This window comes from Rhinolophus sinicus, linkage group LG02, assembly GCF_036562045.2.
Source record: "Rhinolophus sinicus isolate RSC01 linkage group LG02, ASM3656204v1, whole genome shotgun sequence".
Lineage (NCBI taxonomy): Eukaryota > Metazoa > Chordata > Mammalia > Chiroptera > Rhinolophidae > Rhinolophus > Rhinolophus sinicus.
Genome location: NC_133752.1, coordinates 183,087,471 through 183,231,649, shown reverse-complemented (window position 1 = coordinate 183,231,649; position 144,179 = coordinate 183,087,471). Strand labels below are relative to the sequence as shown.

General features: G+C 37.5%; 3 protein-coding genes across 3 annotated transcripts in view; 1 reads left to right on the top strand and 2 right to left on the bottom strand.

The window, feature by feature from the left end:
- The window catches only part of SPIC (Spi-C transcription factor), a 10,208-nt gene extending 8,907 nt beyond the window's left edge, over positions 1–1,301 (bottom strand). The window contains 1 exon segment of the mRNA XM_074326213.1: positions 1,176–1,301. The gene's annotated coding sequence lies outside the window, so the exon portion shown is untranslated.
- Positions 1,302–40,456: 39,155 nt separating this feature from the next.
- ARL1 (ARF like GTPase 1) lies at positions 40,457–52,839 on the top strand. The gene is made up of 6 exons (XM_019732103.2): positions 40,457–40,663; positions 43,029–43,166; positions 45,425–45,506; positions 46,514–46,625; positions 49,658–49,836; positions 50,552–52,839. The coding sequence occupies exons 1-6, from the start codon at positions 40,660–40,662 to the stop codon at positions 50,580–50,582; spliced, it is 546 nt and encodes a 181-aa protein (XP_019587662.1). The 5' UTR covers positions 40,457–40,659; the 3' UTR covers positions 50,583–52,839.
- A 1,613-nt stretch (positions 52,840–54,452) lies between these two features.
- Positions 54,453–143,392, bottom strand: UTP20 (UTP20 small subunit processome component). The gene is made up of 62 exons (XM_019732102.2): positions 143,172–143,392; positions 142,132–142,212; positions 138,289–138,355; positions 138,044–138,176; positions 137,408–137,596; positions 134,432–134,513; positions 133,540–133,677; positions 132,936–133,091; positions 132,226–132,372; positions 132,005–132,139; positions 130,755–130,832; positions 128,406–128,584; positions 122,813–122,965; positions 122,584–122,672; positions 121,072–121,177; positions 119,665–119,815; positions 118,948–119,010; positions 117,161–117,319; positions 116,000–116,076; positions 114,467–114,546; positions 113,986–114,229; positions 109,886–110,071; positions 106,433–106,523; positions 105,057–105,142; positions 104,363–104,488; positions 101,334–101,500; positions 99,545–99,753; positions 93,700–93,843; positions 92,873–92,952; positions 89,222–89,439; positions 88,561–88,705; positions 87,364–87,451; positions 86,354–86,497; positions 86,179–86,229; positions 85,924–86,076; positions 84,541–84,696; positions 84,060–84,200; positions 82,971–83,108; positions 81,617–81,756; positions 81,287–81,369; positions 78,747–79,024; positions 77,550–77,689; positions 77,164–77,320; positions 73,587–73,685; positions 71,921–72,088; positions 70,638–70,804; positions 69,779–69,920; positions 68,754–68,870; positions 67,362–67,532; positions 67,001–67,132; positions 66,438–66,548; positions 64,464–64,543; positions 63,960–64,029; positions 63,647–63,829; positions 62,764–62,895; positions 62,137–62,269; positions 60,358–60,545; positions 59,546–59,617; positions 56,756–57,016; positions 56,428–56,554; positions 55,025–55,170; positions 54,453–54,785 (listed from the first exon to the last, which is right to left on the bottom strand). The coding sequence occupies exons 1-62, from the start codon at positions 143,214–143,216 to the stop codon at positions 54,630–54,632; spliced, it is 8,328 nt and encodes a 2,775-aa protein (XP_019587661.2). The 5' UTR covers positions 143,217–143,392; the 3' UTR covers positions 54,453–54,629.
- Between the last annotated feature and the right edge of the window lie 787 nt (positions 143,393–144,179).

Genomic DNA, 144,179 nt, shown 5'->3' with positions numbered 1-144,179 from the left:
CTGCTTAACTTGATAAGAGAATATGGAAATAATTCAAGAATACATTTAAGTATTTCAAAAAATTTTAAAATATTTCAATATTTTGAAAATCAAATTCTTTTTTACCTTAGCATAGCTCTCCATTTAAAAGCAATTTCTTTTTTTTATAACCTTTCTGATGTCACATACGTAGCCTATGGAGAATCTGGTGCAAGACATGCTTTTTCCTCTCAAGAAATGTGGATTTACATTACAAATAAAAAATACCCCATGATACCCATCTGTGGACTTTCTAAAACCCTAGGTTAAGAACGTTTGTCTATAATTTTACGTTATCTACTTCTTATCCCTGTAAGTAACTTAGATTTTGTTTTAAATAAACAATTATCACATGGACTCATATTAAACAGCTTTTTAACTCTATGTTCTATAGAACAACACAAAAAGCAAAGAAATCCACATAAGAAAGAGCATGTGGTGGACCCAACATGGCTTATCATTTCATTTAGCACGCCAAACAACTGTTTATACAAGTTCTTAACATTTGTCCTGCAAACACAATGAGCTTACTTTAATATTTAATACTGCATAATACAATGAGATGATATAATCTAATGCTATTATTATACATATCCACAATACATTAACATGTCAAACATCTAAATTCTATTCAGTTCTTTGAAATCACTATATCCTGTCAGTCAAAAAGGAATATGAAAAGAAAAGCCATATAAAACGTAACTATGTAAGGTGACGGCTGTGTTAACTAATCTTATTATGGTAATCATTTTGCAATATACTTATGTGAAATCGTCATGTTGCATACCTTAGACTTACACGTTATATGTCAATTATATCGCAATAAAGTTGGGAAAATGTATTTTTAATCAATGACTTTCAATTAAATATGCCCTCAACTCATAAGCGCCAAAGCAAATACATGAGTGCTGTCCTTTGAATTAAAAACTTAAATGAAGCTACTCTTTTGACTAAAATACCCCACACAAAACTATCACAACTCTTAAAATAACAAACTCAAAGGGAAGAAGAATGTTTGAAAGCATATCAATCACTTCAACTGCTTAATGTTTCTTGTATCGAAACAGGCAGTTAAGAGAAAACAGTCATTAGGCCAAAGGAGAAAATTATTAACAGTTTTTACAAGGTATTTTGAAAAATATAAGCTAAATACTTACCAGGAAGACACTTCAACCCTTTACAAAGATGTTTCATTAATACCAGAATCGGTAAGACAGAACTGTCAAGAACTCACTGGCAGAGTTGCATAAAATAGCTGTTTTTAAGGAAGTGCTACAAAAAGGGGATTTTTTTTAAAAGATACAGTGCCTTCGTAAATTCTATCTCATGATATGGCCAGTAAACACCAAGGGCTATTATTTTGAAGAGGCACAGAATACTTCGTATCCTATGGGCCAAAAACATTAGAACAAACCCCATGAAACCCCATCCAGCATAAGTTGCAGCTCTGCTGGTCCACACAGCTCCACTGGAAACCTCTGACCCGTACAACGCTTGCCCAGCCTCTTTTTACTCCAATTACTTTTCTCCTGATTTTGGACTCCATATTGCCTTTTTTGCCTGGACTATTAACAGCCTTCACTCTGGCCTCCCGAAATCAGTCTCTTAAAGTCATAGGCTCTTGCCCTGGCATTCGCGGCTCTCCATTACAGTCTTAGTCTTATTGACCATCATTCATTTAAGAGGAAGAAATGGAAGCATGCTAGGTTCTTTACTCCACACTTGGATCTACCAGAGACTCCAAAATGTTAGAAGAGGCTTATGGGTGGTGAACCAGTTGTACGTGTTTGAAGCTGCTGCATTTGCAGACCAAGTCCCGTTCTCTTCTTTAGTTTGAATGTTCATTTGAGATTATTTTTGGTGGCTCTGATGGAAACTATGGGGTCTCCCTTCACCTAGAATGCTTCCCACCCAGTCCAACCATCTGCCCATTTAACCAGCCCATCTTACCCGTTCATCAGAGTCCGATCTAGCATCCACAAGCACCAGGTGGAAATAACCTTCCCCTCTGAAACGTGTCTGCATCACCCTTAACTAACAGTAACCTTCTGCCATTTTAATAGATATCACATTTAGCCAGGGGGAAAACCACCTAAGAGTTTTTTTGTAAACCTTGTGGGTGTGGGAGAGATTTTCTGTTTTGCATTGTTGGAATCTGAGGTCACCATCGATATGGGGCTATTGTTCTAGACCAACTACTTTATTGACCCGATTTGTTATGCAAATGTTAACACACATTCCTCTCTTCTGAAATGTAGATGTTATAGTAACAAGTGTATAATCGCTAAAGTTGATGAGTTTTTAATCTGTGCTGTCTCCAAATCTATGCCCTTTTCATGTCACTTTATTTGGTTTTTATTCAACAAATATATATTACTGAACTCTTTCCTCTGCTGGACACTGTCCTGTGTCCAGGCACTACAGCCCTGAACAAATTCTAATCAGGAGAAATAATTACAAAACAAATAAACTAGATAAATGTGAGATAACGATGAGGTCTGAGAAAACGATACAGAAAGGTGATATGGTCCTGGTGAATGGTCACACAAATTCTCTGAGGTGGGAACATGTGTGAACTGAAATCCAAAAACAAAAAAGAGTGAGTGAAAGAAAAGCAGAGATGCAAAGATCCAGGGAAGCACCTCCTGGCAGAGGTAATAACAGGTACAAAGAGCCTTAGATGAAAATGGTTTATTCAAGGCACAGAAAGAAAGCTGGGGGGTGGGGGTGGGGGAGCTGGAGCAAAATGAGCCCAGGGGCCAAGAGGCAAAGTCAGAGAGGAAGGAGGGGATCCATAGCAACCTACATATCAAGCCAAAAAGAATCTAAAAATCACCTGTGATAGTAGTTACCAGCTTAGCCCCACTTCACAGAGGAGGAATCTAAACCAAGGCTCAAAGACATTTCGTGATTTTTCCTAAGGCCAATTGCTAGTGAGAGATAGGTTGGTCTGCATCCAGATTTGGACCCAACTGACTTCATGCTCTCAACTCCATGTTGGATGGAACCCGGTATCTGAAGACTAAGTTCCTTTAGGCCAGGATTCTCAGTCTTGATGACAGTCTCTATAGCGCCCAGCTACAAGCTTGATACATATTTGAAATTAATGGAAAAACAAGTACACTTTCTAAGCCAGCATTTTGCCAGCTGATGTCTCCACAGTTTTATTCTGCAAGCTGTTAATAAATGGATCCTGAAAAACAGTTGAGTGAACACGTTTTGCTGCTTGAACTTCTTTAGTGAAGGCAATGAGTATATTGATGAGTATGACACAGTCCTATATCACAGATGAGAAAATAGAAATGCAGTTTTGGGTTCTGTAGGGCTAAGGGTTGAAGTTGCTTTCAGCAACCCGGAAGTTGACGTATTGTCCTTTTAGCACTTTAGAAGTCAAGGCTTCTTATATTACTTGAGAATCTGATGACAGCTATGAGTTCTCTCCCCGGGGAAATGCCATCAGCACACATTTTCAGGCAAACCCTCACAGTCAAGCCAATGGACCACACTTTGGGAGCTCTTGTTATAGTGTATTTTCAAAGCCTTCTTAATTAAGATCTTAAGGACTGCCTCTTAAGACAGTTGTACCCAATACACACACCCACACAGAGCATCTTTTTGGGAATAGACACCAGTATTCCCTTCAGGAGTAAACTGAGTAACAAGGGCTCTAAAGAAAGGATCCCTGATTGACAGTTTTCTTTTAGAGTTCATTGTCTTCAGTGGCAACTGAGATGATTTTAGAACATCTTAAGCAGCAGATGTCCTGGTGTCTAAATCATAGAATGCCAAGCTTCAGGAGGAAGATGGCGTTTTCTGAGAATAAAGAACTTCAGAACCCAGGAAAAGGGAGACTAAATTCAAGCTCTTACCACTTTGCAATTTCTATTTAAATAATTTAATTGTTTAGGGGACTACAGAATCCCCTAATCTTAGTAAGATCTCTGAAAACCTAATAAGCAAATAATATTGCTAGACCATAAAGAAGGTGCTAAAAAACTTCTGTCTGAGTAGGAAAATTCCTAGAACCATAGATTATAAGACAAATAGCTAACCCTCACCCTCATTTTAATAATTACTTGCACTGGATTACTCTTTAAAATTTATTGAGACTTGTTTTGTGGCCCAACATAGGACCTCTCGTTATAAATGTTTCACTTGCTGTTGAAAGAAGGTATGTTTTGCAGTAATTGCACATAGTGCCGAATAAATAGATCTAGTTGGTTGATAATGTTGTTCAAATCTTTCATATCCTTATTGATTTTTTTTGTTTGCATGTTCTGTCAATTACGAAGATTACAGAAGATTACAAAGATTACAAAGAGTAATGTCCAACTGTAATTGTGGATTTGCCTATTTGTCCCTGTAGTTCTGTCAGTTTGTGCTTCAAGTATTTTGAAGCTTTATTATTAGACACATACACATTTAGAATTACACGCTCCTGATGAACTGAGTCTTTTATCCTTATAAAATTTCTGTCATTCTTTCTGGCAATCCTTTTCTGGTAGTCCCTGAAGTCCACTTTGATATTAACCTCACCAGGATTCTGATTCTTTTTTTACTTTCAACATGTCTATATTGTGGCTTTATATTTAAAGTATGACTCTTTAAGCAGCATTTAATTGGGTATTGCTTTTTAAAATCTAGTTTGACTATCTCTGCCTTTTTAGTGCTTAGTCTAATTTAGTAATTATTGACATGGTCAGGTTTAAGTCTACCATCTTGCTATTTGCTTTCTAGTCTATTTTTTGTTGCTTTGTTCTTCATTTCCTGCTTCCTTTTGGATTAAATAATTATCGTATTATTTCATTTTATTTCCTCCATTAGCTTTTTATAAAGTGATATGTTATGATATACCATTTCACGTATAATGTAAGAACCTTATCATTATATTCAGTATAATTCCATTTACATCCCTTCTTATCCTTTGTGCTACTAATCACATATTTACTTCTATGTATGAGTATGTTATTACCGTAGATTATTTAACCCTCACAATAATGCTGTGAGGTGGTATTATCCCTGAGTTCTGTTTGTGGCTCCATATCTTCTGTGTAAACTTGGATAAATTACTTAACCACTGTTTCCTATCAGTAAAATGTGGATAATGATTTTACTTACCACATCAAGCTATTGTGAATATCTGAGTGAATCCATGTATTGTATTTTGAATAGTCCTGGTATTTAATAAATGCTCAGCAAACGTTAGGTATTATTATCCATTTTATAGATGAAGAAACAGAAGTTCAGGAAGGTCAAGTGACTCAGTCAAGGTCACAGATAGTGAGTGGGAGAGGTGAAAGTTTTCAAACCAGTTCTACCTGACTCCAACCAAAGGCTTATGACCACTCAACTGACTTTGCTTCTTATCTATAGGGTGAGACTGGGAATGAGAATGAGAATAAGAATTCGATAATTGCTCTAGTCAAAGAACTCTTGAGAGGTTTTATTGAGATAGTGCAGGAGAAAGAGCTGAAAATATGCACTACGGTAAATGTTGATCACCAAAACAGCTCCTATTTTACCACATCTGGGACGAGCAGCCTAGCTGGCAAGTGGCAGAGCCAGGACTCAAACCCAGGTCTTCCCTTGCTGTGACTGGTGCCTCTTCCCAATAACCAGGTTAACAAGTGTTCTTCACAGGCTGTGTGTATTTACTGCAATTGCAATTACTTTAATAGTTCCTTGAACCCGTGTTCCTACCAATGGAGAAAACTCCTCTGACACAGGACTAGTAAAAAAACACCTGTGCAGACACACATAAAGATAGGAAAATATCTGCATATGTATATGTATATGCACCCTGACAAGAGAATGAATAAATAAATGGTGTTATGTCCACATAACGGAATAATATAGAAGAGTGAAATGAATAAACTATAGCTAAATGCAATGACATAGAAGAATAAAGTTCAGTGAAAAAAGTAAAACAAAGGAAACCATTTAAATATAACAGAAATTTTAAAGAATTTGAAAACAAATAACTAAATGTATTTTTAACCATCTTTTCTTTGTCTTCCTTCGTTCTTCCCTCCCTTCCTCCTTCTGCTCCCTCTCTTTCTTCTTCTCCTCCTCCTTCTCCTTCTCATTCTTCTTCTCTATCTCTGTATCTATCTAATCTCTCTTTCTATGGTTGATGGATGTGTGTATGTGTGTGTGTATAAACCACAGGAATAATAAGCAGAAAGTTTAGGGTAGTAGATGCTCCTGGGGGTGGAAAAGCAGGGAGATGGTCTAAGGCATAGCACATAATATATTAAAATTTTTTCAGTTTTTTAAGGGGGATCAAATATATATGGTGATGGAAGGAGAACTGACTCTGGGTGGTGAACACACAATGGGATTTATAGATGATGTAATACAGAATTGTACACCTGAAATCTATGTAATTTTACTAACAATTGTCACCCCAGTAAATTTAAAAAAATTAAAAAAAATTTTTTTTTTCAGTTTTTAGACCAGGAGATAGGTTCATGGGTATTCATTTCATTAAAATGAAAGCATACGTATCTTTTTATGTGTTTCAAATAGCATACTAAAATAATCAACAACAGATAAAGGGAACAGGAATATAAGGTCATCTAACAAAGCAGGGAAAGTTCCAAAAAAGAAAACTCTAAGGAAACAATTTTTGCTTGAACAGTGAAAAAAAGTCATCAGTGTTGTAAAACTATATATTTTTATTCTATTAAAATTCGAGCATGATTTAAATACAATCTGTGTAAATGTATGACATTAATAAAGAAGTATGACAATAATAAATGTGACAATAATAAAAAGTGCAGAAGTTTAGAAAACGTGTTTTGTCCCCCTCATCATAGTCTCCAATCCATTCCAAGTATTATTTCTTGTTTGAAACTATATTCTTAACAGGAATAATTTTGCCATCAGATAACATTGTACCGTACATATGGACTTTCTAGATTTGTGTTTCTTGGCATGTCACGGGAAAATATAAAAGCAGACCCAGCTGGTTTAAAATACATTTGGTTAGGCATCTATACTCTCTTCTTTTGTTTGAGAAACCAAAGAGCTCAGTTATTTTTCTTTTGCATTCATGGTATGAATTCCCATGGTTTCTGTGGAAAAGAGGAAGTTAAATGGTCAATTTTCAGATTTGAGGTATTAGATGCTAATGTGCTTGAATGTTCGAGTGTTTGAAAGGATCGCCATCAGCTAAAGTCCAGAGTGAGAGTCCTTTGGGAACCTGGAATGGGGAAAGATAATACCGTTTCCCTGAAAATAAGACCTAGTCAGACAATCAGCTCTTATGCGTCTTTTGGAGCAAAAAATAATATAAGACGCGGTATTATATTATATTGTTATGTTATGTAATTTTATGTTATGTTATGTTATGTTATGTTATGTTAAAGACCTGGCCTTATATTATAGTAAAATAAGACCTGGTCTTATATTAATTTTTGCTCCAAAAGATGCATTAGAGCTGATGGTCCAGCTAGGTCTTATTTTGGGGGAAACAGGGTATTATTCCCATTAGATTAAACAGCAAGGAGAACAAAACCAACCTCAGAGTCTCCTGAAAAAGATGGGCAAACAGGAATATTCAAAAAGACAATGAGTCTTTCAGAAGGGAGGGCTGCTACTCAAGGAATCCCAGAAGAAGCCTATTCTAGAACTATCCAAGAAGTATCCAGAAGTAGAGCTAATCTGCTTCTGGGCAAAATCATTGCTATTGTGGAGCTGGATGCAGGGTGTGGTAGCCAAGAATTTTAGAAAACTTCAGGCATCTCTGGAAAGACCATCCTCCTTATAATATGCTGAGTTCGAAGGTGGGTCAGGCAGGCAGATTCCAGAAACTACAATATTTAAATCTAAAATATCACCACAAATATACAGAGGCAGGGGAAATATAGTATTTACCCAAGTTGCTCTCAAGGACAGGGCTATAAGTAGTTGGAACAACAACAACAAAAAAGTTTTCTAAGGTGTGGGGCAGCAGTGGGAAGTGAGACCTCTGAGAGACTCCCTCTTGTACCTATGAGGTCTCTGAATGGCCTCCATTTATCCATTTACCAAACATCTACTGAAGACCAAATAGAATCTTAGATCTAGGTGCAAGAATATGTCAGTAGCTAAAGCAGACAAAAATCCCTGTCTTTGTAGCATTTCTGCAAGGGGAGACAGATGGTAAGCATGGGCTTGATGAATAAGTACATTACGTAGCATAATGGAAGATAAGTGGCTTATGAAACACATGGAAAGTTGAGCAGGTAAGGAGAAGCAGGAATGGGCAAGATTCCTTTTTTAAAGAGGGTCACCAGGCCATAGCATAGTAAGATGGTAGCACTTATGTGAAGACTTAAAGGAGGCAAGGAAATGAACCACGTGGACATCTGTGGGAAGACAATCCAGACAGAGGCAAGAAGGGGTGAAAGGCAGCATTTGAGCCAAGGCCTTCTTAAGAGGGAGAATCCCTGTTAATTACAGGTTTATATTGGTTGCTTGGGGGCGTTGAGGAAAGTGGTCTTTACCCCACCTTTCCTGAAGTCAGAACTCACTTCTAAATGCTTTAAATGTCAAATTGATATTTTAAGGATATCAATTTGAGTGTGCACCACTTTAGGAGTCTACTCAGGATGCCTATTTGTTTCCATCTCTTCTGATGCCATTAAACATTCCATGTGGCTTGCTTGGGGTAGGGGAGGTGTCTAAGTCCCTCCTTTAGCTGGGTCAACAGCCTCCAGTCCTTTACAGTAAGATTAAGGCAAAACTGTAAGTAGACATGCCCAGGTAGGAATTTTAGCCCAGGTTTTTTAATCTATCATTTCAATCCCTGAAATTGGATTAAGGTAATCCCTGTTTGCTAATGCCCTTAGGCACTTTTAGGTAGAGGATAGCATCCAGTTATTTCTATAATGTTTCAAATATAATACCAATGAGACAGTAAAGAATCATCAGACATGGAGATTAGGCAATTTGAAGGAGAACCAGTAGTAACAAAAGACAGTAGAAATCGCCCCAGAGCTTCTGAGATTGGGGTTGTCAGCCACAGACTTTGAAATAATTATATTTATAGTGTTTGAGAAGATGAAAAAAAGCAAGAGTGAAAATCTCAGCAGGGAACTGGAAATTATTATTTCACTTTAACGGACAACCAAATAAAAATGTTAGAACTGAAAAATGAGGTGCCAAGAATAAGAACCCAATATATCCATTCATGCCTTTTCTATTTTTATACAACAAAACAATTTGTTGATCTTCTCAAAAAAAATTGGCTTAGTTTGTTTCTTTTGTTTGCTTTTTTTTTTTCCTATTCATTTTCACCTTTGTTACCTCCTTTTTATTCTCTTTGTATTTTTTTTTAATCTTTTATTTGGGATGCATGGCATTAATTTCTGTTTGTGTTTGTTGTTTTTTTTTAAACTAATATGAGCAGATAAGGCTAAAAGCATCACTTCTGCTCTATCCCACAAGTTTTGATATAGAGCGCTTTCACTATTATTCCGTACTAATTATTTATTAACTTTTCGTTATGATTTTTTTCTTTCACCCAGCAGTTATTTATGAGTATGTTTATAATTTCTAAATACAGTATCTCAAGGGCTTTTAATGTTTTTTTGGTGACACTATTAAGTTAAAAATTAAAAACAAAAACAGAACTCAGCAAACTTTTTTTGTAAAGGACCAAGTAGCAAATATTTTAGGTTTTGGGAACAATATATGGTTTCTGTTGCATATTCTTCAATGAAATACTATGTAGCCATTACAATGAGGCATTATTTTTATATCAATATGGAACTCTAAGACATATTATAAAATAAAAATGCAAGATGCTAGCGTATATAGGATAATTCAACTGATATTTAAAGGGATATGTTAAATAGTATATGTGCTTATATATGCGTGGAATAGTCTGGAAGGATACATGAGAAACTGATAAAAATGAGTATCCCTGGGGAAAAACTAAGGATTGAGTACCAGAGATGGGAGACTCACTTTTCACTGTGTATGTTTTACTTCGTGTATTTTCTTTTTAATCATATGCATTACCTAGTTAAAAATACACACAAGTTGTTTAAAATTGTAGGCTGGCATTTTATTATATAACATAGGTTTAAATATACGTTCTTCCTTTGTCCTGAAGAAGTTTTCACAATTAGGAATAAAAGGTATTGTGAAACCAAGTAAGAATATTCCATTAACACATAGTCTTGACCGAGTAAAGAAAGCCTCATAGATGTTAACAAAATAAACAACAGACAAAAAACCAAAACCTTCAGTCTGCATTTAAAATCTGGCTGGGTGTAGCCTTTGAAAGTTACATTTTTAATAGAATTATCTCTTGTTCAGATTCCAGAAGAGTTTTACCTCTTTTTAAAAGGCAAGTTACCTTTTTAAAAGGCAAGTTAAGTTGACACAAGTTAAAATCTAGCAGAAAAAGTCTGAGGCTCATAGAACTGAAAATGAGTTAGAAAACTTAAACTTTAAAAGCATGAGGGAAGCAGCAGAGTGCAAGTCAAAGCATAAACTTTGGAAATCCCTAGTCTGCTTTGTAATATGGGAATTTGGGTAGTGGTTTACCCATTGGTTCATTTTCTCATCTGTGCTGCATTTAATATTATATTGGAGGTCATAAACAGTATAATAAGACCAAAAAAAAAAAAGAATAAAAAGCATATGGACTGGAAAGGAAGAAGTAAAATTGTGCTTATTTGAAGATGATGTGATTAGCTATGTATACAATTCCTAGAAATCCACAAAAATGTTGCTATTACTAATAAGTGAAGTTAGCAAGGTTGCAGAATATAAGGTTAATATACAAAAAAATTATATTTCTATATACTGGCAACAAAAAATTGGACATTGAAATTTAAAACATTATCATTTACATTAGCATTTAAAGACATAGTATACTTAGAGATAAAATATATGTGAAACCTGAACATTAAAAACATTGTTGAGGGGTGGCTGGTTAGCTCAGTTGGTTAAAGCATGGTGCTAATAACACCAAGGTTGCCGGTTTGATCCCCACATGGGCCAGAGTGAGCTGCGCCCTCCTTTAAAAGAAATAATAATAAGTAAAAAATAAAAATATTGTTGAGAGAAATTAAGAAGACCTAAATAAGTGGAGAGTTACACAATGTCCATGCATTAGAGACTAAATATTGTTAAGATGTCAAGTCCTCTCAAATTTAGTTATAGATTCTAGATGTCAATCAAAATGTCAGCACACGACTTGTAGAAATTGACAAGCTGATTATAAAATTCATATGAAAATCCAAAGAATCTAAAATAGCCAAACAATTTTTCAAAAGAAGAACAGTGTTGAAAACATCATAAAGCTACAATAATCAATATCATAGTATGATATTGGCATAAGGATAGACAAATAGATTAATGGAACTGAATAGAGTCCAAAAATAGACTTATACATGTATGGTTGATTGATTTTTTTAATAAAATGAAGCTGGAATAATTTGATATCCAGATGGAAAAAATGATCCACCTCATAACACATATAAAAATTAACTCTAAATGATTCAAAGATTTAAAGTAAAGAGTTAAAACTGTAACACTTTAATATGGAAGCATAAAAGAAAATGTTTATGCCTTTGTGTTAGGCAAAGATTTGAAAATAGAACACAAAACCTAAAAGAATAACAACTGATAAATTGAACTTCATGAAAATATAAACCTTGGCTCTTCAAAAGATCCTGTGAAGAAAATTAAAAGCCAAGCTATATTTATTTAGGCAAACCTTATTTCTGTTTAAAAGACTTATATCCACACACAAAAAAAACCTCTGAAACTCAATAAAAAGACTAAAGCTCAAGTTTATGTTTTTATTTTCTGTTTATCAATTATTTACTTATTTTAACTTTTAAATTTTTTAAATTATAGTTGACATTCAATATTATATTAGTTTCAGGTATAAGCATAGTGGTTAAACATTTATATAACTTATGAAGTGATCCCTCCAGTAAGTCTGTTGCCCACCTGGCACCATACATAGTTATTAAAATATTACTGACTATGTTCTCTTGTGCTATACTTTACACCCCCATGAGTATTTTGTAACTGCCAATTTGTATTTTTTAATTTCTTCGCCATTTTCATCCAGCTCCCCAACCCCCTCCCATATAGTAATCATCAGTTTATCCTCTGTATCCATGAGTTTGTTTCTATAAAACTCAACTTTAAAAAGGGGACAAATATTTGAACAGACCCTTCATTAAAGAAAATATATAAATAGTAAACACATGAAAAGATGCTCAACATCATTTGTCATTGGGGAAATGCAAGTTAAACACCACAATGAGCTACATCCACACACATACTAGAATGGCTATAATTTAAAAGATCAGGAGTTACCAAGTGTTAGCAAGGATATGAAGCAGTTAGAACTCTCATATATTACTCTTGGGAATGTAAAATGGTATATAGCCATTTGGAAAATAGTTTGAACATGTACCTACTATATGACTCAGCCGTTTTGCTCTTAGATGTTTGCCCAAGAGAAATGAAAACACGTCCACACAAAGACTTGTATGAAAATGATCATCGCAGCTTTATTCATAATAGCCCCAAATTGGAAATAACCCAAATTTCCATCAACTTATGAATGTATAAACAAATTTTGATGTAGCCATACAACGGAATTTTACTCAGGAGAAAAAGGAACAAACTATTGACACACCCCCATTCAACCTGGATGAATCTCAAAAACCTGATGCTAAGTGAAAAAATCCAAATACAAAAGACTACATACTGTATGATTCAATTTATATGAAATTCTAGTATATGTGCTGCCGAAGTGAGCACATATATGAAATTCTAGAACAGGCAAAACTGTAGTGTCAGAGGTCAGAACTATAGTTGTCTAGTGTTAGAAACCAGGAGAAGGGACTGGCTGCAAAAAGCAACAAGGAAACATTTTTGGGGTGATGGAATGTTCTATATCATGATTGTGGTGATGATTACATAGCTATACATTTGTTAAAATCATTGTGTTCTTAAAATTGGCAAATTTTACTCTATGTAAGTTATACATCAATAAAGAGGATTTTAAAAACCAATAATAGAGAATGTAATTAACAACTTTATGTCCATAATTAAAAATGTAGATAAAATGGACAAATTCCTTGAAAAACACAGTTACTGAGGTGACACTAATAGGAAGGCTTCATACACTTCCTAAACTACATACACTTGTGAAAAAGAAGCTGATACTTGCAAACAAACCTGTGTTCTACCTACCAGAAGAGTGTAGATAGTGTAATTAGGACGGGTTTTACATTGCTGTTTTGTTTTTGTTTTTAACTAATGTGTTGAAACCATTTTTCTTCAGAAACTGTGTTAGTAAATATTATACTTTGTTGCTCTCAGTAAAAGATTCAACTATATTTGTTTACCTGGAGACACATATTGTTTAAATAAGTTCTAAAAGCCACAAAAGGAAAACAAATGATTAATTTTATTAAAGACATATATAACTCAGTGTGAAAATAAGTATATACCCAGGATATTAATATTAGAATAGAAAAAAGTCTCAGGGACATTTTTATTCTTCTGTTTATTTTTTTCTTTTGTCCTGTCTGGCAATTCCTAATTTGGTTTTGGTAGAAAATCAAATCTTACTCGATATATCTTTATGAACATTTGGTAGTGGGTAGGAGAGGAAGGCAGGTCTCTGGATTGAATTTTTGCTTCCCTTAAACATAAAACTATTAAAAAAATTATACCTCCTCCTATTTTTCCTTACATTTAATAAAGGTGAAGATTTTTCAGAAAATGACAAAATAGGTTATAAATCAGACTATTGCAAGAGCGGAGATTAGCTATGAGAAAACAAAATCACTTATCACGCCAAGAAAATACTAATTGAAGCCTAAACATACAGAGGGTGCCAAAAAAATGTATATACATTTTAAGAAAGGAAAAGACTGCATTAAATTTATAATACTCAATATACCGATAACAAAAGATGAATACAAGTTACGTTTGACTTCTGCAATTATAAGAGGTGCTCAAAGTGGTTACCATCAGCGTAATTTCAATGTTTTCTTTTCCTTTCTTAAAATATGTATACATTTTTTTGGCACCCTCGGTATTTTCCACTCCCCATGGATTTGTTTTATCCAACCAGCCATCGCCGTTTTTGAAAGAATGTTAAATGCTAACTTTCAAATTTCTCTTCTTCTATAGGCATGCTTATGATTAATACAAGAAATATAGAATAAATGATTTAATATGAGCAAGGTGTTCAGAACAATACCAGGCATATAATATTGTATTAATAATAGGTTATTTTTTAAAGAGATTAAAAAAAATTAGATGAGCAGTGTTGGGATTGACTCCCACTTAAATCATAGTTGTCTGGGAACAAGTGAGGACCCATTGCAAAGTGTCCTAGGAACCTGGAACTTCTCAAAAGAGCTAAAATTGAATCTTTAAATTATTGACCTTGCATTTGTGCCTCTGTACTCATTTTGAAGCAAACTCATTTACATATTATATTTCCACCTGTATTTCCTCTCGATATCTTTGCTCTTTTTTTTCTCAATTTAAGAAATCAAGAAAAATGTTTAAGAACTCAGATTGTTAAGGCTGGAGACAGACTCTTTGGGTTGAAATCCGAGCTCTACCATTTTCCAAATTCAATTTTTCCTATGCCTAATATTAATAAAAACACAATGACATTGCTGACATTATTATATGGCACAGAAGGGTTAAGTAACTTGCCCAAGGTCACATTGCACTATCTACCTGAGGAAAAGCCTCACCTTTATGGAAATGCTATACAAAGGCAAATTAATCCTGACCCTCCCATTCAAGACCAAGAAAGCAAAATTCGGTTCAACCCACAAGCATTGATTGAGAACACGTGCAAAATCAGGACAAGACTTCTGCCCTTTCCGCCCTGATAACCTGTAGGTGAGGTGAATGAAGAAACAGCCCGAGTAGTTGTATGAGATGTCATACATGACAATAGACATGGGAAAAGAGTTTGGGGAGCTTAGTTATGCATAGATGCATGGTGAGGGCCAGAATGAATCAGGAAAAGCCACAAAGAGGAGGGACACTGGAAAGGCAGCTTTGAAACATGATGTTCAGAATTGTCTCAAACCAACGACTCTGCTAACATAGAACACAATGTTTGTCATAGTCTTTCCAAAGTGAACTGCCAAAGCTAGTCTGATGTACACAGAGTGACCAAAGGGGTTCACTGGATGTGGGACTTTCAGTTGTAAAACTAAAAATTTAAACCAGTCCTGGGCAAACCAGAGAAATTGGTCACCACAGAAGTACGTAATATAGCTATTAACAGTGGTAACTAGCATTTGTTGACTACAGTAGTCTACCCCTTATCCGTTGGAGATACGTTCCCAAACCCCCAGTGGATGCTTGAAACCACGGAAAATACTGAACCCTATACTGTCATGCTCTGCTTAATCACAGAGGATACATTCTGAGAAATGCATCATTAGGTAATTTTGTCTACTATGTCACTAGGCAATAGGAATTTTCTAGCTCCATTATAATCTTATGGGACCACCGTATATATGGGGTTTATCATTGACCGAAACGTCGTATTGTACTGCAGTCAACTTTTCACTTAAAGGAAGCACTTTATGGCTTTTCTTGGGCATATCCGAGTTGCCAGCATCACTACTCTTGTGCTTCGGGGCCATTAAGTAAAATAAGGGTTACCTGAACACAAATACTGTGATACCACTACGGTCAATCTGATTGATAACTGAGACAGCGACTAAGTGACTGACAGGTGGGGAGCATATCTGTGGATACATTGGACAAAATATTGACTCACATCTGGTGAGGGACTAAGTGGGACACCTCAAGAATTCACACAACTCAGAATATCACACAACTTAAAACTTGTAAATTGTTTACTTCAGGAATTTTCTATTTACTATGTTTGGACCACGGTTGCCCGAGGGTAACCGAAACTTCGGAAAGTGAAACCACAGATAAGGGGGGACTGCTGTAACTACAACATACTGGATGGATGCTGTTCTAAATGATTTCCATTTCTTAGCTCATTAATTCCACCCAACAACCCCACCCCAGTTTAATACTATCATTAGTTCTATTATGCAATGAAAGAAGTCAAGACACCGAGATTCTCAAGGTCATGCATCCAGGAAGTGGTGGGACCAAACCCAGATGTTGTCCTTCTGGAACTGGCATTTTTCACCATTGTTCTATCCTGGGCAAACATCAAAATAACCAGCTATTTTGTTTGGTATCTGAGGATCTTGGACTCCTATAAACATTGGCAGGGTCAGACTTGAGAAGCAAAGCATTCAATATGTCGTTAGTTAGGTTTATTTGAGTCCAGAACTGCCAGACGCCCAAGTCCATTCCTCTCCAAGACAAAATTTATCCTGCTTTTGAGAAGTTCCAGGTTCCTAGGACACTTTGTAATGGGTCCTCACTTGTTCCCAGACAACTATGATTTAAGTGGGAGTCAATTCCAACACTGCTCATCTAATTTTTTTTTAATCTCTTTAAAAAATAACCTATTGTTAATACAATATTATGTGCCTGGTATTGTTCTGAGCACCTTGCTCATATTAAATCATTTATTCTATATTTCTTATATTAATCATAAGCATGCCTATAAAAGAGAAATTTGAAAGTTAGCTTTTAACTTTCTTTCAAAAACAGCGATGGCTGGTTGGATAAAATAAATCCATGGGGAGTGGAAAATACCGAGGGTGCCAAAAAAATGTATACACATTTTAAGAAAGGAAAAAAACATTGAAATTACGCTGATGGTAACCACTTTGAGCACCTCTTATAATTGCAGAAGTCAAATGTAACTTGTATTCATCTTTTGTTATCGGTATATTGAGTATTATAAATTTAATGCAGTCTTTTCCTTTCTTAAAATGTATATACATTTTTTTGGCACCCTCTGTATGTTTATGCTTCAATTAGTATTTCTCTTGGCGTGATAAGTGATTTTGTTTTCTCATAGCTAATCTCCGCTCTTGCAATAGTCTGATTTATAAGCTATTGTGTCTTTTTTAAACACAATTTCTCTTTTTCAATCTAAGGTCTTCTACGGAACTGCTCTTGGTGATTCAGAAACTCTTGTGACCTTGTCGAAAGGAGCTTTGGAAACATCGATGTTTGTTTGCTTGTTTTTATAGATTTTTATCAGGCAGTTTACCTGCCCTCATGCCTTAGGGAAGGAGAATGGGAAGCCACCAGCATCTGTGGTCATTGTTGAGTGATCAACTTAGTGTGCTAATGATTTGAGGGAGAATGAATTTGAGGGGGGAGGAGCAGTTTTTCCAATTCCCAATCACTGTCAGAATGCGTTTGCTTTCCAAGGGGATTTCCATTTCATCTCAATTTTTATATTACCGTAGGACTAATTAATGGCCGTAAAACATTTGTAGGCCCCGGCTAATCAACCCAGTCAGAAATAATTTTTTCCCCTCCTTCAAAACCTCCAAAAAAGGAGAAACCATAATTTTCCTTTGAAAACTAAGCCTAGCAAATCAGAAGCCTTTATGGTAAAGAAAGGCAATCGTGGCTTGGATTCTGCCAGTCAGTCTCATTAACAGTGCATTATCTTTATATCATTCTGTACTCATTTTCCCCTGAACTTATTTTCTTCTGTCCAGAGCACTTCCTGGTACCAATTAAGTCACCAATAAATGCTACTTTTTAAAATTTTCTATTTTGAAATACTTTCAAAATTTAAAGTGTTGCCAGAAGAGTACAGATTCAGCAATTGTTATAGATTCACTACACTTGCTTATCTCTCTCTTGGTAAAATTTATGACCAAAACCTTAACTTAGACTGGAATTGGGAGGGCTTGTGGGAGGAGCTCTCTCATCCCATGTCATCGCAAGAGTCCTACAGGTTACAACAGAGCTCTATGGTAGTAACAGCCCCTGCCCTTAACTTTCTTTTCCCCTCTACAAATACTTCCTCAATCAATGTGCCAGCAGAACTTGCACATGGCTCGCCATGTGTGCATGTTCCAGGTTGCAATCTTCTCTTTTTCCCAAATAAATCCTTTTTGGTGACAGAATACCTAGTCAACATTTGTTTTGCAGTCGACATTCTCTATTTTTTATTGATACATACAATTTTTAATGAACCGCTCGAAAGCAAGTTTCAGACATCTTGCCTTTTTGTGTCTAAATAGCTCAGCATGTATATCCTAAAAATAAGGACATTCTCTTATGCAACTGAGAGATAACAGAAAATATATATTGGTTTCTGCCCCCAGTTCCTGACACAGAGCTCCTGAAATGCTTATAGATTCCTAAGTGATAAGAGAAGTAAGAGGGTCTTTTTTTCTATTGAGGTGACTCTGGGCGGGCTCCTCATGGCTCCTGAATGGGGGCTGGTCACCAGAAAAACCAAGCCATGAATTCAAGCTTTGAATTTTCAGCCCCTCCCCACTTTCTCCAGAGAAGGGAGAGAGATTAGAAATAGAATTAGTATTTGACCATTCTTACATGAGGAAGCCTCCATAAAATCCTAATACTATGGGGTTTTGAGAGCTTCCAGGTTGGTGGACACGTCCACTCTAGGCGGGTGATGTAGCCGAACTCCATGGGGTCTGAATAGCTTATGCTTGGGACCTTCCCAGACCTCATCCTATGTATCTCTTTATCTGGCTGTTTATCTATATCCTTTACCACATCTTTTAATAAACTAGTAAACATGTTGCCCTCAAAAGTGAATTGCACCCAAGGAAGGGGTGATTAGAACCTCTGATCTGCAGCTGATTTGTCAGAAGCACAGATGATAACTTGAGCTTACAACTGAAGTTTGAGGTGTGTACATGGTGGGGCAGGGGCAGTCCTGTGGAACTGAGCCCTTAACCTGTGGGATCTGATGCTATCTCCAGATAGAAAGTGTCAGAATTTAGTTAAATGGCTGGACACTCAGCTGGTGTGATGGAGAATTGCTTGGGGTGGGGAAAAAAAATCTCCACAATTTTGGTGACCAGAAGTAAAATGTTTTGTGTAAGTAGTTAAATTGAGGTTACTTATAATCCCACAGATAGACTTTATAACTCTTTCTTTTCCTCTATTTGTATTATTAAAAACCAATCTGGGGTCCTTCAAAATTTTATTCTGATGATGTTAAGTCAGAGTGGCAAAGAAAATAGGCTTTAATGCCTGACAGAGTGGTTCATATCTCTGATCTCACTTAGCAGTTGTGACTTTGAGCAATTAACTCATCCCTTAATTTTCTCATTTGGAAACTGATCATAATGAGAGTGTCTGCAGTTCATTTGTCTATAATGAAGATTAAAGGAAGCAGTGAATAAAATAAAGCACTTAGCTCTTGGCCTGGCACAAAGTAAGTGTTCAATAAAAAGGTGTGGTTGCTATTATTGTAATTAACCCATTCAATGGCAAGCAAAGGCAGCTAGTTCTCCCTAAAACTTTCTCAGCCTCTTTCGCTGTTGGGATGGGGCCATAGGATTAATTCTAAGTCAAAGGACTAGAGGTGGGCATATCATGTGCCAGTCCCATGGCACTTAAAAACTCCCTCTTACTGCTCCCCTGCCATAGTGACTTTGGAGGCTGCATGTTCCAGATGGAATAGTGACAAGGTGGAGATAAGTTGCCCATCACGTATATAATTTCAATGAACAAGAAATAAACCTTTTTATCTTAAGCCACTGAGATTTCCAAGTTTATATTTTACTACAGTAGAATCCAACATTTACTTGATTAATTCAAGTGGCATGTCCACATAATGTATACATGATGAATTGACAATTATTCAAAACACTAAATAGACTGTTGATTCTATGTTTACTTATAGTTGACTCTATGTTTACTGATACTCATTCAACAGCTATTTCTTGAATACTAATAACATGCCTGACTGTTCTGGCAAGTGGCAAGCAAAACCAGACAGAGTACCTTCAATCATAAAGGTGATGATCTAGTGGGGGAGACAGGTATTAATCAAATAATGACATAAGCAGATGCAGAAGTATAACTGGTGTTGTGTTAAGAAGAAGGGAGAAGACCATGGGGCTATGAGAGGCTATAACTGAGAAATGACGTTTACCAGTAGCTGGGTGATCCTGGGTAACTTGGCTTCTTAGCATTAGTTTCTTGTAAAATGAGTACATCATCCTAGCTGATCTTCCATCCCAGGCCTACTATTCTATATTTCTTTGTGAATTCTTCTGTTTCCCTTGTTTGTGTGAGCGCTTTTTAAATCAAAAAACTGTTTTAGCAGAAACATTGGCTACCAGATGAGGCAATGTGACTTTTTCTCATACAGCTAATTTAAATTCAATAGTGTTAGTCAGCCTCCCTCAATGTTTTTGCTGAAACACTGGAATAATGCTTACTAATCATCTCCAGGGGAACTTTGTGAGCTATGAATAAGCAAATTTTATTGAGTAAGAAAGGCAGGAGGTGTACAACCATTTAGCAGAGATGAACCTCTCGGGGGTGGAATTTGAAAAGCACCTGAAGAAGTCTGGGGACGGGGGAAATCTTTCCCCTTCTAGCTATCTGAAATCCCATATCGTTCATAACTCTTCAGAAAACCTTTAAATGACAATGAAAGTGTTTACTTGGGAACAACACCATTCTTTTTTTCTAATACTGGAGTGTGACTGTCGTATGGTAGCTGGAAGTCACTGAGGGATAAGCGAGGGAAAGAGCTCAGAAAGACCTGGAGCTTGAGGGACTTGGCCAGAGAATGTAGAGTTGGGTTGGGGTGTAGAAGTAAGCACTCTCTAGGGAGGCCCTGGCTGCCAAGTGGAAGAGACCACCCAAATGAAGGATCAAGGAACAATAACTTTACTTCACAATGTTGCCAAGGGCCAACAATGAGTACCTGGCATATTTACTACCAAATAAGTTCACTACCTCATACCAAGCACCATAACAACATGGGGTGGTCTTACATAATCAAAAAAAAGAAAGAAAGAAGGGAAGCAAAGAATGAAAGAAAGAAAGAAAGAAAGAAAGAAAGAAAGAAAGAAAGAAAGAAAGAAAGAAAGAAAGAAACAAAGAAAGAAAGAAAGAAACAAAGAAACAAAGAAACAAAGAAAGAAACAAAGAAAGAAACAAAGAAAGAAACAAAGAAAGAAACAAAGAAAGAAACAAAGAAAGAAAGAAAGAAAAAGAAAAAGTCAAAGTACTTTAAGCAAAAGTGGAAAGGGGTATGATTTCCCACCCTGCCAATGACTGGAGGTCTTTGCTATGAGTTTCATAACATCTGTATATCCTAAATAGGTGTCAAAGAGGAAAAGGACAGAAAAAAATTAGCACAAACTTCAATTCATGTGACTTTGATTCCCACGTTGATGCCAGCGGAAAAAACAATACATAACTGCAAAATAACTTTTTAAAAAATTACATGACTAAGCAAAACTGACATTAACAAGCAGTTCTTCTTTTTGTAAAGGACTCGAAACTTGCTAACATAATAGCAGCACTTTTCTCATGCCCATAGTACCATTTTCACATCCCACATTTTGCCAGTTTGGTATTTTCTTCCTTATTGCTTAAAAGATTATCAGATATTTTGAAAGGAGAAAAGTCCATTAAAATGCATGTAGACTATGCTTTTAAAATTCTGATAGGACAAGGAACATTTAAAATATCAGAAATAATTAAATATGAAGTTTCTTGAGAGGGCAAGGAACTTAGGTTAATGTTCTATATCTTTTGTGGGGGGGTAAATGCTATATTTGTGTTAAAGGTAAAAAATTTTTTCATTCATTCAAGCAAAGTAATTCATGTTATTTCATACTATTCTTGAGTTGTCTCAAACATTGTGCTCACATCTATCTTGTAAGAGATTCTAAGTAAATAGAAAAATTTTTTTCCATAATAATATACATGCCTAGTGTTACAGAAGGGACTTTGGGGACCCAGTGATTTTCAAATCTTTTTCTTTTTTAATCAGTGGATCTAGTTTCTATAATCAACTTTCACATGGCATGTCAACCTATGAAACACATGACAGCCACCCTGGTGGGAGAGGGGACTCAGGATCCCAATACAATCTCGATCTAGTATTCATTTCAAAGAAACTTTTTTTGCTTCACTACTTTATCATAAGAGTCTAGCAGAAGACCTGACACATAATAGGGACTTGATAAATATATGTTGAAAGACTATGTTAGACTGCCTCAGTCAGTATCAAATAGAGTTCATCCCTTATAATGCATATTAAAAAATTATAAAAATAAATAAATTATGTAATAATAGAAACTCTTATATAGTACATTATTTTTAATAATAGTAATTGACCAGGTAATAGTTGGTCTTAAAATATGTTTGAGTACTTGGCAAAGCAATGTGAATTTGTTTTCATTTGAGGAGTATATTTTGAGTTCAACCATGTGCCGTGCCAAAGTGAACTGAAAAGATCAAGTGGCTGCTGTCCACTTTGCCTGGACACTCTCCTCTGGTCTTCATGTAACTGGCTCCTTCTCATCTTTCAATTCCTCAGGCTTCAGCTAAAATGTCAGCTTCTTCAAGGCCTTTCCTGACCCTTCTGTCTAAAATAGCCCCTGCTCCCCTGTTGGTTACATTTCATCACATGACCCTTCCTCCTTTCTCCACATACTCTATTGAAATCTACAGGTGTCTTGTTTATTGATTTGTTTGCATGTTGAATGTGACATATTCTTCCTCCTTTGGGGCAAGACCCCAAGGCCCAGCACAGTACGGTGGCTGGCCTATAGCCAGGATTCAATGGATGTTTGTTCAATGAATGGATGAATAAATAAACGTGTGTAGTGCCCAAGACCACACAGCTGCCCATGATGAGCTTACAATTTAATAGGAATTTAAATATAGGTTGTGCTTGGAATGGCTGTGGATGGACTGGTTCTCCAGCCAGGGGAGGCAGTCAGTAGGAACACAAGACTTTAATATCAGTTACTCCGCTGCTTGAAATACCCCCACCCACTTCTTTCCCTCTATGGTACTTATCCTTACTTTCTCCTCAGCTGTAAATGACAACACTAACATTAATTTTATACCCCTTGATAAAAGTCAATTTTGATGTCCATCAGTAAAAATCCCTGATCTCCATGAGAAGGGCTCACATGAGGCAAAGGGACTCTATAGTATGAAGTGACTCATAGTGTGTGTTTGGGGAATGGGAGATAAAGGGTGGGATGACTCATCTTGAGCCAATGAATGTAGTTTTAGTAAATGGATTGAAACCTAGCTGGGAATATTTGGACTTTAGTTGGAGAGGGTCCAGCAGATGTCTGTTTGCATGAAAGACCCAGGAGCTGGCATATAATAGGGACTTATTTCAAAGGAATTACTTAGTTACTGGAGAAAGCCAGTTTTGAGTGTTGCATGCTATTTATCACTCAGATTTGAAGAGCTTGTGCAGCATGTCAAAATCAAGAACTGGACAAGTTAATTGTTCTGTTAGAAAAGTTTTAGTGGGACCTGGTGGGGAAAGGGATGCCCTGCTGTCCTATGTAATATGGTGACAGCACGATGGGAAGTTCCCTGTGAGATGGCACTGGAGGGTCCACTCACCTCTTTCCACATTACTTGGAGGCTGAGAGGATATAGCTGTGGGATTTGCAGGGGGGCTAAGATTCTTCCAGTCTCATGTAAAAGATAGAATCTAAGAAACACTGTTTGCTACTGTTAATGCCACTTTTTCATTTTACTTTCATTTTACCCCATGCCTCAGTCATAGAATATTTTGCCACGTTAAAAAGAATGAGGTAAGCCTGCATGCATTGATATAGACTATTTCCCAAGATATATTATTAAGTGTAAAAAGGTACAGAACACTGTAAATATTATGCTACCATCTATATTAAAGGAAATACTATACATGTATGTATGTACATATGCATAGAATATGTTTAGAAAGATACACAAGACCATTTATAGTGAATAATTCTGAGAAGGTCACTCAGTGTTGAAGTCAATGTGGGTGAGAGGCTTTTCATTCTTTGATCTTTTGTACTGTTTGAATTTCTTTTCTGGATGTATATACACATATATATACATGCATATATATATATACATGTATTTACATGCATGTATATATATACACTTATAGTTATAAACATATTTATAGTACATTATTATAAATATATTCTTCACAATATATTTATTATACATAACTTTTTAAAAACTATGCATTGCAAGAAATAAAATTTAAACTCAAAATGACTAGTGAGTTAGTCTGAACTTTCTCATGTTGACTATTACTATCTATCCCAAATAAAAGGAAAAGAAGAACATATCATTTAGAATATGATATGCAAATATTTCCGGTTTTCATATATAGTATATATTTTTTTTTCATAAGAAATTTTCTTGTTGGATAGACCAGTTTCTTTCTCAGAAACAGAACACGACATTAGTGCTTAAGAGGTCTGGTTCTGATGTCAACAGCTTAGATCCAATCTTAGCTCTGTCACTTAGTAGGTATGTATCTTGGTAAATTACTTAACCTATCTAAGCTTCAATTTCATTGTCTTTAAAATGTGGGAGAATAATAGCATCATGAAAATTGAATGAAGTAAAGCAGTTGAAGCCATTAGCACACGGACTCAAAGTAAGCGCTTGATAAATGTTATTAGAAAGTGCATATGGTGACAAGGAAGAACACACAATGCTGAAGACTCATGGAATAAAGTCAACATTTGTTTCCCTTTTTGAAAAATGTGAACACCCAGTGACAGATAATAAAAAACATTTAGAGGAGCTCCGTTGTGTAATTACCAGTCTTGTAACTTCCAGTTACTGGTTGAAGTTCAAATCTCCCAAGGATGGCAGATCATTGAGAGTTGAGTGGGGTGTGAATAAAATGGCAGGGCTTCCTGGCCAGTCTAGGAAAGACTGTGTTACCTCCTTCTGGATGCTCTTATGATTAGTATTAATTTTCCTGGGTGTCACTTAACAAGGATGAAAGAACCATGTAGTGAAGAGAAAGAGAACAAAGAGTTCAAGCTTGATTCTAATGAGCTGGGTGACCTTAGGGCCACAGTATCCTCACTATACTGTGTTCTCACAATAAGGACTCTGGCCTAGATGATCTCCGAGATTCTTCTAGATCTAACAATTCTGCAAAAATGCCAGGCCTGCTTAGCCCTTCTGGTCTCTACCAATTCTGTATCTTGCATTGTTTCATTCTGATGAACTCAGATTAGAAGGTGACAGAGAGCTTTACAAAGTCTGAACTAAAAATAACCTCTTCCCATAAATATTTTATCGGAAGCTAGAGAACTACTGTGTTTCCCTGAAATTAAGACTGGGTCTTATATTAATTAATGTTTGCTCCAAAAGACACATTAGGGATTATTTTCAGTGGATGTCTTATTTTTTCATGTACAACAATCTACATTTATTTAAATACAGTCATGTCATCTTCTTCTGGAACATCATCATAACGTACTAAATGCGTCCGTCTGGCTGACGATCTTAACTGGGGCTTATTTTCGGGGTAGGTCTTATTTTCGGGCAAACACGGTAAGTAAAATAAAATAAAGATACTTAAAAATCAGCACTGACATCTGTTTTCTGAGAATTTTCATTTTATTATTTATTTTCTGAAGAGAGGTTTCCATTTGGGTGAGTAAACTCAATTAAGAATGGAAATCTTTAGAGTTTATATAAAACAAACTGATTTTAATTACTAAAATATACTAAGAATAAGAATCATTGTGCTTTATATCTCATATTGAAGTGATACAGTACTTTTACTAGGTGTAGCTAAATGATAGCTCATGTTTTCCAGCATTTTGTAGAAATGTTATACCTTATGCATAATAATGATAAAAGTGCTTTACGTTTGTGGAGCTGGCACTTTACAGTTTATTTAGAGATTTTACAGTTTAATAACTTAAAACCAAAATTTATATCTGGTTAAGAATTCGATAATATACAATATAGCTCTTTTCTCATGTCAAAAGTGATAAATAGATATTTAGGTTAAAGTTTACTTTACAAAACAAATATTGTAAGTTGGTAAAAAAAAAAAAAAGTTAAATAGAAATGAAAGAGGGTGGCATGTTCTGAAATGCTTCTAACTTTTCTCATAATAGTGAGTTAGGCAATATTCAAAGAACTTCCTTATTTTAACTTTAAAATTTAAAACAACTTCTCTATATCAATAATAAAGATTCTTTGTTTTTCACCAAGCAAGGAGTTCACTTTATTATTTGACATGCAACATGGTATTTGGTATAAAGCAAGTTGTTTAACCAGGCTACTGAAATCATGATATAATACCAAGTCATATTCTATAGAACTAATCTTTTATTATGTATAATGTCAGGTTCTCATGCATAACATAATATGTCTATTTGGTTTAGGAAAGTGGAACAGAAAACAGCAGTAACAAATTTCATTGTTTCAAAAACTGAAGAGACAAATTTGAATTTTAACAAAAACTCATTTTAGATATTTTAATATCATTAATTTTTTAATAGATCAAATTGTTGTTTAAATTGAACTGTCTCATTTGAGTAGACTGGGAAAATTCCATTTTGGCTCTTTCCGCCATTCTGGAAAATGACAATATAGAACAGTAAAACATTTGATTTTTTTCTGGAGTAGGAAGCTGAAATGAATCATTCATTCATTCATTCATTCATTCAACAACAATTTGTTGAGTGTTTACTACATGTGAGACATTGTGCTAAGCTTCATAGGAAAGAAAAAGAAGTATATAATTGAATACTTGCATACACGCAATGATAACCAGTAATTGTTTGTAAACGATGGACCCGTCAAATTCTGAGCACAAACTCCGAGCACAAACAAATGGATCCTTTAATAGAATTTTTAAAAAGATTGAGGAGTAGGGGCATTAGAGTTCTCAGGAAAGACTTTGCCCAGGAGAAAGAGCCTGACAAGATGGGTTGGATACATATAGGGGCAAATACATGGAGAAAGCACCCCAGGGAGGAGAAGCAATATATAAACATGAAAATGTCAGTCATGCATATGCCCAGAAGACGATAAATACATCATAGAGCATAGAACTTTATAATTACTCAAAGGGTGGTCTGTGGACCAGTAACATGAGCATCCTATGGGAGCTTGTAGAAATGCAAAATCAGAATCTGATTCTACGTGTTCAAGGTCTTTGAGTGCTTTGTATATACAATGAAGTCTGAGAAGCTTTAACTAAGTCAATCCTTCATTTTTCAAGTGGAATCTGAACTAGACAGAGAGTGGTTGGATGGCTTCCCCAATGATAATGCAAACCTCACTATCTAGAACTGAAATCTAGGTAGTCCTGGAAATAGTGAGTTTCCCCCCCAATTCCACAATGTTTCCCTGAACCGGAGAGAGAGGTCGTAAGTTGGATCTAATTATGGAAGCATTTGAATGTCAAGTTGAGAAGCTCAGGCCTCATTCATTCATGAATTCAACAAACATTTGTTGAACCCCAATGTGGTAGCATTAGGGATACAGAGAAGAATAAAAAAGGTCCTACCCTTAAGGAGCTCACAGTCTTCTGGGAAAGTAAATAACCAACAGTTATAAATATCTTTGTGCAGTGAGTTTTAAAGGTTTATAATAGAGAAATTAACATGATGTATTCAGTTAAAATTTATTGAGCACCTACTACATGCAAAATGGTGGTGTTCATGGGTATTGGGGAGTGGGGAGAAACAGAGAGATGGATCAGGTAAGTCTGAGAGTAGGCAGTCAAGTAGGAATGAATAGGCTTTGGTCGCTATGAGGTTGATGGAGGATCAGAGAAAGAAACAACTCTGCATTAACACAAAGGTGGTAAAGAAAGGTAGAAATTGTATCACTGAGCAGAGAAATGGGGAAGTTGGGAGAGTGAGCCAGATTTTGGGGGTTTTATTTGTTTTACTTTTTAGGTAAGGGGAGAGACATGTTTGGTTTTAGACGTTTAGATCTTGAGTGAATATCTATAAAGAATTATCTAGTAAGGAGTTGGAGATTCAGAACTGGAGCTTAAGAGACAAGCAGGACTGAAGAAATCATTGATAAGATGTTTTGTCTTCCTAACAACCCATTTTAATCACTGGGAAGTGAATAAGGTTGATTGTGCAGCTCCAAGTCGCTTAGTTACATTTTGTTTGTCTTTAAATGAAGCTCCAAAGCCTTTGGTTTCTCAGCTGCAAGCAACACAAGCTGGTTTAGTGATCTCAATTGCAACCACATGTTCACTAATGTCACTTTATTTCCTTTTCCCGTTAGGGCAAAAAATGCCAATAACCAAATTGTGTTTTTTTAGACTGCAGTTTCAAAGTCTTACCCTAGTACATTTTGTCTGTGGTGTTCACTTTTTTAAAGTATTGGCTAACTTCAGAAACCACAGCGATCCTATATCCTAAAACAATTTGATCAACTGTAAAAGTGTTTATTATATTCAATGCATAGATGGGTGGTTTAAATTTCTCTAAAGTTAATTGTGTAATTTAATTTTAACATGCAGGTTTAGGAGCTGCTATATGTACGTATTATGCTCTTGCTCTTTTTCTTTTCCCCCTCAATATTGACTATTCAATCTGCCAGCTTCTGTAAGCTTCTCTCTCTGGTACTTATACCTGTGGTGTCAACCTATCATCTAGTAAGGACTGAATGAATCTTGCTGGGGCAGACCTGGTGGATGGACTCAGCAGTAGATCTCTCCTACCTATTTGCCATGTTGGCTCAGTTCATGTAACAGACTTTCCATGTTGGTCTCCAAAGGGACCCTTGTGATACAGGCAAATACATTCAGTTTATAGGGGAGACAACAGAGAGTGTACAGGAGAAAATTTAGAGTTATTAGAGTTATGGTTGATGGCATGGGCTTTGGAATTAGATAGAATAGGGCTCAAATCCAAGCTCTGTCACTTTTCAGCCAAATAATCTTGGGCAAGCAACTTCTAAAAAAAAAAAAAACCAACTAATTTACTTTTATTTAAAGTAATCTACGCACATGGTATAAAATTCAAACAGTTCAAAAGTTACAATAAAATATAAGTCTCCCTACACTTCAGATCTGCAGGCTATGGCAGAGCAACCTCTCTTTTAAGAGTTTCTTGTATAAACTTTCAGAATTTCCTTGTATATGCAAGCATGGTGTAATACAAATGTAGCTGTGTAAGTGTAAAAGTATCGCATCTATTTCAATTCCTAGAAGTGGAATTTTTGTCAGGGATATGTGGATTTAACATTTTGTATGTAAATACTGCTTCATGGCAAGTAAAAAGATAGCACAGTGGATGAGAGTGACAATTTCCCCACCTGCCACTTCTTAAAAATTTTACCAATTGGGTAGATAAAAATGACATCATAATATGACTTATTTAAATGTTTTTTAAATACAGCACAAAAAACATAAATGTGTAGTTCAATGAATTATCAAAGAAGCAAACAAGAAATAAAATATCAGAACATTGCAAGAGCTTTTCTCATGCTTCCTCTTAATCACTACCCCCTTCCTTCTTTCTAAAAATTAAAATCGTGTTCAGTTTTGCCTACTTTTGAACTTATATACATGGATTCATATATAGCATGCATTCTTTGGTGTCTGGCTTCTTTTGTTCAATAATATGTTTGTGAGATTTCTCCAGGTTGTTGTGTACAACTAGTTCTTTCATTTGCATTGTTATATAGATTTCCATTATGTAGATACATTGCAATTTATGTATGCATTCTACTGTTGACAGACATTTGGGTTTTTTATAGTTTGTTATTTTTATGAATAATGCTATATAAATATTCTTGTACACACCTCTTAGGGTACATAGGCATGCATTTCTTTTAGGTCGATACCCAGGAGTATGGCACTGCCATAGCCATGTCAAATCAGTGTAGCCTCTTTGAGGATGAAAGACCACGCACGTGGAAAGAGAGGCCAGCCAACTTAGTCAATGTGCTAGCTGAATACAGCTGCATGAGTAACCCCAAGCAAGACCAGAAAAAGAATTGCCCAGACAATCCAAATGATTGTGAGAAACAATAATTATTGTGGGTTTTAGTCCCTACATTTTGAAGCAGTTTCTTACACAGCAATCAATAACTGACATAGAAATTGGTATCAGATGTGGGGTACATAGAAACTTAAATTGATGTGCCATTGACTTTGAGACCAATTAGTGAGTAGAGGCTGAAAAAATGACGAGCCTGTAAGTGAGAGCTGGAGGAATGGAAGAAAAAAAAAAAGTTAGGGAAGGCTAGAAAGGCAGTGAGGAAATATTGGAAGCTAGAAGAAGAGTGAACTGTGGTAAATAGTGGAACAGTGGGCAAAAATGTTGCTTGTGGTAACTTGAAATATAGATAACCTATCTAATGAACTTGCAGAGCTGACTGAGATATTTCCAGACAGAATATTGAAAGGGGCATTTGGCTTCTTAAAGCTGAGTATGATAAAATATAGGAAGAGAGAAAGGCACTAAAGAGAGAACTATTCAGTTTTTAAGAAGAATTTGGAGGAAATATAGAGCACCCAGCCTTCCTGGGTTAGAAAATAAAACTGTTTCTTATGTTGAGCTTCTCTAGCTGGCAAGAATCTTAAACTAAGAAACAGCTTCAGTGTAAAGGTAAAATCAATGGTATGGCTGTAAGACCCTTTGTTAAAATCTCAGAAAAATTTAAAATAGCAATTGTTAGACTCTCTCAGGTAGCTAAAAACGGTTCTAAGAATCTTTTTCCCCCCTTTTTCTGGCTCCCCCCCCACTCTGGTTCAGGCCGTAGTTTCTCAGTATAGTTGTGTAGGACACAGTTCCCTGGCCCATGCTGGTATTATGAGCCTTGCGCTCCCCCCACCCCAGCCAGTGGTCAGTCCAGCTCACAGCACCTCATCATGGCAGCCCAGCTCCAGGGAGAGCTGTTGTTCACAATATTAGCTGTAGAGGGCACAGCTCACTGGCCCATGTGGGAATCGAACCAGTGACCTCACCGTTAGGAACACGGCGCACCAACCATCTGAGCCACTGGGTCCACCTGGTTCTAAAGAATCTTAAAGGAATTGTTCCACAATAGTCTGACACTTCCAGAGAGGTCTGTTCCCAAAAGAATTATGAATATGTCTTTTAAGGCATGGAATAAACCTCAGTAAGATTCTTTGGAAATTGACAAAGTTTTTAAGAGATTTATATTGGTGAAGGCACTGCCAGTTTAGACTAAAAGAGATGGAGACAATGAATTAAAATGAAAAGAGACTTGTGAGTTCCCAACATATTAGAGGCAGAAAGCAGGTGAAAATCCACTAATTTGCAAACAAAGCCATTTCTTTTGGAAAAGGAAGAATTTCTCATGATGAAGCCAAGAGTTTAAGGGATGGCTAAAAGCCACGTAAAACAATGGAGAGAGAACAACCACTCCCAGGGAGCAGAACTGGTCACAATCAAGGAGCATTTCCTGCTCCCAGAGTAGGGAACCTTGGTAACATGTGCCTAGCAGAATTTCACAACTTCTATAGATTAGTCCCTGCTAGATGCCTTCCATTCTTCCTTTAATTGAGTGGGAGTATCTACTGTAGTTTTTCTATTCCTGTCGCACCATTGTAGATTGAATATATGAAAACCATCATATTGTACCCAGACTTGATGCAAATTGCAAGAAATACTGATTTCAAAATTAATGCCATGGTTAGATGAAACTTTTGGTATGGGGAAGTCTATTTTATATGTTGGAGATATGTGAATTATTGAGACCAGAGGATAGACTGAGTGACACAGTTGTTACAAATAATAGCTCCCTGTCATTCTTCCAAGTATTCATCAATCATTCTTCCAAGTATTCATGGTCTGTGTACTCTCCTCCTACATTGACTCTGGGCTTGACTGTGTAATTTCTTTTGGCCATGGGGACACCAGCAAACATAAGGGAAACAAAGGCCTATTAACCTTGCACATTGGGGATTGCCCTCTTGGAACACTGCCATAACCAGGTGACAAAGGTCATCTTGATAATCAAAGCCCTCATGGAGAGGGCCAGCTACACCAGCCACCCACCAACTGAATATAGTTGCATAAGTAAGCTTAGGCAAGATGAGCAAAGGAAAAGCCCAACAACCCACATAATCATGAAAATAATAAATTGTCTCAAGTCACTGAGTTTGAAGTAGTTTGTTACACAGCAGTAAAAATAATTGAACCGGGCTGGCCCGGTGACTCAAGTGGTTGGAGCGCCTAACGCAGAGGTCACTGGTTCGATTCCCACATAGGCCAGTGAGCTGCGCCCTTTACAGCTAAGGTTGTGAACAACAGCTCTCCCTGCAGCTGGGCTGCCATGAGCAGCTGGAGGTTGGCGTAAGCTGCCGTGAATGGGCTGCTGTGAGCTGCTGCTAGCTACTGAGTGCTGCCGTGGGCTACTGTGTGCCAGCATCAGCGGCTGGCAGCTGGGGAGAGCTGCTGCGAGCTGCTGTGAGCGGCCAACCTACGACTAGTGACCGACTGCCTCAACCGGGGAAGCGCAAGGCTCATAACACCAGCATGGGCCAGGGAGCTGTGTCCTACGCAACTAGATTGAGAAACAATGGCTTGAACTGGAGTGGGGGGGTGGGGAGGCGGAAGAAGGGGTGAAAAAAAATAATTAAACCCTCCCATTACTGTAATGAGACTTAGAAGGAAATAAAGTAATGAGAGAGAAGCTCTCACTTTGGCTATAATAACTGTGATAGAGAGATAGCCAGTCTTGCCCTTGGCAAAAGGTGGAAGGTAGGGGGAAGGGGTTGGGTTGGTAAAGAGGACAGATTCTGCAAAAGATCTGAAACCACAGACCTTGGGCTACTGTGGCTTATGTCTTCCCTATTGAATGAGGACCTGAGATATAGTCCTGCTCTCAGGAACAATGGGGACCATGATAGCAACCATAGGTTAGGAGGAGCCATTAATACTGTAGTTAATGCCAGCCACATCCACTCCAAGGGGACAAATACTAGTATTAGAAAATATCTATAGTGAGTACCTATTGTGTCCTCAGCCTTGCTTTATAAACTTCCCCCTTCCTGCACTCTTATCCATGTATATGGTACCTGCAAAAGCAAGTATGATCCTCTAGTGGGTACTGTTCCCATAGCCACAGTAAACTGGTCCAAATATGAGCATATGATTCTAAAGAATTTAGTGTGTGGGTGTGGGGAGAGTGGGTGCAAATGGAAGGGACAATTCTGAAACAAGAGTGGCTATGAACTATGGTCATAAGCTGAGGACGATTATGGATGGGTGTTAGGTACATGGAGGTTCACTGAAACTAGTCTCTCAATAGAGTATTTTGAAATTGTGCATTAAAATAACTGTATTTTGAATTTTTTCACAATGAAAAGTTTTTTAAAAAATGTTAAATTGTTAATTTTTATTTCATGCATATGCACATTTATTTTTCAAGATTATTTTTTAAAAATAAATAAATATTATCATTCTCTAGGTGGCAGAACCATCCTCAGAGGTAATAAAACCCTTGTCATAAAAATTTAACACCCTAAAGATGGCCGATTAGCTCAGTTGGTTAGAGCGTGGTGCTAATAACACCAAGGTTGACAGTTCAATCCCCACATGGGCCACTGTGAGCTGTGCCCTCCTTAAAAAAAAAAAAAAAAAATTAGCACCCTAAAACATGCTCCATCTTTAACATAAAGGGAAAGAAAAAAAAAACCCTACATGTATAATCTGGAAGAAAAGGACTTAGCATAGTGTAAAAGAGCAATTCTTAAACTTTCTGGGTCATAGGCAGATCCTTTGAGAATTTGATGGAAGTTCTGGACTCTCTCTCTGGGGGGAAAAACGCAGGTGCACACAGATATAAGATTCTGGAAACAATTTCTATAAGTTTGTAGGCTCCCAGAAGTCTACCTATGGGTTTGTATGATGCCAGGTTAAGAACCCGTAGTCTCAAAACAACCCAAAATATTCAGGAATAACTTTAACCAAAGAAGTACAAGACCTTTACACTGAAAATTACAAAACTTTGTTGAAAAAAATTAAATACGACCTTAATAAATGGAAAGACATTCCCTGTTCACAGACTGGAAGACTTAATATTGTTAAGACAGCAATACTCCTCAAATTAATCTACAGATTCAATGCAATCCCAATCAAAATTCCAAGTGTGTGTTTGTTTTTTTCTTTTTTTTTTGCTTTTGCAGAAATGACTGAGGTGATCCGAAAATTCATATGGAAATGCAAGGGACCCCAGAATAGCCGAGACAATCTTGAAAAAGAAGAACTAAGCTGGAGAACTCACCCTTCCTGATTTCAAAACCTACTACAAAGCTACATGACAGTGTGGAACTGGCATAAGGATAGACATATACATCGTGGATTAGAAATGAGAGTCCAGAAATAAATCTGTACATCTGTGGTCAACTGATTTTTGACAAGGGTGACAAGACCCTTTAATGGAGAAAGAACAATTTCAACAAATGGTGCTGGAACAACTGGATATCCACATGCAAAAGAATGACTTTGGAGTCCTGTCTCATACCATATACAAAAGCCAACTACCATGTTTCCCCGAAAATAAGAGCTAACCGGAAAATAAGCCCTAGCATGATTTTTCAGGATGACGTCCCCTGAACATAAGCCCTAATGCGTCTTTTGGAGCAAAAGTTAATATAAGATCTGGTCTTATTTTTGGGGAAACATGGTAAAAATGCATCAAATACCTAAATGTAAAAGCTAAATCTACAAGACTTGTGGAAGAAAACATAGGTGTGCATCTTCATGAGCTTGGATTGGGCAATAGTTTCTTAGATATGACATCATAAGCCCAAGCTACAACAGAAAATATAAATTGGACGTCATCAAAATTAAAAACGTCTGTGTATCAAAAGACATAAAGTGAAAAGACAACTCACAGAATTGAAGAGAGTATTTGTAAATCATGTATCTGATAAGGGTCTAATAACCAGAATATATAAAAACTTAAATAACTCAATAAAAAGATAAATAACTCAATTAAAAATGGGCAAGGATTTGAATAGACATTTCATCAAAGAAGATATACATATAGCTAATAAGCACATGAAAAAAATGCTCAACATCATTAGGCACCAGGACCATCCCAGTCGAAACCACAATGAGATAGCACTCCATACCAAGATGGCTATAATTTAAACAGTGAAAAATAGTGTTGGCAAGGATGTGGAGACATAACAACCCTCAAACATTGCTTGTGCAAATATAAAGTGGTGGAAAACAGTTCCACCAAACAATGCAGCCACTGTGAAAAAGTTTGGTAGTCCTTCAAAAAGTTAAAGACAGTTACCATAAGACCCAGCAATTCCACTCCTAGGTATATGTACCCAAGATAATTGAAAACACGTATTCCCACAAAAACTTGTATACAAATGTCCATAATATCATCATTCAAATAGCCAAAAAGTGGAACAATCCAAATGTCCATCAACTGATGAATGGATAAACAAACATTGTACATACACACAATAGATTATTATTCAGCCATAAAAAAGAATGAAGCTCTGACACATGCTGTGTGGAGAAACCTTAAAAACATTAAGCTGGTAAAATAAGCCAGACACAGACTGATAAATATGGTACTATTACCCTTATATGAAATGTCTAGAATAGGCAAATTTATAGTGACAGAAAGATTAGAGGTTACCAGAGGCTAGGGAAGTGAGGAGTGGGGAGTTATTGCGTAATGGGTATGGAGATTCTGTTTGGGGTGCTGAAAATGTTCTGGAATTAGGCAGTGGTAATAGTTGCAAACCTTGTGAATATACTAAAAACCACTGAAATATACACTTAAAAATTGTGAATTTTATTGTATGTGAATTATATTTCAATTAAGAAAGAAACCCCTAAGTCCCAAAGAGAAATTCTGCTCTGTTACCAAAGTACACGTTATTGAAAGAAAACACTTGAAATGCAATGCATATCTTGATTTGTGAAAATCACATACCTAGTTATGATTTTCAAATGCTCCTTAGGTTGAAATACAATTATAAATATACAGTAAGATAAGCCCTTTCTGAAGCTTATATTTATTACACATATATTTATACTTATATTTTATAGGTTTCTGCTTCATGGAATCAAATGTGAGCAAGAGAATGCAGCGTCCACTAGGCAACGGATCACACAGAACTGTTAGGTTTCAAATTTGGAAACTGAAGCAAATTCTTGAGGCACAGACAAGTGTTTGAAAATCAGTTCGCCAAATGTATAGATGATTTGGTAAATGGCTCAATTACAGAAGGCATCATAATCTAGTTACTCCAGGTGTGGAAGCCAAATGATAAGGGTTCTGTCCTGGTTCTGTTGCTTAGCTTGTTTCTACTTCTTCATCTGTAATGGAGATGGTTGACATTGAGATTCATTCTAGTTTCAAAATTGTGAATTTACTTGATCTTATTGTGACTTTATAGTCAAAGGTGTTTTGAAATTGTTTTCTTTGCTTGGACTGCATTAAAACATTCACATTAAAAAATTTAGTAAATTATTATTGAACCATATAATTTGAAAAGGATTAAATTGTCCACTCAACTTTTAATAAATTGTACTGATTGATTGCGTTCTACTGAGAATTTGTTTGAAGCAATACCACCACCTGGTGGCTTCTTTTCAACGATGTCGACTTTCTTGTATGTGATAGTTTGGCCTCTCCTTTCTAATAAAGGCCAGTAGTTCAGAAATGCCTATTTTAGGAAACAAGTTAAAAAATATTGCATGCTATATGTTAAAGTTAACCAATGTTTATGGCATTGGCTGTAGAAAGTTATTTTACAATTCAACAAATTCCCTCATTAAATATTTGTCTAATGTCCAAGTACAAGAATAAAATAGTGAACAAAATAAACGAAAATACTTGCATTCATAAATGTTACATTCTAGTGAGAGGAAGTAGATAATAAATAATAAGCGTAATAAGTAAATAAATTATAACATGTTTAGTGGGAAGTTGTATTAAAAAAATCAGGATAAGAGAGATGTTGGGTAGTTTACAATTTTTCCCCCCTTTCTTCCGCCTCCCCCCCACTCCCACTCCGGTTCAAGCCATTGTTTCTCAGTCTAATTGTGTAGGACACAGCTCCCTGGCCCATGCTGGTGTTATGAGCCTTGTAGTCCCCTTGTCGGTCCGCAAAGCAGCTCACTGCCGCTCAGCTCCAGGGAGAGCTGTTGTTCACAATCTTGGCTGTAGAGGGCACAGCTCACTGACCCATGTGGGAATCAAACCAGCAACCTCCGTGTTAGGAGCATGGCACTTCAACCACCTGAGCCACGGGGCTGGCCCCCACAATTTTTAAATAGGATGATATTTGAGTAAAGACCAGAGAGAGGTGAGGTCCATTCTTCAGACAGGCTTGTCTGAAGAATAAAATTCCTTAGACTTACAATCTAAATGTTTAGCTTTAATTCCAGCATGCTGCTATAATTCTGCTTCTTCAATTATTTCTTTTTTAGGAAACAAGAACTGTAATACCACGTCAATATTAATAGGAATGACTACATTTTGAAAAATAATGTTGTCCAAAAGATAAGGTACCTCTCCTGCGGAGTAATGGATATCTTTAGTTAGTATCAGGAAAAAATACATGAAGTGGTAGTTGTATTAACTTATTTTTCACCACCTTAATGTGATATTTACACATTGAAAATTGTGTTCCTATGAAAGAACTACTCAAGTCTTAGGAATTGAGAATTGAGAGAAGGGAGGAGAAGGTGAAGGTGGGATGTACTCATGTAAGAAATAGAAAATATGAAGGTCTGCCTGGGAACATTTGGGGATATAAACTCTCACAGTGGCTGGGGTACATGCTTGGCCTTGGAAGGATTGGCTACCCTCCCAAGGACCAAGAAAATATTTACAGGAGGTGGAGCCTGGTCTTCGCTTTGGCGCAGGTGGGCCAAGCTCTGATACATCTGATCTCGTACCAAGGACTGGCGCCGGCTCCTAGCCAGATCCGTGTCCAGTTCCTTGTGTTGTTAACACGTTGTTAGTGAAGTCCTTAAAACCCCAGAAAGCCAAGGCAGGCAGTAGCGGTAGTTGTTGTTCCCTGGCAGCCTTGGCTGCTGCAAGATATCCTGCCCGTGCTGATGACTTTACTTGACTGGGATTTCGCCCACACTGATGAAGGGCCGGTGCTGTTTCTACGACGCTAATTGACTGGGCCCTGGTGGTATGATGAATTGCCTCCTTGCTTGTTAGTGGTATGATAATATATCCCCCTAATCTCTGTCTTGTCTTACTTACTTTTACTTTGTAATAAAACTTTTTAACCCCTTCATCCCGGCTTGTGGTGGTGTGTCTTGTGTATCAGGCCTTGAAATTAAGTCTGTGCACAGCAATCGATAATACTTATCAATACAACTCACTAACAAAAGATTAATTTCTCTAGGTTGTTTACGGCTTTATTTATAAATTTGTCTCAACACTTTTTGAAGCCATATTCATTTTCTGTCTTAAACACCCTTGGGTTAATAAGTGCCTCTAAATGGCAGCAACTGAGAGTAGAGACTGTTCGTTTCATAGGTATAGCATAGGCCTTGAACATAGTAAATGTTACTAAGAAAGTTATGTTACTTGTCCAAAACCTACTTTAGAAAATAACTTTAAAGGGTAACATCTTATCTTAATATTTTGAGATTTTTCTTTAGACCAAAGTTTTCTGTGAATGGAAAAAAGGGGTTTTGTTTTTTGATTTCTTTTTGATGCATCGAGGAAATTAGGTCAGACAAAGCAAAGGAGTAAAAGGCTAGATTTTGAAAAATAAACTTCTTGATCAAATTGCCTAAAGGGTTGTGTGTTTTTTTATCACTCTATTGTTTCCATAGTGACTTGCAATTAGGTGCTTCATACACATTATGAAATGCTGAAATGCTATCTAACAGTATTAACAATGTTTTTCAATTTGTATATAGCATTTCAGTTTACACAGCATCCTCATGTATATATTATTTGCTTATTTGGTTCAGAATATACAGTGTGAATATAAAGTTTAAAGCATGTCTTTCCTTTTAGTTCTCATTTAAGGGGAATCGAGTTTCAGGGAACTATGTGCATTATACTGGAAACATAAATCTGACATGGACATAAGTGTTTTTTGATTAAATTTATTGGGGTGACAACGGTTAGTAAAATTACATAGGTTTCAAGTGTACATTTCTATAATATATCATCTATATATCACATGTGTGTTCATCACCCAGAGTCAGTTCTCCTTCCATCACCATATATTTGACCTCCCCTTTCCCTCTTATATTATCCCCTCCCCCCTTGACATGGACATAAATTTGAAGAAGCAATGGCCAATATGTGCCAAGTGGTAGCAGCTAATCTTGGCTAAGAGAGGGAATGAAAGAAGATGAATAGGTGAGAAAAGTCGGTGGAATCATAGCACACTGAGGTCCAATAGTTGAAAAACGAAATGCTTATGAAGCACAGCCTTAAAAAAGTCCAGGTGTTTAGGTGGAGAGTTGCTCAACTCTCCCCTTCTCAAACAACAAAACAAATGACAACAACACCACTCCCCCCCAACTTCTCCTTGCAAGAAAAATTTCTGTGAACTTATGATTTAGGAGCGGGAAGGGGAGACGAGAACAAAAGGCAAATCTAGTTCATGCTTATGCAACTGGAGAGGTCTGAAAATGAAGTAAAAAACAAAACAGACAGTCCATAAACTTCTGTTGAATGGATGAACATCTCTATTATAAATAAAAATATAATATGCAAAGATTGTATTTGGAAGGTGACCCAAGAAAGTAGTCACAATGGTTACTTCTAGGGAGAACTGCGGGATTAGGGGCTAGGGATAGGTTTACTTTTCTGAGTATTTACGAATTTTCAAGACACGCATGCTCAACCTTTAAAGAAAAAAAAACTTCTGGGAGAATCCCTTCTCCCCATCCTTCAAGTATCCCTTCCTGCCCCCGACTTCACTGTCAAGACCTATGTTACTCCCAATCGACGACCCTGGAGGAAACAGGTGTCCAACCCAAATCCCTGTGATCTAGATCAGCCCGCCCACACTGCCAATCACAGAAAGGTGGTCAGGTGCACCGTCATGTGAAGGAAAGGTGTGTGTGTGCGGGGAGGCGCTCTAACGCTGACCCTGCAGGCCCCTGCGATGCCCAAAATCTCTCTTTAGCGGCCTTAGGTGTCAGGATGCTCTGCATTGGTGGCGGGGGAGTTGGGGTGTCTTCTTCTTATTATTACGTAGTGCTAGTGCCTTTTCGGAAAACGCACCCAGGTACAGCTGGGTCGCCCCACAGGGCGCTTCAGAACCAGCAACTCTTGCGACGCCGCAGCCCGCGCCCACGTCCTGTCAAGCTGCCGCACCGAAGCCTGACTAGCATTCTCGGTTAGCGGATTCGCCGCTTTTTGGTGTCAGAATTTAAAAATGAAAATTCAAATTTCCCTGTTTTGGAAGCCCTCCTGCCAGAGAAAACAGAAGCAGGACAGATTTGGAGCCCTTGAGCTTTTTTCTCTTCCGGCTTCCACAGTATTTACACCCAGAGCGCGGCGGACCTGCGTCGAAAGCGACGACGCGGACACACAGGCCGCCGCGCAGGCGCGCAGTCGTGACGGCTGCTCCGTCCCGCCCCCGCCGGGTGTCCGACGTGGAAGTTGCTGGCGGACCAGGCTTCCAAGGAAACCGCCTCCCAGCCGGAGCGGGAGGCCGAGGCGAGTGGAAGCGGCGGCATTCGGGCTCGAAAAAGAGTCGCTGCGGAGGCCGCGACCTGTTTCTGACGATCGACGAGGGCGGACAGGCGGCTCATCATGGGTGAGGGATCTGAGAAGGGCGCTTGGGCCGCGCTTGAGGGGGCAGCGGCCCAGGGCTGGGGTCCGGAGGAGGAGAGGAGCGGGCCTGGGAACCCCCGACTAGCCAGCTTCTCACTGGAGAGGTCGCTGAGGACTTAATTCACGGTGGCGCTTCCCCTGTGGGGGTGGATCCTTCCTGGAGCGGTCGTCCCGCTCCTCGCTACTTTCTCCTTCATCCCAGCGGGGTCGGGTCGGGGCACCGCGGGGCCGCACAGCCCTGAGACCTGGGAGCCCGGCTCCGAGTCCTTTCCCCTGACCATGAACTTTTCCCTCAGCAGCTCAGACCCAGTTCGACTTGCTGGGCGGAGTTGGTCTTGCGAAGCTTGGCAACATGTCAGTCACTGGTTCGCTGAGGTTTCTTGGGTAAAAAATGAGATCTGACCCCACTGTGGAAACTTGATTCATTCTCTCTCTCCCTCTCTCCCTCCCTCGCCCCTCCCCTCCCCTCCCCTCCCCTCCCCTCCCCTCCCCACCCCTCCCCTCCCCACCCCACCCCACCCCACCCGTCGGTGGGACTGCATCCGTTTGAGAAATCCAAAGGGAGGTGTTGCTCATAATTTCGTTTGATAGCCATTTTGTCATTTGTCTGCTTGTCCGTAGCTTGTCGTGTAGAGAATAGAGTAATGTGGAGGAGGGAATGGGGAGGGTATTACTGGTCAGTGAATGACATTTTAATCTCAATTTTTGGAGTGCTGATTGAGGGCACTACATTGTCATCACAAACATCAGGTAAACCGTCTTCCCCGCTAGAGCCCAAAATGAAGGTGCAACTCCTTTAACTTGTTCGCAGCCCTCCAGATGAAGGTGGAAATGCTTTGGCTTATTTAAATGCCTCCACGGTTTTCTGGGGGGTTTACTTCCTGCTCTGGAACACCACAAGCACTTTCCTGTTTTCATCCATAATCACCTCCAATTTTGCTCTTTCGCCTTTTTTTTTTAAACCTGTACTTTGTCAACATTCTACCCCAACTATTACACTTCCCAAGGGTTCTCTACCTGACGGAGTGTTCATTTTTCCAGACTTGCAGCTCTTAATTGTGCCATTTCTTTGTCGAATAATCATGTATTATTGAGTGGCATCACTTCTGTTGTCAGTTGTTTTTTATATTATTAAATGTAACTTTCAATCTAATGCTTTTGGTGGGAAAGAGTCAAGCCAAGGTGCTTTTTTTTTTTGTAATTGTAAAAGAAAATAAATTAGCTTCTTTTGTTGTAAAAAGAATAATAAAGACTCTGAATTTCCACCTTCCTTTCTATGAGGAATTATTTTACTTAAACACAATCATTTCTAGGAGGCCTGCTGAGACAAAGGATAATTTTTTAATTTTTAATTTTTTTCCAGTTTTATTGAGGTTATGATTGACAAATAATTGAATGTATTTCAGGTATACAACATATTTTGATATATGTATACCTTGTGAAATAACTCTACAATCAAGCTAATCAATACATTCAGCAGTTTACGTAGTGTATGATAAGAACCTCTGGAGATCATTCTTAGCAAATTTCAGGTGTACAGTACATTATTATTAACGATAATCCCTGTGCTGCACATAGGTCTCCAGAATTTACTCATCTCGTAACAAAAGTTTGTGCATCTGTCCCATTTCCCTGATTCTCCCATATCTGGTAACCACAATTCTACTCTGTTCGCAAGGTCTTTTATATTACACAGTACCTTGCATATAGGGAGCTTCCTGGAAATATTTCATGATGAATTGAATGTAGCATTATTTTTTTTAAATGAGTGTTCTATGAAGAATAGTTTTTATTTTGGGCTGCTATGTCTCAATTTCTTGTGCTAGTTATATTGCTTAACAGAAATCTCAATGATTGAAGGTAGTTCTGATGGTACTGATGCTATATAATAATAAATATTTATTTAACGTAATATTTATTATAATGTAAATATATTATGTATAAACTATAATAATCATAATAATTGCTTTTCATGTGCGAGGACCTCATTGTCCCACTGTCATTCTGATTCTCCCTTTGGTTTTTAGGGGTAGTGGGGTGATCATGCCAAGCTATCCATATTCTTTTGATTAGAAAGTGAGCTCCATAAAAGCAGTGGTCATATTTCTCTTATTATTTAGTGTATCTTCTGTGTTTTCCTGATACAATATCTAGGACATAGTAACAATCAGTAATTACTTGTTTGATGTTGAATAATGTATTTTAGTTGGGGCAAAAATATGCATCTATGAATGGAGGAAAATACAATATTTAATTTGGTATAGCTTTCAAAGGGCAAGATTAAATGTTTTGTGGACCTAGTTCTGAAAATGATATTTAATACATTTTTGCTTTTATTATTTTTTTAGGTGGCTTTTTCTCAAGTATATTTTCTAGTCTGTTTGGAACCCGGGAAATGAGGATTTTAATTTTGGGATTAGATGGAGCAGGAAAAACTACGATTTTGTACAGATTACAGGTTGGAGAAGTCGTTACTACTATTCCTAGTAAGTGTTGGAATGATTAATTATAGGGGTTTCTGTTTTCCACTCCACATAACTTTATTTCTGAATGAATAATTCACATAATAAAATAATTCATAAGGTTTATAAACTTGTAGCATGAGCATATTATTGATAACACTTTTTTTTTCATAAACTGAGAGGCAGTTTGTTGTAATTTATGGACCCTGGTGCATGGCTAGGTTTTGCTGTTTAGAGCTATTTTAAAAATTGGCTTGAGGTAAGACACTTAATCTCATTGAGAGCCAGTATCTTTTTTGATAAAATGAAGACAATAAATATCCACTGGCTTTGAGGGAGACATAAGTGAAATGTATAAAATACTTTGTAAACCTCTTTAAAGAATTATATAGATGTTGAGTGATACTGCGTGTGAAGTGGTTTTTTCTGTATTTGTTACCAGGTATTTTAACTTAAGCTTAGTTTCTCGTAAGTAATTCTGTTGATTACTTGTAAAGAGCTGAGTTGAAGAGACTGAATGCTGAATTAATCTGGTACCTAAAACTATTAAGAGAAGAAATACCTCAACTTTAAATCAGTTGTGGGTATCTTAGAAAAATATTCTCAATAGTCCTGTTTGACTACATAAGAATACTGTTCTACTTATACTTTTTACCATTTGTTGACCTGAATTTACTTAGAGGAGATTAATACATTTAAACTAAGTTTAAGAGTTCAGAGTTTGCGCGAGTATTTAAATTATGCCTCTAAATTACTCTGTCATGCAAGATATTTCTATATTTAATCGTGGTTAAATTTCCAGATTACAAAAAAAAGATAGTTTTTTATGAGAGAAGAACTTTTAAAACTCTGTGACATCTTTTCTCTCTTCTTGCCACCTTCAGTAAATTTCGGTTCCCTTGATTTTGGCTTTTCAAAATTGCCCATCTCTGAGTCCTGGGGGTCTCTGCAGAGCACACAGCCCAGTGGCTTGCATTTCAGTGAATGCCAATCTACACCACATTCCTGTCCTTTGCATATAAACTGTGTTCTTAGTCCTGGCAGAGATGGTGATTACATTCTTACCTCAAACTTGTCATATACATGTGAATCATTTACCAATATAAACTTAAATCTAAAACAAAAATTCGCAGCTGTTTTTATTTTTTTTAAACTTTTAAAATCGTAATTTTTGTATGTATAACTCCTCTAAGTTTTTCCAGCATCCTCTGCACCTTCCCTTAGATTCCTTTCAATGATAATAGTGATATCCTGCCTCAGCTGTGTGGTGCCAGAGCTCTGCCTAAGAAGGATGGCAGGTAAAAGGGATGAGACACCTTCCCTTTGCCAATCAGCTGTGACCTTTTTACAGATGAGCTCCTGAGGAAGTCTGCAGAGGGTCTGTGAGAGTACCAGGCTTAGAGAACCCAGCTTCCATAAAGCAGTATCCAGCCATTGCTGTCCTTACCCACTGAAGTTTAGAATCTAGGCTTTCTTGGTTTCGTTCCCTGTTTATTTGCTACCTACCAAAATTCAATTTTTTATATAATACATCTGCAACTGTCCTTTCTAAGTACAACTTTCTGGACACTTTTTATGCCAGTACTGTATTATGATAATTTAACATAATACGATTTCCGTTGAGCTAAGAATTAGGTATTTGCAGAGGACTGGAGATTCTCCCCCTCCCCCTTTTTCCGCCTCCCCCCTGTCTCCCACTCCGGTTCAAGCTGTAGTTTCTCAGTCTTGTTGTGTCGGACACAGCTCCATCACTGGCCCATATGCTGGTGTTATGAGCCTTGCGCTCCCCCGGCTGAAATAGTCGGTCATCTGTCGGCCGCTCACGGCAGCTTTCGCTGGCTGCTGGCCACTCACGTTGGCTGCCAGCTCAGCCCATGGCAGCCCCTGGCAGCCCAGCTCCAGGGAGAGCTGTTGTTCACAATCTTAGCTGTAGAGGGCGCAGCTCACTGGCCCATGTGGGAATCAAACCAGAGACCTCGGTGTTAGGAGCATGGCGCTCCAACCACTTGAGCCATGGGGCTGGTCCCCTGGAGATTCTTATATAACCTGAAGGTGGTGCTGAACTTGCTAATTGATGGGGTGTGTGTGTGTGTGTGTGTGTGTGTGTGTGTGTGTGTGTGTCTGTCTGTCTGTAGCACAGCATATTGTCTTGTCTTAAATGGAATGATATCTTAACCAATAATGTGATTCAGTAATTCCCATTCGTTGGGGAAACTCAATTAGGTTGGATACTTAGAAGGTAGAATGCATTAGTCTACATAAACTACTTATTTATCTTTCAGCCATTGGATTTAATGTTGAGACGGTAACATACAAGAACCTTAAATTCCAAGTCTGGGATTTAGGAGGACAGACAAGTATCAGGTATGGTACGAAGACTGGATTATTTTGTGGTATTTAACATTTATTCGCTCTTGTAGGGTTAACAGCAGTAAACCAAAATACATCTTCTTTTGTAACTTAAGTGGAAGCCACCTAGTTTAAAATGAGGTAAAATTGCCTGTTCTCTCAATTAAATTAAAATCTAAGGAAACTGGTTTTTCAGATATCACTTAATGAAGTGTTTTCATGAAAATCTCAAGACCTAATTAGTTTTTTTTTTTTTTTTTTACTAAAGAGGGTCCTTCATTTAGTTCTTGTCAGCCCCTTCAAATGTGAGACAGACTATTCTGGATTTCATAAAAATACCTTTCAGGCCCACCATTTAGGGGTAAGGTGAACATAGATGCCCTCTGGAACTCAGGTCTCCTGCCCAGCATTCTGTGCCAGATGTGGCGACTGTGAATATTGGGTGACTGTCAGTGGTTGCTTACTGTGGTACCATCTTAACAGATTAGTAGTGCATTCCCCAGCATCCTGCTGCCTTTTAACTTGTTTTATTTCTTGAACCATTTTGGAGTCTGTTTCTAATTTTAGCAATTTCTACTTTCTAGTGTCTTTGGTGATCAATTTAATGCCTAGTATATAAAAATCATAGTAAAATTTTTTAAGAGTCCATTCCTCTTAAGGAGTTCCTAGTTAAAGATTTATAAGATGTAATGATCAGTTCTGTGTACAACTTTTTTATCAATACATATAGTGATTTTATAGGTTATAAATATATTCTTTCAGCCTAAGTCTGAACTCATTCTGAAACTCTTTGGCCCTGTGATTTATTCTTTACCTCAACATTCTTTTTCTCCCTTCACATTTGAGGGCTATGGTATATATCCATCAGAAACAATGCATCATTATGGCATTGATTCTAACATGGGTGGGCAGGTTTGGCATGTAACCCCCCCATCACTGCCAAGTCCTAGCATATAAATTAACGTACCCATTTCTTCTTCTTTCAAATAATAATATATTCTCCTTTTCTGAATTTTTTTTAGGCCGTACTGGAGATGTTATTATTCAAACACAGATGCAGTCATTTATGTAGTGGACAGTTGTGACCGAGACCGAATTGGCATTTCCAAATCAGAGTTAGTTGCCATGTTGGAGGTAAGAAAACTACTAAAATGTGGGAAAATCATTTATATTTGCTTGCTGTTTCCATTGTTTATTATTACATGTAGGAATAATGAAAAGGAAAGCAGGGATTTTTTTTTCCTCCATGCCTTTAGTATTCTTTTCTTTTATGCACATTACTTCCTATTCCAGAAATACTGTTGGGGAGAGGGTTGGAGACAAATAGAAAAGAAAAATCCAGCCTTCTAACAGGCTTTAGACTAGATTCCTTGATTTCCAGGAAGTTCAGAATTGAACTCTTTCTAAACTAAAGTATTTTGTCACTCTATGAAGTAATTTTTTTAAAAAAAGTCTTTATTTCTAGTCATATACGTTAGCTTATGGAAGCAGATATGGGTATAAATAGTAAGAAAGCATAATTGTTTCAGCATTGAAGTTCAGAGAAATACGTGTTTCCAGCCCAATTATGGCCCCTGCTTACCTCTCCCAGCTTTATCATTCTTTACTCTTGGGTTTATAGTGCCTTATCCACATTGGCTTCTGTTCTTTGAACACACTAAGCTTGCACACCTGATGGCTGGCGTAGGGCTCTTTGCACTTGCTCTTCCTCTGGTTGGAGTGCTGTTCCCCAGATCTTTGCATGGCTACCTGCTTCATGTGTTTCATCTTGTAGGTTTCTTCCCAAAGAGAGTCTTATTTTCTAACCCCTTATTTGCTACTTTATTCTTCGTACCATTTATCGTTTCTTTCCATTATTTTAAAATATATTTGTTTACTTAGGTATATCTCCCACCCTAAAGTGTAAGTTTTTCGAGTTTACCCTAATATCCCTGGTGTGGGACAGTGTATAGCACTTAATTAAGACCGCAATACATTGTTTGCTGCGTTGCATAAGACAATTTATTGGCTGGCTGACTGAATTCAGAAGATGCTTTAAATAGTTAATTAAGGAAAATTAGGTCTCTTTTTCTCAACAAAACTGAATTATTCAGTCATTGAATGTTTAAATATAAGTTGTAGGCCACTTGATTACATCTAGGTAAACGCATTCTCAGACTACTTTGGACTTCTGATTTCTTTACTACTGATTTCTTAGTGACTTGCAAGTTACAAATTGTAGGCCTAATAGTTTTAAACACTGGCTTACAACATAGCATCATACTTATAAGAGCTTCTTAGACCAAATTCCCTTAAAGAATTTTAAGGGAGTGTTTAATTGCTTTGGGTATATTGGATTTTTAAAAATAAAAGCTTTATGTAGATGTAGTTCACACAGTATAATGGATTTTTATCATATAAAGTTTTGCATAAAAGGAATGGATTATTAAGTAGTTTGCAATTCTCAAGTTGTGCTGGATTGTTAGGTTATTTGTGGTATTAGCATTTGACTTTTATAAACTTATGGAGAAATAACTAAAATGTATTAAATTATTTTAAAGATTTTTATTGGGGAAGGGGAATAGGACTTTATTGGGGGAACAGTGTGTATTTCCAGGACCCATCAGCTCCAAGTCAAGTTGTTGTCTTTTCAGTCTTAGTTGTGGAGGGCGCGGCTCTGCTTCAAGTATAATTGCCGTTGTTCAATCTTAGTTGCAGGGGGCGCAGCCCACCATCTCTTGCGGGAGTCAAACTGGCAACCTTGTGGTTGAGAGCATGCGCTCCAACTGAGACATCCGACCACCAGTGAGCTCAGTGGCAGCTCATCGTCTTCATTCTAGTTGCGGAGGGCGCAGCTCACTGGCCCATGTGGGAATTGAACTGGCAACCCTGTTGCCCAGAGCTCACGCTCTAACCAAATGAGCCACCTGACCGCCCTGAGAAATTATTCATTCTTTAAGAAGTAACTTTTAATTGATTCAGTCAATGAATATTTACTATCTGATAAAAAGTACAAGTAAAGTACAGGTCAGGACTATTACATCAAAACTTACAGACACAAAATTTGTTTTACCTTTTTTGTATGCAAAAATAAATTCTAAATGAAGAATTAAATGTAGAAATAGATATTATTAACTATAAGAATATGTAAGTGAGTATGTTTAAAATTTCTGGATAGGGAAGGTCTTTGTAAGTCAAAAAATTGGAAGGAATTACAAAAGAAGAGATAGATTTAATTATATTAATACAAACAAAAAAACCTCCAAAACTTTAGAGGCCAGATAATATAACTTAGGGTAAAACAGGGAACCAGGACACAGTTTTACAACTAGTGACTAAGGATTAGTGTTTTTAATCATATCAAGAGCTGCCATTCAATAGGTAATGAGCAGAAGGCAGAACCTACAATTCACAGGAGAAAAAAATATTGCTAATAACTTTGACATTTTTAATTCCCTAATAATAAGCATATAATGAGATGCTATGTTTGGAAAAATATATAATTTCCAGTTCTACCAAGGCTGCATTAAAGATAGGCACTGTCATACACTTTGGTGGAGTTGAAAATATTACAACTTTTCTGGAAAGCAGTTCACTAATATATGCAACAAGAGCCTGAAAAAAGTTCATACTTTGATTTCATTTTTAGAGGATTGTGTTAAGAAAATAAAGATTCATACAAAGGTTTCTGTATAAAGACTCTGTCACTTGGGTTTCTTTAATAGCCAAATGAAAAGAATATAATTGGAATTTTAATACTATTAAACAGTTATATAGTTTATGGTACATGTATTTGAAATATAGAGTACATTTAACCATTAATAGTTTTCTTTGAAAACTGTTGGTTTAGAAAATCATACATGATTTAATCTTTAGTTTATGTTTTAAAGCAGGGTATGGAACTAAATATAAGTGTGATTTTTAAATGTATAAATTTATTAACTATAAATATCTGAATTACAAAGCAGTAGAAAATACCCAAAATGTTAAACAGTAGTCATGTTTGGGAGGTAGAATTATGGGTGAAACTTCTTTTCTTTGTACTTCTCTATAATTTCAAATAATTTATAATGAACATTACATATTAATAATTAGGAAATACACTTTTAAAATAATGTATTTTTGGCATTTCTTCCTAAACTCAAGGGAATGAATTGATTAAAAGGAATTTAATATCTTTTATTTAGGAAGAAGAGCTGAGAAAAGCCATTTTGGTGGTGTTTGCAAATAAGCAGGACATGGAACAGGCCATGACTCCCTCAGAAATGGCAAATTCACTTGGGTTACCTGCCTTGAAAGACCGAAAATGGCAAATATTCAAAACTTCAGCAACCAAAGGCACTGGCCTTGATGAGGCAATGGAATGGTGAGTATGTTTCCAGAAGCCATCTGTGCATTTGTGCGTGAGTGCAGCTGTGTACACACATGAAATTCCCTGTCATCTTAAGGATGAAATTCAAATTACTTAGCAGCTCATAATACTAATTTCCTCCAGCCTTTTCTCCCACTTGCCTTCATGTGCAGTCACTTTTATTTCAACAGCACCTACCTGATTATAGTTAAGGCTGCCATTTTTCTTTTTCCCTGCCTCACTTCACCTCAGTTCCTTATCCTTCAGGACTTAGGTTAAGGCTTTCTTTTCCAGAGTCTTCCCTGACATACTCGTATCTCCATGCCCACTGCCTTACCACACACATGGTTAGATGTCACAGGTTAGTGATACAGTACTTATTACACTGTCTTGTAATTGATTTGTGCATCTGCTTACTAGATTATCAGCTCCTTGGGGACTGAGACTAGTTTTCACCTCTGAATTATCCACATCTGGATAATTGGCTGTGGTAGTAGCAGCTTGGAAAGTAGATATTTGGTCTTTTCTGATTAGTCATTCAAAGTGTAGGCCAGTGAAAGCTAAAAGATCCTCGTCAAAATTAAGTCTATAACCTAATTTTTCTATAACTATCTTAGCCTTCATCGTTTAAAATGCTTTGGAATCCACCTCCAGTATAAAATTGATAAACGATCATACTTTGTACCTGAAAGTATGAAGTTAATTTTATGAAACCATTTTTTCTTCACAGGTTAGTTGAAACATTAAAGAGCAGACAGTAATTCAATCACTTCTACTCCTCTGAAATGAAGACCACATCATATATCCTTTTGGAAACAGTTAAGTGTGCTTCACACTACTAAATGTTAGAACTGTTTGTGATTGTTGGCATATACTGAACTGACTGCGACATTTGTAATAAATATAAAAAATAAGTATTTGGTTGGAAGGGTAACTCATTGTGATGGAACCAACTGAATGGTCTGTATAATGTAAAGTATTCCTTCCTTGCTTTCTTGTGTTAAGGTATATATTCTGTTTGTGTGGAATTCTTATTCAAATACCATCCTATTAAAGAATGTACTCTTATTAAGGAAAATAACCCTCCTATTTTTGAATTAGTGGTTGTAGCTTGTTTGTATAAACACTAATAAATATCTTAACTAAGATTTTTTCCCCCCTAAAATGAATTAAGTTTTTCTGAAAATTAGACTAATAGAGTAGGTTAGGTCTTCATTTGCTTAATGACCAGTTTGTTTAACTGTTTTAAGAGCTTTTGGTTATAGGCATGAAGTTGAAGTAATTATTTTGGTGGTTAATTTCACTGACTTATCTGTAATTGTCATTTTATAGTACTTTATAGTTGTCGGAAAATTTTTACATATATTGACCTAGTTGATTTGTATAAGAACCCTGTGATGTAAGTAGGACAGATTGTATGTAATGTCTTCATTTTATGGACGTGTGGAATCTTGGGTTCTGATAAGTTAGCTTATCCAGCTGCTAGTGAGGTGGGGGAGCAGGGCTCTGAAGGGTATTTCAGGGTTAGGAGCTTGTCCCATAAACTACACCATAAGTTTCTGAAAATGCCAACTTGGGCAACACAGACAGCCTAACTCCTTAAAAAAAATTATGCTAATTGAAGTATTGTACATTCAAAATAATGTCTATAAATTTATTTGTCCATACTAGTAGAGGTAGTAAAAACAATCCTAAATTGTTGTATTTGATGAATTCACAACACTTTAGAGAAATAATTCACATTGAAGGAAATAAAAAAAGATCTATTTTAAGAAGCATTGTAAAAGATGTCCTTGCTTTCTTTTATTCCTTTAACCTACTTGTAATTGGACATGTAAATTTGGTGAAAAGCCAAAATCTTTTTGGTTCTACAGGGAGAAATTAAGCATTTTTGGTTTTAAAAATTAGGCTTACTGCTAGGCTATCGAAAAGAATTACATTCAAAGGAACTTTTCCAACTGCCCAGTCTACCCCAGGATTGGCTACAGTGTGACAGAAGGAGATATAGTCCTTAGTAATTACTAAAATCAGGGAGAGCTTTTTTCATTTTTTAAATTGGACAACCAGCATTTAAAAAATTAGATGCCGGTGAAGTGAACTTAATACCATTGTGACAGTGACCCTCAGGTCTCAGGAACAGCAGGGGTTCATTTCCTGTTCCTGCCATTGTCTTCCAGATGTAGGCATCTGGCCTCTCTCTCCCCTCACACTTGGTCATTCTCTCAACTCACATGAATGTGGCTTTCTCTTTTCGTTGGTGGGACTTTTACTCTTCTTATTTATTCCCCAGCAGTCATTCCTAATTTGGTCTTTTTGTGTCAAGTGGCAAAGTAGTCTCTGGCAGTTGAGGATCACTGAGAACAGAAGACAGGGGAGTGGGGTCCTGGCAGGCAGGTAGCCCTGTGTGTAGCCCCTGCTGAACCCTGAGGAGGGCACTTGGATAACGCTGATCTGTCTGGTTTGTCACCAATAGGATGGGCTAAATAGAGTGTACACTTATTTTAATATGGTATAACTTATTTTAATATGGAACAAAAGGTTCTTGTCTAGTGGGAAACAACTATGCAGGTGTGTTGCAGGAGTTTGAATGTTGATATTTATAAAAATCTACTGAGTGTTGTTTTGTGAGAAGCCTGAAAATGGAAAAAGCATCAAACTTGAAATCAGAACACATGAGTTCTAGGCACGAATGGCTACTCCTTCAGTATTTTTCTTGTTTTTTTGGTTTTTCCTCTCTCTCTAAAACAAGAGACTTGGACAAATTATATCAAAGGTTTGTTTTAGCTCTAACACTCTATTTTATAACTGGTTGACAATTGTACTGTGTTACATGGTCACAGTGAAAAATTGAGTGGTGGAATTCTGTTATTAGAATACCTGAGATGCACTTTAAATTGTGGAAATGTAAGCTCCTTGAGGGCAGGGACCAACTATATTTACTGTTAGTTTCCCTTCCATCTAGTGTGGTGCACCTGGCACATAGTAGGCACTCAATAAATATTTACTGATTAAAACAAAGCTGTGCTCAGTATCCCTGAGATATCTGTTATGATTTTTGCCTTAATATTAACTTGTTTTTTTATTTTTAAAATTTTTATGAAAGCAATACATATACTTTAAATCACTTAGAACTGAAATTGGCCTTTCAAGATGCCCCATATTTATCCGTTTGGCACATTACAAACTCCTGGTAGTATGAGAACTCCTGTTTGAGAGACAAGCTACATCAAGACACAGACGCTGAAGTTATGAAATGTTTGAACATTTGATTCCTATCCTATGTGCTGTAATATTCTAACCCCATAATTACATATTCTAAGAGCAAGGGCTTTCAATCCTGGGTTTGAATCCTGATTATGCTACCTACAATCTATGTTACCCTTAAGTAAATTATTTAATCTGACTCTCAGTTTCCTTATCTGTAAAATAACCCATTTTAGGGCATGTCTCAGGGATACTTTGAGGATTAAACAGAAGTGTTTGGCACAGAGAATGGCTCTTCCGCTCCTTTCCCAGTACGTGGGGCACTAAAGAATATTGCTTCCATAGCAAGTGTAGAGGGAGGCAAGACACCATATGGTTGAACAAGCTATTGCCAAATTATTTGCCCAAGTGGTTTACAAGAGTTCCCTTTGTTCTACCATGCTCACCAACATTGGTGATGTCAGCTTTGTCAGTCTGAAGGGTTCAAAATGGAATTCTATTCTGTTGTTAATTTGCATTTTCCTAATTATTAATGACGTTGACTACAGGGGTGATTCAAAATATCTAACAACTGGATAGACTTAGCTGATGCAGGAGGACCCCTAACAGTCCAGGTATTAAGCCTTTAATTTCTGGTGTGGAGACATATGGAGTCTAGGGGCTCACGCAGCCACGGTGGCACTTGGGGGGGGGGAGGGTCTCAAGGTAGGGACCACTTACCAACCGGTACATAAGTACTTTCATATTTGAGAATATAATATGTCATCTAAATGTTAATGCTTAAAGGCCATTTATATTTCTGTGCAATGCCTATTTTGCTCTTGCCACTCTTTCTACTGGATTATCTTTGTTGATTCATAGGGATTCATTATATAGCCTAGATACCACTAATCCTTTATCAGTCTGTGGTACATACCATAACAGTTCCGTCTTTTCCTAAGGAGAAGTTCTTAATTTTAATGAAGTAGAATTGATCACATGTTCCTTCTATAGATAGGAAAACTGTTCTTTTTAAAGAACATCATGGCTACTTTCAGCTCATCTTCTGTACAAATTTTAGATTTGGCTTACTAGGATAATATGAAGGACTCTTTTTGGGATTTTGCTCAGATACGCATTTAATACCAGTGGGATCTAACTTGGGAAAAACTAGCATCTTATGATACTCAATTGTCCTGTCCATGAACATGGTTATACCTCTCCATTTGTGCAGTCTTTTTTTTTGTGTGTGTGTGTGTGTGCAAATTTTTCTTAATGTCTTTTGATAGTTTGTAACTGCCTCCATTGCTTCCAGAAGTGTATTTCTAAATCATTTGTTTGATTTACTCCTAACTTTTTGTATGGCTATTTTAAAATGTATCTTTAGAAACAATAATTTTTAACTATGGCTAATGTCACATGCTTTTTAGACAGTGAAAATACAATAGTATTATGAAGTGTTTTAATTAAAAAATATTTGAGCATGATTACATTAAAGGTATAATAATATACAATCTCTGCCAAAGTTTACCTTAAATAATAAGACGTGCTGTGACGTCAGACCAGCAGAAAACTGGAAAAGTGATGCTTTGGGGAAGCTGGGAGACTGTCAGCACAGGGACACTTTACTCCACCATTGCCAAGTCTTTCAGGCTGCGGCTCTTTTGTCTCTTGGCCTTATAGCCTGGGCGCAGGAACTCTATCTTTCTCTTCTTTGTTTCACTTTTATTTTTGTGTTTCTTCAGCTTTTTCTTGGCGGCAATATCAGGATTAGTTACAAACTTGAGAAAAGAACAGAAATTTTATATTCCTTTAAAGTAAATGTTAAGCCAATAAAAACCAAATGCACAACGGACCATTTTGTTCACTTTTAAACATCACGAATGCAATATATGCCCATTAAAAACAAACTGGAGGCCCAGCCGGTTCCTCTTTCCTCCCTGGGTACTACCATGCACACACTCCTGCAAACAGTTACTAAACCTGAAGAACACGCAGTATTTTCAAACAGCAAACTTACCTCCAAAGCCTTCCTCTTTTTCCGGAGTGCCCTTTTCTCATTAGCCTGTTTCTGTACAGAGGCAAAGGCTAATGAGAAGCTCTCCAGCCCAACCAGCTTTTTGAGTAATTCTATGATTTCCTGGGATAGAGTCTTCAGCGAAGGATCTAATCACACACAGAGCAATAATCAGAGGCAATTACATTAGAAAGGAGATATTTGAATATCTACAAAATCAACAATAAGCAAAATTTAAACTCCTGAGGCATTATCAATTTTATTACTTCAACATTAAACACTAATCTGAAACTAGCCTCTACTTTTCTGAGAGAACAAGCAGAAGTGTTGGATACATCTCCCAGGATACAACAAGGGATCAGAGACCATGAAACCTACTTCCCAGAGGAATCCTGGCTCAGAAGACATTATTAATTTGAGAATTGGATGGAAACATTTTGGGTTACTTTTACTAACCTGCTCAGCCCCGCAGATTGGGGGAAAGGTAAGTGTGTTTCTCTAGGTCCTCTCTAATTCACAGGTCACAGGCTTAGCTCTGACAATCACCTTTTTTGTTTTTTGGTGGATCAGACTCCTTTGAGAAGCTTACACAAAGCTGTGCTCTCCCACCCTTTCTTGCCTCCTCTTTCCCAAATGCAAATAACCCACAGATTTTTGCATCAAGTTCAGGAGAGTTCAGGACACCTGTTCTAGATCGCAAGTTTCTTGACAGTAGAGACGAGGCCTTTTCCACTGTTGAACCCCGACTGCCTGGCAAATATTAGGTGCTCATAAATGTTGGCTGATGAGAATCAAAGCAGACCTGACCTTCACCATTGCTTTTTCCTTTCTAAGAGGAAGGAAACTCAAGGCTGTGGGACTAAAACAGCTCCTGCTTTGACATTTACTTCATTTGTTTTATTTTAAAACTCTTAACATTCACTTCACCTTTTCTCTTTCCAACCCAACCCCCAATTCCCTCTTCTCCTATTATGAAGAGACATTTTAGGATCACTGAGGGAAATGTACCAAATGCACTGGCAAGAAAAAAGAAAAATAGGAAAAATTGAAGTGATAGATATTTAAACTATTTCATACTTTTGCCTTATAATTCCTGAGAATATAATGACATTCCATTGTTCATTATTCATAGCACTATGAGGTTTAGAACCACCCCAAATTATAGTTTTCTTTGAATATTTAATCTATACTTAGGAGTGAAACGTAGGAACATTCATTCTTAGACACGAGAAAGCATGTTGGAGAAAGTAGTCAAATATAACACAAACATGCCTAATTTGTTTGCTATTGCCTTGATACCTAGCAAGTTTTCTTTCCTAAAATAAACTCTGCCGAGGAGAGGACAGGAAGGAGAAGGAAGCATTCAGGAGAGAGGCGCAGGTATTGAGAAGAGAGGCTGCAGTTACCCTGTTCCGCGTAGGTGCTGTTCAGTTCTCGGAACAAAGGAGCTATGATCACCGGGAGGTACGGCTTCACCTTGTCTACGCCCAGGTCCATTGCCACAGCTCCGAGAAACTTAAAGATGCAGGTTCTCTGGAAATATAGATCATTGTTCATCAGAAGTATTTCTCTTATACTTGGTGCCACACCATTTAGAAAACAAGGTCTATTTGGGGGCAGATACAGCTGCAGTTTTGGATTCAAAAGTTCCCAGGGACTTGGGAGGATCACTGACACCACTAAATTATTTTCTAAAATAAATTACTACTTTCAATGACTGCACATTATTCATACCTTTAAGGGGTTTCTAGGTGAGTAAGCGGATTCCAGTTTTGCAATCCGGGACAACTTCTGGATCAAGTACAGCAGCGTGGCTGGCCTGCTGTGCTCTTCCTTTTCGTGTGCACAGGCCTCATGTTCTATATCCTCTCTGGCTACGCCATCTCCTAAAGCTTCTTGCTCCTCCATGTCCTCCTTTATCTCATCTTGCTTATCCCCAGAATCGGGTTCCAGTAAATATAAGACTTTGGCTATGAACAACAAATTCTTAACAACCTTAAAAAAAAAAAAAAGAAAATCTTGGCCATAAAAATGAATGAAATCTTACCATTTGCAACAACATGGATGGACCTAGAGGGTATTATGCTAAGTGCAATAAGTCAGGGAAAGAGAAATACCATATGATTTGACTTACCTGTGGAATCTAAAGAATAAAGAAACAAACAAGAAATAGACTCACAGATACAGAGAACAAACTGATGGTTGCCAGAGGGGAGGGGGGTTGGAGAGCTGGGTGAAAAGGGTGCAGGGATTAGCAAATTAGTAATTACAAAATAGTTACAGCATAGGGAATATAGTCAATGATGTTGTAACAACTATGTATAGTGCCAGGTAGGTAGTTGACTCATCGGGGGAATTACTTCATAAGTTATATAAATGTCTGACCACTATGCTGCACACCTGAAACATACTGAATGTCAACTGTAACTAAGAACAAAAAATAATTAAAAAATAAAACTGACCGATAAAAAAAAAGCGGGGAGGAATTGGACTTTGATTTTGAAATAAATATGGCTTGGCAAAACAGAAGTTTTATAGGTATTCAACGATTAGGGAATAAAAACGGCAGCCAGTTGGCTCAGTTGGTTAGAGCACAGTGCTCATAACAGCAAGGTTGCCGGTTCGATTCCCACATGGGCCAGTTAGCTGTGCCCTCCACAACTAGATTGAAAACAACAACTTGACTTGGAGCTGATGGGTCCTGGAAAAACTGTTCCTCAGTATTCCCCAATAAAAAAAATTAAAAGGAAAAAAAACAACTGGGTATTACACTATTAAACTGATGATCGTTCCTTTTTTTTGTAATTCATCAGTTCTTGTGTGCTTAAACCCATTTCCATGTAACTTGCATCCAGTTGGCCTTGTTCTATCCTTTAGGGTCACACAAAGTAAATAGATTTATTCTGGACCATCCATTTACATTTTCAAAGATAGCTTTAAATTCCTCATTCACAGAAATAACAATTTCCATTTACTGAGCACTAATGAATAGCTTTGTGTATGTGTCAACTTAAAATGGCCCTATTAGGTACTATTATCCGGAGAGAAGATTGGGGTTGAGTTACTAATTGACTCACCCAAAGATAAAGTGAGTGGTCAGCTGGAATTAGAAGGTCTTGAGAATTCAAACCCAACTTCAAAACACTGGCTCCTCCTTCCTCAAATCCCATCTGATCCAGGGAACCAGCCCAGAGACAATTTTAGTCTTATAAAAAGGGCCCCCTTTATTGAGTCCCTGTGACATCCATAAAATTGCTGATGTAGGTATTTCACACCCCTCATGGGAGAGGGAAAACCCTGGCTGCTCCACTAGAGGTGCTGTGTTCCTAAAGTTCCCCAAATGTAGTCCTCAGAACCCCACACACCTTCCTAGTCTAGCCTGTCCATCAAGAGCTGGTGCCAAGATTGTCATTTCCTTCTTTTGGAAGCCTGGCCTCCACGAAGGCAGTCCCTGATTTGGAGACCCTTTCCCCCTGTGGCAGCCACTTCACATTGTTAACTCATGCTAAAATTATAATGAACTAAAATCCATACTTTCATCTTGGGTCAATTCTAGTAAATCTCTTCCCTGCCCTGAGTTTGTATGGTCTGTCTGTCCACCTCTATCAAAACTGATACTGTGTGAGACCCCTGGCAGGATTTCTTTGGCTTCACTGCTATCCACTAAATAGCTATCCATTCCTTCCCCAACCCTGCCATATAATGAAGTGTGTTGTATACTTTTATTTTAAAAAGTGATAGAAGTCTAAGTGTTTATGGCATGCCACCTGAGACCACTCTTTAGATGTAGTATTCACCTAATCCCTAGTGCCCCTATCCCTCGGTCTACATTGCTCCATCTTGTGCATGACTCACAAGAGATGAGGTCAAGTGCCTTATTCATCTCCATATACCACATCTGTGTCACCTCAGCATCTACTAGCACAACTGCTGTATCAAAAGAGGAAAAAAAGGGGGGGGGCGGGGCAGCAGACCAACTATTCAAAAGCAATTCACATTTACTATGTATTTATAAATGCCTTCTCTATAGTTAACATTTTACATATACATTTTATATGAAAACAGATAAAGCTTCTTAGTGATGGAATTATTTCTCTGTTTTCTGTGAAGGACAGACAATTGTCAGACTACACTGTAGCATGAACATTAGTGCTTTCTCTTCAAATTCGAGGGTAAGAAATTCAATATTACAGTTTAATATAAAAACAATGCCTTTCAAAGCATCAGTCACAATGCGGAGTACATACGTTATAACTGAAGACGAAAAGATTTAATAAACAGCCTTCCACTGCATCATCTTTACTGGGAATTTTAAATGGAACCAAGAGAAACCCCAAATGGACCCCAGAGTTAATTAGATATATGTGCGTAACTGAACATGTATTTAAATATGTTTATATTTCATTTAATTTCCCAAGCGTTAAACTACGAAAAACAAAAACCAAATACCAAATATAAGCCTATCCCTAGACTGTTGGGACAATAGGTCCCTTTTATTTAAGTGGACAGGATTACGATACTTACCTGCTCTCCTAGAGATTGATCCAAGAATTTGGAATGTAATTGATGGCAAGAGGCTAGGGCGATACTTTTCATCTGTGAAGAGAAAATGGACATTAGGAGACACAATGCAGGACATTTCTGAGTAACCATAATAATACTAGATTTTGCTCTGAATGACCACCTGTGCAGGTCTGGAGTGGGAAGGTTCATGACCAGAAATTGTATAACTGTTCCCTTCTACCTTCCACAAGCATTTAAGCCCAGGGAAATGAGATACTTTCAAGCTCTAGGGAGATAAGATTAATAGATCACAATCCCTTAGATTATTGGTAGAGAACGTTGCAACATTCCAATACTTTTTTCTTCCCCTTTTCTTCCCTTTTACCTTCCACTCATTCAGTATTTACAGAGTTCCCACTATGAGCCACGTGTTGTGCTGGGCTGCCCTAGGAAATCAGAGATGGAGAAAACATGGTCCCTACCTAACATTTTTTATGAATGTGATCTCATTTAGTTATCAATAAGGTTATGAAGGAGGTAGGGCAGACAATAATAATCTTATTTGCCAATGTTGCTAAAGAACTTAAACATATAATGGAAGATGAACATGCAAAGCAAAAGTCTGGTTAGACTGACAGTCTAAAACTTATCTTTGAAAAACCTTGGCCTTGAGGGTGACCCCTCTCTAGTTCCTAACATTCCTATAGCTTCACATACGCAATAAGTTGTTGGCTGGAAGAATTTCTCACAAGGGCCAACCCCAAGGTAGTTACATGAACCAGGAGGAACATCCCACACAGATCATGAGGGAAGAAGTTTTAGAGAAACCTTACCTTTTGGTCAAGGTCACTTGTTAGGAACCTGAACGCTACAGGTTCTGAGAGTTTCCTTTTAGTTTTTTTGGCTTTCCATTTTCTAATAAGCTCCTCTGGTTGGCAAGAGGCAAAGAGCAATCCAAAAATCTGAGCTGCGGTGAGCCACACCCAGCTGTGCGGATGTCTCAGGTGGGAGTGTACATGACCTACAGGAACCAAGGGAACCAAAATGCATTCACAGAGGTCTTGCAGCTTTCCGGACTCTGGTGGTAAATATGACTGACAGGCATGTATCGAGTACCTATTATGCGAGTACCTATTTAGTGAGTACCTATTATGTGCTTGGATTTGAGAACTCAACATGAACAAAATAGCCCCTGCTTCCCAGAAGCTGTTGAGCTAGGGAGAAGTGAGGTAGAGAGATACTGGAAGCAACTAGAAAACCAACTGCAAACATGGTAAGTGACACGAGAGAGGTACGAGTAAGCCTAAAAACAGACCAGCTCCATTAAGAACTAGTTTCTGATTCAAGAGAGAGAAGGTGGCATTAATATTCACAATTTCTAAATTAAAATTAATGTAAATATATATGTAGGTACATATTGGTTTCTCCTAAGTATTGAAATTGGTGGCTCCAAGCAGCTGACTGAAAAAGTATCATTTCTTGAGGCTTCCTACATGCCAGGCACGGGGCTAAGTGTGTTACACAAATCTCATTTAGATTCACAACAGTTCTGTGAGGCTGGAATTGTCATTTCCATTTTATATTACAGATACGGAAATGGAGGTTCCGGAGGGGCTAAGTGACCTGCCAAGCTGTAACAGGCAGAACCAAGCCTGGGCCCCAGCTCCATCTGGTCCCAAAGCTCATACTATTAAATACGATCCCTTAAATGTCATACTCTAATGCTACATGGCCACTCTCCATATGCCACTTGGAAAGTACAGTGGAAAAACCTTGTGGTGTCAGGGAACAGGATTAAAATTCTGGATGAATCATGTCATATCTGAGTTTTAGTCTACATTGCTATATTTCATGAACGTGGTTTTACTTTTGTTCTACATGCCCCTTTGTAATTATCTGGCCATGTCTCAGTGGAGGGATACCAGAGTAGGTCATACAGTAACTTAGTAACTGTATTATTTCTCATAGGATGCTGAGTTCTCTTAAAACAGGTGGGTACTGAAAGCATTCATTCCATTGTCTATTTCCTACAGACTAATCAAAATCGAATGTTAACTTTAAAAATCTATAATCTTATTTTTCTTTTAAAGAGTGATATCGTAAATGTCTCACAGAAGTGAAATGGTTTAGTCAATTAACACATTTACATGATGGACTATTTATAGCTATTTAAAAGGGTAACTACTAAGCATATTATAGTAATATACTTACTTAGGTACAAACAAACAGGATATAAAAGTTTACATGGAATTATGCACCAACAAAACACAACAAAGAGACTGGATGGAAATCGATACCAAATTAATCATCAAGTAGCAAGGAGGAACTTTGGGGAATTTTTTTCCTTTCTTATACTCCCCCACAACTAATATTCTTTCTTTAATAAATGAAATATATTACTTACAAAGTCATAAATATATATTTTTTTTCAGAAACATTTTTACTGTAATTAATATGAAAGCCCTTTAATTTTTTTCTCATAGGCTTTTTCTTTGACATCACAGACTTGCTGAAGTATTCATATTCTAATTTCCCAAATCCATTTTCAATAGTTTTATCACAACTAATGTGCTTACTTTTAGATTAGATTGAAATAAAAAGGTGATACTTACTCCAGATTTTACTCAAAGTCTCATAGGGCTTGGTAAACTGAATGATACTGCATTCCTTGATGAGTTTAGTTACCAGTGTCAGAAAACTAAACAGAAGACGATCTGCAGCTTTTTCTTCAGTTTCTTCCACAATCTAAACACAGATTGGATGCAAATCAACTAAGACAACAACTTCAAAGTATCTGATGGACATTTTTACTCTAGCATGTAAATCTACACCAGTGTTTATCAACTGCAAGACTACTGACATTTTGAGTGGGATAATCCTTTGCTGTGGGAGGCTATCTTGTGCACTAGAAGATATTTAGCAGCCTTTACTCACTGGATGCCAGTAGTACCCTTCTACCCTCCAGTTGTAACAACCAAAAATGTCTCCAGACATTGCTCAATCTCCCCTGAGGGGCAGAATCACCCTGCTTGAGAGAACCTTCGATCGTCATATACTATGGAAGATAACTTACTTTGACCTTTATTTTAAAAAGAAGATCCAACTACATTGAATTCTTGCTTTTATTAATAAAAAGAAAACAAAAACATTTTGAACACATCATTTAATCTATTAGCTAGACTACCTCAAGTAAAACTATAAAAGTTAGCAAAAGTTTTATTCTCTAGCACATAACTTACATCTTGAAAGTTTTCAGGATCAATTTCCTTTTCAATCACAGGGAGAACAGTTCCAAGTCTTCTCTCGAAAGTGAGGCCTTCACTTTCCACAAACAAGCCACAGATCAGGGCAGCGAGTTGTCTACTTAAGCTCTACCAAAAAAAGCCAAAAAACAAACAAACAAAAACTCACCACAAGACAATATTAATACAACTTGGGAGACTGTTTCCAAACTTGTAAAATAAAAAGTATGCATGATTCTGTCCTCAATAGTTCATGACACCAGAAATCAACGGAGAATGGATCTTTGGTGGCCAACAAGAAAAACACGGAGAAATCTTCATACCCAAAAATAATATTTAAAAAAAGTGGTATTCATCATTATCCACTAATACATTTTATTCTCATTTTAAATTTAAAAAAAAAAAAGGGAAAAAGTTTCATACCATCCCTTCAGCCCTCTATTCTGACTTTAACATTTAAACCAGTAGTAAGATATGACATGTGCTGTTTATATTCCACAAAGATGAGCCAGTGATGCTGGTGGTAAAGTCATCAAGTAGATGCAATCATTGACAAAAATTACATTTCATAAATTGAATAAGCAAAATTGGAAACAAAGGTACTCATAAATGGGGGCTGGTTAAGTAAATTACGAAACAGTCACACAGTGGAGTAATTGGCTGACATTAACCATGTAGTGGGAATAGAGGTGATTTTTACGTTACCCTCTGTAACTTCTTATATTTTCTGAAATTTTACTATAAGAATATATTATTAACATAATCAAATAAAAATAATAAAGCTAGTTGAGAAAAATTAATCCAACAATATTCTTACTTAAAGTATGAACACCAAAAAGCTAAGACTTTTCATTGAAATATTACTAAAAGTAACCCTAACCTTCTTTGCTCCAAACCAGGTGGTAACCATATCAAAGAGCCAATCTTTTTTCTCAAGGTTGATTTTACTGAGTAAGGATTTGATCGTTATAGATGCCATCTTTTTACACATGGCAGAGTCATCATTCACCATCATTAGACAAAGAGGAATAAAGAACATCCCGCAGTTCTCATGGAGCAGCCCCTGAAAGAAAACAGGCACTTATGAGCACACTCAGACTAGAATTCTCAGAGGCCCTAACAAGGGTGGACCGTGGGCTCCCAAAGGCTCAAGGGAAACACGGCTAACAGTTTGTTTTTGTAATTCACGGTACCTGAGGGAATGTGTCAAAGAGATAAGCGATCATTTCCAAGACAGACTCTCTCCCAGTCTCATGTTCATAACTAGGGCAAGAACATTGGAAGGACTTGTTAGTATCTTTTAAATTTACTAATAATTATTTTTCAGAGCTTAAAACACTGTTTCAAGGTGCCAGTCTATATCTTAAACAGTGGGGAAAAAACCCCGTTTTCCCAATTTTAATGTTTGCATATACCATGCTACTGTGCAGTTTTAAATGTAATTTTATTAATTTTTTACCACTCTCCTAAGTGGACTCTAATGACAATTCAATGGTCAGAAGGAACTGAAAAGCAACTTACAGAACTGCAATATGAAGCCACACACAATGTTTGCTAATCAAGTCAATGATTCACAAGACATCATCCTCAGAGAATGTGCCATTACGTTTCAGCTTATTCAAGACCGCTGCCACATTAAAAGGAAAGCAGAAACTACCTTCGTTGCTTCCTCTGTGTAGCTTATGGCTTAAACTTACTTCAGTTGAGCGAGCAAGAATTCCAAGTTTGGTCTCAATTTATCACCCAGCGGATAGTCAAGAACATATTTCAGGAAAACCTGGGAACAGAAGTCACACAGAAGATTATTTGGATCGTATCTCTCCAGGATTCCTGTTTCCTAGCCGCTTTCTGGGACACACTGGTTGGTTACAAAGACCTTTCAGAAGGGTGATCAGTTATGTGACGTTGGCCTCCTGAGTTGACAGCTGTACCTCTGACTCTCTCCTCCCACTTCCCTTACTCAGGTCTGGCCCTTCACGCCTGATTAAGAGTCAAGTCTTGGCCCACCAATGGCACGATTGTTTAGGGCTCCAAATCTAAGCTCAAGAGTTGGAAGCTCCCCTGTCTTTGACAGGTGGTGCGTGTGGTGGTGGATGAGTATAGACTGGAGTTCAACCTGTATTTCCTCTTCAATAAGAATAACAATAATTTTAATACTGATATTAACTATTGCCTTTACTAAATACCTTCTATGTGCCTAACACTGGGTTTCTTGGTTAATTTTCATTACTTCCTTAGGGAGGTGATGTTACCCCATTTTACACATGAAGAGAATGAAGTTGGTACAGAGATAAATAATTTTGCTCAAGTGGCAATGCTTAGTCCATCTGCATCCAAAGGCTCTGCTTGTAAACTGTACACTATTCAGCCTCTTTTGTTAATAAACCGTGAGAACTAAGGCATATCATTCAACTTTCTAGGCCTGTTTTTTTCCCCAGCCATAAAATGGGGGTACTATTTCTTTTGAAGGATAGTTACAAATAGAAGTCACATATGTGAAGTGCTGGGCATACAATTAGTGCTTAATAAATAGCAGCTGGCCCTCCTTCTTCCTAACAGGAAACTTTTCCAAAGAAAAGCCTCTTCCCTTTCCACCCTGGCCTTCTCAGAACTCCAAAATCTCCCTGAACTCTGGAGTTCGTATTTCCACTTCAGACTTTTCCACCTCCTGGGTGGGTATGTGCTCATACGATCAGGGATGAACAAATGTCTGAACACAAATCTGCTCACGTCACTCCCCTGCCTACTGATTTCAACAGCTTTTGCTCTTCTAAATCTTGAACAAGTCCACAAGGTCTTGCCTGACCTGGCTCCCTTCCCCACCTCACTCACCTTCATTTAGCTGCTCCAACAAGCTCAGCTCTTACCCACCTCAAGGCTTACCTTCCTCAGGCATCTGCCACTCTCTTCACCTGGGAGGTGAAGCCTTGTTCTCCCTTCAAAGTTTGCTCACATGCCAATCCTCAGGTAAGCCTTCCCCGACTCTCACATTAGGGTGGCTCTCCACCTGATCATGTACTCTTATCATACGCTCTTCCATATTTTATTAATTCTAAGAAGCACAGGTTTTCGTATTTTAATATATCTGAAATTGGGATGTGTCATACAACTGATGGCACTTACCCTTGTGTCAGAGTTTTTCCTTTCTTTAAGGTATATAAGTAATGCTGTGTCTCATAAGTGATGAACTACGACAGCACTTCTTTCCTCCTGGCACTCATGTGTCTGTAACTAAAGAACTATTTGTGGAATTTTGGTTTTGTGCCTGTGTACTGTAAGATAGGGACTATAAATTTTGGTTCACCACTCTTCCAGTGGCACCTGACACACAGTGATATGCGGAAGTGGTCCACGACGACGGACCTGTGGATGGAAATCTTTGCCACAGGCTATCGTGCTGAAGAAGGACCGGTACTTCTGTCTGTCCGACACATGCTACACGTGGTGGGCTATACTCAAAATGCTCCTTGTTAACTGGAAAGGCCCGTAAGACAAGGCAGAGACCCTTCTCACACTTGGAGTGTAGATGGGTATTCCTGAGTATCAGAATAAAGCATCAATATGACACAGAGTTATCTTCAGAATTCAGTCGATGTTGACAACTCTCTATCTAAAACCAAACAGAGAAGGCAGGGCCCAACCCTTGTTATAGGAGTCAGTTCTCTACAGACCTGTCTGCACTGGACTCTGGCGGGTTCGCTTTGCGCAGAAATTGCCAACTTGGATACTTTCCGCATGACATCATCAATTTCGGGGACCAGCAATTTCCTTGATAAAATGGCCTAAAATACAAAAGGAAAAGACATACTCTTCATGTTTTATTGCAGATGGGTGTAAGCCAAGCTGATGTTAAAGTAGTCACAGGCAGTTTTTCAGAAATAATGAAAAGTACCCCCAAAAGAAAAAGAACATAAAAATGGTTAAAATGGGCAATTTTATGTTATGTATATTTCACCAGAATTAAAAAGAAAAAGGAAGACACTGTCCAATACAATAAATACAGGCAGAATACTTGTGTTTGTACAGAATTGCCTGGAAGTATTAATATAGAGTTCACGTTCAAACCTTTTAATGAGTAGATATGTTAGCTTATAATTAATTTACCAAAACCATCATCTTTGTAAGTACTTAATCTTGGAAGCCTACAGATAGTCAAACTACCATGTTCCATGGTATTCTAGATATCTGACGTGAGGCTCATAAACTGTAAAATCCACAATGCTGGTGACCATACCTTCAGAAGACCAAATGCAGTGGCCTGTCTTGAAGTGTCATAAATGTCTTCCTCCGCGTACGCTAGTAGAACCTGAAGCTGCTTCTCGGTTATCTGGTAAGACTTCACTTTCTTCACAAGTATGGTCACACACTGCAGGTTTCAGGAGTGAGGTTAACAGGATGGCACACAAATCAGGATCCAGTGAAACAATGAGGACTTAATATAATATCAATGCTTTTTCACACTGGAAACCAACCCTCTGGCCTTAGCAAATTCATCGAAAAACATCTGACCAAGACCACAAAGGACAAGGTGGAAAACTAACTTTGAGGTTAATCCTGGGGCTGACCTTTCCTAAGTGCATGTAAAAACAGCTCACCTTGAAACAATTTACCACCAGGTGGAAGTTCTGGCCTCTGGCAGCTCCGAGTTTGGCATAGTCCTTCAGCAAAAGGAAAAGGTGTTTTGTCAGCTGTTCCGCTTTTGTTTCTATGGAAGGCAGAGGGAACCTCAAGACCCAGATCAGGCATTGCAGAGCACCTGTGATCACCTGAAAAACAAAACCCAAGCCAGTCAATTTAGGAAGTGACTACACCCAATAACCCAGCACCCAAGGCTGTGCAGACTCTATAAGCAATCGCGCTAAAGGAATGAAATGCTCTGAGCAGCCCAGGCTGGGAGAACTGCGCCCGAAGTGAAAGAACATAGGGAAGTTTCTCATTCCCTCTTGTAGGAGAACTAACTGCTCCTCCAAGACAAGTGAAGACACATCCCAAGCTCACCTGCCATATTCTTACCCTATCTGGGTCAATGACTGTAGGGATTGACCAATTTTAGCAATTAAAAGAATGCATTACAAATGACTTTTTTATTTCTAGAATGATTACTTCAATTTAATCCGTTCTTATAAGCTTATATTATGTATTCAAGGAACTCTACTGAGTGTTAGAAATAAAAATAAAAAGGATGCCATCCCTCATTTAAGGAGCAGATAACTGGCTCAGAAATTAAGCATGGGAAACAATGAACTATAATTTAATAGTTAAGTGCTTTGCAAAAGGTATAAAAAAGTGATTACCTGAGAATCTCTGACCCTCTAGCCCAAACCTCAGAGGTCACCTGGATGAGCTAGTTCCCCTAGTTTAGCTCTCTCATCGACCCTACTGCTCTGGCTGCTGCGATGGCCTTATTGGGCTGGATGAGATGAGACCCAGAGCAAAGAGCTCCGGAGTCAGAAAGACCAGGGCATACACCCAGCTCTGCAGCTTATACTTACTCGACTACAGAGATGTTACTTAACCTCTCGGCACCTTCCCTGTAAAACAGGCAATCTGAGGAAGTGGCAGGTGTAGGCAATGGAGTCTGACAGACTGAGGCTCACAGTACCCTAGATCTATGCCCTGGGGCAAGTCATTAGCCTGAGGCCTTGTTTTCTTATCTAAAAAACAAACGATAACCTACGCCTTCTGGATGGTTCCGAGGACTCGGAGCAGTGCTGCTGATATGAATACAGGGACCCCACCACGCACCCTCCTGAAGCTGTTGTGAGGATCAAATGAAATAAGTAATGTTCCTAGAGGGGCTTTTAAAGCTTTAAGGGTATCCAAACATACGGGATTATTACATTGGGGAGCGACTGAATGCAGGGAATAGAGGCGGTTCAGGATGTCCTAAATCCCTTTAAAAACTCAACTATCTCATGAAGCACGAGCCTAGAAGTACAATCCAGGTGCTTTTGCACGACACAGCTCTTGTGAAGGAAGATGCTCACCTTCACGTCCATGGAACCCAGGCAGTCTAGGAGGAGAGAAACGAAAGGGTCCAACATTTCCAGAACACGTTCCGTGGAAGACTTGATCTTGGATGTCTTCAGACTCAGGTGCAGCAGCTAAAAGTTTTAAAAAGACATTTCATAGCACTTGCCTACAAGACTGAATGCGTTAGGTAAAGGTGAGATATTTTAAGAGACATGCGTGAGATGTTAAGGTGCTACTTTCTATTTGATATACAAAGCTTTTGAAAAACTGGGAAACTGCCTGGGAGACACTCCGTGAGTGAGAAGGTGGGAGCTCACTGTGCAGCTGAGATTCTAAGTTCGCTAACCAAATGGTTACTCAGCATCTACTTGGATCCCAGGCACTGGCTCGGCACGTAGGATGCAGAAATGACCCAGACGGACACGCTCCTGCTGTGATGGATCTTAGCCAGGAAGACAGACTCTAGGAAATAATGAACTGGCAACGCAGGCTGCTTGGAGAGTTCTGTAGGAATCTGGGCAGAAGGAGGAATGGGTGATGAGGTCCTGGGGCAGGAAGTGTGGAGACTTCATAGAACTGAGGGAAAGCCACATGTGGCTGGAAAGTGTGTGGGAGTCGTACAGTATGAGGCTGGGCCCTTGCAGCCCAAATAAAGCACTGGCTCTCTCCTAGGAAAAACGGAAGCCAATGAAGGGCTTTGAAAAGGAAATTAAATGATCAGACTTGTGGTTTTAAAATCTCATTACCTTTTAAAAAAATTTAGAGTAGTTTAGGGTGCAAACTCATGGGCATAGCAATAATGAAACCATATAATGAGTATTAGGTCAGAATCATTCATTCTGTGAGTTATATTATCAACATAAGAAATAGAAGAGATACATAGTAAAAGGACCAATGCACCTTTTAAAAAATATTCCATAATATGTTGACAGCAAGGCTTTTATAGTGGATTAATAGTGCAGTATTAGAATTTTAGCAGAGCAGTAAAAGGCACAGACCCACTGTGGGCAGTGAGTCTCACTATAAGGTTAATTCTTACCCGAAGCCCAGACTCAATGAATATGTGCATGTTGGTTTTCCTGCTCACAACAGCTTTCTGCCCACCTCGTACTGGAGTTGGGGGGAGCAGCAGACAGCTCTGGGGTGGCAGACGGGGATCGGGTGCAGGGGCTGTTGGATTTCTGTCAATCACAATGGAATAAATAAAGAACACTATATGTTAACTTTCCCATTAGTTACTATGTCCCTCTCTGGTGATAAGAGCTGAGCACTACATAATGTGCTGTTTGCTGTGGGTTTTTTCTCCTTTAACCACAAGACATAGCAGGGATTATCAGGTTGTAGATCGAGGTTACTAGCACAACCCCAGAAACAGAGGCCAGACTGATGCACACACATTCAAATGAAGATGAACAGCAAGGGGACACGCCCTTTCTTTGATTTCTGAAAACAAATGCTAAGGAGTGTCTTTTAGAACACAGAAGCAAAATCCAGAAGAAGCTTACTAATAAGGTATTTTAAAATCTTTTAAGGTCTAAATCTCTGATCAGAACGAGAGGTATGTATTGAAAAATCTATCCTAAAAAAAAAAAAATCTATTCTAACTTTTGATTGAATAAATATCCAGAACAGAAATGGTGTCAGAGAAATGCCAAAAAAATCGGCTGCTGTCACGTTAGCTACCCCATTCATCAGAAAAATAATCTCATGTTGAGATGTACCACTCGGAAGGACCTCAGCCCAAATACCAGAAAGCAGTACCATCTTATAACTCAGATAAATATATATTTTTTAAACTAAAGCAAATTATTAAATTAACCCACTTGAAATTAAATACGAATGGAATGGTTTATCAGAAGCAAGCACCTAAACAATAGCTTTTTTTTTTTCAAACTTACTTTTCTTTCTCCGTTAACAGGGGGAGATTTTCACTGACCAAACCATAACTGAGCAATAGAATGGATTCTGCCGTCATTTCCTGATTGACAATTAATCCTGCAATGATTCGGCGTAAGGTTTCATGAACTTTCCGGGCTAGTTTTAAACTCGTGGTATTTTGTAAGATCTGAAGGCAAACACAAATGTCATGCCAAGGTAACACAGAACTGCATTTTGACTTGTTGCAATGGTAGTTTTTTTTAAAATATATATATTTGCTTTTTAATATGTTTTCTTCTAATAAAAAAAAACATATTCTTAATAAGATTTCAGAGATAGAATATATAAGACAAATTGACCCATAACCTCAACACCAGAGATAACCATGTCAGCAGTGTGTATGCCTCTGAATTTCTTGCAGTCTCTGTGTGTTCTCTCTGTTCATGAGGACCGAGGGAACACAGCTGGAGATATGATGTGACATTTGTAAGATGTCAACCTCCAAGTGCATTAAAAGCTATTTCTTTGCAAAGGTGGAGGGATTTGATAATATACATGGAAACTACATATGCTCTGTTGACTCTTTTTCATCCTTGAAAATTTAACATTCTTAGATCAGGGTAAATGCATTTCTAGGGAAAATGATGGAGTTAATCTAGAACCAAAACATTTGGAATTATAGTTAATTCATGCCATTAGATAGTGCTTTTTGCTCTAGTCTTAGTACATAAAACTGTAATAAAATTAATGTTTACTGAATGTTCTCCCCTGTAACTGGCACAGAGAACACTATCCCTGTCCAATAGGAGGCAGAAAGAAACAGCTGGAAAATGTGAGCTTTGGATCAGAAAGATCTGGAACTAAGTCATGACTTTCCTCCGTACCCATGCTCCTTGCTACCTTCCCAAGCCTGAATTTTCCTCTCTAAGACGGAAGCACCATCGATTTCACAGGGTGGTTGTGCAGGTTAGAAGAGATAATGAAGCACAATGTTTAGAACATAATACATGCTCAACAAATGCCAATTTTCTTCCTCTTGGTAACCTGAGAGCAGCAGTGTGACTTCTTAGCTGCTGACTATGATTTCCCTGCACTTCAATTCTTATTGCCTTTCCTTCTGCATCTGATGGCTGACACCAGGGACTCTGATTCCTGGATGAGACTGCTCAACTCAGGGCTGCCAGCTAGTGGCCATATGGTATTGGTGTCCTTTGCACCAAAGGAAATGGTGATCAGGTGCAGTGTGAAGGTTTGCCCTGCCAGGCTCTTTTCGAGATCTGCTGTATTACATTCAAGTCCTTACCTCTTTCAGTGGAAGGATAAGTTTGGTAACTTGATCTTTTCCTACAAACTTGCCCAGGATTTCATAAGAATCATAACTCTTGCTTCTTCGTGCCTCCATGACTTTGGAAAGGATCTGCTTTACTTCCTTCTCTTCAGCAATGGCACCAAACAACTCGTGGTTAAAAATCTTTAAAAGAAAAAAGCCAAATGGCAATTACGTACACACAGAAGTGGAAAGAGGACTGGTACGTCCAAACCAAGGAAAGCCAGTTGGACTGTACTGAAATTAGTTGGTAAGAATTTCTACTGGATTTCACTTTTTTCAGTATAGGTTAGGGACCAATGACTAAAAAAACAAACAAATATAGAAACAGCTGAAGGTTTACACTAATGAGAAACAAAAGAAGACTATAGTAAGTCCTCAGTGTCATCGATAGGTTCTGTGACCTTAAATAAAATGACATAGGAACCAGTTTTGACACACGGATGACAAATGAATTCAGTTTTACCATCAGCTGACCGATATAAACAAGAGTTAAGTTCCTGTGGCATCTCATCAATATGACGATATGATGCTTTTCGAGTACCTGCTGTACTCCATAGGTTTACACATATAACTATGTAATATACAGACAGGTACTTCTCTGACATTATCAAAGAGTAGCTTAGTTTCTTTTTAAGAAATTCTCACGATATTTGCAACTTAGTTATTGAAAATAATACATTTAATTCAATGTTAATGTATATATTTTTAAATAAATAAACAAAAGGTTGTGTGACAAATTTAGTCTCTTCCTAATCCTAACCGCAAAATTATCAAATTACCCAATTTTAAAAGTTGATTGTAAGGTGAAGGGCTTAAGAAATTGGTAGTTACAAAATAGTTACGGGAATGTAAAGTACAGCATGGAGAATACAGTCAATAATGTTGCAACAACTATGTATAGTGCCAGGTGGGTACAAGACCAGTGTGGGGTGGGAATCACTGCATAAATTATATAAATGTCTAACCATTATGCTGTACACCTGAAACTAATATAAAATAATATTGAATGTCAATTGTACCAGAAAAAAAAATAAAAGTGATACTTAAAAAAAAAAAAAAAGATTATGACCAGCTTTATTACAGTGGTCTGGAAACAAAACCACAGTATCTCCGAGGTATGCCTGTATGTACAAATTATTAAGGTAGTTGAGCAATTCTCAAACTATGCTATGAGTTTACAACATTTTTATGAATAAATTTCAAAATGCTTCTGAAAGTTCGTTAGCACACCTCATTTGAAAAGAAAAAAAAAAGTTGATTGTGACTAATTTTTTTCACTGTTATAAATAAAGCTTTGGTAAACATACTTTTATATAAACCTGAGACTACATCTCTGATTATTCTTTGAAAACAAATTCTTGGAAGTGGCTGAAATTTCTGCTTATTTCAAAAGCTCTTGATACACAACGCCAGTTTCCTTTCCAGGAAGGCTATACCAACCCATGACCTAATAGCAATGGCCGAGCGCACATCTCACTTCACTTGAGTCTTAGCTTTTTAAATCCCTGCTAATCTAAGAGATGAGATAGTACATTATTTTCATTTTTATAGGCCATTATTATCTCTTATTTTGTGAACTGATTTTTTGTGTCCTTTGCCCACTTAAAAAAAATTTGGAATTCCTTTCTCTAAACCTTACCTCAATCATGATATTTAAACAAGAGTCCAAATCCCCGACGTGTAGCTTGTTGGTGAGGCCATGCAGCAACATGTAAACAGTGAAAGTTAGCACGTGGACCTAAAATGAAATGCACAATAAGAGTATGAATGGTTGGGAACACCACACAAGAAAAGACAAGATCTAAGCACTGCAAAGAGAACATTCAGAGTATATAATCTGTCATCATTGTAGGGAGTAGCTTTGAAAAATGACACATACTTATGTCACTATCTAAAATCCTTTCACCAAATGGTCATTTTGTACAAAAGACGCTCAGAAACATATTGCCATGCTTAGGATTATTGTGACTAAACCAGGCCAGTGGTTTATAAAGAAAGGCATGAGAGTCGAACTTTAAAAACCAAACTGTGAATTAAGAAGCTTGCAGATGTTGAATACAATCAAAGAAGGTAAAGTGTTATGAAGGAAACAAGTAAGTTTTTGCCCTCAAGGGTAACCATAGCTAACATTCCTAAGAGCTTGCCATGGGCCAGGTGCATATTAATATTTCTCATGTATTGAATCATTTATTTCTCACCCTCTGTATCTATAATCAGGTGCCACATTATCGGAATGTCTCAGAAGAGGAAGCTGAGGCACAGAGAGGTCAATAATTTGCCCAAGGTTACATGGGTAGGAAGTGGTGGAGTCAGGATTTGAGAGCAGATGGGCTGGCACCAGAGCCCCTCACTATGCTATGCTGCCTCTCAAGGTTTTTGATTCTTTATATTGCTTCCTGAATTGTAAAGTTATCAAGGTAAACATCAGCTAATGATCATAGGCTAAGGAAATATACATTGTCAATACACAGACTGAATTTGAAAGTGAAGGCAGTTTCATTTTCATGTGTCTACTTGTGATCTCTCAGTGCTTTTATATATATATGTATATATATATATATACATAAAATGTTTGCTTTTATATATATATATATATATATATGTATATATATATACACACACACACACACACACATATATATAAAATGTTTGCCATTTTAAAAAATCCTTTTGGGGGGATAAAGAATAACTTGAAGAATACAATTTTGGTAGCGTCTACATGATTAACACTAAAACTCAAACCAGTTGTACTTTGGTCCCTATTTTAATTATTTTAACAAGTACTGGGATGGACTTGAAGAACAGGTAGCTAGAGAAAAAAGGGCTACTCATTTTAGCACCTTAGGTGCTCCATTGAAATGTGAATGACTCCTCAAAGACAGAGCTGTACTGTATTTATCCGTGTACGCCCAGTGCTCAATACAGCACCTCACACAAAGTGGTCATGAAATAATTCTGGCTGAAAGAATAGAATAAAAATGGATGCCGACAGGGGCTCCAGTTCCAGGGGAGATGGAGATAGCACCCTCTGCCCTGTCTCGGGCTAGACAGAATGCAGCTGTAACACCTGGACAGCAGCTACTGGGGAAGAACACCAGAACGCAAGTCCCACCAAAGCTCACCCAGCCCCTCAGCACCCCAGTGGTGATGGTGGTGGCAGTGGCCCCCAACTCTGTGGGAGGGGAACCCTCCTCTCCTCCCGTGGAACTGCAGTTCCGAGAGGGTGGGCCAACTCTTGTTGCTTTTCTCCATCTCTGTCCTGCCAGCGCTTGGCCCGATATAGGTGCAGATGTAGGAAGTGCATAGCAAAGCAGAAGAGAAAGAGCCCCAGCTTTCTAGCTGGAGGACTGAAGCAAATGGAAAGTAAATTGTTAGTAAAAAACAGAAGATACAAAGAACCAAATGAAAATTTCAGAACTGAAAAACCCAATAACCAAAATAAGAATCTCACTAGATAGGCCCAATAGCAGGATGGAGACAAAAGAGGAAGGAGTCAGTGAACTTGAAGATAGATTAATAGAATTATTCAATGTGAACAACAGAGGGGAAGAAGACTGAAAGGATATATAAACAGAGCCTCAGTGATGAGTGGGACAAAAACAAAAAGTCTAATATTCATTTCATTGGAGTTCCACAAGAGGAGAGAGTACAGTGCAGAAAAATTATTTGAAGAAATGATGACTGACAACTCCCCAAATTTGGTTGAGAAGCGCAGAGCTTACCATGGGCTAGGCACGTATTAATACCTCACATGTACTGAGTCACTTAATTCTCACCCACTCTATGATGTTGGTGCTATGTTACTGGCATTTTTCAGAAGAGGAAGCTGAGGTGCAGAGAGGTCAAGTAACTTTCCAAACAGAGTAAACCCAAAGAAATCCACACTCAGACATATCATAATCAAACTGCTGCAAAATAAAGACACCGTCTTTAAAGCAGTCAGAGAAAAACAATGCATTACTCAGACGGAAACAATGATGAATAACTGGATTATTCATCAGGAAGGCCAGAAGGAAGTGGTACAACATTTTTCAAGTGTGAAAGAAAGAAGGTCAATGCAGAATTACACATCCAGTGTCAATATCCTTCAGGAATGAAGGTGAAATGAAGACATTCACAGATAAGGGAAAATGAGAAGAATCTGCTGCCACCACACTTGCTCTACCAGATGGCTAAAGGAAGTTCTTTAGACTGAAGAGGGATGATGCCATAAAGAAATGTAGAAATTCAGAAATGAAGGAAGATCCATAGAAATGATAACTATCTGGGCAAAATAATAGAACACTCTTCTCGAATTCTTTAACATACGTTTGACAATTAAAAGCAAAAATTAAAAAGTTTTCAATATGTGGCGATGTGATACATGAATAACTAAAACCAAAGGAGAAGGGTGAAGGGGACCTGTAAAGGTTTCTATGTTCCACTTGAAGGGGTAAAACACTGAATCTTACTAGATTATTAAAAGTGAGTTTGTATATGGTAATCCCTAGAGCAGCCACTAAAAAAACTATACAAAGAGAGATTATCAAAATTAATAGTGGTATTTTTAGTGTGTCAGACTCATCACGTGGAGAGTAGGAGCCGTACCTATGAACAAGTTAAGACACAGAAGGTGAAGCTAACTACTGGGAGTCTTGGCTGAACTTGAGAAGAACAAGCTACAGTGTTCATCTAACTTGAGATCACCCAGGGATCTTATTAAAACGCAGCTTTTGTGGGTCAGGCACAGGGCCCTCAATGCTGCATTTCTAACAAGCCCCCGAATGCTGCTGGTGGCACCTGTCCAGGGCCCACACTGGGAATAGTGAGGAGCTGGCCAGCCACGTGACTCAAAGAGCTGTGTGCTCCTCCTGGAGAGCTGATTATTTTTGTGACTTACGTCAACTGCTTTAACTCTCAAACAAGTTCGTATTTTATTGTTCACATTTGTGGCAATACATTCAACTAGAGTTTCTTTTTTTTAAGAACTCAGAGGATGCAGAATTTGGTATCAAGTGATTGGAGGTAATGTAACCTAGGTCTAAAAGGAATTTTACAAAAATCAAATATAGGAGCTTTTAAAAATACTGACTAGAAACTTTTGAATATTTTTGCTTGCTATCTCAGCGGATCAGCTTTACTGAAGATAGACCCAAAGCACCGTGACTGACAGTGTTCAAACTGTAAACATATGAACCCCAACCCAACTTGAATGTTAAGCACATGGTGCAGTTTACCTGATATCCACGGACAAGGGTTGTCTGTAATTCTTTTAAAATATATTGTAGGTAGTGCACACCCAGATCTTCTATTATTTTTGCGAGAGTGCTGCGTGCGATGTCTCTGATTTCTTGTGCTCTGTTCTTGAGGAGGACACACACTTTCAGCAAAATACTAGAAAATGAGAAAGGAAAAAATGACTAATCATAAAAACAGAGACAAATAAAATTCTACACATCCTTTTCTCTCTTAATTGCTCATAATCCAAATTTCCCAACTGGGATTCTAAACCACAGCAAATTGTGACAGCACTTTTCTTCCTGACAAAAGAGATTCAAACGTCAGGAAGAAAGAACCAATTTTTGAGTTTCACGGAACTTTCCCAATTTGTCACACAACCTACCTTGGCAGATTAGTTTCCATAACTTCTTGTGGGAGGGACTGCATTAGCTTAACCATGGCAAAAGCTAAAGGAACTCGAATTACTTCCTCATCATTCACAACCTTGGATTTTATGAGCTTGTGTTCTTCTTCCCTTTTAGACTGTAAGAAAAGTTCAGGTTAAACTAAAACGGAAATACACGGATCAGGAACCTACCAACACTGCAACTTTTCATTTGAAAAATAAACTCTTTTGATATATCTTATGTGCATTTCTAAGTTTGGAGCCTCAAGAAACAAACATTATTATGCAATTTGAGAATAACCCTCTATAAATTGTAAAAATAACAGGAATAGGAATGTTTTTTTCAAAAGAGCAACCAGAAAAAAAATATAGCCAAATTTTTACCGATGTGGGTTAAGACTGCTCTGAAATTCATAAAAATCATATAAAATTTGTATCAGTTGAGATTTCAAAGTGTTTGAGGGACATTGAGGGTACACAGGAAATACAGTGCCTCATACAAGAAGGTTATTTACTAATACATAAAATGACCAAGTCAGTATTTTAGCAAGGGCTGGCAAGTGTTTTCTGTAGAGGGCCAGATAGTTAAGTATTTTTGGCTTTTAGTCTCTGTTGAAGCAACTCAACTCTGTTGTGGTAATGCAAAAACAGAATTAGACCACATGCAAATGAATGCATATCACTGTGTTCCAACAAAACTTATTTAAGAAAACAGGCTGCAGGCCAGATTCAGCCAATGGCCTGTTTGCCAACCCATGTTTTATACTGAGAAGGGCAGGCTCTGGCTTCAGGAGAATCCACTCCTAAATGTTATACCTGTTAACGGGGGGAAGATAATTTTGAACAACAGGTTTTTCATTCCATGGGTTGGGTTTTTCATTCCAAGAATGAGAAAAAGGAAACAGACTAATTTTTAATAACCTGTTTTGGAAGAGGGAGTCATCTTAATATATACTTTGGAGATAGAAAAACATATACCTACCATATGAAAATCACAATAAAGAAGGAACATAGCCTAGCTGCAATTCTGTTGAACTTGAAGATGACGAGACAAGAGAAAGGTGGATTGTGAAATGTTGAGATAAAAGAAAACCCAAAAGCTGAAGTCAATCGATAATAGGAGCCTCAGTCTGACAGGACCCCACAAACACCCCAGTTCACGCAGACGTGCTGGGCCCCAAACAGAATAATTACCGCAGATGCCAGGCATTTATGTAGCCTGGGTAAGATATCCCCGGTTATGGTGCCTTGGATATTTTTAATTGTTCTCTCCAATTCTTCCTTATTCTGAGGAAGGGAAGAGATGGACTTGGTGATACGCTCGTTTTCATTAGCTGCTGTTCCTGGAGCAGGGTTTCCTAGTTCTTCATTGTTGTCGGACAAAATCTTACATCTGTTTTCCTTCTCTTCCTCATCCATATGCTCTAATTCCATGGCTTCATGCTCTGGCAACTCAATCTCTTCTATTGTGCCTATGTTTAGTAAACAACACAAGCCATCTTAAATCAAATAAGGAAAACAACACAGTTAAGTAATCTTTTCTACCAATATCTAATAATAAATATCTAGTCACCAACGATGGGTAGGCAAGATAAGGGCAAAGGAAACCTTAATAAATGAGAGGGCCATGGTTTTTTGCTTTCTCACAGTTTAGAGTCTAATGAGGAATACAGACAAGTACATTGACAATTATAAAAGAGTGTGAATTTTGGGAACACACTGGGAGGCCAGTGGGGTAAGAGGATCGTTAACCAAAAGAAAGTTTCTAAAGTACTGAGGCTGAAGGTTTCCAAAAGCAAAAATCGACATTCACGAGCAGGAATATCATAATGGCAGCCTACGCAGAAAGGTCCCTTACGGTAGAGTTCTGTTTATTACAGAAAATTAGACAGTATAGTATTGTGGGGTGAATCCAGCCTTGGCTCTGCTAACCAGCCATGTGACTATGGTCAATTAATTTAACCCTAGTGGGTTAAATTTCACCAGTGAAATGGAGAGGGCACCTACCTTGCAAGGCTATTGTGAGTATTAAATGAGATAAAGTCTATGAAGCACTTAAAATATATTTCTGACACTTCACTGACTTTCAAAAAATGGTAGCTATTAGCCTTTGTTTTGTTTACTGGCTGTGTAGCTTAGGGAATATTACTTTACATTTCTGAAACTTAACTTCTTCTATCAAAAATATGGGATAACTAATAACTAAGGTTCTTATGAGGACGGATGAGGTAATGTTTATAAAAGCCCAGCTCATAGTAGGTGCTCAATAAATGTTTTAAACTTCCATCATATCTAACAAGAAAAGAGTTAAGCAAATTAAGTATTTTAATTTTTTAATGTTTCTATTTATGTGTAATTGCAAAATGCAGATTCAACTGACTGAAGATAAACTATTAAGGAGGTTTAGTACATTGTTTAAAACACCAGTGGTTCTTACACATTCAAACCAGTCTTTTCTATTCATTAGTGTGGTTCTAGAGTGATTTTACTATGAATCAGAGAATTAGAAAATTTGGAGTAAAAACATTGGAGGAGTGCAAACTAAGGGCCAGAATATTTCAACGTCTTTAGCCAAAACAATTAGGATAAATACCTTGTTCTAGTTGAGTGTTCATTCTTTTCCTTATTTTTCTGTTCTGGCTAGAACTTCTAGTTTGACATTCGATATAAGTACTAGCAGCAAGTATCATACTTTGCCTCATTTTGGTCTTAAAGCAAAGACTTTTTATCCTTTACTATTAACTATAATGTCACATTAAGTTTTTAAAAGGCATCTTTCAAGAGGTTAAAGGAATTTCTATTTATTCCTTGCTTGATAATTGCTTTTATCATGAATATATATTGAATTTAACCAAACGTTTCCCCTGTGTCTATTTAGATAATCGCATGTTTTTATGCGAATGTGTTAAAATTCCATTAACCAATTCTACCAACCTCAAGGGTTATGGGGGCTTCCTTTTTCTCAATCAGCTGAAATGGCTGGTGTTAAGGCTGAAATTGCCTATTCCTTGAAATGTTTGTAGCACTTGCCTATAAAACAGTCTCAGGCTGGCGTTTTCATTAGGAGGAGGTTTTTAACTACAGATTCCATTTCCTTAGTGTTTAGAAATCCATCCAGATTTTCTACTTCTTCTAAAGTCAGTTTTTGTATTTTATTTTTCTTATATTTTGTACATTTCAGCCAAGTATTCAAATTTATAAGTACAAAGATCATATTATTTTACACTTATCATTTAGTTAGTTGTGACCTTTTAAAATCCCTAGTATTATTTATTATGCCTTCTATTTTCACTGATCAAACTTGTCAGAGGTTGTCAATTTATAATTTTTTCCAATATCTATTTTTAGTTTGATGATCTTTTCTTATGGTATCTACTTTATATTTCATTATTTACTGCTCCGCTTTTTAATCTTTTTCTTATACTTTCTTTGCATTCATTGCTTAATGCTCTTTCCAAACATGAAGGCAATAAAATTGGATTTCTATGTAAATAAGTAACCTTCAGCTCAGATTTCCCCACCTAAATTATTTAGACTGGCCTTCTCTATTGTTAAATAAGTTTTTATAAGAATACTCAAACCATTCATTTTAACTTTCTCCTGACTCATTCACTGGTTACTGCCACAAGAGCAAAAAAAGGGAAATAAGTTGAATTTTGCCATCTTTAATTCATTATCATAAATTATCCAAAAATAGGATGGAAACTTAGTTTAAGAAAGTATTAAAAACTTACTTTCTTCATTCTGAATTTTTTTCATTTGTTCTTCAAGAGTTTTATGGTCAAAGTGGAATGCTTCTAACACTGTTACTAGCAAACTGTTAAAAAAAAGGTACAAGAAATATGCATTTGATTAATAAGATCATTTGATAATTAAAAGAATTTAAAGACGTATAAACATTAAAATTATTTTTACCAGTTTTAGGTATTTTTGAATTTAACAAACATTAGCATAACTTCATTAATACAATGTAAAAGTACACTGAAATTACAGAGAGACTATTTCAGGAAATAATCCAAAATTTAAATTTTAAAAATAAAACAAAATAAGAAGTTTGACCATACCTGACACCCAACTTTTGATTGATCTGTCCTGTCTGTAAGACATGAATGAAATGTTTCAAGTAATATACATATGCTGACCAAGAGAGATGTCTGCAAATAGCTCCAATAATCTCCGTGGCAGCAATGATTATATTTTCATGCTGTAAAATAAATCAAAAGCATTAACATAAAGCAAGCATTTGCTAATAAAATACAGAGCTAACATGGTACATTAAAAAGCTTAGGTGATCAGCAATTATATAAAAGAAAGAATGCCCAAGCTATACTCCATTTCCACCCCCTACCTCTAGGAAAAGATGCTGTCAATTAAAGAAATGACACCTTCCTTTACCTAAAGGATAGTAACATATTCTGGACTCTTTCCACTCAGACCACCCTGATAGTTTCAAGTAAATTCAATGTGTAAAACTTGACAAATGCCAAAATTAACTATAGACTGCACTGCTCAACATACAAAAGTACACTGCCTTGGAAACTTCTCTTTAATATCATGATAGAAAAGAGGAACTAGATTTATCCTCATACCTTAAACTAGAAAAACAGGCAAAAATACATGAAACAACAGTTTTCAGACTTTAGACATCAAACCGTGCAGGGCAGTGACCGCTGAGAAGAGGGAAACAAATGAAGTGTGCTTTATAATGACCCCAATCACTGTGTAGAGAGAACTGTCAGGTCAGAGCATGGGACGGGAAACCCAGAAGGGCCCAGTGCCTGAGTGAAGGAGGCAGAGTTGAGGCAATGGTGGCCAGAGTCCACAGGGCTGAGTACCAGAGAGGAAAGAGCTGTGCAGAGAGGAAAGCGGTATGTCTCTGAGAAAGTTACATACCTCACTTATTCTCAGTTTACTCTCCTGTAAAATAGTGATAACAGTCCCTACCCATAGGGTTGAGCTGTGGTGAGGAAGAAGTCATATTACGTAGTCAAGTACTTATAATAGCGCTTATATCTGGTATAGCGCTAAAGAAAAGGTAGCTATTATTCTGTTTCATTTCTTATGAGCCATTTGGGAAAACAACTACTTTGCTGATTAGTGGAGTTTATAAGAATTAAGTCCTATGACACAAAAATAAAAGTATGCCATCTTAGGAATGTGGTCATTTCTAAGAGTGGCAATATTTTGTGGTTGGCCTTTGTGAGCGAGCAATAGTATAAATAAAAGCCACCATTTATGGAGCATTTTCTATGTGCCCGGCACAATGCTACGGGCTTTAGAACTACTCTAAGCCTCTGACTATGGTGATGACATCAAAACGCATACCACCAAATTCAGATGCCATTCCTCACCTACATTTTGGGAAAGTGTGTCATGGTATGGGTAGGGGTTCACTGGTTTCTGGATCTAATGCCCTACCTTGAGCATTTTCTCATCAAAAATTGGAGTCATGGCATAAGGCATGATGTAATTCTGGAGAGATTTAGAAGACAGCATGATTTTGCCTTCCATTAGTTGTTTTGCCAGTTTCTTCAAGGCTCTTGCTCGCCTGTGGATCTATGAGTAAGATAAAATATTGAATGAGTTACTGAATAATCTCACCTAGGACCAGCTCCATTTCAGTTATCATATTCCTTTTCCATGAAAAGATTAAGGAATGAAATACAGTCTGTGTTACATGAGAAAACACCTGTGCCTCGATTTGCTTCTAAAAACATAATCCATAGCACTTGTTTAACAATGGATCCAAAAGCACTGAAACTTCTTTTAAAAAGGCAGAAAGGGGCCATTCTGGTGGCTCAGGTGGTTGGAGCGCTGTGCTCCTAATGCCGAGGTCACTGGATAGATTCCCACATGGGCCAGTGAGCTGCGCCCTCTACTAAGATTGTGAACAACAACTCTCCCTGGAGCTGGGCTGCCATGAGTAGCTGGAGCTCGGCGTGAGCTGCTGTGGGCTGCCACGGGCTGCTATGCTGCCGTGGGCTACTGTGTGCTGCCAGGAGCAGCCAATGGCCAGTGTGATTGGCCGGCAGCCAGCATGAGTGGCCAGCAGCTGTGTGTGAGCAGCTGACAGCTGGCGAGAGCTGCTGTGAGCTGTTGTGAGTGGCCAACTGACGACCAGGTCAACCGACTGCCTGGCGGGGAGGGCGGGGGGGGGGGCGGCGTAAGGCCTATAACATCAGCATGGGCCAGGGAGCTATGTCTTACACAACTATACTGAGAAATAATGGCTTGAACTGGAATGGGGGGGAGGGAGGCGGAAGAAGGGGGAAAAAATCAATAAAAACGGCAGAGAAAGGCGACACTTATTGTGGTTGGTGATACCACCAAGGAAATCAGACCCCAGGAAATGATCATCTCCTATTCAAGTTGACTGATATCATGAAGACTAAGGAATGAGAAGTTCAAAACCTTTTGGAAAATTAAAATACATCTTTTTAAATGAGACAGAACTGTTTGAAATGCTTATTTTATAGGCAGGGGAAAAAAATCAGAATTGTACTCTACCTGAATGTGCTTCATATTCTCAAAGAAGTCCATTTCTGGATCATGGAAATCAGTAAGCTGTACCAAGTCTTTAAATTCTGGTTGATTTGGAAAGGTTTGAATTAAACAGGAAAGCAGTGTGGTATAATCCTGATGAACACTCTGCAAATACCAAGTTGAGAAAACAAAATTTTTGTTTAAAAAAAAAATTTGCTTCCTAGATAATGCAAAGAAACACAAAAAAATCATTAAAAAAAATTTTTTTTTAAAGTAGAACATTCCCACTGTAAAAACAAACTACATAAAATCAGATATGATTGCTCTCTTTTCCATTCTTACTTCCCTGTTAAAAGTTTGGTTTACACAATCAAGTATTTTAATTAAATGTACTAAACCCTGACGGCTTTTCTAAGCAGCAGTAGGGAAAAATAAAAACATAACTGAAAAGCACAGATAGTATTAATAGCACTTAAAAGACTGCTACAATTGCAAGCCCCAGTACCTCTGTCTGGCTCTTCAAGCCTTTCCTCAGTTTCTCCAGGAGTGAACGATGAATGATTTCTCTATATTCTTTCTCTGTGACATTCAAGGCAGCTAGCTTTTTGATGATAGTCATCAAGCACATGTTGGCATTATCACTTAAAGACATGTCTCCTAACTGGAAACAGGGAAAAAAAAACCAAATTACTGTTTGTAATAACTGTGATATGGAATTTATTTCCTAATGAAAGACTTTACAAAATGTTGCCACTGCTCTGTGTAAAAATTCCTAAGAAATGTCCCACAGGTACTTTATACCTAAGGAAGACCCAAACGAAGGGCTGTGAGGAATACAGCAAATGACTTTGAAATACCATGCTTACTGTTAAGTGTCACTTAATTTCAGAAAATACTATGACGTAGACTTTTAGTTTTCCTTCTCAAAGTAAATAGAATAAAAGGCTCAGGAAAGCTAGTTTTCAATATTCAGTATCAGGTGATCACTGAAAATGGCTGGTTATAATTCCAGTTAGTTGCACTAGAATTCCTGGTTTGAGAATGCAGGTAGTGAGTATAGAGAGAGTATTTCCAACTCAGCCACCCAGACAGTGATTCAGAATTCCTTGTGTTGAAATCTGACATGATATATGAAGAATGAGCCCCAAATGGGGAGATCACTTTTTCATATATTATACAATCTTTATATCAGCTGAATAACTATAAAAAGTCACAAAGAGATTACTGATGCCATTATAGGGCTAACTATTAATTAAGGGTTTCATTTTGCCTATTTTGAGGTCTTAATTGAGTTCAGCAACATGGTACTTAATATAGTCCAAACTCCTTTTATTTTTATCATATCAATACAAGAGGGCAAACTGTCAAATAGTAGTTACATAACTGACAAATTGAGATATAATTGACATACCATCAAATCCACCCTTTTAAAGTGTACAATTCGATGGTTGTTAGTATATTCACAAGGTTGTGCAACCATCACCACTGTCTAACTTCAGAACATTTTCATCACCCCCAGAAGAAAGCCTGTACCAGTAAGAAGTCACTGCCCATTCCTCCCTCCCCCCACAGCCCCTGGTCACCCCTGAGTTACTTTCTGTCTCTATGGATTTCCCTATTCATACACAGCTCTTCTGACTTGTCACAGAGCTTCCACATAATATATTATGTGGAATATATTCATAATATAATATATTACGTTATTCAAAATATTTGTCTTTCATATCATGAGAATAACAACATGATCTTTGACAAACGAAATATTCTGCAACTAAAAGAAAGACGTTTTACACTAAAAGCCCCTGTCCTCAAAACACAAATTAGATCATGTACTTGCATTATCAAAACAACAAAAAACACTTCATAGAGGATTGCTATAAAAACCTACCTCCAGATTATAGAAACAATTATGCATAACTGGAATGAGGTAGTTAACATCCACAGTTTGCATCTCTTTAATATAAGAGGTGACAGTCTGGAATGCTGAGAAGCGAACGTCAAAGTTGATGTCGTCAAGGTGTCTTTGATCAAAGGCGTTAAGCTACGAGAAATGCCATTGAAACCACATAAATGAATGCACATGAATCTTAAATAAACACAAATGACAATACTTTTGAAGAAAAGAGAAGATTTTCTTTCTTACCTTGACAACATCAGTAATATATTTTAATCCACTGTCAAAATCAGAAAGAGTCTAAAAGGAATGAAAACAGTATGTTAGAGAATAAAACCTTAACATTTGTGCCCACCTCCCTTCATCTTCCCCTCTCCCTGACTCAAAGAGGTGATATGGGGTAAAAAAAAAGAATATTACAGACCTCGAAAACTGTACAAAGCAATCGTCTTGACAGCTTGTTCTTAGTAACTGAGAAGAGTTTTGCCAGAGGCTTGAGGAAGCTTGAAGGCTCCAGACAATGTTTTAACAGGTTTTGTACTGTCACCAAAATATCAACCTCTGTATCCTTAGAAATATTAAGAGAAATCATAGTTCAATTAATTTATAAAACTGTTCAACTTGGCTTTAATATATTACAGCACAGAAAACAATTATAAGTAAGAAGTAAAAATAGTAACTGGAAAAGTTATTTCATAGTCTTTTAAAAGTTCTTAGCATTTAACTTAAAATCCATTATAATGTCCATGAACAGTTTCTTCCTTTAATTCTAATAGAAAACATGCATAGTTTTGAAACAAACTTTCTTCTATCTTAGTCAAAAAAGAGCCAAGAAAAATGAGCTTGCTGAAGAAAAAATATACACCTCCGGTTGTCTACAGATCTGTGGTCTTCTAACCTGAATTACTACATGATTGTATAGGTGTTCAGTATAACTACTAAGGCCGTATAAGTAATTTTGAGCCATGGGAAGGCCCTTTTAATCAAGATTGAACTACTGTTTGAAAACCATATCAGAAACTCTTAGCTATGTCTCAATATTAAAGCAATCTGACTTTTCATTCAGTTTGCCACTGTGATCCATATTTAAGACCATACAATGCACTTCTTGGGTTCCAGATTTGTTATTGACCAAAGTCAGAGAGGAAAAAAAAAATCCTGAAATGGATGAGAAGCTAAACAAAGGAAAACAAAGGGGCTGACACTTTTAGTGTTATCGTAATTGATGATGCCTCCACCTTCTTGCCTGCCCTCATTTCTACTTCTGTCCCAATTTTTCTCCCCTATTTTCAATTTTATACTTCTGTCTAAAGTCTTTCCACAAATATTTTGCGACAGGCACATCACAGAATCTAACCAATAAAATTATATGTTCACAAATAAGCCTAATAATGTGCTACTTCAAAGACAAAGTAACGTCCTGTCCATTTGTACCTCAGCAATATTGCCACGGTGGAGGAAAGGAAGGAGGAGGGTAATGAGTAGAGAACTTTGTTCTTTGTCTTTCATAAACTTGCTGATCCTAGAGAAGAAAAAACAGTGGTAAGTAAGGGAGACATACGAATGTTTCTCTAGGAAGTTAAGATTTTTTGTAGAAAAACATCCGTGAGGAAAGACACAGGTACTTTTACGTATGTGTACATGTATAAAAAATTTAACTCAGTTATTTAGCAGTGCCAACTCTTATTCCTCTCCAACTTTAGGCTACTATTCTATTTCTTTTGTAACGTGATTGCGTAGGAGGGTTAGAGTAAACTCCAATTCTGTGACCTGGCAATTAGTAATTTCTTATTTTGTAAGGAAATCATATTTTTAAGTGCCAAGATTTGTTTAAGGCTTTATGTAAAGTATTTCAATTAAACTCCCACAATAGCTCTATGATGCAGTAATTATTAGCCCCATTTTGCCCAGAGAAAACGGAGGCTCAGGGAAGTTATGTAACATAGCTAGAAAGTAGCAGAGCAGGTCTTTCCAACCCTGGTCTTTCTGGTGCCTAATTTGTCATCATCTTCCCACTACCACGTAGCCTGTGATAAAATTTAACAAGTATATTTAGTGTGGTTTCCCATTCTGCAAATAAAACAGTTAAAAGAAGTTCCTGGAAGAGTCTATCATTTTATCAAAGAATATATCATTTAGTGTTGCTGAAAGTAAAAGAAAAAATAAACTTTCAAGAACCAAGTCCTGTAACAATTAGAGCTTAAGCTAGAATCATTTTTTGCACTCAAGTTTACCAATCTTGCACTGTATAGAAAGCACAATTACGAGTATATACAGTGGTAGTTCGGTTTTCGAACATCTCCGTTGATGGACATTTTGGTTTACGAACGCTGTAAATTTTATGGATCTAGGGTATCATTAGATGGTAAAACTCATGCTAAATTTGCAGTTTTGGGGTTGATTTTAAAGGTCTGGAATGGATTAATCCATTTTGCATTACTTTCTATGGGGAAACCACACCTTGGTTTTTGAACGTTTCAGAACTCGAACAGTCTTCCGGAATGGATTGTTTGAAAACCAAGGTACCACTGTACTACTAGGTTTATTGCCCAAAAGAACCTTTAAAAACCTTTGCAAGATCTTGACTCTTAAACAAAACAAACTTCTTTTAAGGACCAAGCTATCACTCACTTTGAAAGAATGCCAAGTTCCTTGCTGACTTGTGCCCTGTTCTTTTTCTTTTTCACCTTTTCTGTACTTATTGTGGTTTTGCTGAGATACTGGAGAATTGCAGGTACATGAGGTAGAATTAATCGTCCTCCTATTGTGATAGACTCTGAAATAAATAGTGACAGATGTTTTGGTTTTAATTAACTATTCTCTTAAAGGATAACTGTATAATATCTTCATAATGACAGACAAGGAAAGCATTCAATTACCATGAAAATTTAATAAATTTCAACTCTAAAGATTAAATAACTTTATTCTTAGTCAAAATCGCTATATCATTAGATAAATTAAAAACTTATATAAGAGACCCCTGAGGCTTTATTTAAACCACTTTTGGTGGTAGTAAAAGGCTTATTAGGATAATATGGTAGGAAGAATTCAGAGACATGACAGTGGAAATCATTTGATAATTTCCTGGAGGGTAGGTGAGCTTTCGCAAACAACCTGAATTTCTACCACTGCAAAGAAAATTCAGTTTATATAAGTTGTATTCATTTCCAGACAAAAGAAACTCTTTCAATAGCATTAGTTATTAATAGAGTCAAATTCTATTGACTTTCTCGTTTCTGAGGGAAAAATGCTACCTCAGAACCAGATCATTTGCTTTTTGCAGCATACATACCATCTGCACTTTCTGGGTATACGCATCCAGTTACGGGCAAGCTCAAAACTGTTTCTGTGGGCTCAAAATCTGGAAGGGTAAGAAGGTCATCGGCTATATCCATCACAATACTGGCTGTGGCTTCAGAGAGATTCTTTGCTGAGAGAATCGCAAAAACATTGGTCAGGATATCACATTCTGGGTGCCCAGGTTTCTGCTTAGCCAGAAAAGGAAAATATCTGCAAGAAAATAACATTGAAATAGTCATCTTATTTCTCAATGCTTATTTCTAAAAACATGCTCCTTATGAATTTTCATATTGTTTAACAAATATATATGTGTGTATGTATGAACATTAATAAGATACTCAAAAGGGAAATGACTTTAAATTCTAAAATTGATGGATAATAATTCTAGGCACCTCACAAACAGTAAATTATTTAGGTATTATATGTACAGTTCTCATCTAATCCACATAACATCTCAGTGAGGTAGGATCATTATCCCATTACAGAGGAAGAAACTGAGACTTCTCCAAAGGCACTGAGCTAACAAGTGGTGGAGCTGAGATTTGAACAACAAGGTCTCCAAAGTCTAAGCCCTTGCGAAAACAAATTCGTTGCAGAGAGGCTATTTTTTAATTATAAGCCTTCTAGAACGTGAATGTTTATACACTCATATAAAAACAACATACAACATGGAAATTAGGAGTGCAGACCAAACAAACATTTGCTGTGCCAGGATATGCATCATTCAGAACTCATCTGTTGGGGGAGGTGGATGAGTCCACCCCCGATAAGGAAAGACCCTCACAAATGAACCGAGCACCCCACCCCGTTGAGACAAACCCACAAGGGTAGAGGGCACAGAGGTGCTCCAGACAAGGGCAAACCAGCAGTTGTTTTACAGTCAGACATGCAATCCTAACAACTCGTAGGAAGGTCAAACTGAAAAAATTCAGATAGCTTGGCTTTACCAATTCATCATCACTGGAAAACGAGCTGAAACACTTTAACATACTCAGTACTGACAGGCTGAGAGAAAAGTTCTAAGAGATTATATTCATACATCTTTGTCCAACAGTTACTGGGCATAGTGTGGGCAGGCACCAGGAAAGATTCTTTACATATTATCTTGTACATATGAGGTAAGCATTGTTATTTCCATTTTATAGATGGTGAAACTGAGGCTCAGAAAGGCCAACTTTGCCAAAGAACGCATGGTGGTGTTAGGACTTGAAGTTAGGTTTGTGTGTCTAAGGCTACTCTTAACCACTATGCTGTATGTTGTCTTAAAATTTTTTCAAGCAGAAAAGGTGAGAGAACTGCTTTTAACTGCAATATCCTAGCAAGAGCCCATTCAAATCCAATGCAACTTCTAAGTGACCGAACTGTGTTTCTTGAACAGCAATATAATTCATGCCCCACAGAACACTGAACATGCTCCAAGCTTAAGTGTATGGCTCAATCAGAAATTTTAGTCACTTATGAAACATGCAATGAAATATCCACTAACCATGGATTAAGAAGGCTAACCCTCTGTAATGGAAAAATAACAAATGTGAAATGGTCTCTCCCTTCAAGGAGCTTTAGGCAGGTAAGCTATGAAGACAGATGAGTGCGATAAAGGCAGTTTGTGGTCACAGGGCCGCCCAGAAGTAGAAAGAATTCAGAGGAGGCAAGACTGAGCCACGCCGGGTCATAGTGGCCACAACCTGAGCAGCTATTAAGAGAGTGGCCAGGGACAGTCCTAGCTTGTGGCTTAATAATTTGTAGCATCTCTTTGAACCCTCAGGAATGTTTCAGTTTGGACAATAGATTATATATTATATGATCACTCTACTTAGTAAGCAAGTTGTTGTTGTCCTGAGTTCACCTAATTTCTGAGACAATTTAACCTTAGTTGTGAGTGTAAAGATATTGCTTATAGGTCCGCTCTACCTGCATTTACCCAAATACAAAGTAAAATGCTAGACTGCTCTGTAGATGAAAACCTGTCTAAATGTCTGATTGACATTATGTAAACTGTAACCATATTTCAAAATAAAAATTTATTTTTTTTATTGAAGAGTAACATTCCCATCAATTGGTCTTGACACAATTACACGTCTATTGCTATAAAGATTTTAAGGGAAGTCAATCCTTCTAAAGATTTATTTCAGTTAAGTGTTAAACAGAGAAGGAAAAAGAAAGTTCTGCTGCTTATTTCCTCCATTAACATGTGGCTTCTATTTGTCTCTGACCAAAAATGAGAGAAATTGCAGAAGAGAATGAAATGTGTCTATACCTGGAATAAGGACCCAACTAATATAAAACCGAATCACTATCGTAAAGTCTTCTTGAATGATAGTCCGTTATAGTTCATTTGCCTGAAAATCACACAATTGTAAAGCATTGCTTAAGTATGCCTATGAAATACTGCTTATAAATGTCCAGTGATGGATAAAACAAGGTATGAAATTGCTTTCTCAAATTGGGAAATAAGTGAAAAGAACCCTTCCTACCAGTAAAAATAAAACACACTTTCCTGAGGAAGACAACGTGAAGGTCTTCGGTTTTTGAAGACGATCTGACGACATGGGGAAATGTTCACCACGTAATGGTTATCAAAGCTGGTTATACAGTATGATCCCAATTTTGTACAAACTGATGCCAAGATTTTAACATCACTGAATCAATGATAAAACATCTTCTTTTATTCTATCTTTCATTCTTCAAAACAGATTAGGGCAAACTTAAGTCTGTTTCCATCATCGAGATAAACAGCACAGGTAGTTTTCACACTTCTCAATAAATATGCATTTGGTCTGTAATACAGCATCTCTGAGCCACCACTAGATAAAGGTTCTGTAAACAGCTCATAATGTCCTCAGGAGGATGCTAACTTATGACCACGAGAGCTTCATGTACGGGTAGGTGGAGTTTTACCAAGAATAGAAGATGTGTAGAAAATCTAAAAAGCCTGTAAAATTTTTCTGATTTTAAGTGGGAACTGGGAAAAAGACACAGAATGCCAATTATAAATCAGCTTTTACGTTTAACCAAGTATGCAAAAAATGGTAATATTTATGTGCTGATTTAACTATCTGGTGTTTCATATTCTCTTTTTCCCTTTGCCAGGCCAAATCAAACTGCTAACATAATTATTACACATTGGAAGAAGATCCTTATCAATTTCAATATTAATTTTCAAGTTTTAATGAAACTATAAAAATAGCAAAAATACGTTTTAATATAATATATATTCCACAGTTTTAATTTACATTAAATTGTGAACTGTTATTTTACCTACTTTTTCCTTTTTTATAGATTATAAATAATTCAAATACTCCAAAATTGTATCATGAAAAGCCCCCCTCCCCCTTCTGGCCCGCTCAAACCTTCATACAAACCTTCAACTGTAACATTAATAGTTTCTCATGCACCCTTCTAGACATTTTCTATTTCATTTTCTATTTACACACATGCACAAGCATTTTCCTGGATCACACTATATATATTTTTTAGCAACTTATATTTTTCTTAAAACTATGTATTTTGAGATTCAATTGCCTTATTCTCTTTAACTGCACCTATAGTAAGTAGTTCACTATATGGAAGGCCATAAGTTATATTAGTGCCCTATATCAGTGTAAAAGACTGCCCTTTTTAAAGAGGGGAAAAAAGGTCATACCTTGCATTTCTGCTCCAAATGCTAATTAGTTTCAGCAGAGGAGTAGGAGAATACTGACTCTCAGATCCAAGCCTGCTGATCTAGGACACAGAATGAAAACAGATTACAAAATAAAAACATATAGAATTGTAGGAAAAAACAAACAAACAAAGAAATAAACAAACAAAACACTAAAAAGCAGAACAAGCACAGAAACCACACCAGAGGATCAAAGAGTCAAGGGATGGAGATTAACAGTTAAAGGACAGATTGAGGAAAAACTAAGGTAATCCAAAATAACATCCACACAGGAAAAAATGGAAAGATAGTGCCTGGAAATGCTAGATGCTTAAAAGGAACCAGGTATGTTAGGTTTCAATTGGTCAGAGATGGCAGAGCTCAAGCAGCAAGAAATCTTTCCTAAAACCAAGTTTCTTGTATAGTCTTCTTAGCTATAAGTATACTAGATATCATCACCAAGCTGTCTCAACTAGAGAAATCAAACGAGGGAACGTAACAAAAATACCTGTGCATTTTCTCTCATGCTTGTCAAAATCCAGAGACATATCATGTGAGGTCTATAAACCCTTATGTTACATTTGCTTAAGAGACACAATCATATTCAAATTAGCCATAAGTATAAATGCCATGGTATTTCAGAACCTAGCTCTGGGGCTTTAGGCGGTAGTGGAGGCAAAAAAATGGGTTTTAAAACTTCCAGAAATAAAGGCTCAATGTAAAAGAGAAGATCAGGACAGGCATTCGTGTCTGGGTGTAGAATACGCTGGAGCAGTAATAAGAAAGGAAGAGGAGAAAGTATCCAGGCAGAATTAGAAATCAGTGTTTACCTGGGACCAAACTGCCCCATGGAATACAGCATCAATCTCTTCTGTTCTGAACTGGTAGGACTCCCAATCCAAAAAGATATCAGTTACCATTTTGATTCCAAGACGTCTTAAATTTTTCAGTGGGTTAATAAACCTCAGCTGTATCTGTAAAACAAAGATCTTCTATTAACATATATATAGTTTTAATCCTTGACTCCTCAAGGAGGCACTCTTGCTCAGATGGCTAAGAATCAAACTAGAAATCGTGTTATTAAGTGTGTTGACTTTGGCTCTGATTCACATGGAAATGTTAACTGAGCAAGTCATATTGCTTTTTTCATTGAACAAGATGGGAAAGCAGAGACTTAAAAAATTAAATGGTGAGGGGGCAGCCGTGATGGCTCAGTTGGTTAGAGCACGAGCTCTGAACAACAGGGTTGACAGTGAGATTCCCACATGGGCCAGTGAGCTGCGCCCTCCACAACTAGATTGAAGACAACGAGCTGCTGCTGACCTGCCAGAGGGGCAGCCAGATGGCTCAGTTGGTTGGAGTGCGAGCTCTCAATAACAAGGCTGCCTGTTCAATTCCCCCATGTGATGGTGGGCTGTGCCCCGTGCAACTAAAGATTGAAAATGGTGACTGGACTTGGAGCTGAGCTGCACCCTCCACAGCTACATTGAAGGACAACGACTTGACTTAGAGCTGATGGGTTCTGGAAAAAACACACTGTTACCCAATTAAAAAAAAAAAAAAAAAAATTTAAATGGTGAAATGTGCTCCATTATCACTGCCCAGTAAAATCACACTGGAGTATCCTTAGGGGAAAAAAAAAACCTCACAACTGGAACAGCTATTTTGTATTCCACATTGTTTTACTTTTCTACTCAAGTAACTGTCTCAAATAAAATCCTGATTTCTTACTATGAACAGAACATTCTAAACAAAACACACCACAATGCCTTAGATTAGAGAAAAAAAAGTTAAAGCTTCATTTTAAATGAAGGTCACATTCCTTACTGTGTTCACAGTTGTATTATTTCTTTTTTCACCTTTTTTAAAATTAGGAGTTTTCAATTATTCTTTTTAAAACTAGGCTAGGGGATTAATTTATGGTCTCTCCATACAGTGAAATACTTTGAGCAGTAAGGGAGAATGAGGCAACTGAATTAAGGCATGGGAAGATCTCAAAATACATAATGCAAAGAAAAATACATGTTGGAAAAAAACAAGATTTGTTTGTTTAGAGGCATAGAGGTTAGAGTGGGTGGATATCTGAATTAACAGAAAACATCTTTTATAACAGAATGTTTCTTCTACTGGCATCTCCTCCTCTACGGAGTTACAGAAATCACATATCGTATGAAGGCATTTTGCTCTGGCTCAGAGCAGAACAATTTACTGAGCCCCCACTAATCCAGTGGCATGACAGCCATCATCATCCTGACCTCAATGTAAAATCTTACTGAAGGAAAAATTATTAAATTCTGTGAGAGACTGAAAATGCCAAAGATATTGGATAGGGGAGGAATTATGAATTTGAGAAGGGTAAAGCTTCAAGGAAGAGGCAGAATTTTTCACTGGATCTTAGAGGAGGAAGAGCTTTAGGCCAGGCAGAGGAGAGAAAAGGCCTCAGATTTCTCCCACGCACAGAATGTTGTAAAAACCAAACACATGGGGGAAGAGTCAACCCCTAATGGTTTTTGCACTTGATTTACATACTGTGGGCTCTGGATATGTAAGTGGCAACTTATTTTTACACATCACTTTAATTACCTACATCAAAATCTAAAAACTACCCTGCAATTTATGAAGAAAACACAAATCTCTTTATCAAGTCTTATGGCCAAGATATTACAAGAAAACTAAATTGGAAAGGTATTTGTCATGAAAATCTAACATGCTGATCAACAGAAGTATTTGAATCTGGAAGAGCACATTTTAAATTCAAGTGAATAGGAATAAGGATACCATTAATGTGCTGTGCAAGTCTGAGCAATCATGATATTTCGTGTACTCATCAAGTTTCTACCAAGTTACAATGACAGAGAATGATAAGATGGTGACATAGTTATAAGTCACTCTGTCTGCTTTAGTTCTATTGGCAATATTCTCATTATCATCTACATCAGGTTTGGTGAAAGATAAAAACTACCATTGATACTTGAAAAAAATAAAACACACGCAAAAACCATGGCATCATGATCCTCTGGAGCAAATAAACTAATTTTAGCAAACCTGACATCAAATCAGACACCCCCCCACCTTTTCCCCAATCCCCACCACCAAGCCCCCTCTCTATGGGGAAGGATCTGCATGTTCTATTTGCTTCTGTAACTACAGTGCCAGCTGCCCGGGCTACTCAATTAACTATTGAATAAACTGGAGGAAAACCCTGCAAGTGAGCAATTGCAGACTTTAGTTCCTACAGAAATAGTCACCATGACTAAGTTTATGTAACTTACAAGTTACTCCATGGTATAAATGTACAAAAAATATAATACCGAACCAAAGCAACCCTCACAATACACATTTGAGTGTCACTCAAACCTTGGAAGATCTGAAGGATGCAAAGAAGTAAATGTATGACTTAGCTCAAACGCACAACTGTAGAACTTTAACTCACGTAAGCAGTATTACTGTGCAGTAATTCATTACAGCACTTCAAGGAATTCTTTGGACTTGTCCAAGAATTAAAAAGAAAACAAAACAAAAAAAAAACCCTCCTAGCTGTCAAGAATTTTAGCACCTCACTAACTAATGAAGTGTGAAATTGCATAAATGATCCTCTGAGTTACTGATTATTGAAATGGGAGTAGGGCTGCATTACTGAGTAATTTCTTCTAAGTTAACCGAAAGTCAGAGGACTTACAGAGGGTTTATAAAACCTTCAACCTTTCAGGATTTAATATATTCATGCAGAGATAAAGTCACGGTCACTTGCTATAAGGCATACGTGAAAATTCTCATATAGTTCTCCCTATGGCCCTGAAACTTTCACAATAGAGAAAGAATTTTCCAATACCTCTTTTTTTCCAGCTTCCAGTCTCGGTCCCTCACAGCCTCTTTTCCACAAAGCAATTAAAGTGATATCCCCTGCTTCAAACCTCTCAGAGGTTTCCCAGTATAATTAGAAGTAAATCTAGGTCCTCCTCATAGCCCATGAGATCCCGCCTACAGCTAGAGCTCATCTTGTACCATTCTCCTGCCCCCTGTGCTCTAGCCACCTCAGCCTTTATCTGCTCTTACAAAGTGACAAGACTGTTCTACCTCAGGGACTTTGTGCTACTAGTCATTTTCTCTGCCTGAAATGTTCCTCCCAGGGCTGGGTAGGTGTAAGCTCAAATATCACCTCCTTAGAGAGGACCCTGACCACCCTAGTAGAAGCATCTATCCACCCCCAGTTCGGTCACTTGCTATTACATTCTCTCATTTTATTTTAAATTCTTCACGTCTTCATGTCTCTCAACATGCTCATGTTTTCCTCTACTTTTGTGAATATGTGGCATCTATTTCTAATAGCTGTTTTAAGTCCTTGTTTAATTCTACTGTCTGTGTCATTTCTGGGTCTGCTTCTATTGACTGTTTTTTTCCTCCTTATTGTGAGTAAAATTTGCTACCTTCTTGGTATGTCTGGTAAAACTTGACTGGATATCAGACACTGTGACAGAGCTGTGTGGCTGGGGAGGCCAAGGCAGCTAGAATTCACAAGGCAGAGTAACAGAGAGGAGAGAGCAACACAGAGAATGACTTGCAGAGATCTGTAGATGGGTCTCACTTTATTTTCTTCTCAGAATTTACCACCAACTGACATTATTCTAATTATCGGTGTATTTATTTATTATTTTTCTCCCCATGATACTGAGTCCTTACCTTTCTCATTCTCCACCTAGAACAATATCCTGTGGATGGTAGGTATGAAATAAGTATTTACTGAATAAGTAAATGGAGAATATTTTTGTTTGCTTTGTTCGCTGCTCTGTACCCAGCACTTAGAACAGTGCCTGACAAATAGTAAAATCTCAATTAATATTTGATGAAAGATTAATATTTGAATGAAAGAATGAGGAAAACACAATGGTGCCTACCAAAATGAAAGGTGTGTTCTAAATTTGTGGGTCTTGGTAATCAGAAAATATTATTTCATTACTAAAATAGATTCATATCCATGCAGAGCCCTGAAAAGCAGATAAAATTTTGGCTGTAGTTTTTAGTCATCATGATCATATTTGAGAGGCAGTTCACCAGGCATATCCACAAATCAAATGAAATAAACTTTAACTAAATTAAAATTGTGCCTGTTTATCATGAACTGAGAATTAATAACAGAAATTAGTCTGGATCTTTGTTTCAAGTCCCATTTTCTTCAAGAAACATTTACTCTCTAAAGACATTAAGTTTCCCTAAACTCCAAAGAGTATACTTATAGCCACATACCTGTATCAACAGAACATAAATATATTGTCTTGAACATAATTCAGAAAATATTACTGCGCCCACCTCGTGAAGTCCCTCGGCAGCTAGCTAGCTGGCTTACTTTGTATGATCTTGCTGCTCATCTTTATTCAAAACTTGAGCTTATAGTAGTCAAGTATTTACTTTTAAAAGAGCTCTGGGTAACTCTGTTCCAAAACAACAGGATGATGCTAACAGTATTCTATTCATTCTCCAACCTTTCTGGATAAATGAGCAGTGTAAGATGTCCTCTAGGCTCTCGAAATTAAAATCTAAGAAACATCAGCTCAACTATGCCTGACTTTGGTTCCTGAGATGCATAGAGAACTCACTCACTCCCTACTATTTCATCTCCTTTAAAATATACACTTAATATAAGATGTTCAACATCACTAGCTATTAGGGAAATGCAAATCAAAACCACAATGAAATACCACCTCACACCTGTGAGAATAACTATTATCAACAAGACAACAACAAGTGTTGGAAAAGTTGTGGAGAAAAAGGAATCCTCACAGTGGTACAGCCACTATGGAAAACAGTATGAAGTTTCTTCAAAAAATTAAGAATAGAATTACCATATGACCCAGCAATCCCTCTTATGGGTATCTCCCTGAAAAATTTGAAAACATTTAATCATAAAACATTTACACATACACACACACACATATATATGTATATATATGTATCTGTTCATTGCAGCATTGTTCATGGTGGCCAAGACATGGAAACAACTGAAGTGTCCTTCGATAGATGACTGGATAAAGAAGATGTGGTACATATACACAATGAAATATTACTCAGTCATGAGAAAAGATGAAATACTGCTATTTGTGACAACATGGATGGATCTTGAGATTTCATCATGCTAAGCGAAATAAGTCAGACAGAAAAAGTTGAGAACCATGATTTCACTCATATGTGGGATATAAAACGGAAAACAGCAAATGAATAAGACAAACAAAGAAACAAAAACTCATAGACACAGACAACAGTTTAGTGGGTACCAGAGAGAAAGGGGAGTGGGGAGGAGGTAGAAAAGGGTAAAGTGGTCAAATATATGGTGATGGAAGGAGAACTGACTCTGGGTAATGAGCACACAATGCAATATATAGATGATGTATTACAGAAATGTACACTTGAAACCCATGTAATTTTATTAACCAATGTCAGCCCAATAAATGTAATAAAAAAATAAAACGATATAAATTGCATTTTCTGACTATACATAAATATTTATAACAATAAAGATTCCCATTATATATGGAAAACTGTTTTAAAGACACACTTTACATAAAAAAAAGATTTAACCTGGAATGATGTTAGATACTCACATTCGGGTCCCAACCAATTTCCCAAATAAAACAGACTCATACTAGCCTCCCAAAAGCATATACAGTGAGTCTCTCTTACCTTTTCTCGTTGGTCAAGGATGTGCGATACAGTTGCTGTCATGCAGAGCAATATCTGCAAAATCTTGGGTAAGTACGCACTGATCAGATGACTAATGTTCTTCAACACTATTTCGAGGCTATTTAAGATACCATGCTGACGACCTAAAGGAAGGACTTTAGACAGATCCAAATCTTCTACTGCCTGAATGACGGCAGCATGGCACTCTCCTAGTGAAAGAGAGGAACACACACATCATGTAAAAGGAAATATTACTTTGTTACTATTTATAATATAGCTTCCTTTTGATTTCCCTCAGTAATACAGTGTTTTCTATTGTTATATATTTTCCTCATGTATTTTCTCCTTTTGATTCTTAACAAATATTCAATGACCTAAGTATGGTAGGTTTTACTATTATCACTTTATAGATGAGGAAACTGAGGAATAAAAAAGAGTAAGTAACTTGTGACAGAACTAAGTTTCTAAGCCCAATTCTCATCCCCCTTATACTATTTTCCAAAACCAGAGTTACAAATAGTCTTTTATTCCATCTAGCAACTTTCCATACATTTTTCTCACTCTCAGCTTTCACTGACTACGCTGACTTCAGGAATTTCATTTAAAAAAAGTCTTGCTACATTATAAGCTCCTTGAAGGCTGAGAATCAAATGTTTTATTTCCCTTGTAGCCCCTGGTAAGCAAATAAAACAATAGTCCTTTATAAACAGGCACTATACTCATTTCATAATTTACTTAAAAGACTTGAATTGTTATTGCTTGAGCTTTACTTCAAACGAACTGGTATGAGATCATGAGCTTAACCAATTCATAACACCTACTGAACAAAACCTTTTGTATTCATTAGAGCCAACTTCCTTCTCAGGGTAATATTACACTGAGTAAATCTTTTTAACCACTGGATCCATTATCACAGAAAAAAAAAAAAAAAAGCAACACATTACCCTCCAAATAAAGAAAGATCTGTTTGCTTAAAGCAAAACAATTATGGGACTGGAGCAAAGGTTTTGTAATCAAAAAGACCTGGGCTTGAATCCCAGCTGTACCATTTTCTAGCTAAGTGGCCATGGGCAAAATACTTACCTCTCTAAGTCTCAGTTTCTGCATTTATAAAATGGGGACAAAAAGTTATGATTCCTCATGTGGTTAAGGATAAACTGAATTATATGTAAAGGGCCCTCAAAACATCTGGCATGAAATAAGCACTCAATAATATTTAGTCATTATTATTATTATTATTAATTACTTACATTGCATACTAAAGAATATACCACAGAGTATTACAGCTCATTGAATAGACTTCTTACACCCACGTCGTTTAGACTATGAGATGGAGAGCAGACGATTATAAATACTCACTTTTCTATTTTCAACAGTGTCAAGGCACAGGAGGTATTCAACAAATCATTCTCAATAGATGAATGACTCAGTGAATAAATAATACCAAGACAATTAAGATTAATTTTGTAGCATTCTTTAAGGTTCTAAGAAAAAACCTCTTCACTGCATATGGACAGGTACCATTTTTCAAATGGCCTAAATACACAACAACCAAAAGTACATACATATCTCCTAATCAGGAGTTTACTAACATGTGGATGTTGATCCAGTGTTGAGTTCCACCTAATTCAATCAAAGTTTAAAATGAATTGCTCTTTTAAAAAAGACCACCATTGAGATTGGGAGGGGCAACCCCATTAGAAAGATACCCAAGAGCTGGGAAACAGCCTGAGTCATTCAAAGTCTACAACAGACAACACATTCAGAGTGTCAGGTAGTTGATAGGTACCATTCTTGAAGTGCTTTACAGGTTCAAACAGCAGGTCTAAAAATATCTGGATCTCCTCAGGTTGGGTCCCGGCAAGGAACCTCAGAACAATGGACATGCGGGTGCCTGAAGCAGATTTCCCCTGAGTTTTACTCCCAGTCTTATTTTTCATTCGGCCATACAAAATTCTAAAAAGTCAAAAGAACATTACTTGGTTTGCATATTAATCCTAAAACATAATCCTAATTGTTTTGTTTTCCTGAAAGGCTAGCATAGCAACCCAACAGATTTAAATGGGTGTATTACAAAACAAGGAAGAATGAAATAGAAATTAGATATTTAACATAGACATTTAGGGGAAAAAAAAATCACGAATAAACAAGTTAAGGAAAGCAGGAAGAAGGAAATAATAAAGATAAATGCCAGAAGGCGGATTTTTGAGGAGGAAAAAAGCAATAAAATAAGCAAGCCAAAGGTGAGTCTAATCAAAGAATGAAAACAAAAATATATAGATTAAAAGGAAATGAAATAAGAGAATAAAACTATAAGGAAACTAAAAATATTTCAACTAAATGAGTACTTTTCTGAGGAAAAAACCCACAAACATCAATAAACAAGCAAAAAACTTAAGAAGAAAACCTAAATAGACCAACAATCATGAGTAAACAGAACGCATACAGTTTTACAGATGAATTTTTTAAAACTTTCAAGGAAAAACAATTTCCATGCTATTAAGTTTCATTGAGGAAAGAAAGCAGGAGATGGTTCTTTTTCATTTATGAAGGTGGTATAACTATGATACTGGGATGGGATAAGGAACAAAAATAAAACTATGTACTAATCTTGCCTATGAACATAAAACACAGTATTTCTAAATACAGTATGCAGTGGTGCATTAAAATAAACCAAATAAGGATTATCTGAGAAATGCAAGAAAGAATCATTAGTAAAATCACTTAGATTAACATAGGTCAATGGCTCATAGGAAATATGATCATTTGTAACATGCTTAATAGGTATTCTAACTAAATTCAATACATTCATGCTAAAAATACGAAATAATCTAGTAATAAAAGCTACTCTCCTAACATGATAAAACTTATTGACTTAACATATAAAATGTAAACAGCGGTTTTCAAACTTTTTGATATTAAGACTCCTTTACCACTCTTAAACATTATTGAGGTCTCCAAAGAGCATTTTCTGTATGTGAGTTTTATCTACTAATATTTATCATACCAGAAATTAAAACAAGTTAGCATAAGTAACATTTTAATTAAAAATAATTATATTTTCCAAATCTCTGCTCACCAAAAATTAGTGAGACTAGAGACATTTTACTTCTTTATTTTTTTCAAATTTCTTTATTAACTGGCTTGTTAGAAGATAAACTAACTATCTTCTCATATCTGCTTCTGCATTCAATCTTCTGCAATATATTCTGGCTGAAGAAAATCCAGCCTTCCACAGATTACATAGTTGGAGGAGGTAAAAATATTTTGTGAACTTTCAGATCATTCTCTTTAGATAATTGTGGATATTCCACTTTGATAGTCTACCAAACCTCAACAAGTGGTAGTTCCTTAAAGGCAAGTTGCAGTGTGGAATCTAAAACTGTAACAATGAACTACGTGAACTCTATTACGTTCAAATCCATCTGTCTTGCACTTTGACAAACCTTTCCCCATGCATAGCTCTGTAACATGCATCAGGTTGTTTGGGAAAAAAATGCCATTCCTTGAGACAACCAGTAGGCAGAAGTGCTTTGTACATACTTTCCACTTTGTCAAGTAGGATGATAAAAAGACAAGGACGCAAGGGTCAACATTCATCAAGGCCACTAAGTGAAACCAGCTTTTTTTTTAAAACTCCAGGTGGGTGGCAATGAAGAATGACAAGTACGCTCACTGTCCTGATTCACGCTATTGTCCTGGCAGGACAAACGTGAGCACGATGAAGAAAGATAGTATCTTAGTTCTATTATGAGAAAAGTTTTAACCCTGTGGACCTCCGACCGTGTCTCAAGGATAGTCCCTTTCAAGGAGCAGATCACACTTTAAGAGCGGCTATTCTAGAAGCATTACTGTTAAATCCAGGAACAACACAAGGACAACCATGATCACCACAGTTAATTACCTACCTAGGCTAGTAGGTAAGACACACATTAAAACATAGAAAGAAAAAGAGGTTTTGTATCATAAAAGAGAACACAAAATTAAATCGAACGATATTCACTAAAGGCCATGGAGTTTACCTTCTAGCTGGGGAGATAAGAAAAGAGGCTATGTTGGATGATCAAGTATTATAAAGAAAAGTAAAGAGACTAATAAAGGGACTAGAAAGTGATAAGGGGAAGGTATGATTTTATATAAAGAAGTCAAGGAAGGCATCTCATCTGACATTTGAGATGAGACTGAGTGAAGAGCAGTTAGCTGTCACGTGTTCCAAACAGGGATGAGCCAGTCCAAAGACTGTGGGGGGCGGTAAACGGAAGAGAGGTGGTCAGAGAGGCCATCTGGGGCTGGGCTACTCCGGGCCCTCTAAATAGTAAAGACTTTCTATTTTATTCTCAGTAAAATGGGACTCAACGGGTTTTTAAACAGGGGACTAACAGTCTGACTAAACACCGTTATTTATTACTATTTTTTCCGCCAAGACAATCCATTTAAAACTAATGAAGTTTCATGATGTAGATGGTTAAACACTTAAAAATCAACAGCTTTTGCATCTCATAATTAGTTACATACCAAATAAATGAAATATTTTTATTATTTTTCAATGGTAAAACTTAAGAGCAATACTGGATTTAATTTTATCATTATTATTAAAATAATACCATGGCAAGAACTTTCCTCATGTTAGGGACAAAATATTTTAAAGTAAAGTTTCTATAACAATTTGACTATCCCACAAGGTCCAATTAAAAAAAAATCAAAAGAAAATACAAAACAAAATAGTTCATTACGATTGCTAAAAGAATCATAATCCTAATACAATTGTATTTGTGATCAACTATTAAAAAAAAATCAGTTTTTAAACAGTACAAATACCTCATCAGAATAGGAAACAGATCTGCTCGGTGGGCTGTTTCCACGACTGTATTATCTTCTGAAATGTTAAAATGCACTATCTCTTCCTTAAAGCTTTTGTCTTCAAGCAATCTTAGCAAGTTTTCCCTTTAAAAATAAAATGTAGCACAAATCATCACTTAATATACGGCAGCAGTTTTTAAAAATGCAAAAATGTAGAGCACTATGTGTTAAATGAAATAGGTATTAAAGAATTCACAATGTAGTTGGCATCCATAAAGGAAAATTTTCACAAAAATAAGTTCCAAAATGAGAGTTGTTCAAATTTTAAGATAAAAGGGATTATAAGGAGTTAGATTTAGTCAAAAATTCAGCTGTTTCAAAGGGCATAATACAAAAGTCTCTTCAGTTCTTACAGTGATTATTATGGTCCCCTACGTAATCACCAAGATTTTAAGACATTATATAAGCAAGAAGTGACATAATCTCAACACAGACTTTTCAATTAATATTCTCTTTCCTACCTTATTGTCTATGGAGAAGCACTCTAACAAACATAATCCCAGTTTTCATTTCTTACCTAAAAGAGCATTATGATTACCTTAGAAAAGAGGGAAATTTTCCAGGCCTTCACAAAACTATTTTACAAGAGGCTCAGGTAGAAAGATAAAAATCAGCCAAAGAAACAGCCTTTCTCTGGCATCAAATAACTTACCTGTAAGGGAGGATGTGCGGATGTTTATATGTCATTATGCAATCCAGGGTTATTTTTTGCACCGTTTGATCTTGGTGTAGCAACAACTAAGAATGATATTTAATAGAATAAATCAATGAAGTCACATATACACATACCATGGGATAGTAATTTACTTGTGTTAACTTGCAAAATTAGATTTCTTAGAATCTACATTTTCAGATGTGATTTAAAGCTGATTTCTGACAAAAGCTTAACATCTTCCTGGTATTAAAGGAGGACGAATAGAATATGTGCAAAGAACAAAATAAAGAACAAAGAACAAAACTGACATCTATATCCCATACACCAGACCTTTGGGTCTATCACTTTTTTTGGCCAAGGCCAACTGTCTACATAATCTGGAGTTACATCAAATGAGCTGGTCCTGTGATGAACAACAGCTTTTATAATCCTGTGAAGGGAATGGCTGTCAGTAAAATGCCAGGGAAGACATGGCTCTGAGGCCTCTCTGACCAGTCAGTTCAGAATTTTGCTTCCTGTGGACAAATGAGATTTTCAAGCTCCGGCTTTACAAACAAGTTGTATCCGAATTACGGACAGAATATGGATAAGTTCTGCCAACATGAAACGTTTCATCTAAAAAATATCCAAATGAAAAAAGAAAATTTTGTTTCCCCAGATGGCTTAGAATGACATCCAATTCTTACTCTGCTTCTGACATTAAATTTTTTCTTCAACGTTTTCTGGAATTCAGGGTTATATATTATGACTGTAACAACTATTATTCCAACTATTTGCTTCTGCAAAATGTAACACATCCTGAAATCCTAGCACTCCATCAGGCTAATTTATCAAAAAGTAAAAAGTTGCCAACTGTTCTGGGCACAATCCCCACTCCCTTCTAAAAGCTAATTCCCATGATATAATTAATGCTTTGTTATACTCACTGTTAATACAACTCATCAATGTTTGGTCACCCAGAATGCCTTTAAAATCAATTAAACTAGTACTGTCTAAAACTGTCTCTCGAGATACAGAAAATGTCTATTAATTAAAAATATATACAGAGGGTGCCAAAAAATGTACACACATTTTAAGAAAGGAAAAAACTGTGTTAAATTTATGCTGATGGTAACCACTCTGAGCACCTCTTGTAATTGCAGAAGTCAAACGTGACTTGTATTCATCTTTTGTTATGGTATATATTGAGCATTACAATTTTAATAGTTTTTTCCTTTCTTAAAATGTATATACATTTTTTTGGCACCCTCTGTATATACTTAAAATGTTGACATGGGCTCTATCCAACAATTATCAAAAACCTAAAAGTTATTTTGGCAAAGAAAATGGTAGAGAACAGAAAGAACGCAGTGGCAAGAATGTATTTTACTTACCTGAAGATAAAGCTCATATAATTTGGATTCCAGATATAAGGCCCGTGGATTCGAAAATTTAGAGAAAACTTGCAAATGAGCGATTAACTGCCTACAACAATAAAAAAAGAGAGAGTACTACAAAATTAAAGGACAGAGATTATTTTCATAAGATAATAGTGCCCATCAATTTAGTCTCTCTGACAATTATTCTGAAAACCTTGACTATAGTTTCATTGTTAATTATACAAATAATTATTTGCATTTAGGAAATTATCATCCAGAAATGCCAAATCTCAGGCAAGCCTTCCCCTGAAATCCAGGTTCCCCACCCCAGAAAATCATTCAGATTTTGCTTAGAATGGTTCAAATTAAACCAAAAGTAGAAAGTAATCAAAACAGTAATACATTCCAAAGTTGAATACCGATGAATTTTGGGAAGCTTCCTTGTCTAGTTTCTATACAGTAAACAGGAAAGTGGTAAAATATATTCTTCCTCACTTTCACATAATATAAATACTGATGTCGGGCCAGAGGTCCAGGTTTAGGTAATTGCTCTTCCTCCATGGCTCTTGCTTATCAAGGAGGAAGAAAAAGCAATGCTGTCATTGAAAGTTCAAGTTGAAGAGGGGACTGACAGCCTCAGGGCAAATTACATCATCTACTAAAACAGACTAAGAGAGTTTCTACCGTATTTACTCACTCAACTTCCTAGTCCACACTTGATGAGGTTTTAGGAATACTTGAGAAAACTGTTTCTTCTGTGTATATAATGTATAAGACATATTAGAACTTAAAGAAACGTGAATGAATAAAATGTTAAGATTTGGGGAGATTTCATTTGCCTATTTCAAAAATACATGCAGGGAGAAGTGGAGAAAGGTCAACAGGATACATGGATGATCCTGTCATTTTGGGCCGTGTGACTTTGGGGAAAGTTAATTAATGTCTCAGATTTTCAGTTTCCTCATCTTGACAAGGAAAGACGTCCTGATTTTCTGTGAGGATTAAATGAAGCGTGGGACCTCTGCTCCTAAGAATTTAGCAAACAATGCATTTCTCTGCTCTTGGGCAAAAGAACACAAAACTGTGGAAGTCCTACTAGTTAACATAGAGAAAATAAGCTGGAAATTATGCCCTCTCTAGATATTATAGAGAACTAGGGGAAGGGTAGTACTATTATTTATATTTAGCTTAAATGTCTGTGATGGTAAGTCTTACGTATCAACTTGGCTAAGTTTGAGTAACCACTTACGTAATGAAACACCTATCTAGGTGTTGTGATGAAAGTATTTTGTAGGTGTTGTTAACATCTATAGTAAGTGGACTTTAAATAAGAGATTATTTAATATTCAATTATGTGGATGGGCCTCATCCAATCAATTGAAGGCCTTAAGAACAAAAACTGATGTTTCAGCCTGCTGTCTTGCCCTGCAAATTCTGGACTTGCAGGCTCCCACAATTACATGAGTCAATTCCTTAAAATAAATCTCTTAACACACACACACACACACACACACCCCTCTATTCTATTGGTTCTGTTTCTCTAAAGAGCCCTGACGGATGCAGTATCCTTGTAATTACTTATCCCTGAGCCCCTGCACTTTAATAAACAAACTTTAAATTGTTTCTACTGTAAAATCCACTCCTCCCAACATTTATTAAGTATTTCTTATCTGCCATGCAGTCTTAAAAAGCCAAAGAGAATAACAGCCAATTTACACGTTCTCATTAAATACTTGCCCGTGAGGAGCACGCTTCATGAAGGATTATAACCTTGGACTATGAATATACTGAGATGGCACCAAGGACTGTCTATCAATTTATTCACATTTTCAACCATGTGTATGTTAGCAACAGTCTAGGTTTTACAGGGGAAAGAAGAATTAATTCAGACATGGACCTTCGACTTAAAGGGTTCCTGATTTTCATGGAAGATCTATAAAAAATTAGTACCAAGGCAAGGAGTAGCACCATGACAGAGGTCTAGATGGCTGTTATGAAAGTTTGAAGTTGAGTGAGATGACTTTCCTTTTAAAAGACAGGAAAGCCTGCGTGAGGAGGCAGTGCAGGAATTGTGCCTTGAAGTAGGAACAGGATCTCAGCTGGCAGAAATGAGGCAAGGACATTGTAGAAGGAGGGAAGGGCACTGCAAAGTTCAGGGGTGAGAAAGGAAGAGGCATGACTGGAAAAATAGGTTATTTATTCAACAAACACACACGAGGACTAATCTCTTGCTGGCTATTATGTTTGAAGGTCATGAAGAAGAAAACAGCAATCTTTGTCTTGGAGGAAGCAGTGGGGGGTAGGATGCTCTGAGTTGTGAGAAGGTAGAAGCAGAAAAGGAACTAGTCTGCGTGAAGTGTAGTCATGATCTTTCTTGCCCTGGCACTTCATGCACTATTTCCATTGGCTGGCAAATCCTTCCCTGCCCGAGCTGCTGGCAAACTTTCGTCTTTCAGCTTCAAAGGTGCCTTCTACCTATTAAAAGCCTTCCCTTTGTGGTAGAATTCTTTTATTTTTTTAAATTTTTTTTTACTGTGCTCCCATAACACCTTTAAAAATATTTCCTGTATAAAAATATTTCACATTAGATCATGCTTCCTGCATTGCAGAGGCTATGTACCAACCATCTTTGTAACCCAGCACTTAGCAAAAGGCACTCAATACAGCTGCTGATGGATGAACTAATAAATGGCTCGTGGAAAAAACTCAACAAAGGGGCCTATCAGATTGAGACCCTAAGTGTTACAGTAACAGCAGCACCAGATCCAGTGGATCTCTGACACACAAATTCAGATGAGTAAACTGCGATAACTTTTTCTTTTTTCCCCTCTTCTTCCGCCTCCCTCCCCAAATCTGGTTCAAGCCATTGTTTCTCAGTCTAGTTGTGTAGGACACAGCTCCCTGGCCCATGTGGGAATCGAACCGGTGACCTCGGTGACACGGCGCTCCAACCACCTGAGCCACCCGGTTTCTAACAATTTAGGTAAATGAATTACCCAGAAAATAGGAAATATGTTTCTTATTTAAATATAACAGCATGGGGGAAAAAAAAGTAACCAGGAGTTAAGTCAAAAGGCAAAGTAAAAGTGCTGACACGCTTATTTATAAGAGCAAAGATGTTCCATTACGTGTTCCCCTAGCACACAAACATAATGCCACGGAGCCATGGAAAGTGGATGACAGAGGTCAAAGGGCATGTTATCCCTCCAGGCTCCAGCCCTCTCATGCATAAACAGCAGCTATGATGAGATCAGCCCAAGTCCAAGACTGTGGCAAAAACCAAAAAACTTAGAAGACCGACAGTTTTCTTTGGGCTATAAAAAAAAACCCCAGGAAGATACAGCATTTATGTAAATAATTATGTGAGCAGTCCATTCTGTCCGTGTCCATTTCCCAGTAAGGCCATAACAGGCTTCTTCCCGTTCTAAGAACTGTGGATTTGAGATCTACCAGCAAGACTGAACTTACTTTGCCGCAGCTCTTCTCGTCTTTTTCTTCGGTGAAGTTTCATCTTGGGGCACCCCCTCCTCCTCTACCTCTTCTTCGTCTCCAGCAGCAGGTTCTTCTTCTATGTCCTCTGCTGCCCCACCTCTGCGTTTTCTTCGCAGATCCTGGCTTGGAGCAACCTGCAGATCTGCTGGGTAATACTCATTGCTACAGAGGAAAGAGAGGGACAGAAGGCAGGTGAAGCTAAGATGCCCTAATTCTGTTCGTGACAAATGTTCATGTCCACAGTTCACAGAATCACACATTAGAGACATCAGAGGCGCCCCAGTTAAGTGTCTTCCACAGCATCCTGCTCCTGTAGTCTGCCAGCCCTTCTGAAGTGCCTTATTGGCCAAGTCAGTCACTAACTGGAGAAGACAGACCATTCCATCGTTACACTGTCGAAAATATTTGAAATGTCTACTCTGGACTGAACTGAAATCAGCCTCCCGGCCTCTAGAAACACAACTGGTAGAGGCAGGTGTAGGGGTGGATTATATTAAATAATGAAAGCATAACATTAAGACCATGCTGTTCACAAAACTACTGAATAAATCACGTGGCCTAATATTGAAAAAAAAAAAAAAAAAGACCATGTTGGTCACGTTCCACCAGATACATTCTACTTTGTCACTGTCCTTTCAAAAATATGGTGCTGTAACAAAATTCAGTCCTCCATGCATGCATGGTCTGATAAAACAGATGGAACTATCAAGTCCATTGTTTTTGCGGGCAGTCACAACATGACACAGACAGAAACTGAATGTCCAGGCGATAACCAGTAAGCCTTTATGTTTGTCTCCTCTAAACTAAGCATGTGCAGTTAGTATCCTCATTTGTTCTTACTGAATTCCATCCCTTTAATTTTGGTCCCTTGTTGCAGGTAACTAACATTATCTTAAAGGCTGTCACTGTCATTCCCTGCATTCGTTTTGTGTCACTTGAACAATTATTATTTTGTTGTCTGTTTTGTGCATGGCACTGGGTAGGATGTAAGGAAATTGATCAGACATTAAATCCCTGGTAAAATAGCACGTTTAGGATAGCACACTACCAACACACCTGGAAGAAACTCCAGGTTAATACACTAAAGTACAACTGGAGGACTGAGGCGCTACCATATTCAACTTTGTGTTCTCACCTAGCAGGATCTAGCACTTACTAATACATTTTAAAAATGGATGAATAAATGAAATAAGTAAAGTAGCTCTGTCATTTACAAATTGTACCATCATCAATTTAATAACATTTGTATTATACTCTCAATATTCAATGAACCACATATTTTCAATCTTTATGTACAGCATGCTCACTCATTCATTTTATTAAATAAGATAATTCACACAAAGCACTTACAAGTGTCTACACAGCAAGTGTCATTCATTAAGTGCCAGCATCACCTGTTACTGGGATGTTTTTGCGATTGTTAGTCATTCAGTCCTGCTTCTGATTTAATTCTTCTCAGAGAATGTTTACAAGGGATTCACAAATTAGTTCTAATATTAAATTACTTTAAACATATTTAGAAATATAAATTTCTAGCCAAAAATAAAAATAAAAAGCCCATAATACATTTCAAAGCCAGAATTAAAGGTGACATTTGGGTTTTCCACTAGTTTGGATCATCTATAAAAGTATTAATTATAGGTAATCAGTGTCAACTAGTCTTAAACATTTTTAAAAATTGTGTATCTTTAGTCTCTTAAGTCTTCTTAAAACTCAGAGACCCACTTCCTGTCACAGGCTCTTCTCTCTATCCCCACCCTCACAGTATCTTGTACTATTAGAGGAAGGTCTTTATCCTTAAGTTAAGGGGTAATGGATTTCTTCCTTGAGGGAAAAACAGAAAATTAACAAGGTAGGAAATTCATATCCTACTAACACCATTAATACTAGCTGGCACTTGCGATGCACAAAACAACTGACAGATACTATTTTACTTGATCATCAAAACAAGGCAAGGAAGATAAGTATCACTGTTCTCATTCTATCAATAAAGACTAACGAGTTATGCGAAAAAGAGAAAATCACTACTCTTCCACCATACCATTCACTGACCTGCCTGCATCTTTGCGTGTATCCTTTCCAGAATGAATTATTCATACAAACCTTTTCGCGTATGCATGGGATCCTACCTCCTCTTACCTACTCAAAGGCATGGATCTAGCAATTTTATCCCCTCTCTTGCGTTACCAATTTTTCCCTTCCTTCTGGAACATTCACACCAGCGTTACATACGTACCTGCTGCTTCGATATTAAATAGCAACCCCAACAACAGCTCCCTCTTGGGTCCCACATCTCCCCCCACCCATGTCTGCTTCTTTTTTGTAAGAACTGTTCATATTTGTTTTTGCCATTTTTCTTCTCCATTATCTCTTAAACCCATTTTAATCAGGCTTTCATCCCGGCCAGATTAACCAAAATAACTCATGTGAAGGTCACTTCCAAAGCCAGTGGTCATTCTTAGTCTTCATTTGATTGATGTTTCAGACACATTTGATGCAACTGATCAACTCCCTCCTTGAAGTCCTTTCTTCAAGGAGTACTAAGTAGTCTTGGTTGTTCTATCACTCTTTCCTGGCCTCCTTTGCTGGTTCCTTATCTCCCAACCTCTAAATATTGCTGTTGGTCCTTGGAAATCTTCTTTCTTTACATTTATACTCCCAGGTGTAATTTAATTCCCTGTCCCATAATTTAAAAAACCATCTACCATCTATATACTAATGAGTCTGATATGCATTATCTTTACACCAAAGCTTTCCCTGGGACGTAAAGCTCCAAACTCAAGTGCTTACTTGACATCTCTACTTAAATGTCTATTTAGGATCCCAAACTTAACATGTCTAAAGATGAATCCTTGACCTTCCCCACAACTGCAAACTTTTGCATTTCTCCCAATCTCAGTAAATGGTAACTCTCTTCTGCCAGTTACTCAGGTCAAACCCTTAGGGATATTCTTGATGCCTCCCCTTTCTCCTTCCTGCACCCCTCTCGCTCCCACCATGCCACATCTGACCTGTTGGCCAATCCAGCAGGCTAACCTAGTTGCAATTCTTCAAAAATATATCTCATTGAATTGAAATCCTTCAAAAAATATCCAGAATTCAACTACTTCTCACGATCTGCACTACTACAACCTCGGTCAATCTCACCACCATTTCTTGCCTGGATTTTTGCAATCTCCTCCTAAGTCTCTACTCTCTAGTCTCTCTACCTACCCTCACCCTGCCATCCTACAGTCTATTCTCAATATCGCAGCCAGAAAACTCCTTGAGAAAACTGAAGTCATGTCCTTATCTTTAAACCTTCCAACGGCTTCCCACTTCACTGACAGGAAAAACCAAAGTCACTTAAAGGCCTACACAACTTGGTCTCCTGTTAACTTTCTGCCCTGGTCTCCAACTATTTTCTTCCAGGATTAGTGTGGTAACCACTCAGACTTCCTAGCTGTTCCATGAACAATCCTAGCATGTTGTGGTTCCCAGCCTGCTTAATCTAATGCCACAGCATTTTCCCATGTAATGAAATAGTATTGTCAATCTACATTTATTCATTAATTAGTAATGTTCTACACACCACATCCTACACCTTTAGTCTTAAAGCAATCTCTCACACAGCGTATCTTTTCAAAATAGAACAACACTCCAGAAAGTTCTTGTTATTTTTTTGAGAGTACATTCCTCAGCATCATGGGAAACACTCAAGAGGCTCAAAACAGAGTGGCTTGGGTTGAGTTACTGGAAAATACTTTTAAGCCCCTGGCAGACAATGTAACAATGAACAACAGGGCAAGAAATAGCAAGGTCTTTCTACATTGAGCTAACTCAATATGGCCTTTCTCATGTTGTAACCTGGAATTTTTTATTAATGCCATTTGTGTGCTGGTTAAATTCATGTAAAATTAAGTGGTGAACTAAACTAGTTTAGTTGTTAGCTGATAGAGCTAGTGCTTTATAGATGTGCCAATCATTTGAAAACACAACAGAAGCAAAAAGAACTCAGCCAATTTGGGAGCTTAACACTTTGTACCTTCTTTTTCTCATACCCCACCAGGAACATATTCCTAGAAGAGAACACTTACTTGATAAACCTCAAGAAAAGTGGGGAAAGCTCCCTGGACCGTGGCTCTATCCTTTCTGGGAATTTTGCGAGAGCTCGCCAGAGCAAAAATCGAAAATTGGTGTGGTCCAGTCTTTCCTGACAATGGGTTTTCAATGTTAACTGCTCAGAAAAAAGAGCTCCAACATCTCCTTCCTGAGTCTGCTCCCAATTTTCATCTCCAATGGACTTCTCCTCATTTCTTATGTCATTTTGCAGTTCTTTCTCTGAAAGAAAAAATAATCATCATAACCACTAGGGAAATGTTAACATGTGCCCAATGTGTGCTAAAGTAAGGGCGTTTCTTTCGCTAGTGATATAGCGAATAATAAACCACATCCAAAGGTTATCACAGATAGTACATTTCTCATTTCTGTTTCCCAATTTCATGTGTAATTAAGCAGCAAAAATTAAACAGTTAAGCAACCACTTTTCTTCCCAGACCCCGCATCCCCCTTACATACCAGCATGTGTAGCTGCTTTATCCAGATGTTCATAGTAGACTTTCCAAAATTTCTTATTTTCCATTTCATGTGCATGAGAACTAAGAGAAAAGATTACAAATAAAATACATGACATGATTCTTATTTTGACGTATTTCACAGAAAAAAAAAAGAGTGAAAGGATATAACTAAAATGTTAATTAAGATATCCCTGAATGTGGAATAACTTTTGTACTTTTCTGTATTTTTCAAAATGCCTGTACTGGGCACAAGCTATTCTTATTGTCATAATGTACTAAAGTATGTTTTTAAAAACCTAAGTAGATTCCTATGAGACTATTTTTAAAGGTACAATAATGAAAATGGGCAATGGGTATGACGTATGTTCCAGTAAGGGAAGGAGAAGCCTGTTTGGAGAGAAAATTAGAAAATTCAGTTTGTTCAAAGCTAACTTTAAAATGTTATTTTTTTTTTCCTCTACCAAATTCAGATATACTTAACACAAAGGCAAAATAAATATTCACTAACTACATGAAACATGGCTTCCAGAACTTAAGAGAAATTAGATCAATCATATAATTTGGTATCCTAGCAACAGTATCCTTAAATTTTTATATTCTTTCTGTCATTAATTTTCTAAGAATATACATAAACTTTACATAAGACATGAACCATATATGTTGCTGACTATATGTAAAAACTAAACCAATTTTTAGACAGAAAGATGTACTCCACAGGAAGACAGCCCAGCCAGCTCTGGAGGAGCAGTTGAAAGGCACTCAGGCACTGAAGAGCTAACAATTGGAATAGTGGGCTGCTGCTAACACATGTCAGATTCTTCCTTAAGTGCAATGAACAAAATTATGAAGTTGATGTTAGAAGGCCTTGCTTTCAGCATACTGGTTTTTGATGGCTTTGAAAGGCAGTTAAATAGCAGACAAAGTGGTTCCAAATTGGGAAAGGATTTATTTATTCTGCTTCTGTCAAATAAGAACTAATCGTTAGGGTTTTGAGGGGCCACACATTACGTATATTTCCAATCCAACAAAAGCCAGAGTAGACCATCTAAAGAACAAACATCTGCAAAAGGACAGGTTTCTACAGATGAGGCACAACACAAGTATTTTCTATGTGATTATTAAGGTCCTATTTAGAGCTAAAGGGACTTTGGATAATAGATAGCAAGGGTTTTAAAGTCCTCATTTTAAAATTAAAGTTTGGCTCAATGACACTATATATATAATCCAATTATTACACAATTCTTTGTTACTGAAAAAAATTCAACAACACAGATGTATCATATAAAGTAAAAGAAGGTCTTCCAAAGTTATTTCAAAGTATAAAGAAACATACACATAATAGTTGAACTATTGAGAAACTTGGCATCAAAGAGAAAAATTAATGTTTCTTTTTCCTTCACATTGTCCCCAAAAGGATTTAAGGTAGCTATAACTACTGCACACACCCTTTATACACTTAGAAGGGGTATAAGACTGAGTCCATCATTCTGCAGTAGTTAAAACATAATAGCTTCATCCATTTACCCATGCTTACCTTATGAGTTCAATAACAGGATCCCAGAGAGCACTGAAGTTAACATATAACATGCCTAATAAATAACGAAGCGGCACCTGCAATTACAGATGAGTTTAGTACGTGGGTAATGAACAGCACCGAAATGTGAATATCCCACCTCAAGCAACTGGAGGTTTGGAAAGAAGCTTGTACTTTAAGGAAAAAGTTATAAGTCTCAATCCAAAATTCAGTGACTAATAATTTTCCAACTCTCCCCAAAATGTCACTTGCTATTTAACACAGAAAAATCAACTAAAGCCAACACAGTATTCAAATTCACTCCAGATGTTCATGCTCAGGCTATGTTTGGATAGACAGATTTGACTCATGATTCAATTCCTTCCTAACAAATGCTGCCATCACCTTAGAAGACAAAACCTGAATAGTAATCAGTAAAGCACAGATGCCAAAGACCCAAGAAAGCATGCTGTGAATGGCAGCTGCGGCTTTGCAAGCAGATGTCTGAGCTCTGTAAACTCTGCATTAAAGGAGCTCTGTTCAGAGGGTCTAAGTGTTCTCAGCGCCTTTTGCACCCAGTCATTACTAGCATCCCCACAGGCTAGGGAGGCATTGTGGAGAATGGTAGTTGTGTTATTATTTAGGGGTGGGGTGTTTGTAACTATTTTAGCAGCAGAGCCACTTTTCCCAAGTAAACATAACCAATAGAGGACACCAATACATAAAGCAGGGCATGAACAGAACTGCTCTGACTGAAAGGAGAATGCCCCATATGGCCTTCCTCCCAAAGGATCCGTGATGTATCTTCAAGGGTCACAGACAGAAAACCCTTGACACAAAAGGTAAAGGGCCGATGTCCTGCGGCAGTGAACATACTGTAGAAGATATCAGGCTTTAAACTTGATGTTGAGTCTTCCTGTTGCCACTTACTATCTACCTTTACATACTACACACATACTCAAGTGAAAGTGGGTAGTAAATTATTTCTACTGTTGAAACAGCCAGCAGAGCTATTTAACTCAAAGCATCTAAGAGAACTAAGGATTTACGTAGTTTTACATTTTTTTTTTTTTTTTTTTTTTGGTGACCACTTCATATGTTTCTCTTTCCAAAAGCCAACCAAACAGATCTTAAAGCACCAATTAAGAAAAAACCAACGACAAAAAAACCAGTGTTTTATACCTCCTGTAGCGGCCCCTCAGGGACTGCAGTCTGCACCACATCATATCTTAGTTTTCTCAAGTGAAGAAGCTTCTCTCTGTAATCATTCACAGTTGCTGGAACAAGTTCTGCCTGGCGCAATATAGCAAAGGCAGATGGACGCTCTGAGAGCCCGTCATCCTGAACGACCAGAGAAAACCAAGGAGGCATGTCAGTGTTTTGATTTTCCAAAAAAGCATTAAATGAATGTGACCAAAGGTCTGAAACATAAAAACTGGGATATGCTAATGCTTTAGGTTAAATAAACAACACATTTTTGGGGGTAAATGATTCATTTGTCCTCATACCATTTACTTTCCGGTAGATAATTTAGGTTTAGTATCTAGTATAGAAATGACAAGAACAAAACAAACAAGTTAATCCTCAAAATAACTCAAATCGCTTGGCAACATCTGTTGAAATAAAGGAAATGTACATGTACTTGTGTATATATATATTTTCACTATATAATTCTACCTCTAGTAGAAGTAATTTCTACCTCAAGAAGTAATAATTTGCATTAGGAAATATTTCCCTATATAAAGATAGCTATGTAAGGATGTTCCTGCAATATTACTATAAATCCTGAAAAACTGTAACCAATCCAGGTAAGTATCCATAAACAGGGAATTGGTTAAATAAGACACATACATATACATATATATGTATGTATAGTTTTTATTAAATTTATTGGGGTGACAATGGTTAGTCAAGTTACATAGGCTTCAGGTGTACAATTCTGTATTACATCATCTATATATCACATTGTATGTTCACCACCCAGAGTCAGTTCTCCTTCCATCACCATATATTTGATCCCTTTTACCCTCTTCTACCATCCCCACCTCCTCCTTACTCTCTGGTAACCACTAAACTGTTGTCTGTGTCTATGAGTTTTTGTTTCCTTGCTTGTTTGTCTTGATGTTTTAATCAGTGGACTGCTATTCAAACTTCAAAAAAAAAAAAAAAAAAAAAATGAGGAAGGGCCGGCCCGGTGGCTCAGGAGGTTGGAGCTCCATGCTCCTAACTCCGAAGGCTGCCGGTTCGATTCCCACATGGGCCCGTGGGCTCTCAACCACAAGGTTGCCAGTTCAATTCCTCGAGTCCCACAAGGGATGGTGGGCTCTGCCCCCTGCAACTAAGATTGAACACGGCCCCTTGAGCTGAGCTGCCGCTGAGCTCCCGGATGGCTCAGTTGGTTGGAGCGTGTCCTCTCAACCACAAGGTTGCCGGTTTGACTCCCTCCAAGGGATGGTGGGCTGCGCCCCCTGCAACTAGCAATGGTAACTGGACCAGGAGTTAAGCTGCGCACAACTAAGACTTAAAGGACAACTTGAAGCTGAACAGCACCCTCCACAACTAAGATTGAAAGGACAACAACTTGACTTGGAAAAAAAGTCCTGGAAGTACACACTGTTCCCCAATAAAGTCCTGATCCCCTTCCTCAATAAATCTTAAAAAATAAAAATAAAAAATGAGGAAGAACTAGAGATATGGAAAATGACATGGAAAAACCTTCATAATACCATTTGTTTAAATTATGTGTGTGTGTTTACAAAAGTCTGAAAGAATATTCACCAATTATCTGTGGATTTTCAGTGGTGGCCTTGGTCGGGGGCAGGAGTAAGAATTTAAAAAAAAAAAGAATTCAATTTTTATGACAGATATTTATAGTGTTTGAATTTTCTGCAAAATTATCATTTTGAAACTAAAAAAAAAATTAACATATTACATTTAAAAAGCTATCCAAACTGAATAGTTAAAAATACCTCCATTAGTTCCGGAAGTCGAACCTCAAAGTGGTTTAGGATCCTTATTGTCAAAAGCCGAATCTAGAGAAAGCAAAAGGCATGTTTCAAACCCCAAAGTTTAAACATAAGAAGAAACTGATTAAAAGTGAGATCTAAGTTTTACAGAATTGTGAAAACTATATTACTTTTCAGAGTAACACATGTTTAGTCTCTCTCTTACTTCATATTCAACACCAACCCCTCACTCAAATGATACCTGGAACACTTAATGCCCAGATTAACCTGAGAAGGTAAGGTTGCCCATAAAACTATGTTGTTTCTTTGAACTGTAACACTATAAGTATCTCTGTAAATAAGTGCAAAGAATCTGATTAAGCTTACAATTCCATTGAAATTAGTGAGTTTTATTTCTAAAACGTATTCATGTATTTCTCTACAGCTGAATGAGCAGCAGAATCACTCAGACGGCTTTAAAAAACCATGCAGATTTTTCAATTCCACGCTACTCACACTGAATCAGAATTTGCGGGGTTAGGGACCCAAAATTTACATTTTTTTTGTTTCCCAATGAGATCGGCTGCAATCAGATTACAGGTCAGTCTTTAGGAATCACTGCTTTAAAAAGAAATCACCCCATAGGAGCATTTTCTGATTAAGGAGTTCTGACAACCACTGGCAATACATATATAGAAACAAAGAATGAGAGCTAGAGAACACACCACAGAACCGTATTACCTTGGTTATGCCAGTTGAAATGTTTGCTTGTAACTTGGGAAATAATTCCATTAAAGCTTCCTCAGAAAGTGGCCCTTTGCAACCACATAAGGATAATCTCTGATAATAGAGATCAGCCAACAGCAACACGGATGGCTCCAGAGGAAACGTTCTGCAACAAGATATTTATTAGACCCAAACTGCATCAGACACTCCACAGTATGAAGAATCAAGGCCTAGCAACAGTGAGTGACGTGCTCAAGGACATACAGCTAGCAAGAGGCAGAGGCAGGATGAGAATATGCTATTTTGACTAAAACCCAATGCTGTCTCTTCAATCCATATAGCTGTGAGTAACAATGACTCGAGGAGGGAGATGTAATATTTACTGAGTGTTCTCCATGTGCCAGGCACTGAGCTAGTGAGGGAAGCAGTACAGAGCATACAGGATCTGAGGTATGGCAGCCCCGCCATTCATCAGCAGTGTAAGCCTGGGCAAGTTGCTTAACCTCTACGTGCCATCCTCCTTCAACACACATTTACTGAGTGTCTACTGTGTGCCAATGTCTTTTATAGACACTGGATATAGCAATAAATAAAAGACAAAATTTCTATTCTCCTGAAGCTTGTATTCTAATAGAAGGCAGCCAGTAAGTACCTAAACTAATATATAATCAGTATGACAGTGATGAGTGTGATGGAGGAAAGTAAATCAGGGAAAGGAGGCTAGACTGAGAGACTGGGGTGTATAGGTAGAGGGGGAGGGAAAGGCAGGTGAAGAGCAATGCTATTTGATATGGGAGTGGTAAATGGTTAAAGAATTCTAACTGGTCTCCCGTATTCCCCTTCAGTCGCTTCTCAACACAGGAGCCAGGGTGATACTATTTAGGCCTAAGTCACTCCTCTGCCCTAAATCTCCTGTCCCCTTTCACTGGGAATAAAAGCCAAGGCCCTATAACGGCCGGAGGTCATACACTGCCTGCCATCCCCACCTTTGTGTCATCTTCTACTACCCATTCCTCGCTCTGCTCAGCCAAAATAGTTCTTTGCTGCTGAAGCCAGCACCCCCCTCCCAGTGTTGGCATTTGTGTTTCCTTGGGGTCTGGAATAAGAGTGCCCAAGGTCAACATTGTGCTATGTTACGGTTGGGGGTAGTCAGCATTATTTACCCTTTACATTCTACACCACCAGTTTACACACACAGTGAAACACCCCTTTACAAAGATGAATCTATTTTGAAAGACTGTGTCAAAAAATGTACTTGTTTTAATTGGAGGATGTAAATCAATGATAAAATCTCCTATGTGAATAACACCTCAGGTAGGAAATAGATCAAAACACAACTTTCATTATGTCCAAGACTTCCCAGAAACAGAAGCTTTTATATTTTATTCACTATTAAGTTAAATGGAAGGTATGTTTACTCACAATACTAAATTCTTCACACGTTCCACAGGAACTAGCTGAAGTAGTTCAGAAGATTCTTCCAAACTTAGCAGAGTATTTACAGCTTGACAAAGAACAAATAAATTTCCTAATGGGCAGAAAACAGAAGAAACCACATTACTTACTTCTTTGACACAAAAACTATCAGACATTTAACACTTGCTATTTATGCAAACTTCTTAAATTTGAGCCTTCTAAAGAATTACCTGTCAAATGTTAGACTATAATAGAAAAGAATTAAAAAGAGAAGTTTCCAAGTCTTATATTTTAACTTTCTTAAGAGAAAAATATATTCAGAATTAGAAAATAAAAATGTATGTGCTATAACTGAAAGGAAGGAAGAAGTCCAATGGTTCCGCTGGCTGGCATTATCAAAATTAGAACTTTTGAGTAAAGCTAAGAAATTATCTTTGTATAAAACTCATGTTGATTTTCTCTCCAATTTATAAGGAGCCACATATCCAATGGCTCTTACCTATAATCCACTCAATTAGTAGTATTTATATATTCATTTAATCCAAGACCACATGTTGGCAAACTATGGCCTGCAAATCAGATCTTGTAGGTTGTCTGTTTTTATATATGTAGCTGACAACCTAAGAATGTTTAATGTTTTTAAAGGGTGGTTTAAAACAAAAACCAACCAAACAAAAATAATACACCACAAAGACTGAATGTGGCCCATAAAACCTAAAATATTTACTAACTAGTCCTTTACATAATAATTTTGTCAACCCTCTGCTCAAGACTTGAGAACTTCCTATAAGGGTAGAAATGTCCTATACTTAGGCCAATATGCAGCCACAATATGGTAGCCAGTAGTCACATGTGGCTACACAGAATCTAGCACATTAATATTTAAATGAATGAATGGCTACTATACACGTGTTGGGGAAAAAATACTGTGTTACAATAAAACATAAAACCTACTTTTAAACTGCCATTCTCTGGCTCATGGGGGGAGACACACAAGTATGCAACAAGAAATAATGTTTTCGGGGGGTGCAGCCTAATTCTGCCTGGAACAGTCATGAAGGCCTCCCTAGAGGTGTTGTGCTTGAGCTGCGTTTTGAACGGTCAGTACGAGTTCACCAAATGACAAAGACCTAGAAAGAACTCAGAAAGAAGGAACCCATGTGCAAGAGCAGCCAGAGGATTGAAAAAGAGTATCCTGCTCATACGCAGGGGGTAGATGGGGCGTGGGAGCCAGGGAACAAGACACAAGCTGGGGCCCCAGAAGGAGGGGCCTTATTTGTTTGACCACGGCATCCTTTTGCTACTTTACCTTCAGATTCAGCTTATGTTCAAGCCGCCCTGAACCGGTCGCCACATTACGAGGCACAACCTTCTTAGCCTCTTTTTTCCGTATTTATCATACAGGGGGTTATGCCAGAACACAATGCTGGAACTATTTTCTGGTAGTCTAGGGGTTTACAATTACTTTGGCTGTGCCAGAAAAGAAAGAATAGAGAACAAACGGGAATTGTGGCTGACCTTTTCCAAAGCTCCCTCTGTCAACAGTCGTAAAGAGTGACTCCGTGAAGCATGTGACTTGTGGTATCACCTTCTCCTTCTCAAGAGGTCTGTCCAAAAAGTAGGGAGAAAAAGGGAAAAGTTCAAACTGGCATTCAATGGCTTTTTCATGGAAGAGCAAGGAACAGCCAATAAAAGTTTTAACCAGCATGCTAAGTACCTCTTTCAAAGCAACACTGTATTTTCTCACCTAATATGAGGTAACACGACAAGGGCTGCCCAAGACTGTGAAAGGAAAGTCGTATCTTTATTTGGGGGTAACTGAATGATAGATAAAAGATGGTCCAATACTGGGACCTGTTCCTTTCCTCCCTTGGATCTGGTCTTCTGCCTTAGATAGGATCTGAAACAAGAAAAGGTAAATGTTTTAAATAGAAGAGAACACAATTGTTCTCGCCCTTAGAAGTTTGAAATAGAATTGGGTTCCTTTTCAAGCGTGGAACATTTGGGGAGAGGAGGGAACTGGTGGTGATGGTTGAATATAAACAACTAAACAAATACACTTAATTTACTGATTTTCTGTGAGAGGCTTTTTCAACCCCATTGGTTCCACTTTCTTCTATTTCCTATTTTAATTTGCTTCATAACCTAAAGCAAGTCTCCTCGGTTTTAAGTTTATAATGTACAAATTTTGTGCCGATGAACATGTTTTTAAGAACTGGAGAGGCAATTTATTGGAATAAACTGACTGCCTCCATCCCTCCCTTCCCTTTTGACATAAATTTTATTATATTAGTCCCCCACTTGTCTGTGGTTTCGCTAGAAAATTCCATAATAAACAATTCCTAAGTTTTAAATTTTGTGCCATTCTCAGCAGTGTGACAAAATCTCTCACTCTCCCACTCCGCACCACCCAGGATGTGAATCATTGCTTTGTCCAGTGTTTCCACACTGTAGATGCTCCCTGCCCCGTTAGTCACTCACAAGCTGTCTCGGTTATCAGATCACCTGTCGAGATATCGCAGTGCTTGTGCTTCAGTCACCCTTATTTTACTTAGTAGTCCCAAGCACAAGGGTAGTGATGCTGGCAACTTGGTACGTCAAAAAGATGCCAAAAAGTGCTTACTTAACTAAACAGGTGAAAGCTTTCAATAGGGCATTTTATCATCTTGCATCATAATAAGAAGGGCAAATATAGTACAGTAAGGTATTTTGAGAGAGGAAGAGACCACATTCACATAACTTTTATTACAGTATATTATCATAGTTCTTCTATCTTACTGTGCCTAATTTATAAATTAAACTTTATCATAGGTATGCATGTATAGGAAAAAACATAGTATATATAGGGTTTGGTACTACCGTGTTTCCCCAAAAATAAGACCTAGCCGGACAATCAGCTCTAATGCGTCTTTTGGAGCAAAAATTAATATAAGACCCTGTCTTATTCTACTATAATATATGACCAGGTCTAATGATATGATATGATATGATATATGAAATGCTATGATATAAGATATGATATAATACCGGGTCGTATATTACTTTTTGCTCCAAAAGACGCATTAGAGCTGACTGTCCAGCTAGGTCTTATTTTCAGGGAAACATGGTATGAGAGGTTTCAGGCAACCACTGGGCAGATCAGGGGGGACTATCGTACTTCACAAATGAGAAAGATGTCGCAAAGTTATCATGATGAATTTGACAAATGTCACTAAAATGATTATGATTTCGAAGTAAATTTCTCTGCTGCTTTAATCTGACAAATGGTTACTTAATGTTTTCTGATATGACATCCATTTTTAAGTATCTGTTACTTTGGTACTATTCTTACTTGCCTATTTTTATTTTTGTTAATGAACGATAGCTCGGTCTTCTTTAAGACAGAAATCTAATCAAAAGAAAAATCATAGAAACATGTAAAATGATTTGTTTTTATAATTTATCCTCCATGTCCACATTGCTTAGCTTATTATCCAACAGAAGTGGAATATGGGGTTTTTATTTCTGTATCCTTTTTGATCATTAAAATTAACCAAAAAGTTGCATTCTCTTTTGTTTCATACTTATCAGGGCATTGACTGTTTGGAAATTATGACAGCTAATTTCATTGGCAATTTCTAAAAGTCACCATACCTTGAAATACAGCCTTCCTCTTATTAATCATTATTCAACAATCTGCAAAAATCTTACACATAAAATACTGAGATGCTTTTCAAAAGTGAGTCTTTTGTTGCCATGTCATTCCTCTGCTTCATCGTATCTGCCAATGAGCTCCTCCAATAAAATTCACACCCCTTACCTCATTTTGATCTGATCCTCACCTACTTTTCTCGCTTCTTCTCATTCCACTCTCTTCCTTGCTTAATGTTTTTTACCCGCACAAGCTTTCTTTTTGTTCCTCAAATATACCGGGCTTATTCCTGCTCCAGAGCCTTTGCAGTAACTCTTCCCTCTACCTGGAAAGCTTTTCACCTGGACTTTCATGGCAAGGCTGGATACTTCCATCATTACAATTAGCCCAAAGATCCCCTCTTCAGGGAAGAGTGCAGCTTCTCCATTTACGCTTTCTCCCAACATCCTGTTTTTTCTTTTTATCATTATCTCAAATCATCTTGTTTATCTGCCTAACACACTCCACCTCCCCCCGCCCCCCAGAATTTCATCTCAAAAGAAGGAACCTTTTTCTTTTTCATTGTTATGTCCCAGTGCCTAAACAGTGTCTAATACAATAACTACCTGTCAAATGACAGAAACATTCATCTTCTGAAGAATCTTTTCAGATCTATCATCTCTTTTTATTGTCACAACAAATCTGTGAGATAAATGGATAGAGTGTGACTAAGAAAATTCACAGAGGTGATGACCATTCACATATATCCTATTTCTGTGGAGGTGGCAGAAGGAGGTTTTCTCAGAGAAAGAGACACAGAAGCTGTGGCAGCACTTGCCTTAAGTTAACAGGCCTATGTTAATTTATTTATTCTTATCATGTCACATTCCAAGGGGGATTTGAGTGGCTGAGCCGGCAGTGTGAGAAGGTCTGACTTGCAGCCTCAGGCCGGCCCATGGCTTCACCTCATGGAAGCCAACAAAGCAGCTCGCTCCCATTGACCAGAACCCATAGTTTGGGCCACTCTGAAGGAGTCTGACGGTTGGAGATTGGCTTGGTGTGGCAAAACCAAGAGTAAAGTTCCAAGGAAATAATTCTACAGGGATTATTCATTACCCATTCCCCAGGAATCAGAGCTTAGCAAAGCGAAAAACCAACAGAATCCTGTGGGTATATTGTGATAGAGACGCTACTTTTAAGGTTGGCAGAAGAGCAACATGTAAAGAAGATGGGTTCCTCCAGAATCTCAAGCTGATCAGACTCAAAAACTAACTCTGCTGTGTGACTGTGGGGACAATGACACCCACCTCACGGGATACTGTGATGCTTCAAAGCTGATTACTCAGCACAAACTGAAGGAATGCAGCGACAGGTCTAACTAACCCAAGAGAAATAAGAAACTGATTCATTCGTAGGTTTAAACACATAAGAATGTTAAGGGAACTGGTATCCTAATCTATAATTTCTAGTAGAAGCACACCCACTCCAACTATTTGAAAAATGGTAAGCAGAATCCTCTCACATACTTACATAAACTGTTTTCAAGTTGAAAAGAGCACGCACTGCTTTTAATAGGAATTAAGAATGTAATCCATGGCCCTTTTAACAATTCAAACAATGCGAAGGTATATAATCTAAAGTTAACAGCTTTGTGTATCCTTAGGGAGATGTCAATTCTCCCCAAATTGATCTATAGATTTAATGTAATTCCAAACAAAACCCCAGCAAGTTTTCTATTTCTTTTTTTTTTTTTTTAGACATAGACAAATTTCTTCTAAAATTTATATAGAAGGACAAAGGAACAGGGACAACTGAAACAATTTGGAAAAAGTGGAAGAATTCTTTTCCTAAGGTTGTAAGACTTATTTTACAGTTATAGCAATAAGACAGTGTGGTATTAGAATAAGACAGGCATACAGGTCAATGGAACAGAACAGAGAAACCAGAAATAGACCCACACATATATGGCCAATTGATTTTGACACAGGTGCAAAAGCAGTTCAACGAGGAAGCAAAGCCTTTTCAACAAATGTTGTCAGAGCAGTGGATATCCATAGGCAAAAAAAGAAATGACCTAAACCTCATACCTTATATAAAAAATTAACTCAAAATGGATCATGGGCTTAAATGTAGAACATAAAACTACACAACTTTTAGAAAAATAGGAGAAAATATTTGGGATGTATAGCTAGGCAAAGAATTCTTAGACTTGACATCAAAAGCGTTATCTATAAAAGATAAAGTTGATAAACTGGACCTCATCAAAATTTAAAACTCTGCTCTGTGAAAAATCTTGTTAAGCAATGTAAGACAAGCTACAGCCTGGGAGACAATATTTGCAAACCACGTATCTGACAAAAAGGACTTGTACCTAGAATATATAAAATACTCTCAAAACAAAACTCAACAGTGAAAAAAGAAAAACTAGAGTTAGAAAATGGGCCAAGGAAATGAACAGATATTTCACTAAAGAGGATATGCAGATGGCAAACAAGCACATGAAAAGATGTTCAATGCCATTAGCCACTAGGGAAGTGAAAATTAAAACTACAATGAGACATCATCCTATCAGACTGGTAAAAATAAAAAACAGTGATAATATCCAATGCTGGTGAGGATGCAGCGAAACTGGATCACTCACACTGCTGGTATGAACGTAAAGTAGTACAACCACTCTGGAAAACACTATGGTAGTTTCTTATAAAACTAAACATGTGCATACCGCATAACTCAACAAGTCCACTTTGAACATTTAACTTAGAGAAACAAAAAGCTATATACATGAATATTTATACCAGCTTTACTCAGAATAGCCCAAACTAGGAATAACCTAAACATCTTTCAACAAGTGAATAATTAAACAAACTGCTACATCCATACCACAGAATACTACCCAGCATAAAGCACATGAAAAGACATTCACCATAAAAAGGAATGGACTACTGAGACACACAACTTGGATGGGTCTCAAGGGAACTGTGTTGAGTGAAAAGGAATACGGTATAATTCCATTTCTATAATATTCTTAAAATGACAAAATTATAAAAATGGACACTAGATTAGTGGTTGACAGCGGTTGGGGGTGAAGTGGGGAGCAGTAAAGCAAGTGTGGTTAACAGGTAGTACAAAAGATCCTTGTAGTGATGGAAAGCTGTGTCTTAACTCAGGTTGTGGTTACAAATATACATGTGATAAAACTGCATGGAACTATATATCCATTTACACACACAGGCAGCGGTGAGTGCATGTGAAACTGGTAAATCTGAATAAGGTCGGTGGATCGTACCAATGTCAATTTTCTAGCTGTGATATTACAGTAAACTTTTGAAGGTGTTACCACAGTGAAAAACTGGGTGAAGGGTATACGAAACCTCTCTGTACTATTTCTTGCAACTGCATGTGAATGTACAATTATTCTAAAATAAAAGGTCAAAAAATGTAATAGTCATGTCTTTCTTTCACTTACCCTCCTCCTGACATTAACCAAGTTAACTTTTTTGTGTATTTCCCATATGTTTTCCTATGCTTATGTACACTTTTTCTTTTAACTTTGCACAATGGGATCATACCTCACATACTATTCTACAACTTGCTTTTTTCACATAATAATTATAATGGACATCTTTCCAGTTAATACATATAGATCTTCATTTTTTACAGAATTGTTAATGCATTATTTTAAAATGGGGACTCCTACCAACAAAACAGGGAATAAAGACTTAGAACTTACCCCACCGTCTGCTGTGAGAAAACCAGAGGGTACTTCTCAATTGCCATTGAGCCAGCAGTGGGAGGCGCTGCTTTGTTCAGAATAAGCTTGGCCAAAATGGCCAGAGCTTCATCTCTGACTGCAGCGTCATCGATCAAGAAGCAATTCTCAATATATGAGAGAAAGCTGGGTAGGAAAAGCTAAAAATAAGAAAGAAAATGCCAGTTATCAACAGATATAAATTTCAGAACATCTAATGAAGAGAAGATTCTAACACTTCCACAGAGAAAAGTATAGATCATAAACAAAGGATGAGGAATCATAATGGCATCAGACTTCTCCATGGGAACAATGGAAATGAGATGATAATAGAGAATAGAGCAATGACTAAAAGAATTCTGAGGTAAAATGACAGAATCTAGAATTCTATACCCAGCCTTCTGGCAATACAGTGTGAGGAGAAAACAAAGACATTTTCAGATGTATGAAATCTCAAAATTTTACTTCTATTCCTTTAAAGGAACCTCTGAAGAATGTTCATCAAAATAAGAGTAAACTAATAACATGGGAAAGATGTGGGATCCATGAAACAGGAAAACAGCAAAGGAAGTTCTAGAGTGACATCTGTGCAGTGGGCTGAGAAAGCAACCTATTTGGACTTGAATTGCTTCAGGAAGAACGTCTCCGAGAAAGGGAGGAAAAAAAAAATGAGGTGCTAAATTATCTGACCACTTGCCTTACAAAAGGCATTCTACTCGTACAATGCTGTTGGAAGACGGATTCACTGACCGGCTATTCAAAAAAAAAAAAAAAAAATTTCCAGGTTTTAAAGAATGAGGTGAGGCAATTTTAGGAAAAATGAGAAGGTATACAAGAAAGGAATATAATTATAAAATACGTATTTGTTTTTATAAGGATTAAGTATATGGTGACTATGAATTCAGCCAAAATTTGTGATATAACTCTATTTAGGAAGATGAGGGTGTAAGAGAACCAGAACCCATCTACCATAGGAGGAAGTCTACAGATGAGGACTAAAACTTTAATAAAGGAAATGTAGCAAATTCAGATGATTTAAAAATATAAATACCACCAAAAAAAAAAAAATAGCTAAAAGTCATTAGATGTGTTTGTTCCTGGTGAGTAAGGTGGGAGTGGAAATCAAGTGACTGCCTCTTAGCCCTGTTTGACTTTTTAAATGACATATTCTCTATGGCAAAAGTAAGATTTTTGGAATCAGTCCGCTATTTGTCCTTCCTGTGCCTCCCTACGGAGAGTAGAGCTACCACGCCTTCCTGTGCTCTGATGAAACCTCAGATGCAGGGCCTCCTGCCCAAGGGTCTGCAATTTCACACTGTTGGAGCCACCACTGCATCCCCGGGGCTTGCAGCTTTCTACGTTCGCTGTGGCTGAACCAAGGAAGAAGGCATATCCACATTTCCCCAGACATTATGATTCCATGAAAGATTTTGAGGAGAGGAGGAAGGCTGGCATCTTTCAGAGTGCAAAGTGGTTTTGGAGTGTAAAGAATTTCTTTAAGGTGAGTTCCACAGAAGCTTGTCACTGTATTCCCAAACTATGAAACATGGATATCTGGGCTAAGGACTAGTTTTCTCTTGATAAATAAACAATTAAAAACAATTTTTAAAAAAATACATATTTTTTAAACAGACCAAAGGGAACAGGGAAGAAGGAAAAGATGCTACTGCTAAGAAAACCAGAACAAGACAAAGGGCCCTCACTGGGCAGGAAGGAACAGGGTTAGGACGTGTACAAAAGTTTTTTTGAAGACAAATGATAATATAGATTATTCAAGACTAAAGGGAAAAATGAGTGAGCAGATGCAGAGATAGATTTCCATGAAGTATAGTGTAGGATTATCAGTTATAAGAAACAGCAAGTGTTTGAGGGGGGTGAGGGGAAAGGGAGAAAATAAACTCAGGATTTGACGAGAAAGATTTCTACCTCATTCCATGAGGTATTTATGTTGTGGCAATGAAGTGAATTCACAACATTCCTTCAATGCAAACTGTTTCAGAAACTATTTTCTACGCTGCAAATTCACATACAATTTCCTTAAACTGTTTTTCCCCCCAATTTTACCACATGGTTCTATAACTTCCTAAAGGATTATTAAAAACAAGCTCATTAACTAATATTATTTTAAAGGCCCTAGTGTATAGAATAAAATTTAACTTGTGACCTAAAATTGGAATACAATTGCTTTAAAAAAATATATGGATGAAAACATCCAATACTTACTCTGTTTCTCTTTAAAAACAAACAAAAAATCACGGGATTTTAAATTTGATTATTTTATCATGACAGGTTAAAAAACAAAACAAATCCAAAATTTGGTATCTTGCTCACCTGCTCAAACTGCTTCATAGCAAACATGACTTCAGAAAAATCCAAAATTAAACGTCTTTCAAATCGGCTCTCAAAAGTCTGTGGACCACAGGTAAAAAAAATATTAACGTAAGTACACAGAGAGTATTTTCCCCATTCCTGAAAATAAAAAACCAAAAACCTACAAGGTCCTCTAATGTGCAAATACATATAGTGGGCTGGTTGATATAAGCTAATACAATAACGAGAGGTGAAAAGAACTTGACTGCTGAACTTGCCTCTGTGCAGAGGTGGGAGACAATAGGTACTGAGAACTCTGCAGGAAGGCAGCTAGAGTGAGTGAGTGGCGGGCACACTTCAATCAGTATTCTGTCCAAATGCTAGGCCTTCTCCATAGGAACTTCCACAGATGCGAAGGGCACCGCGTTCCTAGTAATCACACAGCCTCAGGGCTGCTCAATTCTCTCCCAGCTACAGAGAATTACGAAAGGGCTAGCGGCATGATTTTATACCTTCCTCTACACTTGATACTGCTGCACCACACGAAGCTAGAAAGAACCTAACTGATCTTCCTGTCTTCAATCCCACTTCTCTTCAGTCCATCTTCTAAACTTACTAAAATGCAAATCTCATCAAATCATTTCCCTGCGGAAAACTCTTCCAGGGACCTCCAGCACTTGCAGGATAATATCCAACCTAACTTTTCAAAGCCAAGCAGAGCCTTGCTGATACACATCACACTTCCTCATGTGTCCATATGCCTAGACAGCATACATTTTTTTTAACACATTTTTGCTGTTTTCCTTCCTAGTTTTTAACCCATTCTCTGGCTGGCAGGCTGCTATTTAACCTTCAAGGACTACCCCAAAATATAAGACCTTTGAATAGCAACCTCTGTTCCTCAACCCCAGATAGAATCATTATGCTTCAATATGACATCAATAAATTAGTTCAATAGATTATGACAACTCACTCCCAGGACCCCACCTCCTTAACAACCAAAAATCGTAGGTACCATAGCATCCATCCTGAAATATCCAGTCCACACCCACCACATGGTAAGCTATACATATTTGGTGTATATCTGCTGAATAGCTTTTATTACACTCTGCTTCTCTTATTTCTATTACAGCATGCAATTCACATCTCCTTAACAAGATTATAAATTCCACGAACGGAGAGCCTTTGCCATGCTTTATTTGTACTTCCCAAGAGGTTTATGCAATGCTAAACATATTATTAACCTCTCAATATTTGCTGAAGTAAATTACTTTTTCTATGGTTTCTTTGATGAGGGTCTCTGGCAAAGAAACATTTTCGCCTAGGATCAAAGCAGAAATTACATCCAAGAGGGTCTGCCGACAAGATGTGGAGAGATGGGTTATTTGTAATGTTTGTGTCAATACCTGTAAATTAAAAGAAAAAAAACAATGCACACTTAGCAATCGGCTTTTAATGAACAAACTCTAATCAAATTAAGTTGGGAACTCACCTTACAAACATCAACAGGCTTGGTTATCTTTGATCCATTTCCATGTTTCACAAGTATCAGGTATGTTTCTAACAATTTTTTAATCTGTTCAGAACTTTCACCGCTATTAGTTTGGGTTACTTTTGAATGTAGATCAAGGAGTGATTCCTGTAAACAAAGAATTTAATTTAATAGAATAACTATAAAAAAATCAAACTCATCTGTTAATCTAATAATGAAAGTATTGTGCGAAGCAGTTCAAATTTTCACATTCTTCTGTTCTGAAAGAAAAAGATGCATTTATTTACTGGGAGTCACTAAGGATAATAACAGCTAACATTTCTATTTCTGGGTGCACAGCTGTTAAGTTCCTCATAAGCATTCTCTCACTACAGAGGGAGTATTATTACCCCATTTACCAGATGACAAGGCCGGGGGATAGAAACTTAAGCAACTTTTCCAAGCCATACTAGCAATAACTGAGAAAGCCAAGATTCAAACAGAGGCAGTCTGGCTCCAAAGCTTGCACTCTTTTAACCACTATGCTCTACTGCATCTCAAAATAGCAAGTTAAATGAAAATAGTACAGGGGTGGAGGGAAGAAAAATCCTAATCAGTGTGTTAACAGTATAAAGACAATTATAAAATACCATCTCCAGGAGTGGTCTCCTAAACTAAGACCAAGAACAATCAACTCTTGAACATATGAATCCCGAAAAATTAGAACTCACTTGTAAACATTCAAAAAATGTACCAAAATGTTCCTTGTGGATGTAGAACGCAGTGGATTTGACCATGTTTTTGAGAGTTTCTCCAACTAAAATCCATGGTAATTGAGTTTCTGTTTCAGTAACTGGTCCCAGCTTTTGCAAAATTAGCTTCACTGCCTGTGGAAATCCAAGAGGCATTAAAATCAACATATAAACTCTCATTTTTTAAATATCACACTGTGATTTCCCACTCTGATTATATTAGCTACCTTAAAATCCGATCCAGGAATTATTCAAGGATATGAAACTTTGATGGTTAACTGTCCTAAAAGGAATTTCCAAACTAGGATGGGGAATTTTATCATATAACTGCTCCCTCCCCACCCACCTTTGCTTGTTAATCAGTTTACGTTATCTTCTAGGATCCAGGATGAAGAGAGCAATGATTTTGTAAAACTCCCTAGTGACCCACAGCCTACATTAGATAAGCACTGTTATCAAAGCCTTAATGCTCCCCGTTTAGTGCTATTTATTCTAGGCGATTTTCTATCATTTCAGTAAACCTTTCCTATTTTCTTTTTAATTCCTTTCACATAGACTCAAAGTATTCCCCCCAGTTATTTACCTCTCCTGTACAGGAGTGAAACATGTTTCTCACTCCTTTGCACATTTCAAAGAGCAACTGTCCAACTCCTTCTATCTTTTCCGGATGTTCATCAAGATCAAGAAACATTAAATTGAAAAGTGCATTTTTATTAGAAACCTAAAACACAAAATGCGAACAGAAAAATTTAATTTAAAACATAAGCATATCCAAATAAAGACATTTTATTTGCTATTCTACAGTTTCATATTTAAATATAATTAGGGCAAAACTCTAAAAGGAGTAGACACTTGTAATGATCTCCAACCACTATAACAATATACTTTCACTTGTAATGTCACACAAAAGTGTGATTAATTCATTGGTATAAGGAATGGACCAGAAAAACTATAAAGGCAACATTGTCTTTTAAAGAAAATCATGTATTTTATGAGTATAAAAGAAATTTAGTACCAATGTTTTTGTTTTATTACAAAAACCCTCTAAAATTTCTATGAAAACAAACCCAAATGACACTGTACAATTAGTTCCTTCCAGGAAATGATTATAAAAATTGTTATTAATCTCACTGTTCATGTATTTACTGGCTACACACACACACACACACACACACTTTCTTTCTCTCTCTCTCTCTTGCTCTGTCTCTCTCTCTCTCTCTCTCAATTAGGGGTATTTCACACACACACACACACACTGAAAGCTACCAAAAATTAAATAACAATAAAAAAATGACCTAAATTATTTCATATTAATGAGCAAAGATTAAATCTCATGGTGAGATAAACTCAAAATACCTATAGGTTTCTGTATATATAGAATTAGCCCCTAATAACTACAGTATAAAAGGTATCAGCTTTTGTCATAAGATACTTGAGGATTAATAAACAATAAACATATGAAATATCAGACTAACCTTTCTCATCAAAAAAGTAAAGCTTTCAGCAGCAAAGTTTCTTATATGTAGCTTTCTATGAGCCAGGAGTGTACTATACATGCTATAAATGAGAAAATAAGACATGTTTAATAATCATAATTTCAATAAAAATGTACTACATGTCAACTGTATATCCAACCAATACTGTGCTAGGTATACAAGGAATATGTAGCAGGAATAGAACAGGAAGTTTAAAATCTCAGTCTATTACCAAGACACCCACCGGTTGAACAGAAATTAAGAATCGTAGGATTGGTGGTGCTTGGACTGATAGGAAGAACTCCATTAAGAGTTGAAACTTGTAGTAAGCCCTGAACAACAGGAAGAATTCAGGTGAATACCAGAGTGCGCATTACTAGAGATAAAAGCGAGATCAAAGATGGCAGAAATGACCATGGTCAAGATAACAAGGAGGCTGGCCAGTCTAAAAGACGAAGAATGATGTGGTTGGGGCAGGCAGTTCCAGGAAGCTGCCAGGTAAACAGGTGGCTCTGAACACCAAACTGAATGCAGACTCCAGCTTTCATTTATGTAAGCACTTACTCTGTGCTACTTCATCTCAGCAGCACAACTCTATAAGGTAAGTACTACACATATCCCCATTCTACAGATAATAAAATTGAGGCAGAAAGGCTAAGCAACCTGCTCAAGGTCATATAGCCATGTAGCTGTAACTAAATAATTACTTGTATAATAACACTGTAAATTGGTCTTCCTAATGATAGGAGAGCATGGAATATATTAAAGTGTAAATTTTGCAAGAAGAGGGATTTTTATCTGTTCTATCTGTGACAGTATCTCAAGTACCTGACATACAGTATTCAATAAATACTCACTAAACTGACTGACTGAATGAATGACAGAATCAAGAGGATGTGGAGTCCTGGAAGACACTGGGTCAAAGATGCCCCAAGGGGGCCAAGTCTCCGAGACAGGAAGAATGATGGCGTCACTGTTAGAAACTGGTCAAAAAACAGGGCCTGGCACAGAGTATGTATGTACCAAATACACGAATGACTTATGCTGAGTGAAATAGGTCAGACGGAGAAAGACAAATACCATATGATCTCACTTCTATGTGGAATCTAACAAACAGAATAAACGAGCAAACTAAACAGAAACAGACTCAGCGATATAGAGGAAAAACTGAGGGTTGCAAAATGGGAGAGGGGTGGGGATGGGGGAGAAGGTAAAGGGATTAGAAGGTACAAATTAGTAGTCACAATATTGCCACGGGGATATGAAAGACAGTTTGGGGAATATAATCAATAAAGTTGAATAATATTGAATAATATCACTGAAGCTGAATAATATTGAATGTCAAATGTAATTAAATATATATATGCATGTATATACATACATATATGTATATCTATATATACACACATATACATATACATATATATAAGTATACGTATACAGTCATGGGATATGGAACACAGCACAGGGAATAGAGTGAATGGAACTGTAACAGCTATGTACGATGTCAGAGGGGTAGTAGACTTGGAGGGGTTATCACTTTGTGAGGGGTGTAAATGTCTAACTATTACATTGTTTTATACACCTGAAACTAAAAAAAACAACAACAACAACAACAAAGAGTTGGCTTGAATGGGAATACGTTGACTTTCATTTCAGTAATACTCAAGGGAAAATATCCCGGATGTTGAAGATATCATACTCAAAGTAAATAAATTCAGAACTAGGAAGGCTGACTTAGGAGATATAAAAAACCAAATAAACTACATATCCCCCCAAAATCTTGCTGGATTTTAGTGAAGTCATCTCGGTTTCTAATACATTTTACCAAAGGCTTCATAGAGAACTAGTAAAGACTGGAAAAATATTTCTTTCTCCTTTGCTCAGAGGATAGGGTCGGGGAAGGGGGTGTGGTACAAAAATAAAACCTACAGTCTTATCCCATACCCACACCTATATGGGGGAAGGAGGAGGAGCATTACTCCTGTATTCCTGTGGCAATCAGAGTGTATAGAAATAACCAGGACACTAAGTGAAAAATGATCATCAAGTTCCAGACTAAAACAGATTATAAACAATCTTTCCCTGAAACAGAAAGCTACTATGGAACTGTCTCTTTCCCTGTCCACGTTTGTTCACAAATACTGTGTCTCTTTTGGCTTAATAAGTATGACAGGGGCTAGGGCAGGTATCTAGACAAAGTTCTTGTAGTTTACAGGTTTGTACAGAACACTATTTCATTAAGCACCAACTGTTAATGGAGTTTGTGTAACATAAGTGGTCAGAATGCCAGACGGTCAGAGTACAAAGCTTTCACTTCTGACCAAGGTGCCCGGAAATATTTGTGGAGGTTATGGAATCCAAGCCAGGCTTTGATGGGGAAGTGGGGGAATGATTTCACCAGCTGGATATAAGAGAAGGTCAGGTCAATGCAGACTGGTGGAATAGACTTTGGTTGGAGAACCAATTGTATATAAGGAAATAATTAGAGTCTGAGCTGGAAAAGTAGTTTGGAGTCAGAAGCAAGGGAAAAGGCAATTAAAGTATACATCAGAGTCAGTATGCATGACAGGTGGTATGCATGTTTTAACTAAATACAAGTGAGAGTCAGAAATTCTCTCCTGGTTGCCAGTATTGAGAAAAACTGCCCTTGACCAAAACATAAAAACTTACAAAACTTAAATGCTAAAAAATCTCATTTTTGAGGAGGATCACTTTGTTTAGGGGCCTCAAGGACACAGCTATTTTCACGTATTACTTTTGCTCTCTAAACTAATGCAGGTGAGGGGCAGCACTGACTGTAAACAGGCATGAGGAATCTTTGAGAGATGATGGAAATGTTCTTAAAGTGGCTTGGGGTGATAGCTGCACGACTTTATAAATTTACTCAACAGCACTGAATACTCAATAAAGTATAATAAGAATTAGAAACAAACAAGAAAAGGAAAACCCAAATTGGAGAGAGAAAAGGGTCACCTGTATATGCTGGACATGTCCTTTACCATGAGCCTCCACAGGTACTTGTAAAGATACGACAGCGAGGTGAAAGCCCATTCTAACAACTCGGTGTCCTGAGTCTCCAGGATTGAGGTGATCGTCAGAAAAAAATCCGGAAAATGTGGATAGAAGTCTGTCTGCAGATCGCGTGCCAACTGTACAACCAAACTGGATTAAAAATAAGAAAACAAAGCTGTTTTTGAGACATGTAGACCGAAACACAATAACTGGAAATCGACTTCACAAATGACAGTAGATCACCTATGGTGACAGGATTAATTAAACCTTCCAAATCAAGTCTCAAGTGAGGCATAACATTTTTCACATTTTAAGAATTCAGCAAAGAAATCGGGCTAGAGCAAGAAGGTGCATTCCGTCATAAGTTATGGTGAATCATTCCTATTATGTCAAAGAAAAATGGGGTTCTCTTAAAAGTATAAAACAAAAAACAAAAAAAAGTACACACCTAAGATTCTGGTTTATGGCAATGCACTAACAGAAAAGGTAAACTCTTATTTTTAAATTATGAACACCAGATCTAATGTAGATATAAAACACAGCCATTCATAAAACTGAGATAAATGCTCTGGAGCTTTCTCTCAGCATGCTACTTACTCCAAAAGGGGTTGAAAAGCAAAACTGTTCTTGATTTGCAGGTGAGTCTTCAAACTCTGAACGATTTCATTTTGATGATAGACCAGCTGATTGAATGACTGGCATTTGTCAATAACTTCTTTGTAAAATTTCCCTGAGTGAAAAAAGAAAAAAGTTCTACTTTTCCATTATATGACTGTTTAGTTGTTTTGAACATATAAAGTACAAATGACGAGTGAATGAAATGGAAACAAAATAGAAAATACCAAAGTGTTCCGTAAGGTTCAATTCTCTCCATTTCAGCAGACCCTCAAAAAAGTAGGTTTCAACCTCCTGCCAAGATTAAAGCAGTCCATTAATCAGACAATTCAAAGACAAACTATGATCAAAGTAAAGAAGAATGATATGTTAATATCTTAAGACAATGATGAGAGCCAAGAGTTAAAAAAACTTTGTGTTTTTTTTTTTTTTTCTTAAGGACATTAACACACTTAAAAAGCATTCAGGTGTATAGTATGGGCAGATGTTTCATGAAAACAGTGTTTTCTTGATTTGATTATAGCAAAGAATTCTCTAAAACCTAAGTAAAAGTCACATTAAGGAAAAAAAACTTTTGCTATGGTTTTTACAGTTTTAGGTCCAGAAAAATGTTCAGTTCACAGAAAAATGTTCACAGTTCTTTCATTGTGCTTTTGGAAGTATGAATTGCTACAACCTTGTGGGAAGTAATTTGGCATTTCGATTAAAATTAAAAACGGGTATGCCCTTTAACCCAGAAAATCCCCTTTTAGAGATATTTCTTATAAAATTTTCAAACTTGTAAGTATAATATATAGATTTTTATTCAGCTTTATTGTAGTCAGGGGATAAAACAGTCTAAATATCTAATAATAGGAGAATGGTTGGAATAATCTGTGGCCTATATATACTAAGGTATATTAAGTGGCTATTAAAAAGATTTATAACTACATTGAACAAGAGGATGTTGATCATATGTGTTCCAAAGTGATAAAAGTCACAGTCAAGTGGATAGTAGGATCCAATTTTTCTTTTTAAAAAAAGACCTCTATAAATGTTTGCACATATTTGTATGAGAGAAAAACATGAAATACATATATACCAAACTGCCAATATTGGTTTCCTTGGCAATAAGAGGTGAAGTGGTATCATGCAGGGTCTCAGCTCCCGCTCCCCACATAAGAACGCAGGATATGGTGAGGCCAAAAAGGAACACCCACGGAGCCACAGGTAGGGGAGTCATACCACTATATTCTCGCTGGCGGCTGGTGGAGACACAGGAAGCAGGAGCCATACAATACGCAACCTGCCGTCTGCTTCTCTACCAACCAACCTCACTTGCTAACTGCAATCCACGCTTGCTAGCTCAGCCACGGTAGTTATATCAGTAGCTAATGGCTAACCGGTCATAGCTGATGGTCAACTAGTCTCAGCTGATGGCCATCCACTACCAGAGCCAGTACCTTTCTGCATGAGGCCGAGAGCCTGGAAACTGCTCTCTGGGACTGTCCCCACAAGTGGTGAGATAATACGCTTGTCTGAGTTTACCACTATGTTTTTCAGCTTGTTAACACAGTACATATTACTTTGTACTTTGAAAGGTAAAACCAGTAAATTGTTTTCATATATGTATATATGTGTACATGTATATGGTGAGAGAGAGTGAGGGAGAGAGAAAGAGAGAGAGAGAGAGAAAGAGAGAGAGAGCAAATATATAAGCACATATACAAACAGCAGGCCAAATCTTCCACCATTTCAAAAAAAGTAAAACCTTAAATTGTGCTTTGGAAATCTTTAAAAAATAAAAATGAAATGAAATCAATAGTTAGGGAGAATAGAGAGGAAGAAAGAGAATCCAGTTAAATTTTGTTCAGTGTCTCTTAAATTTTGTTCAGTATCTCTGAAGGAAACTATAGCTAACAGTTTAAAACCTAAATGTAGAAGGCATACCTAGCCAGCACAGTGACTGCCACATGTAAGCCATTTCTGATAGACTATGTCCCTGTCCCTTTGCAATGTGACTTGCAGCCCCTACCACCAAGAGATGGCGTCTATTTCCTCACCCCTTGAATCTGGCCTGGCCTGGTGACTTGTTTTGACCATTAACATGCAATGGAAATGATCCTGCGACTACCAAAGCTAGACTTTAAGAGGCTTTGTAGTTTCTGCTTTCATTCTCTTGGAAAGATTTGCCATTGTGAAAAGAAGCATAGTCTACCTTACTGGAGAACAATAAGAACGAGGACAACCCAGACTAACGAGCCCTAGTTAACAGCCAGACATTTGATTGCGGCCCTTCTGGACCTCCCAGCCCAGGGGCCTAGCCTAGGCTCTCTTCTCTTCTAACTTAACACTCTATCTCTTAGTACTTTCAATCTCTCCTGCGGTTTAAACCATAAACCACATGCTGAGTGTCAAGTCTGTAATTCTATCTCTGAAGCCACTTGAACCCCTCCAGATTATACAGCCAAATGTTTTTTGCACACACCATCATTTGGATTGCTACAGGTATACCAAACTCAACAAGCCCCAAACGAAATCAACCTGTGCTTCTCTTCTTATAAATCTATCTTTATGAATGCCATCCTCAAACAACCAGTTGTTGAAACCAAAAAACTTAACCCCATTCCCTTCCTTCCTGCACATACAGTAGGTCACAAGCCCTATTAAGTCTACGTCTTCACTATCCCTGGAATCCTTCTCTCCTCTCCATCTTGACTGCCACTGCCATAACCTTACTTAGATGACTACCAAATCCTCACAACTAGTTGCCCTGACTCCAGTCCTGCTCTTTTCTCCACAATAAAGCCAGAGAGATCTAAAACTTAAATCTGATGTCACTCCCCTGCCTTACAAACCCTAGAATGACATCCCAGAGCTTCAGGATAAAACCCAAATTTAGCTTGACATACAAAACCCTGTATGATCCTTGACTATTTCTTCTGCTTTACCTCTCACCAGGTACCCCCCTCACTCTATCCCAGTCACCATCAACACACACAAACATCATATATACAATTTTAACCACACTGAATTACTTTGCAGTGTTTTTTTTGTTGTTGTTGTTTTTTTAATTAAAATTTACCAGGGTGACAATTGTTAGTCAAGTTACATAGACTTCCGGTGTACAATTCTGTAATACATTATCTGTATTTCACATTGTGTGTCTACCACCCCGAGTCAGTTCTCTCTCCATCACCATATATTAGATTTTGCAGTTTCTTGAATGTGATATGCAATCTCTAGCCTGTTGCTTTATACAGGCTTCTCCCACAGCCTGCCCTCTTTGCTCAAGTCTATACAAACAACAGACTACATTCATGTATCACCTTGTCTACATTATCGTGTTTGACACCCCACCCTACACCCCCAAAGAATTTAGGTTAGGCTGCCCTGACTGAGTTCCCAAAGCATTATGTGCCTACCTAGATAACATCATTTAATACACTGAATTCACATATTGGAGACAAGGCAGTCAAAGAGACAGTGAGCACAGTCCGACTAGAGCCAAGTGATGAACAGTAACAACTGAGGCTGTATCCCTAAGCTAAAAGCACATTATACAGGACCTTAAAAGGCTAGCAGAGAAACTATTTGATGCAACAAAAAGCAAGACTTTTGAGTAAAGGTGTGACGGAGTAAGAGCGTGGTTAGATGTGGAAGAGAAATTATGTAGTCCTAGCCCCTTTCCTTTTATAAAAGAGGAAGCCAAGCCCTAGGAAAATGACTTGCTCAGAAGCTCTTTAAATTGTAGTTTTAGTAACATGGTCTCCAACAGTGCTAAGAATGCACATGGGAAAAGGAGAGGCTAGAATCACAGAAGCCACCTACGTATCAAGTCCATAGAACTTTGTGCAATGATGGAAATGTTCCATTATCTGCACTTGTCCAATAGCAACTAGCTACATGTGACTCCTGAACGCCTGCATTTTTAATTTAAATTCACGTGTGGTTATTGTAATAGACAGCACAGGTTTAATGCATTTCATGTTCATAAAGGAATGGTTTGAAAAACAATCCACTTCCAAGAGGAGAGACCGAAAAAACTGACTATGAATACTTGAAGATTGGTCAGTATAACATTCTCTTACCTCATCGTAACTCGCAGTTCTATCAATCCGGTGAATGATATCGATATTCACATTCCCCAGTCGTTCAGCAAATGTAAGAAACTGTGGGAAAGGGGGGAGCATATTCAAAATACAATATCATTTAATACTTATCACGTCTTGAGTACCTGTGTGAATGCTGTATAACAATCACATGTAGATAATTTCTTTGTGAAAGTACAAATTTTAAAGCTTCATCAAGCCTCCTCATGTACTAGCATTACAAATAAGGGTATGTTTTGTTTGCAATTTCAGGCTTGTATCTGCAATCATCCGTAAAATGTATAATTGAGTTTTGAAACTAAATGTAGATATCACTGATGAATCACAAAGCTAAATGTAAAAACAAACCGAAAGGCATAGGGCCTTAAACAAATGCACTGCTCTACTACACGAAGATAATGGAATACGTCTATGGATAAGTTTGCATAAGTTCTTTCCATTAACGTCATTTCAAATAAACTTTCCTTGCTAGACTATGGTGGACGGAGGTGAAAGCTGGAAATGTAGTCTTGCTAGATCTACCGTTAGGTTCCATACTCCCTTACAAGTAAAGGGATCTGGCTAAGTCGTTGCAGTAACAGTGCTTTTAAACATGTGAGTATACAAACCTAGGGTTGCACCATCACGAGGAAACTGTCAAGGGACAGAGAAAGTGGCGTACGTAGCAGCCATTTGTTGGAAATCTCTCACATTCTCCCGCCGACCCACCCCCTAATTTAGCCTTTGAAAGTAAAATAGCAGGGGAGAACAGCTGTTAAGGAATTAGTCTATAAGAATGAATTTAACTGCAGACTGAAGGGGAATCCAAGCACGCCAGACCCCACAAACCTTACTGCCCGGCTACTTTCCCCACCCCATGTGTGCTACACCCGGAGAGTCTCCCTCTTTTGCCGGAGCCTGCGGGCAAGAGACTCGCGCTTGGTCCAGAACACTGCAACCCCGGGAATCCCGCTCAGAGCCAGTCCCACGGGTGAGAGACCAGGGACTCAACGGCTCCCGGCCCAAGCTCCCTTGCTCACCCGATGTGTGTTCTCGGTCTTGTGGGAAACGGGCTTTGTCTTCATGATTGCAGAGGGGCAGTGGCCCGCGAGGACCTGGGGAACGGTCCGAGGGAAGCAACTCCGTAGGGAACGGAAATTGGTAGTGAACACTTGCACTCCAGGATTCCCAGGTGTTCAAACTCTTTCTCACGTGCAGCTTGAGCCCCTGGACGCCGCCATGATGGAGACGGGGAGGAGCCTGAGAGGGTCACGTGGGCGGAACAAGGGGACGGAGCAGGCGCACACTCGCCGGAGCCGCGGGGGAACCAGAACGAGACGCAGAGGCAGTTTGGCGGTTCTGTGTTTGTGGAGTTGTTACAGTCTTCAGTAAAGGTTTATAAGAAAAAAAAACATGTGCATTTTTATGATAAAAGAAAACATGTTTGTCATCATTCTCAGCTAACACTACCACTCACGATATGTATCCTGCACCCTGCAAAGCGCTTTACATCCATAATTTCACATTAAGCTTGTACACTGAGCAAGATTCTTAGCCTCTAGACTGATACAGATGGTAACCCTATAGATGTCCCTTGGTCTGGATAATGGACCTCAGGTGATCTGGATACATGACCATTCTTTCCTTAATCCCACAGGAAGGTTAATCAGAGGGTTATCTGTAACTTTGTTGTATGTCCAGGCATTTACACATGACTGGATAGGTCAAATGTTTAAATTCCCAGGCTAGTTAAAACAATCCTTCACTTACATCTCAACCTACTTGATTTTAGTAATTTAACAGCTTGACTATAGTGACTTCATTTTATGTCTTCACTCTATTCCTCAAGCACTTTGTGAATGCTGCCTGAATAGAAATGAGGCACATATTTTTAAGCCTGTTTGGCATATGAAGAAAGCAAGAATGTGGAGCTGGTAAGTGGCAGTCTGGCAGAGATCACTCAGCTCCAAAGTCTGATATTCTTAACCACCATGTTCTAAATAAAATCGAAAAATAGAAAGAGTTTTAAAGAAAAATCTTATAATTTC

Excerpts from the sequence above, each read along its gene's own strand:
- ARL1 (XM_019732103.2), top strand. Across the intron at positions 45,507-46,513 it reads GGAGGACAGACAAGTATCAG|GCCGTACTGGAGATGTTATT; the intron begins GTATGGTACGAA and ends AATTTTTTTTAG. Across the intron at positions 46,626-49,657 it reads AGTTAGTTGCCATGTTGGAG|GAAGAAGAGCTGAGAAAAGC; the intron begins GTAAGAAAACTA and ends TCTTTTATTTAG.
- UTP20 (XM_019732102.2), bottom strand. The coding sequence starts at position 143,216 with ATGAAGACAAAGCCCGTTTCCCACAAGACCGAGAACACACATCGG. Across the intron at positions 132,140-132,225 it reads AGCCTGTTGATGTTTGTAAG|GTATTGACACAAACATTACA; the intron begins GTGAGTTCCCAA and ends TTTAATTTACAG. Across the intron at positions 77,690-78,746 it reads ATAAATGCCTGGCATCTGCG|TCTAAAAGGGAAGAAGAACA; the intron begins GTAATTATTCTG and ends CTTTTCTTACAG.